At 38.1% G+C, this 143,464-nt stretch overlaps 12 protein-coding genes and 2 pseudogenes across 15 annotated transcripts; 8 read left to right on the top strand and 6 right to left on the bottom strand.

The window, feature by feature from the left end:
* The first annotated feature begins 8,136 nt into the window (after positions 1-8,136).
* LOC143562216 (protein MEI2-like 2) lies at positions 8,137-13,718 on the top strand (annotated as a pseudogene). Its single transcript, XR_013140444.1, has 12 exons — positions 8,137-8,265; positions 8,343-8,489; positions 8,579-8,979; positions 9,620-9,778; positions 9,871-9,987; positions 10,342-10,493; positions 10,718-10,809; positions 10,897-11,784; positions 12,465-12,549; positions 12,635-12,703; positions 12,810-12,989; positions 13,280-13,718. The product of XR_013140444.1 is annotated as a protein MEI2-like 2 (transcript).
* Positions 13,719-14,615: 897 nt separating this feature from the next.
* LOC143562215 (phytochrome E-like) lies at positions 14,616-25,284 on the bottom strand. Its single transcript, XM_077050092.1, has 4 exons — positions 23,262-25,284; positions 21,751-22,549; positions 20,488-20,781; positions 14,616-14,899 (listed from the first exon to the last, which is right to left on the bottom strand). Exons 1-4 carry the CDS (start codon positions 25,282-25,284, stop codon positions 14,698-14,700), a joined length of 3,318 nt encoding a protein of 1,105 aa, XP_076906207.1. The 3' UTR covers positions 14,616-14,697.
* A 9,669-nt stretch (positions 25,285-34,953) lies between these two features.
* LOC143562194 (uncharacterized) lies at positions 34,954-37,976 on the bottom strand. Its single transcript, XM_077050077.1, has 5 exons — positions 37,829-37,976; positions 37,256-37,720; positions 36,436-36,773; positions 35,142-35,601; positions 34,954-35,087 (listed from the first exon to the last, which is right to left on the bottom strand). The coding sequence occupies exons 1-4, from the start codon at positions 37,950-37,952 to the stop codon at positions 35,443-35,445; spliced, it is 1,086 nt and encodes a 361-aa protein (XP_076906192.1). The 5' UTR covers positions 37,953-37,976; the 3' UTR covers positions 34,954-35,087; positions 35,142-35,442.
* A 7,181-nt stretch (positions 37,977-45,157) lies between these two features.
* On the bottom strand, positions 45,158-52,378 carry LOC143562213 (uncharacterized). Its single transcript, XM_077050090.1, has 14 exons — positions 52,115-52,378; positions 50,351-50,512; positions 50,202-50,267; positions 49,971-50,114; positions 49,334-49,447; positions 49,145-49,246; positions 48,868-49,053; positions 48,677-48,766; positions 48,449-48,583; positions 48,246-48,368; positions 47,780-47,865; positions 47,087-47,699; positions 46,933-47,010; positions 45,158-46,227 (listed from the first exon to the last, which is right to left on the bottom strand). Exons 1-14 carry the CDS (start codon positions 52,376-52,378, stop codon positions 45,190-45,192), a joined length of 3,201 nt encoding a protein of 1,066 aa, XP_076906205.1. The 3' UTR covers positions 45,158-45,189.
* A 2,327-nt stretch (positions 52,379-54,705) lies between these two features.
* Positions 54,706-56,342, bottom strand: LOC143562214 (uncharacterized). Its single transcript, XM_077050091.1, has 3 exons — positions 55,788-56,342; positions 55,606-55,699; positions 54,706-55,077 (listed from the first exon to the last, which is right to left on the bottom strand). The coding sequence occupies exons 1-3, from the start codon at positions 56,287-56,289 to the stop codon at positions 54,885-54,887; spliced, it is 789 nt and encodes a 262-aa protein (XP_076906206.1). The 5' UTR covers positions 56,290-56,342; the 3' UTR covers positions 54,706-54,884.
* Positions 56,343-61,303: 4,961 nt separating this feature from the next.
* LOC143562220 (uncharacterized) lies at positions 61,304-76,725 on the top strand. 3 transcript variants are annotated; one of them, XM_077050096.1, is made up of 10 exons: positions 61,304-61,472; positions 61,837-61,880; positions 71,464-71,581; positions 71,668-71,788; positions 71,870-72,447; positions 73,277-73,544; positions 73,728-74,010; positions 74,110-74,274; positions 74,825-75,283; positions 76,254-76,725. In XM_077050096.1, the coding sequence occupies exons 1-10, from the start codon at positions 61,304-61,306 to the stop codon at positions 76,563-76,565; spliced, it is 2,517 nt and encodes an 838-aa protein (XP_076906211.1). In that variant the 3' UTR covers positions 76,566-76,725. The 3 variants fall into 3 exon arrangements, with proteins under 3 accessions (XP_076906211.1, XP_076906210.1, XP_076906209.1); XM_077050095.1 differs by having other exon boundaries at positions 73,256-73,544; positions 74,113-74,274; XM_077050094.1 differs by having other exon boundaries at positions 73,256-73,544.
* A 1,689-nt stretch (positions 76,726-78,414) lies between these two features.
* LOC143562203 (cytochrome P450 710A11-like) lies at positions 78,415-79,910 on the bottom strand (annotated as a pseudogene).
* Positions 79,911-82,658: 2,748 nt separating this feature from the next.
* Positions 82,659-84,225, top strand: LOC143562193 (glutathione S-transferase F9-like). Its single transcript, XM_077050076.1, has 3 exons — positions 82,659-82,804; positions 82,885-82,933; positions 83,583-84,225. The coding sequence occupies exons 1-3, from the start codon at positions 82,661-82,663 to the stop codon at positions 84,023-84,025; spliced, it is 636 nt and encodes a 211-aa protein (XP_076906191.1). The 5' UTR covers positions 82,659-82,660; the 3' UTR covers positions 84,026-84,225.
* A 1,173-nt stretch (positions 84,226-85,398) lies between these two features.
* LOC143562224 (large ribosomal subunit protein eL20z-like) lies at positions 85,399-87,804 on the top strand. Its single transcript, XM_077050098.1, has 4 exons — positions 85,399-85,582; positions 86,418-86,499; positions 86,592-86,706; positions 87,692-87,804. The coding sequence occupies exons 1-4, from the start codon at positions 85,399-85,401 to the stop codon at positions 87,749-87,751; spliced, it is 441 nt and encodes a 146-aa protein (XP_076906213.1). The 3' UTR covers positions 87,752-87,804.
* An 11,317-nt stretch (positions 87,805-99,121) lies between these two features.
* LOC143562211 (large ribosomal subunit protein eL20y-like) lies at positions 99,122-101,228 on the top strand. The gene is made up of 4 exons (XM_077050089.1): positions 99,122-99,158; positions 99,247-99,362; positions 99,445-99,508; positions 100,821-101,228. Exons 1-4 carry the CDS (start codon positions 99,147-99,149, stop codon positions 101,160-101,162), a joined length of 534 nt encoding a protein of 177 aa, XP_076906204.1. The 5' UTR covers positions 99,122-99,146; the 3' UTR covers positions 101,163-101,228.
* A 1,282-nt stretch (positions 101,229-102,510) lies between these two features.
* On the top strand, positions 102,511-104,873 carry LOC143562210 (pentatricopeptide repeat-containing protein At5g46580, chloroplastic-like). Its single transcript, XM_077050088.1, has 2 exons — positions 102,511-104,672; positions 104,710-104,873. The coding sequence occupies exon 1, from the start codon at positions 102,551-102,553 to the stop codon at positions 104,663-104,665; it is 2,115 nt and encodes a 704-aa protein (XP_076906203.1). The 5' UTR covers positions 102,511-102,550; the 3' UTR covers positions 104,666-104,672; positions 104,710-104,873.
* Positions 104,874-106,990: 2,117 nt separating this feature from the next.
* LOC143562192 (eukaryotic translation initiation factor 1A) lies at positions 106,991-107,623 on the top strand. The gene is made up of 2 exons (XM_077050075.1): positions 106,991-107,488; positions 107,573-107,623. The coding sequence occupies exon 1, from the start codon at positions 107,050-107,052 to the stop codon at positions 107,485-107,487; it is 438 nt and encodes a 145-aa protein (XP_076906190.1). The 5' UTR covers positions 106,991-107,049; the 3' UTR covers position 107,488; positions 107,573-107,623.
* Positions 107,624-112,874: 5,251 nt separating this feature from the next.
* LOC143562190 (uncharacterized protein C594.04c-like) lies at positions 112,875-115,804 on the top strand. Its single transcript, XM_077050074.1, has 3 exons — positions 112,875-113,123; positions 113,748-114,011; positions 115,421-115,804. Exons 1-3 carry the CDS (start codon positions 112,908-112,910, stop codon positions 115,802-115,804), a joined length of 864 nt encoding a protein of 287 aa, XP_076906189.1. The 5' UTR covers positions 112,875-112,907.
* A 24,724-nt stretch (positions 115,805-140,528) lies between these two features.
* Positions 140,529-142,329, bottom strand: LOC143562189 (high mobility group B protein 14-like). Its single transcript, XM_077050073.1, has 6 exons — positions 142,265-142,329; positions 142,012-142,170; positions 141,332-141,389; positions 141,206-141,250; positions 140,974-141,054; positions 140,529-140,839 (listed from the first exon to the last, which is right to left on the bottom strand). The coding sequence occupies exons 1-6, from the start codon at positions 142,327-142,329 to the stop codon at positions 140,789-140,791; spliced, it is 459 nt and encodes a 152-aa protein (XP_076906188.1). The 3' UTR covers positions 140,529-140,788.
* Positions 142,330-143,464: the final 1,135 nt, after the last annotated feature.

The raw sequence follows: 143,464 nt of genomic DNA, 5'->3' as shown, positions 1-143,464 counted from the left end.
CCCTCAGTGCCCTTAAACGTACTGGGCTTGCAGTCAAGGTAGTTCTTGAAGGTACACGTTCCACTCGGACCTCCAGCTTGATTCTGAACGTGTGCGGCTAAAGCGGCCGCTGCATGGTCGTTCAGCAGAGTTTGGAGTTCAGCTGCAGTCAAGCTGATGTTACCACGTCCTCGTCTAGCGTTTCTTCCAGCCATTTCCTAGAATCACAGTATAAAATGTTAAACATGAATTTTTCTTTCATATACAACACACCATACATGTAATAAAAAGATAGGTAAGAAAGAAATAAGAAACAACATCACATCACAACCATATATTAATCTAATTAATAAATCATGATTAAAACCATTGTATTCGCTACAAAGTATTTCCAATCAATCCTTAAAATCATAGAAAAATAATAGTTCGGATAGAGACAACCCCTCCATCTAGGTGTCATCATCACTAGATGTCATCATCTGAGGACACCTCTGAGTGTGCCTCCTCCTCAGCCGGTTCTTCCTCCGGTTCTTCCTCGGGTTCCTCCTCGGGATCTTCCTCGGGATCCTCCTCAGGCTCCTCTTCGGGGTCTTCTTCAGGTTCCACTGCAGGCTCTGCCTCAGGCTCGGCCTCAGGCTCTGCCTCATGTTCGGCTGCGTTCTGAGCAAGTTGCATTTGCAAGACATCGCAACGCTCTAGAGCTATCTCGGTTCGGGTCCTTGCTTCTTGGAGTTGCTCTTCCAAGTCTATCATCTCAGCTTGCATCTTCATCATAATCTTCATCTGTTGATCACTAGTCTCTTGCATTTCCTTCATGGCCGCTGCCATGCGGGCAATCTCCTCCTTAGTCTCGGTTCCGTCCTTCAACAGTCCGGAAACGTTGGCTCTCGTATAGCGCATGTAACCCACATCACGCTCCAAGCATGAAACAACAGCTGCGAGAACTCGCTCTACAGGTTCGGTTATGGGTGGTAGGGTGTTGGGATAAGCAGGGTGGTTCGGGTGAGGCAACAGGGGAACTTGTTCGCGATAGACCATACGTCTGATCATGTTAGGGTACCATTCCCAGCTAACGTCGTTTTCGTATATGCCTCCGGATAGGCGGTATTTCTTCGACGCGGGAGCTTCGAGTTCCGGGACTACTCGGGGTGGCGATGCGATAGGTAACTGCGGTTCCTTCCCGTGAGCATGCGTCATCGAATCGGATGATGATGAGGGTGGCGTCGACATTCCTATAGGTAAGCCGTGTATGCGCGCGCGTATGAGTGAAAGGGGTAAAGAGATAAAATAATAAAGACTACACAAATCTATGCAGTGCGTATCATTATAACTAATGGGTCGTCGCGGTTATAGTCTAGTATGCATGCAGCTTCTAGTTCGCTATAACCAATGGCTCTGATACCAATCTGTCACACCCTCAAAATCCACTAACGGAGTTTTACCGTCAGAGGGTGTGAACTAACAGGATCGGAATCATCAGTTATAATCAAACCATAAAACAAAGTTTCAAAACCAGGAAAACGTTTACGAGTAAATAAATGCGGAAGCGTAAAAACCTTTAATCCAAAAGTTGCGTCACACAGGACGACTTAAAACGTATGGTAACCGTTAAAAATAAGTTTGCATAACAAAAGCGTTTTCAATCAATGCATGTTCCTAAACCGCGCGCCCGCCTCGGCTACCTGAGAATAACATACTAAAAGTGTCAACACAAGGTTGGTGAGTTCACAAGTTATATAAAAATAAATCGTTTAGTGTTTGCGTTCAGCGTTTTGCGTTACAGCGTTACAGCGTCACCAGATAGTGTTATGTCAATTATATATCTATAGGTAGCTAGCCTATAAAGCAAGTATTACTAAGTGTTCGACACCGAAACTGACTCGTTTATTAAGTGCCTTGTCACCAGGTCATCCAGACCATGGTACGTGTTAGCAAAAATTACACCTGCTCGACCTCCAGTCGAGTTTAGCGTTGGGTGGGGTTTGTCAAACCCAGTAGTACTACTCAACAGTGACTCGCTATTCTAAATATTAACCGGTTCGATGTGTAGGACTTCAAATGTTTCGTTTGCCACTTAGCCTTTACAAGTGATATATAATTTATAACAAAATCTTAAATGCGTTGTGGAGTATGTTATCTCCCCCAAGTGAAAAGCGTTTGAAAACAGTTTAAAGAGGGGAAAGTGAAACTCACTGTTTGCGAAGAATTTCCCAATTTAAATCACCAAGATACGTGTCACCGAAAAACTCTCTCTAGCGTTCTAAAACAACAAGGAGATTTTTCTAAGTGTCGGAATATTATCGAGTCTCTAGACCCGGCACATAATACCTAGGCACATAACATGTTTCGTGTTTCGTTTGTGAATCGTGTGTGACTTTAACAAGGGTATTTGTGATACATTACATATGCAAACAATCATATACGTGTCATGTATTCATAAAGTACATCACTAGCAGTTACTCCCCGTAAGGGCAATTTGGTCAAAACACGACAATTAATTTGCAATCATTCCCTTCAGGGGCAATTTGGTCAAAACACAACAATAAATTAGCAAGTATCATGTTTCATGCATTTTCACAAAACTCAGCAGCTAGTTTCACCGAGACAGAAATCCTACTTGAAAGATTGTACTATTCCACCGATCATAGCATCTCAATTAATTTACCAAAAATCATCACAGAAGCATATATGTCTTAGGTTTCCAGAACATATTTAATTATATTTTTAGTCCACATAATTTTCTCACAATCATCAAATCATTACAGCAAACTCATAACAGTCAAATTCATGCGCAACAGAATGTTATTTGCAATTCCCGTTAAACGAAAAATCCAATAAATGCAAGACCACTTGGGCTAGGTTCCTAACTCAATGAGTCAACTTCCAGAAGTGGAACCAACCCAATTGGTCTCGTAGTTCACGAGATACAACATTTACAAAACAACCTAACAGCAGGTCTAACAGCTCAGCTTGCACAACGTTTTTGTAAAATCATAAAAGTTAACCTTTACTTGTCCAAAAATTACAAATTTACACTCTATGGAAACTAGACTCAACCTAGGTTACTTTAGTACCAATAGTCTCAACCAATTTTCATATTTACACTTCGTTACAGTCACTTAAACATCAAATACACATTCTGTCCAGAAACTGTTTGCATCCAAACTCAACATATTAACAACCTATGAACTATCATACATTCATATGATCCTCTAGACTCCATAAACACCATCCATGCACATCAATTTCATATTACATACTTGATTAGGGTTTGTGTTTGAACTCAAATCAAAGACACAACAATCAACATGTTACAATATCAATTCTACTTATCAAATCATTACTCAATCAACAACAATCATATTGATTACATGTATACATGAAATCGGCTGCTAGGGTTTGTTATTAACCCAACAAACATCAAAATCAAGTAGTAAAGATGTATAGGATGATCAATTATACCTTCCTAGCACCTAGTTCTTCAATCACAAGCTTGATTTCTTGATTGAATGTGTGTATAAAGTGGACGGCAGCCAAGGAGAGGGGGGGGGGGTGGGGTTCCGATCGGGGTTAGGGTTAATAATAATAATAGTTAGGGTTAAGTTAATGATATATTTATAAACATAACAAGTTACACTCAAGTCCCTCCACTTTCAATTGTTGTTTTTTTTTCTAACTTAACTAACTTATTTCTTGTTTCTTGTCTAGCATTACACACAATATAATCAAGTAACACATATGTTAACACATAATTATTATGTTGACGTTTTTCGTTTATTCATCAATCGTTTGCGTCAACTCGTTTGCGTTTCGGTGCAAATCCAGAAAGACTACACATGTAGTAAGTGTTAAGCGTCATTAAAACCCTAGTTTAAATGTAATGAAGTGTGTGTTATAGATTCAGTGATCTTAAGTTTGAATTGACGGAGTTGAGTTAACGGAGTTAACCTGAAATTGACGATTGTCACACAACGGCACCGATACCGGTACCAAAAATGCTCATCCCTACTATGTAACACCAACACCTTTGCCACCACACTATAAGGGTGGGTCAAGCTCATGGGCATACCGGTGTTAAACAATACAAATTTCAATATCTACATTAATCGGGTACTGACACATATATAAGGGTATAGTCTATAATTAACAGGTTCAAAAGATCAAAATTACTAGTCGGACATTTAGAAATGTATGAATGCAATTTGGCGTTTCTAACGTTATGGTTGCTCAAACATTATAGATCGTTTTTCCTTAGTGGTCTAAATCCTCAAGATTGTACTCCATATTTGGCGTGCATACGCATCATGTCTCCAATTCTAATGTAAGTACATGAAGTCTTGTTGCATTGAACTTACGCAAAACATGGTTGTACATAAATTTCCAGGATAGTGTTTTGTTGTCTCGTAGTCATCTTGCGCGATGCGTAACATTTCATTCGCCACTAATTATCAGATGCTAACATGTATTACAAACATCGTAGGCTACCAATACATTATAATATTATATTGTTAACATAGATTAAGGTTAAAACAACTTTAGGCGTTTTTAACTACGAGCATGACAAGAAATTGTGAGCGCTAACAACATGTTCAACGCAATGTTGATAGAGTACAAAACATTAAGAGGTTGTTTTTTTTGTTTTTCTTTTTTTGGAACGACGTATTTCATTAGAATAACTAGCAAGAAGCTAGAAACCGAACTAAAGAAAACAAAATTACAACATAAAATTACACTAATCTTTCAATAACTAGCAAGAGATGATGATTAACGGAGTGGAGTGTTGTCCACAATATACATGCATAAAACTGGGCGTAGACTCGTCACTTTCTGTCAAGGTGCCATAACTACTTGTCATACTCTCATTTTTAAGTAAGTTGAGAATGTCATGCATCATCATTGACATGAGTAATTATCTCATAAATTATAAACCGCGATGAACAACGAATTGTCTTGTGATTCTAAATTCGTATGATATGTTTTTTTAATTAAGGTTTATTGGATTTTAATAATCCTTATTGACTGGTATTGATCGATAATAATCCCTATTCATTTTATCACCACTGGCGGTCCCAAATTTAAAAAAGTTGGCCCCCAATGGTCCGCCATTAAAAATGACTTAACGACGTTATACTTTTTTCCGAATTTCAAATTAATGTTTTAGGGCTTTTGATTGGAAAGATGATACGAATCGATTGATGTAAAACTTAGCTCGAAACGGCGATCCAGACGACTTGATTTTTATTAATTGTAAGCTCAAACACCCGAATTGAAGCATTGTTTCGTCATTTTGGAGCACCGTTTCGAACGGAGTTTTACATCAATCAACTCGTATCCTTCTTCCGATCAAAAGCCCTAAAACATTAGTTCGAAATTCGGAAAAAAGATAACGCCGTTAAGTCATTTTTAACGGGGGACCATTGGGGGCCAACTTTTTTTAATTTGAGACCGCCAGTGGTGATAAAGTGAATAAGGATTATTATCAGCCAATATCAGTCAATAGGGATTATTAAAATCCAATAAACCTTTAATTAATTTTTGCCATAAATGAAAAAACGACCAACACATAATGGTTTAACTTTGTACGTGTTTAAATGAGTCTATTAGTAATATTCGTTGCCTAAATTTCATGCATTATCAAATCCAAGTAACATTTCAGTTCGTCTCAAATACGTGATGAAAACAATTAATACACGAGTCTGCTAATTTTACATATGTATCAAAGTTTGCTATTGAACTACCACGAGTATGGTTGCTGATGGTCCACGAGCGAAAGTCTAGTACATGACAACGATTCAACAAACTCATGTACAATATGATTTTAAGCATGTTTTGACGGGGATAAAGTGAGCATGGCTGGCTTGACCACTTTGGTGGCCTAAAATGATGTTTAAAAACGAGACCTTACTGTAAAAAAGTATTTTGCTATCACTCCAAATAAATCAAGATTTTGCTATTACTTTTTGCAAATACACAACTAATTCAATTTCTTACACATTTTCAGACTTAATTCAGTTTAAATGCCGCAAATCTCAAATTGCAAATGCATAGTTATTAATTTTGTTTAGAAAATGAAAGTTTTAGAAAGTGAGGGTTAAAGCTCTAGCTTCATTTCGTTATCTCTAAAGGCGGCCCGGAAACCGAGACACATTGACATATCACATATTTAACTCCATCAGCCTATGTGTAGTAGGAGTCTACAAATTATAAGCGACTTTTGTCATGTAGCATCCAGTCAAAAAAGAGGGGATGTTACAAACAAAAATTGCTCAAAAAATGAAAAAAATTGTCACCCCAGTACACATACCATCACACCATGAAGTTGTAACACATTCCAAAAAAAACCACTACTTTTGAGACAATTTTCAATTCACTATACATAAAAAGAAGCTGTGTTATAAAACCATTTAATGAGTGAAACACACGTATATCCGTTTTTAAATTGAAACATTAAAATAATACACTGTAAACTACTTTACTTGTTTTACTATAAGATAAACACGACCTTATTTTATTGTATTTTTCTGTTACAAAAAGTTAAAATTAAAATATCATGACTCCCATGATGTTTTGTGACAAGTTCACAAAGTTGGTATGCATACTCTTATTCCCATGTTTGTACCCTTTTGTTGTCGCCTTGGTCCGCATCACATGTTTGCCTAAATAGATTTGTGCCGACATATGTCACATATCTCGTACTTTGTTTTTTAAAGGAATTTTATATATTATACCGTATACACTTTTTATTTGGAAGGAAAGTATCTTTCAACAAATAAACTTTAGTAATAATAAAACCCAAACTTTCATATTCAACATTCTATCTTAAATCTTAAAACAAATTAATGCCCCTTTTTCCTTTTAAACGACCAACGAATAAAGTCCGGCTACCTGGATAACCCAATAACAAAAGATAATACTATACATTCGTGATCACTGAATGTTTAACTAACACTCACAATCTCCTGTTCTAAAAATAACCCCGGTGCCAGAATTAGATCAAACTTAAGACATTATGTCTGTAGATTAAATCTTCACTTTCCTACAAACATATGAGTTAAAGGCTAAAGCTTATTGGCAAATTAATGCTCCTTAATAATAATCCTAAAAAAATTAATTAATATTATTCTTGTTAAAGGGTAACATTGTAATTTAATATTAAGTAGCATACGGACACCAAAGCAGAGTTAAATAATAAATAATAACATTAAATGCAATCTTTTATTAATATTATTATTATTATTAATATTATTATCTCCCCCAATCAATCAATCATTCCCTGTGTTTTTCTTCACTTCAATTTCAATCACATTATAACTTTCTCTCTATATATACATACATACACACACACACACATCCTTGTATCTATAGATTCCGTACGTCTCTTTTAATCTCTAAAAACACACACACACTTGTTCTCTCTCTGTCCTCCACTCTTTGTCTATCTAAAAAGCAAGAAACTTTATCTCCGATCATCCATGGTGTTCCCGTTCAAGATTCACATTCCATTTTAATTGTTATTATTAAAGTTTCACCTTTTTTGAGGTACCCTTTTCCCCCAATTTCAATTTCTTGTTTTCAAATTAGGGTTTAGTTGGAATTAGTCAATTGGGGGATTCATTTGAATGTTGTGATCGGTGAATAGATTGCTGATTTTTTAGGGTTTTTGTTGGATCATACAGTTAGTTCTGATTTTGCTGTGAATTTGAGTAATTATTATTGTTTGTTAATTAATGGGATTTTTTTAAGATCAGTTACACACTAGTTTTTCATCAAGAAGTTTCAAAGATTTTGCAGATAATTATTGATTTGATTATTGATTAGGGTTAAAGTTTGTACCTTGTTTGGTTCAACAGATTAGGGTTTTTTAAATTTATTATTGCTGTTTGGATGATTAATCAGAGTCCAGCAATAATATCGATTAAAGTCGAAGATACGAATCAGTTAACACAAAGTATTAGTTTTTACCAAAAATCTTAAATTGTAATAATCATATCAAATGCACATCTAAACACCCCTTAGTTTATTTATGCTAGCTGCTGGTTTCTTGGACCGATCAAGAAACAATTTGGTTCTGCTAACTCATGTGATAAAGTTTTAATCTTGATACGTTTTTCCTATAAAGTAGACAACTTGCATGCTTATTCTGTCATTATTTTAACAGTAACCACCAAATTTGTAGATCAAAGATTAAATTTTTATCAACTTTTTGCATACATGCTTTTAACCTAAGCTTTTGTTTATGACAGAAGTGTTTCATAATGCAACATTCGTCAGAGTATTTTCCTTTCGGTAGGTTTGAAATTTCTACTAATTATTTGGTTGCTTGCAATAACTAAACATTTATTGTAAATCTTTGTTTTTTTCAGGCCCTCCAAACATAACATCAATGAGTTATTCAAAAGCCGTTGGAACCGGGGCAAAGGAGATGTTAACCCGATCCGATAATTATAATGATGCTTCAAGTGATGCTTCTCTCTTTTCAAGTTCATTACCAGTATTTTCCCGTGAGAAGTGTATGCATCCTCTTTCAGATTAGTTATCATTATAGTAGTTAACTTATTATCAGAATCTCTAATTGTTATTTGATTGTTTTGAAATGCAGTGATATTGAATAATCCTGAGAACGATCTTCAAGCAATTGGAAGTTTGCTGTTACCTGATGAAGATGAGCTTCTAACGGGTGTAATTGACGGTTTTGACCTCAACGGTCTAACTAATCGTGCGGATGAGTTGGAAGAATATGATCTTTTTGGAAGTGGAGGAGGTATGGAACTTGAATCTGATATGGATAACTTGAATTTGGGCATTTCAAAGGCGAGCCTTGGTGATGGTGTCATTGGTAACGGGTTGACCCATTTCAATCTTGCAAATGGTGTGGGGACCGTTGCTGGAGAATACCCGTATGGAGAACATCCTTCAAGAACTTTGTTTGTGCGTAATATTAACAGCAATGTCGAGGATTCAGAACTCAGAGCATTGTGGAAAATAAGTAAGCATTACAGTGTGCTAAAATGAGTGACTGCAGACAAATTGTGGATGGCCCTATATTTGGCATTTTTATGCAAAGAACTGATCGGTCTTGCAAACTGTAGTGCTTATTTTGGCATTTAGTTAAAGTATGATTTGTCTTCTATGAAAAGTGACGTTTGTTGGTTTGAATATATAACCGTCAGCATGTTATATTATTTGGCGAACAATATATGGAGAAATTGTGGAAACGTTAGTAAACAAACTTACCACGTGCTTGACATTTTGTGAAAAAGTCAATAATTAAGTGAGATTTATATGCAACAATAAGGTAGATATATTTGTTTGGAGAGTCAACCGACATCCGAGAAATTGTTAATATTGAAAATATAGACGAGGAACTCAGGAATTGCTCATTTTTTTATTGTAGTGTTTGTGTTTTTTTGTAACGATAATCTAGGAACTATTGATTTGGGAATTCGGTAAATATTAATATTATTTTTACCATATTTGATTGTTAGGCAACCATGAATGGATCTAATGAGATGTATAAGTGGGCACTTTCTAAGATTTTTTTGAATTTTGAAACATCAAGTGGTTCTCCAAGCTTTTATTTTATTCTCCGTATATTTCAGCATTTATTGATTATTTACATAGTATTTTGTTTATCTTGTAGCAACACGGTGATATAAGAACACTATACACCGCATGCAAACATAGAGGTTTTGTGATGATATCCTATTACGATATCCGTGCTGCGCGGACTGCCATGCGTGCATTACAGAATAAGCCACTAAGAAGAAGGAAGCTAGATATCCACTACTCGATTCCAAAGGTACAACATGGATAATTTATACTTTCCCTTTTCCTTAATGTCATAGAAGTCGATGTAATTTAGCTTTCCATTTGTTTTTTCACATGTACCAGGATAACCCGTCAGACAAAGATATAAATCAAGGAACTTTGGTTGTTTTCAATTTGGATCCTTCAGTTTCTTGTGAAGATCTTCTTCAAATCTTTGGGGTGTACGGTGAGGTTAAAGAGGTAACTTTTCTTCTCTCTCCAATGGCCCCTTTAATGCCGAAAGAAGTGATTTCCGGTTTGAACCATAAGGCTTGGTGTATGTGTGTGTGTATAATGTTTATTTGCTGATTGATAAAATTGACTGCTTTGGATTTAGATCACAACAATACTTTTTTGAATAAATTTTTTCTAAGATAAAGTTCTGTTTTTTTTTCTTTGTGTATCTTTTCCAAGAACAATGCATTGTGTTAAACAAAAAAGCCGATGACTGTGAAGAGGAAAAGATACGCATCTATCGTGTATTGTTGGGTTGCATCATTGAAGCATTTTTATGGGAAAAAAGTTAAATTTTTGATATTCTTTGCACAATAACAGATAAGAGAGACACCACACAAAAGGCACCACAAGTTTATAGAATATTATGATGTTAGAGCAGCAGAAGCAGCCCTTAGATCCCTGAACAGGAGTGACATAGCTGGGAAACGCATAAAGCTTGAACCTAGTCGCCCAGGTGGGGCCCGCCGAAAGTAAGTCTGCATATATAAAGAAGATACTTGAAGGTTAATTGTTGTTAAACTTTAGCAAAAAGATGCTCATTTTTATGAAGAATAGTGGTAGTTCTTTTAAGAAAGACCTTTTTTTTTACTTTAAAATTGATTGAAGATTGGCGCATCACGGGTTTACCCTTTCATAATGGTTGAAATTGCCAACTCTTATTGACCATAACGGTTGACTTTTTTCTTTACTTCAGCCTAATGTTACAGTTGACTCACGAGTTTGACCAAGACGATACTAGAGGTTTTCGGCTTCAAGTGGGTCCTTCGATTGCCAACTCGCCTCCAGGTTAGACCTTATGTTGTTTAAGAGAACTATATTTTGACTTTTGAGTTGACTATAGTACAAAAAGATTCACTGTTACTCACCTTGCAGGTGTCTGGCCACAATTTGGCAGCCCGATTGAACACAGCCCTCTACAAAGTCTAAGCAAGTCACCGGTCCTTGGTTCAATGGGGTCCACTTTTGGCAACGGTTTACCCGGTTTGGCTTCAATCTTGCATCCTCAACCAGCCCGTATAGCACCTATCGGCAAGGACCATGGAAGGACTAACCGTACCCTTGAACAAACCAACACATTTCAACATTCTCATTCACTTCCCGACTCCAAATTGAGTCAATTTTCTGAACCCATGTCCTCTTTTGGTGGTCCAAGCTCATCCGGATCAGGAATCGAAACACTCTCGGGCCCACAGTTTTTGTGGGGTAGCCCTAATATATACTCTGACCAGCCCAAACCACACCATGGTTTTAGATCACCAAACATGTCTCAACCGTTTCCCACATCCACAGGCCTGCCCCGTCCGACCCATGGGTTCCCAATCACGGGTCGTCATGGATCTTTGCTTCACCAACATCATGATGTTGGATCTGCTCCATCTGGGATCCCGTTTGAAGGCCGTTTTGGTCATTATCACGAGTCTCCTGAAACATTGTTCATGGGCTCGCCTGCTTACGGGGATGTAGGCATAGGTCATGTTGATAGAGGATTTTTGGGTTCTCGTGGGTCCATAGAAAACGGGTCTCCAAGTTTCGGCTCCATGTCTTCTCCTAGGGTTAATCCTATGTTTCTTGGTAACGGACCATATGCAGGGCTAGGGCCCACAATTGCAGCAAGTATGAGTGAGCGTGTACGGAACCGTCGTGTTGATCAAAATGGAAGTCAAATGGATAGCAAGAAGCAGTTTCAGCTTGATCTTGATAAAATTACAAGTGGAGAAGATACCCCCGTACAACTTTGATGATTAAAAACATTCTTAACAAGTAAGACAAAAAGATTTCAACTTTGTTATTTTTGGTGAAAAATGATTCGTAGGCCGACTTTGTATGCCTAAAAATCAACCTAAAAATATGATGCGAGACACATGGCAAATGAAAGGAAAAGATGAGAGAGAACATGTACAATCCATGTGGTAACATTGAATGGATCAGGTTGATTTTTAGGTTTCTTTGTGAGGCCTATGTAATCATTACTCATTTTTGGCACTTAAAAAGATTCTATCTTAATTACTTTTTGCACTTAAAAGATTCCATCTTAATTATCTTTTGCACTTAAAAGATCCATCTCTTTTTGCACTAAACTTTTCCATCTTAATTATTTTTTGTACTTGGAAGATCCATCTCAATTATGTATTGCACTCAAAAGAATTCCATCTTAATTATTATTATGCACTATCATCTTTGGTTATCCGTTCGGCACAAAGATTTCATCTTGATTACCGTTGGCATTTAAAAATCTCATCTTGAATAGCTAGTTATCCTTGACACTTAAAGATTTCATCTTTGATTATTTTCGGCACTTAAAAGATTGCATCTTTAGCAGTTGATAATTCTTGCCATTTCGAAGATTTTTATCTTTGATTATTGTGGGCACTTAAAAGAATTTATCTTGATTGTTTTTTGCACATAAAGATTTCACATTGATCATATTTTTGGTACTTCAGGTATACTTCAAAGATGTTGCTAGCTGCTATTGATGAAAATCATAGCGGCACCTATGATTTTCTTTACCTGCCAATCGATTTCAAGGTAAATATTTTCAAAATTTTCTTGCTAGTTGCCCCCTCCCTCTTTTCGGGTTGGTAAATGTAACGTGTCACACCATTTGATGCAGAACAAATGCAATGTCGGCTATGCATTTATTAACATGCTTTCTCCAACACATATAATCCCATTTTACCAGGTTTTTTCTACCTTCTGGTTGTCTGTCTTTTGACTTTGTATGTTTAACATGGTCTTGGCCATTGTTAATTTGCTGCATACATTAATATCTGTAAATTGTTATTTAGGCGTTCAATGGGAAAAAATGGGAGAAATTCAACAGTGAAAAAGTTGCTTCTTTGGCCTATGCTCGAATCCAAGGAAAAATGGCACTTGTGACCCATATTCAAAATTCAAGCTTGATGAATGAAGATAAACGTTGTCGTCCTATTCTTTTCCATTTAGAGGGCTCGGAAGCTGTTGAACAGGTTACACACTTATTTTAGATATCGATTATTTGTGGTTGGGTTTTCTTAATACATCTTAAATGGGTCAAATAAAAATTTTAGGTAAAGGTAATGCATTTAATCATTTGTTAAGATCTAAAAAAACGGCATAAGGTGGTTTTTGGGTCACCCAACCTAAATTGACCAATGTTAAAAAGATCTGTTTTGACCCGCTACCCAACTGGCCCACACCCACTCATATTGCTCCTATTTAGGCTTGATTTATGAAAAATGAAAATTTTAAATAACTATTTTACCCTTGCATTTCACAGGAGTCGATGTCATCAAATAGTTTGAATATCCAGATGCATCGGTCAAACGGTTCAGACTCAGGAGACTCATCCGGTAGCCCTCCAAAAACTGTTGCGGGTCCCGGTGCAATGGAGCCGAGCTGATAGGACGTGAAGCCAGCAGTCTCGCTAAAATGTCAAAAATAATAATATTTACCCGAGACTGCTGACTTTGATCAGTACATATCATGTATAGAACTAGGAAATTCGCGTAAAGAGGGTGCGGATTTTGGTTACTTTTGGAAAGATAGAAAAGAAGAAATCCCATGATTCTGGGATATATGATGATGATGATTATCCGAACATAAGTTTATGGTTATCTTGGCAATTGTAAAGGGCGGGGTTTAGGGGTTTGAGTTATGTGTTTCGACTCTTTTATCTTTAGTTTATGCTTGACTAAAAATTAATGGGAACTGAAGTAGGGAACTTTTGTGTTTTTTGTTATTTTGTGTGAATTACTTCATCAATATCTTTAGATGTTTGAGCAGGTCTTTCATGTTTAGAGGAGCTTTGTTTCTTGTAGAAGCCGTAATAAATCATGACGTATGAAAATATGCTTCATAGATAATATATAATCCTGTTAGTGTTACCTATGCTTCATTGGGTGATTGTGTGTTCCCATACAGAAAGTAGTGGTTCTTATAATGTCAGTTCATTCTAACAGGTTAAAAGTATTTTTTTGACTTTTTTTTGGTCAAATTGGATTCTTAAATCAAGAGATGGTGATGGATTTACTCATTTTTTTGGCATCATATCTGGAAGTGTAAAAGAGACTACATTTGTAGTGATATAAATTGAAATTTGTGACTGCCACATATCATTGGTGTGTTTAGTGTTGGAACTTTGACTCAAAGCCTTGATGCATCTTTTGGTCAAACCAGGGTCAAAGAAAGTCAAACCTATCATCATTGTCTTTAATAATGTGTGATTGAGAAATGTTGGAAACACAGGAGATGCATCTTTTTGGCTGGGTCAAAGAAGTCAAACCCGCCATCAATGTGTTAACTTTGAGCTTAAGAAGTGTTGGCTTTGACTCAAGAAACACTCTCCGCGCTGGTCAAAGAAAATACCCTTTTTTTTGTTTGTGAAAATTGTTTCAGATTTCAACCTACTTTTTTGAGGGTAATGCAGGCTGGACATGAAGCCCAAACCCCTACCATTGACATTGAGAATTAGTTCTTTTGATTCTTGGAGCATAAACAGAGATACAAGCATCCATATATGGGACTGATATCAACTTTATGATACACACTTGAGCTCATACACATCAAGATTCACTAAACTGATCTACCAACATGATAAAAAATACAAGCTGGAATGGAAATTAAACGCCTCTATATTTACAGAATCAGACACTGACAAATGCAGTTGATCTTATTAACATTGTTGTATTGAGATCTTTACTTCCTAGTTTTAAGTTCAATGTCGATAAGGAAACAACACTTGTTGTCATCTCTATTATAATGCACGTGACCTTTCATGATTCGAAGAAATTTTCTAGAAAGATTGAGAGCAAGTCCTTCTTCGGTTCCCCATTGTTTTCTCTCGTCATGCATGTCCCTGATAATTTCTGCAGGTAACCCTGGACCCGGGTGAGTCATTCTGCAACAACACAATAATAATTAAATTTTATGTACAGATTTTTGTGTAAACAGAGGTCCCTATTTTGACCCATTTGGCTTATGTTTTAATGTTTTATTATAAATGGTTACATAAAAAAAATTGCTAACAAGAAGACATGCCAAATGGGCTGAAACTCAGCCTAGTGTATTTTTAATGCACATCACTACCTAAATTGTTTTAGGGCAGTCGTTGAATTCGCGAATAAACCCTTGGATTTCATTTTTAAATGATAAATCCCGTGGAGACTTTTAAAGCTTCAAGAAAAAGTTAATATTTTATAATGTTTAGAGACGTAATCAAGCAAAAAAAGGAACTATACTTATTATTTAACAAGTTGAAAGATTTAACCATGCAAAAGAGGACTTTGTTAAAGTTTTAGAAGGTTATGTGACTTAATGTTAGGCCCCATTTTGTATATTTAGTCTATTGTATTGATTCGGTTATGTATTTGGGCCGATAGGTCATTTTGTACGTAGTTGGGCCACGTCCATTGTAAAGAAGCCCATTGGGCATTGGATGTGTTTTACTTCTCATGCATGCTTCCCTATAAATAGGAAGCATGCCATGAGAAGTATAAGGTAGATGATTCAATAGAAAACCTTTTGGCAAAAATTCTATCACACTAACTTTTCCCTTCTCATCTCTCGACTCTCTCTCTCTCTCTCTCACATTTCCTTAACCGAAAATAAACTCAAGATCCGAGACCTTTTGGTTGCTTAGTGTGATTTCCGCTAGCACTAAGTTAGGTTGATCCAAAGACGTTGTTAGATCCACCCGAATAGGGACCTACAATTGGTATCAGAGCGTAGGCTCACTAGTTGAGGGTTTTTGGATCACAACCTTGGGTTTTGATCTTGAAAAGAAGAAAATAAGTGTTCAAGTATTCTTGACAAGAAAAATATCAAAAATACAAAAAGAATTGGCAAAAACTTCATAAAATGTCTTAGAAAGTATTCTTGGTGAAAGTTTTAAGTGTTAAAAGTGGTGTTTACGGATTTCAAGTTTGTTGGTTTGATAAGTTAAAATTTCGCTTCGCTCAAGCATTGTACCAAACCTTGTACTTGTACCGACAAAAGTGGGTGAAAACAGATCCCAAGGAAGATTTTCAGAGTCTCAAACCATTTGCTACTGATATGTTTTTATCAAATAAACTATTTGGTCTAGTGGACTGTTTTGAGCTTGATATTTGTACATTATGAACTAATTAACTTATAGATTGACTAAACTTGACTTATTAACTTATTAAACCTAAAATGTACATAATGATAGTATTAAATCTAATTTATCTAATATGAAATACTTAATGTCTATGTACATATCTTGTTTGTTTTGTTTTGTCTTAATGATGATTCTCATGATCTCTTGACTTTTCATTTCAGGGTCATAACAACTTCTGTGTTCTTGAGTTGCCCAAGGCAAAGGCTGATAAGGTGTTCACTCCTATGGTCCAGGGGCTCAAGCAATCACCCCTTGCTTATGCTATCACTGCAAATCCAGCCATTTACTACAAGTGGGTTTTAGATTTCTGGGCATTCGCCAGGGTTGCAGATGATTCTCTATCGTTTACAACAACCGTTGCCATACAGGAATTAATTATTACCGAAGATGACATTAGGAGGGTGTTAAAAATTGATGACCAGCCCGATTACAAGTATGAGAGAGGAAACAAAAAGAAGCTGGAAGGTTTCGTTGCTCAGATGGGGTACGACACGGAATGGAAGAGCTTAGAGAAGAGTCATCTGTCACCATACTGGAGATTTCTCTTCCACATTATCACTCATTGTTTCACAGACATTCGAGGTGGATTTGATAGCATGAGCACGGACTGGGTTCGTATTATGTCCGCATTGACCAACAAGGAGAAGTTCAATTACTTAAGATGGATATTTTTGTGCATGCTTGCGAACATCAAGAGCGGGGCTACATGGTTGATGTACCCGAGATTCGTGCAGCTGTTGTTAGATGATATGATTCCAGATGTTCAAAGGCCGGGATTCAAGAAGACAAAGGACAAGAAGTCACACCCCGAGCCATTTCATGTACACGAGATCAAGGTGTCAGTTTTTGGTGTGTTGTTGAGCACCAAGGGCAGAGGTCATCAGTATACGGGACCACGACCTAGGCCCAAGTTTGGTTTATTTGAAGAGACAAAGCCTGCTGGGGAAGAGGCGTCTGGTGAAGGTGATGAAGAACCCGTAGTTGAAGGTGAACGAGATTCATCTGATGAGCATGCCGAAGATCGAACAAAGGCCAAGCATGATTTGAAGAGGAAGGTGGCTGAAAAGGGCAAATTGATAGAACTTGAGGAGGAAGAAGACCAGCCGCCCCTGAAGCGTTTGAGGAGACTTGGAGACTCCCAGATGTCAACCAAGTCTCATGTCAAGTCTCCCTCACAAGACAAGCCCTCAGACCAACCAAAAATAACCAAAGAAGCCCTGGCCCAAGCCCTCAAAACCCTAGATGTAACTAAAATACAAATCCCTGCCTACAAGCCACCAAAAACCAGAAAGAAAACCAAAGCCAAGAAAACCAAGACCCTACTTCATGACTCACCTGAATCCTTACCTGAACCCTCACCAACAGACCAACCGATTTCAACATTCCTACCCCAAATACCTTTCTTACCACACTCACCACCACAACTACAAACCCAACCCGAACCAACTCAAGCCTTAACACCACCTACACAACCAACCTCATCCATATTCGCTTCATCAGTCTTTAGCTCCCCAATACAAACAACAAGTCTATGGAGCAAAACCATCCTTAGTTCCCCAACCCAAACCGTCACACCATCCACAATAAAACCAACTCCACCCACCACTATAACTCCACCAATCCTTACTCAAGCCATCACCCTACCTTTGCCAATAACCTCACCACCCATAACCAACCACCCCCCCACCATCCACCATTATCTCACCCAAACCCATCTCCCGAGGGATGTCTTCGACACCTCCAGTGTGCGTTGATCCTATCCTCGATAGGATCGTCGCACTGGAGGAATAAAACGCTAAAAGGGCGGAAAGAGAAATCGTGCTCCTCAAGCTCATCAAAGATATGAAGCAAAAGACTCTTAAGGATGAAAAGGAAAAGGCAGATCTGAAGGAAAGGATCCGGGTGTTGGAAGAACAGAAGGCAGCAAGTGATGAAATTGCTGAAAATCAGAGGTTATTGACCAACACCTTCCACACCCGAATCCAGAACATGCAAGCGCTGATGAACCGAGAAGCCTCTGAAAATGCCAATCTAAGAGCAGACCACTCAAGACTTGGAGATAGGCTAACCACACTTGAACGAAACTTACCAAGTGCTAGTGCTCTCAGAACTAGCGTAAACAAGAAAATAGAGGATGCAACACGTAGATGGGATGTTGAGAATGAAGCCACAAACTCCAGAGTCACAGCTTTAGAGAATCATCTCGCCTCAACTGCTTCCTTGAATTCACTTAGAGCCGAAATGGAGAGTGTTCAAGAGAAACTAAAGATGCAAGATCGTCTAAATGAGCTTCAAGTCAAGACAAATGAAGAAATGGTGGGAAAGTACCAAGCGGCCTCAGACCTAATGGGTATTCATGAAGATGATTTTCATGGTCTGGAGGATATGCTTGACGCAGTTTTTGGAGCTTGGAGAAGGTCTGGAGAGACTTCTCAAGTTGGTGGTTCACAACCTGCCGTAGGTCCTTCTGTGACCCTGCGAGGAGTACAGGTTGTTGTGTCTGAAGGAGAGGCGACTGTTGGTCGGTTTGTACAACAACGCGGCCAATCTAGCGGTGTTGGTGGTGGTTATGATGATGATGAAGAAGATGATGGTGATGAAGATGATGATGATGAAGAAGAAGATGACGATGATGATGAAGTTCATGATAGCTTTGATGATGATGGTGGCAACGGTGGTAGTGGAGATGGAGGGGCCGGGACGGCAGGAGGTGGAGGTGGAGATAACACTCAATCACCTCCACACTCTCAACACGATGCTCAAGACCCTGCTATCCCCGGTTCAGCCAGCAAAGTCAGAGAGGATGACTCATTGCTTGACAGCTTGTATAAAGATATCATCTCTCCGACTGACAATACAGGTGTGATCGTTGATTTTATTAATGCAGGTATGAGCTTTGAGGAATTCATCGAGGGAAAGGGAACGAGAAGGCAGTAAATGAACAAGACGATGACATTAACTACTCGCCAAATTCGGATACTCCTCCCGCTCAAGCTTCAGAGGCTCCTGCAACCAATCCTGTCATTGACCATCCGCCAAAGAAGAAGCGAAAGACGCACATTGTCTTAAGCTGTGCGTCTGCCCGCGTGCTCAACTATCCGTATCATGACGACTCGCTGATCGTATATGCAAGGTATGATCAGCGGAATAGCGTTTGGGCCATCAGACGTTACAGCGAGGACCTCATCTATCTCAGTCATCACGAGCTTAAGACTCTACCTGAACTTGATCTGAACTATCTACAGAAAGCTCTAGGTCATGGTGCTACTGGAAGTACGCTGGAAAGTTGGGTCCCGACTTATCTACAGCGTCAATCGAGAGTCAACTACAAGGACTTCGAGCCGAATAAGGGTCGCAAGTACAAGAACCCAAGAGAGACAAACCCAGCTACCGGAGAGCCTCACACGATGTGGAGATACAAGGCGCCGAAAGAATGTCACGAGGTTTATCATGGCGAGCCTTATCTTCCCAACACTCTCCGAGACTTCATCGATTGGGAGTTGGACAACACAACCGGCGAGGCCGTCATTCACTGCCGTGACATGCACGAAATCAGAGTGTTTGACGAGCATGAGCTTATGGGACTACACATTGAAGCTGTGAAGAAGCTCTACAACAAGCCGCTGGGAACCGTCGAGGATTTGGGACGTCAGAATACCGACCGGATAGTGGAAGCCTTCAACAAGTTCGTGCGTAGACTTGTTGAACTTCCACTAACCGAGGACGAATGCTTGGTATACGACACCGACGGGTTCCAATACTAAAGACTAGAGGGAGATTGTTAGGCCCCATTTTGTATATTTAGTCTTTTGTATTGATTCGGTTATGTATTTGAGCCGATAGGTCATTTTGCAACGGTCTATTGTAAAGAAGCCCATTGGGCATTGGATGTGTTTTAATTCTCATGCATGCTTCCCTATAAATAGGAAGCATGCCATGAGAAGTATAAGGTAGATGATTCAATAGAAAACCTTTTGGCAAACATTCATCACACTAACTTTTTCCCTTCTCATCTCTCGACTCTCTCTCTCTCTCACCTTTCCTTAACCGAAAATAAACTCAAGATCCGAAACCTCTTGGTTGCTTAGTGTGATTTCCGCTAGCACTAAGTTAGGTTGATCCAAAGACGTTGTTAGATCCACTCGAATAGGGACCTACACTTAATCATGCAAAATCCATAGGGTTTTGTCATCAATTTTCCATTTTTCTTTATAAAAAAAATCAGATGTAACACTTTATTCGAAATCTTATTTAACACATTAATTAACAGGTCATCAAAAATTTCAATTTTTTTTAATCTTTTAGAAATCCCATTTTGGCGGTTTTAACCGACACCGAAAAAGTCATACCTAAACTGTAGATGAATGAATTCTTGCCCATTTTGAATCATCCTGAGCCCGGGTGACACTTTGATTTCCACCCACCCATCTGGTGACGGTGCATGGTTCACAATGCTGATCAAGAAATCTGACAAAATTATCTGAAGCCTAATTTGATCACCAACAAGCTCCAGCATTTTGACATTATCAGGTATTTCATGAACCAATGGAATATTCTTTTCCTTCAACACAGTCATTACCTGGCTCACGATCGCGTCTAAAAGATTTTCCATCACAAATTGATCCGAGTTCAGCTCCACATTGCTGCAAAAACAACAAAAAGTTTTAACACACCAGTGACCATAACGAATAACGGATGGCAGTTTGAATTTTGATATCAAACACCCAAATTGGACTCTTTTCACTCAATGATACCACCACTTAAATATTAGGGGTGTGAGTTTTTGGCATGACGCGAACTTGACATAAAACTCCTGGATTTGGGTCCAAACGGGTTTGGGTCAGTTTTGGGTTGAACCAACAGACATATTTTGCAGGACGGATCGTGTTTGGGTCGGAATGACAGGTTTTCGGGCTGGCCCGTTTAACCCATTTATTTTTATATTTAATAATTAAAAATGTTAAATGCTATAAGTTAAATTCTCTAGGTTTGTTATACTAAAAATTTAATAGAGAAATAAGTATCAGGTTTTATAGTTAATACTTAATTGTTTCATATACTTCTTTTATTATTGAAAATTTGTACATATGCAAATAACAAAACAATTTCGTTGGATTAAATGGGCCTTGTTTGTGTTAACCCGAGAACATGTTAGTTGAACAAATCATCTCAACTTGACAGGTTTGCTGGTTAACCTGTTGATTTTTATGTTTAAAAAGTAGTTTAATGCCAAAAATTAAACTCATTAGATTAACTATTGTTCGGAACTTTAAGCATCAAGTTTAGTTAAAACTTAATTGTTTCATATACATATTTATCTTTTTGTTGTATTTTTGGATTTTAGAGTATTAATGTACAAAAAGCAAAATACTTTTTTTTGGCTCAAATGGGCCGTGCTCCCATGTTCACGTGTTAGACATGATTTTCGGGTTCGTGTTGGGTTGAATCAACCCACGAACACAGCCCGTTTAACACTAGTATGGAACTTGATATGTGAAGATGATGGCTATGCATTTTCAACCAAAAAGATTGGTTTAAAATTATAAAAATCTGCTTGCCCAACCCTACTTATGCTAAGAAGTAAAAACGACCCAATACTTTTCAAGACTTACCCTTCTTCAATACTTTTTATGTCCATACTCTCAATGATTGATGCAATTTGTCTTTCACAGGCCCCACTCGTCTCAAGATACTGCTTCTGATCATCTGAGACACCTGAGTTTTCAAGAAGTTTGTGAGTAAATCGCAGCCCGTTTAACGGGTTCTTTATTTCTTGCTTTATATACCCTAAATCATTTCGCTTCAACACAAATTCTTGATCAGTTTTACCCTCTCCTAAGCACATTTCTAGACTAGTCCTCAAAAAACAAAAACACCCAACCACTTCTCCATTTTCACTAACTCTCTTGTTTGTTGTCAAGTAAACCTCTAAAAGATTCCCATCTTTTCCAAAAAATTCAAACTTTACATCGGAAGAATCTTGACCGTTGATCGCTCTATACAACAAGATCATAAATCTTGTCATTGTATCTTCATCTTTAGGTTGACATAAGCCTCCAAAAACTTCACCCGGAAGCACTTTTCCAATAACTTCATGTTTCTTATGACCCGTAAGCTTTTCCATGGCTGCATTCCATTCACAACAACACGCCGTTTCGTTTGAAGCAAATAAAGGGGGAATTAGAGGATTTAAGGTTTGAATTATCGTGTTGTAATCTCCTTCCATACGGCTGAATTTATCCATGATAAGTTTCTCGTTTGTAACGTCTTGGCCTACGAAGCATACACCAACCACATTGTTCATGTAGTCCCGGCTTGTGCATGTATTAGCTATTATGTATATTAGAGCTTTGTTTGGCTGGTGCGGGCCCACTTTTTGTAGTATTAGTTCAATGTTTTTCTTTTCTTCACCTGTATCAAATAAAGCATGTGATCAAAATAAGCTCTTTTTTAAGAACGATGACCATAATAGAGCTTTAAACGAGCCAGGTTGGGCTCACAGCTCGTAAAATGCTCGAGCCAGCTCGTGGCTCGTCGAGCCGGTTCGTTTTAACTTTTTTTTTTTCAACTTTTTTTATACATGACATATAAAAGGCAAAAATAAATAAATAACTAAACATACACATAACGCAAAAAATATTATGTCGTATTTTTGTTTTTTTTTCATCTTTTTTTATGATGCTATCTATATATATTAAACTATGGGAGTTAATTTAAATGAGCCACGAGCCAAGCCAACGCTGAATTAGCTCGTTTACAAATTGAGCCGACTAGGCTCATTTACAAGCGAGCTTTTAGAACAGTCCTAGACCTCAATAAGCACCTACAGGAACACTACACATGGTTTGACTTTTGAGGTCAAACAGCATCTAATGAACACGCTATACGTTGCAAGCTTGATTTTAAAAGCGTGAGACACTCAGAGGTGTTTAGATCCCAAAAGCGCGAGGGTTTTTTAAAAAAAAGGTTGCAAAGTAGGCGACTTTGACGGGTTGGGTTTGATAACGGGTCAAAACAGGTTGGGCCTGTTTGATCTGCAAACACCTAATTACTTATTTTTATGTGAAAGCTATAATAAAACCGATTAATGCTATCAAAATTCAAAAACAATAAAATGACTTACCTTGCAAAGCTCTATAAATAAGATCTTCAACAACTCCACGCGACGTTTCATGAACAAACTCATCAACCAAACACTTTCCCATCGCTTCACTAACTTTGACACCAGTCAACTCTGCAATTTTCCCATTCCACCCATTAATCAAACCCGAACCATTAACACCAAAAATAGGAACAGATGCTGTTTCAATCAACCTCACCATTTCACAAGCAACCGAACTCGTTTCATCCACCCGTTGACCATCACCTTCACTATGTTGACCACATTTCACCACTCCATTACCACCAACATATCGGGCCGATGTTCCCATAATCAACTGCAAAGAATGAATCACATTGAGCTCAGAAACCTCCCATGGCAAACTTTTACTTTTCACAACTTCCCAAAACGCCTTGAATGAAGATCTTGGATGCATATTCTCATCATTATCTTTATCATCAATATGATGTTTTGACCCAGCCCATTTAATCACCTTTTCTGCGTGTGATCTGAACCAAAACAAGAAATCTTTTTTAGTAATTCTTGCAGCAGCCATACCACAAACCGCATCACCAAGCAAAACTGCATCAGGATAACCAGAATTCAACAAACTCTCGGTACTAAACCCTGCACAATCTTTATGTTCATCACACAACCATTTAACCAAATCTTTAACTTGTAACTCACTTGGTGTCACACCAAATAACCATACTTTATCGTCACGGTATAAAGCTGCACCATCACATTTAACCAAATCCATAATATTTGGACTCTGAGTTATGATCCGAAAAGAGTCGTCTCGCAGGAGCATGTCGCATAATGTGGTCTGCATACGGAGGATCTTTTTCTCTGCTTTTTGTTCAGCTAGTTTTAACTCCATGTAAAGCTGCAAACCCATTGACTGCATCAAAAACTCACACGCATAACGAAGTGGGAACGGGATATGACGTGGCGTGGTGTGATGACACGCCACCAAGCCCCATAATTTCATCGACTCGTTGTTATTTATAAGTATTGCCATCACTAAAGACGCGATACAGTTCATGTTAGCCATATAAACCGTGTGGCAGCCATATGGGGCCCGCAGGGTCGAGTTGACCAAGCAAAGCGGTTGTTTCAAGTTCTCTGTTTGGATCACGGGAACGGATTTCGCGTGACAGTCAACGATTATTCTAACCCGATTCTGTTTGAACAAAAATCTTGCAGCTTGTGGGATATCGGTTGCAGGATAATGTAACCCTAAATACGGGTCTAAATCCGACCTCCTAATTTCTGAAACAACTTCACCATGATCATCATCATGAAATTTATACACCATGACTCGATCATAACCGGTTAGTTTTTGTACCTCTTCAACAATGGTGTCACACATAGCCCCAATATCACCACTTGGGAGAGATTGCAACCTAGAAATCGCTCTGACAACAAGTTTTTGCGATTGAACCGCACCCGAAAGTAATAATCTGGGGTCACTAGAGTTAGCAGGCTCTAAATCTATCACCACACCAACATCAATCCGATGCAGAATCGCGTAAAACAGTTTCCGGGTGGTTCTAGAATGAACCCAAATAGGGTTTAACAAAGTGATTTCTCTAGAAGCCACTGCTCTTTCTAAAGAAACCCTAGAACTAGAAGTGAAAAGGGTTCTTGCATCAATTCCAAGCAGACTTTTTTTACAATCATCAAGATTCAAACCCAACATACTAAAACAGTTTTCACTATAACTTATGATTCTAAAGGTGGGTTCTTGAACTGCAATCATACAACCAAAAGGTTGAACAAAACCACCCCTTTGGATTTTGGACAAATAAGCAGTCATTTCTTGTCCAGGAACAGCTGTTGGTGCATTAGTAAGTAAAGTTGTGTAGTTAAAAGATTTACCAGATCCTACAGACTGTTCAAACTCAGATAAAAGCCTTGCATCAGCACCATACTGAGCCAAGGTTTGATTTTTATTTGCAGGGTTCATGTTGCTTCCACCTGAAGAAGATGAAGTTGCATCAGTGGGGTTATTGTTGTGAATAGTTGGTTCCTCTGCAGTCACCATTTTTATAACTGTTTTCTTTAATTTCTGGAAGTGGGTTTTCACATATTAAGTTGTTGAAACAAGATCAAAGATTGAAGCTTTCTGAAGATGGTGTGGACCAAGATAAATTATTCACAAGGCATAAAAGAAGTAGTAAATATTTGATGATTAAAAAAAAGTAAAGAATCAGAAATTGATCTCTTTTTATGGGGATTCCATGGTTTACTCATTAAAAAAAAAACTCATCAAAATGAGTGGTGGAATGAAGAAAAGATAAAGAGGTTAAAAATCCAAAACTAGTGGCTTGAAGCTCACTTTGGGAAGTGGGCCAGGGAATTTGGTGCCAATCTACTTAGGTTTATCTACTTCTAGTAATATGAATATGAATGCGGTGGGTGTTGGAGTTAATTTCCGAACTGAATTATGGGTCGGGAAGGTGGGGTCCGTTCCAGTTAATTGAACGACCTTATTAATTAATTAATTATTATAATTAGAGATAATTATTTATTTTATTTATTAGATAGAGATGATATTTTATTTAATAGATAAATAGGAGTTTGTGTTTTACTCTAATTGTAATCGAGCCTCTATATAACCTCAAATAATTCATGTAAGGGTTATTGGAAAAGTGATCAAGTTTTAAGTTATTTTCTTGATTAATAAAATTGATGAGTTGTTTCAAAATATTCTCTGAGTTTAATTCGTGTTTAATTCGATCTGAGCCATTAGTGGGGCTGATACACAAATCAATTGCCACCACATATATTATATGGTGTTTCAACTCACCGAGTCTAGTGTTCAACGTGCATTATACCTTTTAAGTTTTCTTGCTTTTTTTTTCTTTATTTTGTTTTTCAAACCACTAACTCCAATACCTACTAGATACACATCTTGTTTAACACGGACTGTAAAGAAACACGAGTTTAAACCGGAGCCTAGATGGATATTTTCATATGGTATGGAGAATCGATAATCATGAACTCTGATGCGTGTGCCTTGTTACGGAAAATGGGTTTTTTGTAACCACCATCCGGCATAAGAATCAATATAGTGAGTGATGATAATAATGAGAGGGTGGGGATAAGACCCTTTACCATTTTATGGAGTTGTTTGTTTATGTCGAATGTATAGAATATTAATTGAGTCACGTGTCAAGGGAATATTAAGTCTGTGCCTTCTATAGTCGTCATGGTGGAGATCGTGGAGGCCGTTTTGCTTGGGTCCCACAGTGCAGTACTATTGTCTCCTTTGTGTAGTTATCACGATGGTTCCGTACGCACCTTTTGCACAGGTGACGCTACCCCCGTTGGTGCTTACTCTTGCACAACATAGGTATAAGCAGTGGTCCCCATGTGTACCTCCATCCAGGCCGTATTTCTAGGACTAGCTGTCTTAAGGCGGCACACGCATGCAAATTTGCCCCCCTTTGGTATTTTCCTTGAATGAGTTGGCCTTTTATTAGTTTTAATTCTAATTCAAGACTATATCTCTTCAATTGAAACCCTTAACTGTTCATGAAAAAACATACTTTTTAATACATATCTTGATATCATTAGGCGACAAGCCTTTGGTTTTATGGTATTCTTTATCCTAACGTACCCACACCAAATAGACTCGTATCAATTACTTGAGGGTTAAATCAAGCTTATTGAACAATTGTTCAGATATAGTCTTAAGTTAATATGGTGTAGTGTAGATCAAGATTTTTCATAAGAGCGTTAGCCATCAAACTAAGTGCCTTTTAAATCTCATCTCTCTAAAATCTACCTGGCTATCTTAGAGCATTCTCATCCAATACTCTATCTCTAAACCAAAAATTATACTAAAACTCACTATATTTTCTCTTTCCATTTCAATTAAATAATACTTTTTATACCCTTTATCATTATCTTTTTTCTTTCCTTCACTCACAACCACTTTCAAATATATTAAAATATTATAGGGGATGAACAGTAGCTTTTCAAATATACAGAAAAATCACTACTTTTTCTAAAATATAAAAACACTTCACTCACAACACCTTGAATCACTCTCTAAATTATAAAAACACCCATCACATAAATAAAGGGGGTTGGATGAGAATGCTCTTACATTGTATGAACATACGCAAATATGAACTCGAAGTTGAGCAGTAAGTATTGGTTGTCATGCTTTGGATTGATTGGTTTTAATGATGTAACGACCTGGACCTTATATAGATGTATTTACTATAATTTGATTAGTAATCATAATATTAATTGATATATTCAACATACACGCCATATATATACAAAAAACTCTAAGGTCTTGTTCGTTTCAAGGATTTGAAAGGAATTCTAAAGAATAGGATTTTAAATCCCATGAATTGATATGTTCGTTTCATTAAATGAAAGAATGGGAATGGAAATTAAAATCCAATAAAACCCACATTTCATAGGATTTCAAAATCCCACCTATTTTAAAGGATTGTTATGGAAAATAAAAACCCCTCAAAAAAAATTCAAAAAAATTAATAAAAAAATCATAACTCAAAATATAAATCAAAAACAAAAAATGTAAAAAAACTAAAAAGTTTCCTTCGTTGTCCTCGTTCTTCAAAAAAAAAACCCGAGAATGAAGAAGATTCTAATTCCAATACATATTAACCAACCAAACACATGAAAGGGATTATCAAACATTCCATTCCATTCCAATTCCAAATCCAATTCCAAATCCTTTAAAAAAGTCCGTGAAACAAACGGGCCCTAAAAACATTGGGGTGGAAAAGAGAATTAAGCTAAGCTTACATGTGGTAACAAAACAACTCCTATAGGAAAGGAGAATAAAGATGCAAAAGAGAATAAATATGTGTGGGTTAGGCTGTTACTTCTTCCTCGTTGCACTTTACAGGTGTTCAGACCCAAAAATAGGCACGAAAGCAGGTCCGGGAATAGGAAAGCCATGCAACATCATTCAATAATGAGTTATTTAGCCACATGGGAGAAAGTTGACGGTATTACCATGTTAATTAAAAATCTGTTAAATGATTCTAGTTTGAGGTCCTTAGGCCAAGGTGACATGGATATTCAAAAGGAGGGGGATCTTGTCAACAATAACGTTAAACAGTGTCTTCGAAAAGTTGCGGATGGTCACTTTACTGCTGCAGTAAAGGTGTTATGCTCATCTGGTGTTGCACCTTACAATTCTGATACCACAAAGGCTTTAGAAGCTAAACACCCGTACAAGAAGCCGCCGACTATGCCGAACATGACTTATTCCGAGCCTCCTCTTGTGGCAGAGGTTGATAGTGTCCTTGGTTGCATTAAATCGTTTCCCAAAGGAACTTCGTGTGGGAGGGACGATTTGAGAGCGCAACATATTTTGGATGCTCTTTGTGGAGAAGGGTCGGCTATTGCCACTGACCTCATATGTGCTATCACTGCAGTGGTTAATTTATGGTTAGGAGGGAGATGTCCGTCTACTTTGGCAGAGTTTGTCGCGTCTGCTCCTCTTACACCGCTTTTAAAACCCGACAACGGGATCCGACCTATTGGAGTGGGTACTATATGGAGGCGTTTGGTTTCTAAGGTGGCTATGAAAGGGGTTGGCAAAGAAATGACCAAATACCTTAATGATTTCCAGTTTGGGGTTGGTGTGTCGGGTGGTGCGAAGGCCATATTACATAGCGCCAACAGGGTATTGAGTGAGCGTCACACTGATGGGTCTCTTGCAATGCTTACAGTTGATTTTTCTAATGCATTTAATATGGTGGATAGATCAGCTTTACTTCATGAGGTAAGGATCAGATGCCCTTCTATTTCCTTGTGGGTGGAATTTTTATATGGGCAGCCATCAAGACTATATCTTGGGGATGATAATATTTGGTCCACCACAGGGGTTCAACAAGGAGACCCATTGGGACAACTCCTTTTTTCCTTGGTTTAACACCCCCTTGTGCATTAGATTCGAGACAATTGCAAGCTTCTTCTTCATGCCTGGTATCTTAATGATGGGACATTCATTGGAGATTCAATGGAGGTGGCTAAAGTGCTGGATATCATTAAGGTGACGGGTCCAACTTTGGGTCTTGAACTGAATATTAAGAAAACTGAGCTATTTTGGCCTTCTTGTGATGGTACGAAGTCTCGTGATGGTTTATTCCCTGCTGACATCGGGAGACCATTATTAGGGGTGAAGCTTCTTGGGGGAGCTGTTAGTAAAGACACCGGGTTTATTAAGGGTTTGGCAAAGAAGAGAGCTACTAATGCTGTTGATTTGATGCGTCTTCTCCCAAAACTTGGTGACCCGCAGAGTGATTTACTTTTGCTTCGATCATGTATGGGTATTGCTAAACTTTTCTTCGGTTTGAGAACATGCCAACCTGTACACATGATGGAGGCAGCGGTGTTTTTTGACAAGGGATTGCGTGAGGCGATCGAGGACATTGTAGTTTGTGGAGGTCCTTTCTTTGGAGACCTCCAATGGCGACTTGCCTCCTTACCCATTAAGAATGGGAGTTTGGGGTTGTATTCGGCAGTAGAGGCTTCCTCTTATGCGTTTGTGGCCTCGAGAGCCCAATCGTGGGTGCTTCAGGATCACATTTTGCGAGACGGTGGTATATGTGGGATGGATTCTGATTATTCTTGTGCTCTGGCTTGTCTTCGTGATATGATTCCAAGCTTCGATTTTAGTAGTTTCTCTAACAAAGAGACCACCCTCTCTAAAGCCCAGCATGCATTGGCGAGCACTCTTTTTAGTAAAATTGTTCACGACATGGAGTCACACTTTAACATGACAAGCAGACAAAAAGCCATTTTTGAGTGTCTACAAGCACCACATGCTCAAGATTTTCTTCTTGCTATCCCTATAGATGGGTTAGTGTCACACCCCGACTAGGTAGTTGCGGAAGCATAATACGGGAATGTAACAGATAACACTGGTATCAACCACATTGTTTATAAAGAAATTCAACAGCTAAATTACATCATATTACATTGGTAGGTACTATGTTTACAAACTAGGTGAAAAACACATAACCGGTTTACGAACTTCTTATTCAGTATTATATCAGCGTCTATTCACAGCTATTCAACTTTCCTTCTAACACCAAGCATGTAAGCAAATCATTCCACTTTTGCTTTACCTGAAAAGCATGTTAAAACGGGTCAACTACGTCTAGTTGGTGAGTTTCAAGTTTCACGAGTATCAATGAAATCAGTACACGAGTTCGTAAAGTTTACAGTGTGTATGTATATATGTATGTGTATGATGTATTATACTAAGCCACAAGTGAAACCGAAACGAGCTAAAACACATGGCCTCCACTGCCCATGCACTCCCGTTGGCATTTAACAGCCACTTGCCCCAAGTATGTACTATGTCTAACACCACATAGCAGTATGTAAAAATATAATGACAATGTGCAACTGGGTTTACATATGTTCCGGCATACCCCTCCGACTCTGTCAGTTGGGTTTGTCAAACCGATAGTACTATCCACACGTCACCGGCACGAAGTTAATCACTTGTGTTTGTGGGGACTTGTCAAGTGTTAGTACTTAGATAATCCACATCATCACACGTTTTCAAGTATATATGTAAACATGCTTTTCACCCCAAAAGTTCGTAAAACAGTTCAGAAAGTGGGGGTCGTGAAACTCACCTTATCGTAGTTCGCACGGAAATTACGTATCAATAAGTCAGATGCCTCGTTTATAGCCTGATTCCTATAAACGGTATCGTATCGTTAATACTAGTACAGTGTTCAAGCTAAGTCGGGCTGTATAGATAATCTGGGTATAGCTGTTAGGCCCAGAACATGACCATAGTCTTAGATTGTGACGTTGTATACTATGAAATGTTTAAAACTGGATTTGGCTCAGTTTCACCGTTTCCCGAGCCTAGCCCAGTTGATCGTTTATACGTTTCGGGATTAGGTAAGATCACATAAACTAAAGTAAATATATTGATTGATAAAATGATTTGATTTATGAAAGAATTTAAAGGTTTCGGTGTCTGGTTTGATCTCAGGGTTCGTTTCCGTTTTCACACGGGTTTGATTATACAAAATGCGCATAATCCACCCGATTTGTCCGGAATTTTCGTAAAAAGTTCGTTTTTATCAATATCATTCAAAAATATGATATTTGACCACTTTTGACATTTTGACATACCAGTCAGTCCGTTAAACACAAAACTGCCGGTTTCGTTAAAACAATTATAATTTAAATCTTTGATTAATCATAACTAAATATGTACTTATATATAAATTATGTAAATTTTTGTAAAAATACATTAAGACATGGAGAATTTTATAAAAATATTTTCAGAAATTTTATGATTAATTATTTATTTATAAATATTCATTTAATAGGTTATAATCGTGTAATAAATGGCCCGTTTATATCAAACGACCTCCGAAAAATCCGATAATTTTTACAAATGGCCTAAATGTTATTACATAGCCCCTGAAAAATCTCCAGAACCTAACTCTTTTGACAAAATGCCTTTTTGTGCGTTTTTCGGCTATTAAAATTCGGCTAAACCATGATTGTACAAACCATACTTAGGCATTTCCAATGATCCCCAAACTTTACCAGTGATCTTACCATCACATATTAAACTCCAAAACCAAGTTTCAAAATTTTTCAATATGTTTAGCTATTTTTCCCAAATAAACGCTCATAAACGGAAATAAATTCACCAAATATTCTCCGTTTATCGAAAAATTACCAAATTTGAACAGGGACTCATTAATATGATCCCTAATGTCCCTGCAAGTTTTCACAAGCTAACAACAAGTACGTCACAACCTAATACTAAACAGCCCCTAAACGAGTGTTACGGGTTTACCTTGTCGGTTTTCGATGAGTTTTGCTAATTTAAACGATTCTCCGGGTCTCGGGTTGCAAACTCAGTATATCTACATATCATATAACATCAAACCAAGCATAAATCATCCATGTAACAGCCTTGATAATTAGGGTTTCGGTTTTGGGTTCAAACCGAACTTTCTAACCGTAAAAATGCCGTTTCAACCCCTTAATCCGTGTTTATGGCCAAAAAAGATTATATTTCTGGTTTGAAACTGTTATTAGCATCAAAATATATTTTTGGATGATTTTAAAGAGTTTTACATGGTTAACTATGATTTTTAACAATTAAAACATGTTTATATGTTATTAAACTTAATGAAATCAAGTTAAAAATGATGAAATGATCAAAATACCTAGAGTTTTGAAGGAGAGTTGATAGAGCAGAAGTTGGAGCTGCTTTGGACTTCAAATTTTTGAGAGTTAAAATGAATAATAATGCTTAAGGAATAAGTTACATATAAAAAATGTGAAGTATGGTGGGCTGTTCCGATCGGAACCAAGGATGGCCCATAATGGGCTGTTTTGGCCATTAATTATGATTATACAAGCCCAAACATGAAAAGCCCACTTCAAATTTAGTTCGGGTTCGGTTTTTCGCAAGAAAATTAATTCAGGTGTGAGAAATAGCGCAAAAACGAGTGTTTTTCAGCTTATTTTTGTAAAATAAGAAAAACGTACTGACTCGTTGTAAAATTCCAAAATATTTTCACGGATTGCTTAGAACATGTCATATAAGTGTTTTATAAATCTTTTTCGGCTTAACGGATGCTACAATGCTTGTTTTGATATTAACGATTGCGTTTAAGCTTATAGCGTATCGATAAACGAAACCTTTTTCGTTTAAAGAGTTTTAAACGTACTGGGGCCTAAATATCAATATGTTAGCCTCTATAACATATATATAACTCGTATATGACCCCTCAGTATGTATACGGGTCATAATTAGTATCGGTCGGTTACTCGTTTAAGCACTACGAATTAACCGATTTATCGTTTACTTGTTACGTAATGAATATAGTGTACCTCGTTTTGTCGCGAATGTCACAGTTAGGCCAGCATATGTCTCCAGTGGAGTATCGTAGTATCCTTAAGTATCGCCTTATGATTCCTCTATTTCCGGTTGATGAGATATTAACTGTTTGTCGTAAAGCGTGTTTAGACTCATATGGGGAGCATGCGGTGCACTGTAAAGAGCTCCCGGGGTTCAAGTACCGACACGATCTGGTTAGGGATGTGCTCTTTGATATATTCAGGCGAGCTGGAATTTCTGTTAAGAAAGAAGCACCTGTGAATTTCCTGACTGACCCGTCGGAGGGAAGATCATCTCTTCGACCGGCTGTCATTTTGGTGTTTGGATGGATAGGAGGGAAACACGTGTGTGTGGATTTAACAGGGGTTTCTCCTTTGGTGGGCTTAGGGAGTAGTGGTTTCGCGGTCGATCAAGCCGCATTAAAAGCTGCTTCAGGTAAGGTGGCAAAACATGAAAAGGCGTGTCTTGACAACCAACATGTATTTATTCCTTTTGCTTTTGACACTTTTGGTTTCCTCGCGCCTGAAGCTGTGGAGCTACTTACCCGTGTTCAGCGGGTCATGCATAGTAATGTTATGACTCCAAGATCAGCAAATATAGTTTTTAAAAGATTGGGTTTTGCGATTCAAAAAGGAGCAGCGGCGCAGCTTGTTGCCCGCTTGCCTTCTGTTTCGATGTAATCCAATAAACAATCATACAAGTTTTGAGGTTTTAAATGAAAGAGAATTAAAGAAATGTATATGTATATTCTTTGTAGCTGTCTATTTTGTTTTATGTAAACTAGGTTAGCTTTGGAGGATGATTTCTTTATAACTTTAATTTTTCAACTATTAAACAATAAAACATCCAATTTAAATATTTCTACTAATAGATGAGGTCTGCTTCTAAATTTTGGCAAACATAACTTTGAGCATCATAAGCATTCAAATATGTGAATAAACAACACATGTTTGATATTCAAATATGTCAATAAACTGTCGATCATGATTCAACCGCATTCGGGTTTCCATATTTTAATAAAACGGGTCATGTTTAGATTGAGTTATTCAATCCTTTAATTAGACCGAGACCCGCCACCCTACCTAACCCATTTATTACAATCCTCGCTTACAGGTCGTATACAGCATGGATGACTTCTTTAGATAGTTAAAGAGTTAAAAAGGGTTGTAGCCGGGTTCAAAGATTCGGCACCATTGACACCCTACTCTCTGTTCCTTCTTAGAGGCTGATGAATCTATAGTCAGTCCATCAAGGAAGGTTTGCTATCTATTTGGGTTCCCACCATATTTTCTAGTCTCTTTAACAAGTATGAATACAAAGCTCTTACCAACACAGCAGCTGAACTTACCCAATTAGAAGCTTTTTTCACACACTCTTACATTGCAGCTACATATGGTGCGGCCATCTGGGTGCAACTTATCTCTCTACTAGTTATGTTTTTCGTGTCTAAACAAAACACGTGGAAGCTCATGTTCATTTTGCTAAGAGGGAAACAGATCATAGAAAATCTTTATGCACATTATATGCCAACAGTAATCAAATAGCTAAACTATCACAGCGCCGAACTACCAAAAATCTATTTAAGGATCTAAGCTACAACTCGTTACTTACTCCCTGTCTTTAGCTTGCTAGCTTGTGGGCGCGTTAGACTACTTACATACTGGATTGAAATCATCATGATCCAAAATTAAACTCTATATTAGAGCTCAATTGCATTGATGGTGTACACATGGTAGTTGCTAGTACCAAAATAATCCCATCAATAGAACACCATGTACCAAACTCACAAGTAGATCTATAACTCCATACAATGACGTTATCAAACAATGTAAAGCCTCAAATTTATTACATCATCATTAATCATTATAACAGAATGGTTTAGGGGCTCTAAAATCTATCAAAGTCAGCACAAATCTACCTGTTAAAAGTCAACATTAAGTAAGATATCAACAAAAATCTAGCTCTTCAAAGTCAAATATAACTCTTAACCCTATAAGAAGTCAACACAAATCTACCTTTAGAATCTACAAGTGAGCAAACCTGTTAGTGTTAGGCACTTTGAAAACTTTAAGAAGTCAGCATCAGTCAGCATGCAATAAGTCAATATCAATGAAAAGTCAACAAAAAACTACCTGTTGTAAGTCTTACCATATAACTGTGCACTGGAAAACAAAAATTAGACAGAACACCAAGTGAGATAACCAAATGAGAAAGAAACAATGTTTTATTTATATAGATAATTATATAATGAGCATCTAAAATTTATAAAACCAAAGGTGCTATCAGTTATGTAATATAATGAAAAACAAGGGACACTTATTCCTTGTTACCGAATCTCCTGGCGATTAATGGACGAACATCTTCAGCATCTGCTAGCGTCTCCAAGAAGGGTAGCAGTGTAATTAATTCACAATCTGATGAGTCATCAAACCAACTCTTTATTGGAATCCCGTTATTCACTTGCAATCGGAAAACCTGGAACCACCAAAGATCGATAAACAGAACTGTCAAACAGGTTACCAAAATTGTAACTTTAATGGATAAATCCTCCTAAAAGATTAGGTTAAAATATTAGACTGTTACCGAAATAATAGGATTATTTTCTGGTTCATATTTTCCGGTTCATATTTGGCGCACTACTTGTTAATAAAAAATTTAAGCATTATTTTCTGATAGAACACAACCCAAATTGCCGATTCATAACTAGGCCTGTAAACTAACAGAACGGAAACGAATGGGGCATGTTCGTGTTTGTTCATTTAACTTTACCGAACAAACAATAGAACACAAACAGTTTAACAAACGGGGTTTCTTGTTCGTTCGTTAAGAAAATGAATGTGTTCACGTTCGTTTATGTTCATTCGTTAATAGTATAAACGAGCAAATATAACTGAACATAAATGACCATATATAAACAAACATAACTGAGCAAACCCAACTAAAAGTAAAGGTGAATATAATGTGTTGGGCCTAAAAGTTTGATAAACTAGACTAAATTGTAACGCACCTAACAACTTAAATGAATACATAAACGGACAAACTTAAAAACGTAAATTAACGAACATTAATGAACCAACATAAATGCACGTAAGCGAACAAAAGTAAATGAACGTAAACAAAGAAAGTTCACGAGCATATACGAACTAGTGACGCATGTACCCATGCCCGTTCGTTTATTAAACAAGCGAACATAAACTAAATTACGGCCAAACAGTTCATGAACATTCAATTCATCCATAACCAAAAGGATAAAATTTGCCACCATTGAGAAACTAACATGATATTATATAGAGTAAACCAAACAACTACCTGTGGGTAGTTATCAATTATGGCAACTTTAGCAAGATCAACACCTAAAACTGTTAAATCCTTGGTATGACTTCCATCTTCAAAAGTACATGATTCTCTGTACGCCCGGTGAGAGATAATTTTTCCATCTGGATCCAATATGTCCAAAAGTGGTTTTGCATAAATGCTTTGACTGGCTGTAAAAATCATAACTTGAAACATTTCCGATACCCGTTTCAAGAAATCTTTAAGGTGGGGCCTCTGCTTCACGTAAACCGTATGCTCTTTGAAATCAACAACTATTGGAAAAGTGAAGTCTGCATCATCACAGTGTTCTAATGAAGAGTGGACCAGTGTCTCTGTATAATCCAAAGTCAACAAATTATAGTTAAGAAACATATAAAATAATATTAACTTACATCAGCAAATGCTTTTGTAGGATTTAAACTAGGGCTTGTTGGGTTGATATGAAATGCTTTTTGTCAATACTACAAAATTTTAATAATCAGTTTTAAGACATAATTACAATTTAAAAAAAAAACTATACTGCTTCAAAACCTAATCATTTGAAAACACTTTGGGGGCTTGTAACGAACCAAACGGACACAAACAAGGCATGCTCATGTTCATTCGTTTAACTTTAACCAAACAAAAGATCGAACACAGACAGTTAAACAAATGAGGTTTTCATGTTCGTGTCTATTTGTTAAAACATGAACTTGTTCATGCTCGATCGTTAATACTATAAACCAACAGCTCGCGAACGTAAATGAACGAATACAGCACATTTTTTTAACTAAATTGATGTGACAATATTTGAAATAACCAAAATGTTACATACCATCTAAATCCAGTACCAGCGTAACGGTTTTTCTTTCACAAGGCGATACGGTGGGACATAAATTCATTTCCATGTCAGCAACATCAGGCAGATTTTTAATAAACAATTGTGGGTCCCAATCAGGAAAATCATCTGACTCCTGATGGATTGAAAGATATAAATTTGATTCTTCTGAATACCATTTAATGTTGTCACCACAATCATTAATATCTTCAAGAGAAGGAAGTAGCATATGTTCATCACTTAAAAACAGGCTTGATTCATTGCATTCATAATCTGGTAAGATACATTCTTCTTGAACAGGTGAGCTGGACGCGATCATGTCTGAAATGCAGAAATCCGACACGTTACAACCATGATATTCACATGAGTTTTTATTTATGTGACTTTCTTCATCCAGCAAATCACAACAGTTAGTTTCATCGGTTCTAAGTTCCTTCACAATAGCTTCGCTGGAGAAAAGAACTGCACAAAACAATACGCGGTAAACAACCAAAAAAACAAAAGATTTAATAGAATTTACATAAACTTCACATGATCTATAACTAACTATGTAAGGTTATTAATTATTACCATCCTTTTTAACTTGTGAAGAAGAGTTCTTTGATATCTTGTTCGACTTTTGACAAACACTAAGACTGTTCTTTTCTGTCAAACATCCCGTGTTTGAGTTTGTTTTCATCTTTAGTGATGGCATTTGTTCTGTACTTTTGATGTGTATCACCATACTGACTCAAAAAAACATAAGCAGGAAGATCAAATCCCTCAAAAATATCTGCAATTTCCAAAAACAAAACAAAACAATGAGTTAGCATATTATAGCATAACAAAAAGATAGTACATAATTTGCCCAATCCAAGCATGAACTCTAACCATTAACCATCATATATATAAAAAAAAAATAAACACACACACACACAAAATATTTTAAAATCATATAAACTTCAAATCAAACAATTTCATATATAGATCAAATCGAAGTTTTATATAATTTACTATAAAACGATTACAATAAAGTGGCAGGCAAACGGGCAACAAGCTGCGCCGCAACCCCCTTTTGAACAGCAAAGCCAATCCTGCTAAAAACGAAGCTTTGGGACCTAGAAGCTGAAGAGGTTCCATGTACGACGCGCTGAACCCTACTCAAAAATTTCACAGCCTCTGGAGCCAGAAACCCAAATGTATCAAAGGCAAATGGTAGAAAGACATGTTGATTATCTAAACAAGCTTTCTCGTGTTTAACAACTTTGCCCGATTCAGCCTTCAACGCAGCCTGACCCACAACAAACCCACGGTTCCTGAGCCCAACAAGAGGAGACACTCCTGTAAGATCCACACAGACGTGTTTCCCCCCTGCCCACCCGAACACAAGAATATCAGCTGGTCGTAAAGTAGACCTCCCTTCAATAGGATCCGTGAGAAAGTTAACAGGGGCCTCCTTTTTAGCAGAAATCCCTGCCCGTTTAAGAACATCACACAGAACATCCCTAACCAGATCATGTCTGTATTTAAAGCCAGGCAATTCTTTGCAATGCACCGCATGGTCACCAAAAGAATCCAAACAGACCTTACGACAAATTGGGCAAGGTTCATCCGTCGGGAACATAGAACATGCCAACCTATGTATGTGGGGGAAGCTGTTTCTATATTTGACAATGGTCTTCGGAGGGCAATTGAGGACATCGTGGTTTGTGGAGGTCCGTTCTTTGGGGATCTCCAATGGAGGTTGGCATCACTTCCGATCCGTTATGGGGGGTTGGGTCTCTGTTCGGCCGAGGATGTATCTACATATGTTTTTGTGGCTTCGAGAGCACAGTCGTGGTGTTTGCAAGACCATATTCTTCGGGGTTGTGATATTTATGGGTTGGACTCTGATTATGGGTGTGCGATGGATCGTTTGCGTACTTCACTTCCAGATTTTGATCTTAGCGGGTTCTCTAATAAGGACACCGCCCCCCCTAAAGCCCAACATGTTGTGGCGAGTGCCTTATTTAGTGGAATCGTCAAGAGTTTAGAAGTGAAGTTTGATCTATCCCCTCGCCAAAAGGCGGTGTTTGAATGCCTTCGGGCTCCTCGGGCTCAGGATTTTCTAACGGCCATCCCCATTGAAGGATTAGGCCAACGGATATATAGATTATTCAGCAAAAAAGCACAAAAGTATATTAAAAATCAGTGTGTGTGTGGAATGATCCTTTACAGTTAACACTTATGATTCAATGCATATGAATTTGAAAAACAATGAATCAATAAAAAAAACCCTAAATTGACATAAGTCAACGAAAGTCAAACCGCGAACTCCAATTTCAGGTAAAACTTAGTTTAAGGTGAAATTGAATAGACAGATTGATGATCGCAAACATTTTGATACAGGAACAATTAAGATACCTAAATTAACCGAGACGAAGCTGTTTATTGAGTCGAATCATTAGATATTGAATTGGAAACTGATTGATGAAGGTGTGATTGGATTGATGATGATATGAACAGCAGCAGTGATCGAAGGTGTGATTAGATTACAGATCGAATTGGGTATGTGTCAAACTCAAAACCCCAACCACGAGAGCTTTCCTTGCTGTGTGTTTATTTCTTTTAGCTTCTTCTAAAATATGGAACTGGTAGCTTTAGTCCCTTCAATACATGACAATTGTAATTGTCACTTTTTCTTTACAACGTCGACTTTCCTTTTTTGTTTAGGCCACCGCACTACTCTCCAATTTGGAGAGACCCGCTGTCTAACTTTGGTCAGACTATGTTGTCTTAACCGGGGTGACGTTGGTTTCAGAGTTTGGTTTGAACGTTCCCCCAGAAAAACATACTGGCGGCTGTCATTTGACAGTCGTTATGTAAGTTGTGTCTCGTTGTGATTGTAAGCTTGTGTCTCGTTGCTATTCCAGTTGAAATATAATGATTTATGGTAAAAATCTTTTGTGTTTCAACTCAACCACAGGGCCGCCCCGGGGGTGTGCAAACTACACCTTCGGCCGTGGCGCGTAATTTTTTTTTGGGGGGGGCGCAAAACTTTTATATATGTGTATATATTTTTCGGTAAAGGATTCCAAGCCAATCGACATCGTCAATCAGTCGATTCGATCATTAATTCTGGTGTTTAAAACTCGCTGGAAAATACATTTACCGGGAAACCTTAGCCGGAAATCAAGCTTAAAACATACGACGTTAAGTTGGAGATGATGAGTGAAGTTTCAAGGAATGGCAAAAATAGCACATGATCTTTATTTTATAAATTAAATCTATTATTTACATATTCACTCCTTTCAAGTTTGCTTTAGTTATGCTTCGCTCTTAACTTAATAACTTATTTCAACAACATACCAAATCCTATAAACAAATTCAAAAAATTACATTTATATTAAAATAACTATATTAATTCTCATAAATTTTGTATTAATAAATCGTATAAGCATTTAATTTTGGGGTTTCAAAAATTGGGGTATGACATTAAATTTAGTTTTTTTGAATGGCCAACAAATCCTTCAAAAAAAAACTACTGGTTAAATTAATACTACATATTTTCTATGTTTATTGTTATAACATTAATCTTCGTTTATAAAAATTATCTTGTATATTTCATTATTCATTAAGGCTTGCATGTCTTTTTATTTCAGTTTGATCGAGGAATTAAAATTCTTGGAGACGACCCTGCTCAACCAATACAAGTCAAAACCACTACGTTAAAAAGATATTAGTTTTTAATATTGAGAGGGTGAAATCGTGGACAAGACAAGCCCATATCTCCATAACAAGAATTTGAAGTGGCAAAAGTGTAAACACTCAAACTTTACTTTAAGGAGTTTAAATAACAATTGAAAAACTACGAGGGGTTGCCAAATTTAAACCAAACAACCAGTAGAATTATTACACGCAGACATGACATATTCCAGCTTATCTTTCTCTTTCTTAAACTCTCCCGCTACTAGTTGACCAAGGTCTCGTTTGGCAGCCAAAAACATTAACATAAAGGATGAGGTCGGTATCGTATCTATATTTATATACGTATTTGTACCCGAAAGTACCCGTAACGGAAATCAGTAAATTTGGGTACTTATTCCCGTACCCAAATTTTATGTACGAGTACGGATACTTCATATACGGTACTCGCTTTGGTACCACTTTTTTCTTTTTCTTTTAAATTTCCACTAAACTTGTTAGCGATATCAGTACCGTACCGACAATCAATTATTATATATAATAATATATAACTTTGGTGCCGCAAAGTTCCTATTGGCCCACTTTGCGACACCTTATTGGTTGTATTTTGTTTTTATTTAGTTTTGTTTTAGATTCGGTCCGTAACGTACGTAACGAAAATCGACCGCATGCCAATTTTATTTTTGTTTTGTTTTAGGTCTGGTATCGTAACGAATGTGACGGAAACCACCTGGACCCATTTAGACTCACTGTGTTTTGTTTTAGTTCAAGTCCCTTAACGAACGTAACGAAAACCGACTGAATGCTGATTTTGTTTGTTTGTTTTTTTTTTCGTTTTAGTTCTGTACTGTAACGAGTGACAGAAACCTCCTCAATGTCGGGATCGATAACGGTTGGGTTTTATCAACGATCGAGTTTTACTAACCGACGTCACCCCATAGGTCCACCTCAATTTTTTATATTTTTGTTTTATTTTATGTACAATAACGCACGCAACCGAAATCAACCGAATTTGCTTCGATTTACTGCCTTAACGCTTGAGACCGACAACATTTGGGTTTTACCACCACCACCCGAGTTTTACCGACCTGCCCGGGTATAACACTAGTTATATATAATACCAAAACCAGAACCGTAATACCACAATCAAATATAATACCAAAACTAAAAATGAAACAAATCAACCATATTACAAAATCCATTCACACTGAGTGTTACTAGTTATTAATTGAAAGAAGAAGAGAAGAGATTTAGGGTTTGATTGGTTTGATTGGAACTGTTAGTGCTTAATATTTGATTATCAATAGTTTTGAAAAGCCCACTTGAAGCCTTAAGGATATCCTAATAAAAACACTGTTAGAAATATGGAAATCCCAATAAAAACCCCTACATATCCTTTACGGCTACCAAGTACCCATAATACTCGTACCTACGCCCGAAAGTACTCATACCTAAAATCAGTAAATTTGGGTACCCGTACCGCCGTACCTGTACCGAACAGACGTGTGCGGGTACTTAACTGGTTGTTTGTTTAATCAGTAAGATTATTACATGGACGTAGAGTCATAGGCATTATGATTTTCACCACAAATGTAAATGAATAATAGCATGTTTGTAACATGTAGTTGGTCTTCTGGTCTAATACCATAAACGTGATGGTTAAGACTTGAAATCTTATGGTTTTAGGTTTGAAACAAACTTAAGGGGCTTTTCATAGTGACAGGTTTCCTCCTTATGGTGTTCTTGGGTGAGTCAGGATGGAGCGACAAAATCAATATGGCCAGTTGACATCCCGTCTCAGGAAGACTCACTCAGGAAACAAAATTATAATAGAGTTGCTACGTTACACTAGATTACCATTATGAAAATCTTGTAAGGGTATCTCTCAACTTGCACATGACATGTATTTTTATTCGTATAAGAACATCAATTTTAATCTGAATGTACTTAAAAAATTGTTTGACCCGAACACAACTCCTTTTCCCATTTATCAAAATATGTGAAATGGGGTTGACGGGTTGTTGAGTAGCACTCTTAATGAGTTGGTGGATTGTGAAAAATAGGTTATGCATGTTAGAATGTCAACCGGTTTAATTAAGCTATATGCTAGAAATGACAACCCAAAATCTTATTATTTTTGTGTCGTTTTCGGATAGCGTAAGAAATTATCATCCCTATGAACTTTGAAACTCGTTTTTTATAAGGTAAATATGAAATAAATAAATACATAAATAAAATAAAAAATACTAAGAGCTTTTGTTTGACAGCGCGTAGTCCATAGTTTAACTAAATAATCATAACAAATTGGTACTTTCATCAGTTTAGGGACTTGACGATGTTCAGAAATTTATGTTCTTACTAAAATTTAAAAGGATTTTATCTTATGAAAATACAATATTTCTTAACAAAGATCAATTCTACAATCAAGTTTTACAAGTTAGACCATGCAGCATACATCATTGCCGTGAGAAGCGTAGAGTTTATAGAGATGCACAACTGGTTCCTAAGTCAAAACTGGCTTGGGTTAGTCAACAAAAAGTCAAAAACGGTTCAAGCTGAGACAGTTTGGGTTTTTTAATAAGGTTTGATCGATTTTTGACCGGGTTGGATCAGTTTAACCAGTTTGGTACCGCTTTCAACAGAGATGGTTGTAACCAGGTTCCAAGCCTACAGGTTCGGTCGGGTCAAAATCAGTTTCTGTCATACTAGCTTCGTATCAGGTCAAAAAAACCGTTTTTTTGTTTACTTCGACTTTAGAGTAGCCTCACAGGATCGTTAAAATAAAAGATGTAATTTAGAAGCAGAGTGTATGGGCTGTCGTTTTAACAAAAAAAAATTGAGAAACTCAGTAACTAGAATTGAGACACTTATTAAGTAAAGAAAATGAAGCGGAGAAAGTAAATATGGGCTCAAAGAATTGTGACAAGTGATGCCTTCATTTACTTATTTGTTATAAAATAGATAATAGATTATGAAATCCTAAAAATTAAATTATAATAGTTGCTAGAAACTTAATACCGGTAAAATGATGTACTTGGTGACAAGTTTAAGATCATGTTTCAAGAAATGGCATCCCAATGGTAGCGACTAGCGAGGTTACTAAAATCCTGCCCCCCATGCTATACCAAAAAGTCAGGAAAAAATCTCGTCGTTGATCCCACATCAAATCAGCAGCATTCTTCAAACACACACACAATAAATTAATTAATTAAAAAAAAAAAAAAGTGGTCATGAAAAGAGCACATACCCAAGTGACCAAATAACACATGATACAAAATCAAACAGTCATTCTGAATCATGACATAAGAACACACACCTAAAAGATCATAAAAGTTGGCAAATGCTAAAAGCCCGAATCGAGTCGACATAATCTGCAAGATATAGCTAGAACTAGCAAAGCTCCCAATGAATCATAGCTCCGTTTCTAAGATCTATTAGTAGCAGATATGTGCAGGATAACTTAGAAACTACACTACAATCTGGCATTTTAAAATACACACCAAAACAATCTTCCAACAAAACCCACTAAATCTTTGTTGTCAGAATATAAATTGAAAAAAAACCTGCACCAAATATATGTTTTCGTTAGCAACAAGAAGCAAAATAAGTAAAATGGTCGGCAAAACACTTTTTATCCATTTTCTAAAAATAACTCTAAAAAACCAGATATAGTAGTAAATACAATTAAAATTTTACATTAAGAAAATAAAAAGTAGTTACACAAATAGCCCCTGTGGTAAGCCCATATTACAATTTGGTCTTAACTTTGAGAAATTGCAAGTTAAGACAGTTTGCATAAATGTAACACATTTAGTCTCTAAAATGAATAAACGTTAACTACTGCTGCTAAGAAGAGGGTGTGAAATGACAAATATACCCCTTAACACTAAAAAAATATAAAAATATCTTGGCCTGGCCTTTTTTAATATATAAGCCCAACTTTGTTTTCCAACCATAAAAACCCAAGTTTAAAAAAAATCAAAATTACTGCTAACCAACATCAAGTCATCATCACGTCAAAGAAAAGTCAACATTTTGAAAACCACAGACCACCTTGAATTGCAACTTTTTAAAGTTCGGAGTTTATGGGTGACAACAAAAAAGGATTGTCTAAAATAGAAATCAGTTGACCCTTAAGAATAAGTTTCTTTACAGACTCCAAGTGGTTTGACCAACTGACTAGCTTTAGACGAAACATATTCTAAATCAACTCATTAATGAGCAATCTGGATGTGTAATGATGATTAATATTAAACAAACTAACCGTTTCAAGATTTCTGGAGAACACATCTTTCATAAAGAGCCAAGAGATCTTTCTTGTTGGGATTCTTCAACTGCAGCAACTCTTCACCAAAATTGTGTTTTGTGAGTTCTTGTTTGAGTTTCAGAATGGTGAATTTAGTGTAATCTTCATTACTGGTCGGTTGACTATAGTTACTGTTATTATTATTATTATCCTCATCATCGCCTCTATAAACCGAACCACCGTCAGGTTGACTAGTCATACTCCTAGACCTCTTATTGCCTCTAACCGCTCTACCAATTTCTTGAACTGAATCGGTTCCCATTTCATTATCTTCAACCCTAAACCGTTTTCCATGTGAAGCGGTTCTTAGTTTGCCGTCTAATGCAGACTCACTAAGGCGGACAGTTGTCATTTGTTGTTGGAGCAAATCAAGCTTCCCTTGTGTGGCTTGTAATTGAACCGAAAGATCTTCTGCCCGTTTAGTGGCTTCTGCCCGAGCCGCACGTTCAGTTTCCAAAAGGCCTTCGAGGACATGTACGGTTGTAGCACGTTGCTCGTTGTTTGATTTTAATAATGTTTCTATCTCTTTCTCTCTTTCTTCAACTCTTGCTTCCAATATTGAAACTTTGGATACCGCATCCAACTCAGCAGATTGGAACCGTTCTAATTCGTTAGTTAAATCATGTTTTTGTCTTTCTAGGCTCTCAATGCGTCTCTCGAGCCTTTCGATTACAGTCTTCCTTTCGTCAGCTGCCCGCTGGATTTCGTTTTTCTCCTTTTGAGCAGCTGCGGCTTCTGCCCGAGCACTGTCAGCTAACTCGGTCGCTCGTTTGGTTTCTTTTTCAGCAGTTCTACATCTTTCTTTGACTTCCTCAAATCGGTCAAACTCGGATCGGTATTTCTGTTCTAGATGATGGCGCTCCTGCTCCAAAATTCTTGATTCTTTTTCATATGATTGGGCGGTTGCATTTGCATTTTCTAACCGTTCACCTAACTCCTTGATATTACTTTTTAAAGCGGATATTTCTATATCATAACTCTTTATCTTGGACTCAGCAGCCTGAGAATCAAGATACATAGCATTAAAATATTATAAACAAGCCACATACTTAGGCCTGTAAACAACCCGAGTGAATCGTTTTTGAACCGATCAGCCGGAAGTTTGTTTATGGCTGTTTATTTATAAAACGAACAAACATGACCAACAATTTTTTGTTCGTTTAGCTAAATAAACGAACGAACATGACCAAAATTTTTTTGTTCATTTAGCTAGATAAACGAACATTTACATGTCTCGTTCATTCATGTATGTTCGTGAATGTTCGCTCATTTAAACTTGTTTACTTTTGTTCGTTTATGTTCAAAAGTTCATTTATTTACATATGCATTAGAAAAAAGTTGGGCCTGCTACAATCTGGTCTAATTTTATTGAATTTTTTGCTTAACATATTGATGTCATACTTACTTTTTAAGTAGTGCTCACTCCGTTACGTTCGTTCATCTATGCTAAGTCATGTTCGTTCATTTTTATTTGTTTACATTAGTGAACCGTTCGTTTATTCTATTATCGAATGAGCATAAACGAACACGAACACACTCATTTTCTTAATAAACAGCCCAAACAAAAAACTCAACTCATTTAATTGTTCGTGTTTGATCATTTGTTCGGTTAAAGTTAACCGAAAGGACAAAAACATGCCATGATCGTGTTTGTTCGATTCATTTACAAATCTACACATACTTGAAATTTTCAGAACACACTCACCTTCAACTCCAAGCTCAGAGTTGTTACACGCTGCTCAGCTTGTTCAATCTTTAACGCCTTATCTTTAATTTCAGCTTCCTGCAGTTCCCAAACCAATTGATACTATCTTTTCAAAGTTCTAAAACACACCAACTAATCATTAAAAACAAGTCACCTTCTCGGTAATCGTGCCAGCAATCTCAGCGCGTAGAGCATCCTCGCGATATTGTGTTTGTTTACTTGCACGGTCTTGAACAGCAGCTGCTTTTTCAAGTGCAATCTTTGCTTCTCTAACCGCAATATCATACTTTCGTTTCCACTCAGTTGCTTCCTCTTGAGCAGATAAAGTTTGTTCCTTTGCAGCAGCTAATCTTGCCTCTGCTGCACTGCTTCTAGCTTTAAGGTTAGCTACTTCTGATGACACGTGTTCTTCCTCAGCTTTCTGTTTGGATAATGCCAACTCATACTTTCTTCTCCATTCTATAGACTCATGTTTAGAAGCCTCTAGAGCTTTTGATAGACTCGAGCATCTTTGATCTAATGAGCTGAAACTGTTTTTGAGATCGGATATTCGGGTCATGTAATTCTCTGCTAGCTTGTTTTTGTCATTAATAGCCTCTTCGTAGCGTTTTAAGTAATCGGATTTGTATTTTTCACTAGCTTCTAGTTGTTTGGAGAGTAAGCTCATTTTATCTTCAATAGACCGACATTTTAAACGTAGGGCACTTTTCTCTGAAGAAATATTATCTATCTGCTTCTTAACAAAGTCGAGAACTGGACCTTCAAGGCTAAAAAATCAAAGAGAACAAAAGAAGAGTCAAATCTAGCGAAAACAAAAAAGAATAGTTATGATGTTAAAAAGCCAAACCTTTGTCGTAAGAAAGAAGCTAGCTTCTGCCACTTCTCGGGACCATATGGAGTTGTTTCATAGCTGCTTAATAGCCGATCAAGAACCTACATGACAAAACCGATTAGTACATTTAGGGTTACTGAAATATGTAAACAAAATTTGAAAATAATTATACTTTCAAAATTCCATTAAGAAAAAACGACCCGAACATTAACATGCTATGAATTCTACATGTATGTTTGTCATATGAAAATGTTAGAACAGTAAATGTGATCAACTACCTTTAAACTTGAATAAATAATATATTATTTAGTAATAGTAAATGAAAATTAGAATAAAATGATTATTTATATAAAAAAATAAAAATAAATTAAAAACTATACACATGCAAATACGACACATGACACGTCTACACGCATTAAAAGAACACATGGATACTCAAACTGATTCTCAGCACTCCTAAAAAGCATTTAAAGACAATTACCTTAAGAATATCATCAAACTTTGCATCAGGAGCTTGACAAGCTGTTCTTAGTTCTTTCTCCATTTTCTGTATGGCATTTGAGCATTGCATGTAAGCCTTCATAAAGGCCTCTCTTTTATAATCCTGCATCAATAGTTCAATAATTAGTATCAACACAACCTATGACTGCAAAGATAGTACCATAAATTTTTCAAAAAAGCTACCTCAAATTCTTTTTTCAAAAAAGTATGAAGCCGTTTTTCACATTTTTGCCTAACAGAACCAGCCCCAACGGCAACTGAATTAAAAGCAGCCACAGCCTTCTGAACAGCTTCTTCATGAGCTTCTCGTATTGCAGCCTGCAAACATGTGATATATGAACTATTATACAATATGGTCATTGAGTAAAACTAAGATACAAATAATAATGTAAAATTCAATAAAAAACATACTTCTTCAGGAGGCTTCGTACTGTCAAAAGAAGACTTGTAAACTTCAGTAGCATACTCTAATGCCCTTTGACACTCTGTTTCTTCAACACTCTAAAAAAGAAAAAAGAAAAAAATGAGTATTATCAAAATCAACAGCAATAATCAAGCCGATGCGACTGTTATGAAAATGAACAAATGCCCAAAAATTTAACCTGCCAAGAAGAAGTAATAGTTGGAACGGCACCATTATTGAGGGCATCCAAAAAGGACTGAGTGATGCCAGCAAAGATAGGTCCAGTCATCACTGTGGCCCCCACCTGTTTAGGTCTAGTCCTCTCAAAAACAAACCTTGTTAATGCATCCAGTCCCGCCTTAAACTCTGGCCTCAATTTATCCATCTATGCCACAGTAAGATTCTAATGATCAGTTTTCTTTTTTTTTTTGAAAAACTAACGAATATTTTTTATGAACATAAAAGAGAGTACTAACCGATATTTGGTCAAGCCGTTGTAGCTCTTTTTCATTGCTTAAAGGTCTCACGAGAGTGAAGCATTCTCTGTCTGGAAAGAGAGCTCTAATGGATTCTCGAATCTACATCATCAATTGCTTAAGAATCTAAATATAAATATAAATATATATATAAACACGTTTATAATCTAAAATAAGTGAAGAAATAACCTCATTTTTGGCAGAGATATCTCTTGCTTCACCTTGTACTAGCCTCAAAGCAAGTTCTAAATAGTCACGTGGAGTTATTCTCCTGTTATCCTCCACCAAATCCAGATAAAAATCCTGCAAATTGAAACATGGTAGTTAAATAAAGCAATAAAATACAATAATAGCAGTACCTGGTTACATAACATGATTAACAAAATCAACATTCAACAACTCAATGAGCCGTTTAACATTCACACATTAGTTTACTAGAGGTAGGACTGTAAACAAACCGAACGAACACAAAAAGGGCTTGTTTGCATTCATTTGTTTAACTTTAACCAAACAAATGAACAAGCATGATGAATTTTCTTGTTCATGCTTGTTCTTTAAAAAAATAAATGGGTTCATGTTCGTTTGTGTTCGTCCATTAACACTCAGCGTTCATTTAAAATATTAGCAAACAAGCATATATGAACACGTACACTTTCTTAACAAACAAAAAAACTAACAATAAAATTTGTTTCCTTAAGGGTTAACGTCCGTTCATTTGTTTCGTTAGAGTTAACAAACCAAACCGAGCAAGCTCCATTTGTGTTTGTTCAGTTAGTGTACAGGCCTACGGACAAATCAAAAAAAAATTATAACAGCATGAATGTACCCTTAGAAGCCAAACAAAGATAGGAGAAAACTGTCCAAGCTCAGAAGCAGTGGTCTTCCCGCCAGAAGCTCTGACTCGAATATGCTTAGTCATCTCAGTTACAAGCGAGAGACGATCCAGTGCAGCCTCATCTATGCCACCCATCTGATACACAAAAAATATGATCCGATAGATTAAGTAGCACTAACAGCTATACATAGAATGAATAAAGAAGATGAATAATATTCTGACCTGGTTGTATATGAACATGCTAGATAAAAGTACAGCTAGAGAGAAAATCTGTGTGCTATAAGTTCCCTGTAAAATGCACAATCAGAAAAGAAGTTATAGAAGATCAGCAAACAATTTATAAAACTAGATAATAAAGAAGTCGAGTTAACCGTTTGATCATAAGCATCAATTCCTTCAGTGTCTATCAGTAAAAGATTGTATTCAGTTCCATCAAGAGCGGTTCTCCTTAAAGGAGTGCTCCATAGCCAAAGCCCTTTTGTGCATGGACGGTGAGTTGATGCCACCTGGAATCCACTGCTCCTTCCGAGAAGCTACAAAAAAATAAGATAAAATTACAATAAAAGCCACAAACTTTCAATCCAGACTTTAAATCAAGAAAATAGAAAACTGTAAAAACAAACTAAGAACAAATATTAAACAAGATCATCATCATCGTCATCATCGTACTTAGTATATCCCACCAATAACAAATATTAAACAAGATCTTAATGATAATAACCACCTAACGAATGCATTACAACAAGGTTGATACATTCACGCATATTAATATAACTATTCAAACCTCATACTTCGTTACTTGTAGCATGTTTTAAAAAGATCAAAATGTTACGCGTACTTCAACTGTGAAGTTCAAAGTCAGACCACTGTATTAAAACTAAACATTTGATTTTGAGGTTCAGCGTGTCAATTTTCTAGGGAAAAAAATAAGTCTTATAACTTTGAGCATTTGCTAATGACTTCAAGTTGCAAAAATTTTAATTTTGAGATGTCCTATTTTCAATGTCATCTTTTAGAAAATAACGTTAAACAAAAATGTTGTAAGTCTCCATGCTTATTGCCACAAATCCAGTTTTATACGCAATTTATCACACATGTTTAAATTTGATTCAAAAAGGGGTAGTGGCGCAGCTTGCTGCCCGCTTGCCTTCTGTTTCGATGTAATCACTACAAAGTTTTTATTTATGCTCAAAATATATAAATTTCAGCAAAACGTTAAATAAAATTTGATTCAAACTTTAAATATTGGAGGTAATTAGCACTATACATCCCCATTCTCTCCATGGTATGACACAAGTCTAACCCAATTTCTATCCAAGTAAACAACTTAATAAGCAGCGTTTCACTTAAAGCCCTAGAAACAAATTATACAATTAACACTATATAATCAATAAATTCAAGTACTTCTGACAACAGTAAACTACTAAACTACAAAACCCTAACTTTCCCCTAAAAACAGAACCAAAATTATACTATTCAATTAACCAATTTCATAAGCAATGATCTCACTTAAGACCCTAGAATCCAATATTACACAATAAACACTACACAATCAATGAATTTAAGTACTTCTAACAATAGTAAACCACAAAATCCTAATTTTCTTCAGAAAACAGAACCAAAATTAAAATACCCAAGATACCAATTTCATAAGCAATGTCCTCACTTAAAACCCTAAAATCCAAAATTATACAATAAACACTACACAATCAATGAATTTAATTACTTCTAACAACAGTAAACTGCAAAACCCTAATTTTCCAAAAACTATACTATCCAATTAACCAAGTTCATAAGCAATGATTTCACTTAAAACCCTAGAATCCAAAACGATACAAGAAGCACTACATAATCAATGAATTAAGTAAACTACAAAACCCTAAATTCTTCCAGAAAAGAGAACCAAAATTATTACACTATAAGCAACCAATTTCATAAGCAATGTTTTCACTTAAAACCCTAGAATCCAAAATTACACAATTAAAACTATATAATCAATGAATTCAAGTCCTCCTAACAGCAGTAAACTACAAAACCCTAATTTCTCAAATAAAACCCTAGAATCCAAAATCAAATGAATTCAAGTCCTTCCAACGACAAAACCCTAATTTTGGCGTAAAAAGAAAAACGAGTACCTGATTGAGAATATAACTCTTGCCTTGGCGAGCACGGCCGCAGACGGAAACAACGCCGATAGGTTCCTTAAGAAGCTGGAGAATGGAAACGGCTTCGGGATCCATCTGGAACTTACCGCTGTCGTCGCAATAGACCAGACGAATAGGTCTGGCGGGGCCGGAAGCCACGGCGGTTGATGGAGAGAATAGAGGCGGTGATGGAGATGACGTGGAGGGTGATTTTGAAGAGTCAGTGGAAGTTCCTCTACCGAAAAGTCGCCTCATTGTTGGTTTGTGTGAGGATGAAGAATCGAATCAATGGTGTTGTTTTATTTTTATTGAGGTTTTGATTTGATACTGTACGGCGGTGATCGGAATATCGGGAGGGACGAATGCTACTTTTTTCTTTATATTTCTTTTGTTTAAATTATTAATAGACAGAGTTACATAAATTATCGTTTCCCTCTCATCCAAATTTTACTCGTTGTTACTGGTTTTTAAAATTGATCTTTTTTGTTTTTTATGTTTCAAAATCCAACAGCGTTTGTTCTTTTTACCTAACCCAAGTTAAAAATCCTCGTTAAGTCAGGTCATGTGTCTTGCACATAAGGGCAAATTAGTCATTTTACCTATTAAATTAAAAAAAATGTTTTAATAAATAAAGAAAAACAATTAATATATATTTATATTCTTTATCTCTCTCCCCCTTCTTCTTCCTCTATAGCCACCACCAAGCTTTCCAGCGACCACCACCGCCGGCCCCCGCCATCTTCTCCGATCACTCTGGAATTGAAGTAGATCTGAAGGTGTGTGTGGAATTTTAACCTTTAACAAGTGAACTATATATTTGGATAATAACAAACTTTGCTTGAAGATCTAAAACCCCTGGCTTCGGTTTATTGAGTTTTAGTAGAGAAAATTAATATCAAAATAAGCATGTTTGACTAAAATATATTCTTAAAAAAAACATTATAGGCATCGCCATGGGCACACCTGCAGATCTACTTGTTAAAGGTTAAAATTCCACACACAGATCTACTTCAATTCCATAGTGGCCGGAGAAGACGGCAGCAGGCGGCGGCGGTGGTCGCCGGAAAACTTGGTGGTGGCTATGGAGGAAGAAGAAGGGGGGAGAGAGATAAAGAATATAAATATATATTAATTGTTTTTTATTGTTTTTCTTTATTTATTAAAACATTTTTTAATTTAATAGGCAAAATAACTAATTTGCCCCTCATGTGCAAGGCACATGACCTGACTTAACGAGGATTTTTAACTGGGTTATGCGAAAAGGACAAACACTGTTTGATTTTGAAACGTAAATGACAAAAAAGATCAATTTTTAAGACTATGGACAACGAGTGAAATTTGGGTGAAAATAAAGGACAATTTCTGTAATTCTGTCTTATTAATATATTGTTTTATATAATTAACAAAAAAAAGTAATTGTAACTTTATTTGGTGTCGGTTTAAAACTATTAGCTGGTGGTGGAGTGTTTCATGTAACATATGTTTGATTCATGTTTTCGTCATTTAGTTTCCATGACACTGGGTGATGATGGAAGACTAGAGCGAGTAGGTGAGTTTACTAGTTATATCCTTAAACTGAACGGGTTTTATATGAGAATGAATTATTAGAGATTAATGGTGTTGTTTTAAGGGGAGGGGGGATTATACGATGGTGAAGTGATGATCGGTTCGGGGGAAAGGTAGTGTTGGGAGGGAGGAACGGTTTTTTTTTACTTTAGATTTAAATTGATGTATAGTTTTATAAAATTTACAAAAAAGTTTGAAAGTGTCGGTGAATCGTTTGGCTAGTTGAAGTACTCTTGATGGCCCCCTTATTCTTAATGAACTTGTGGTTTGGCTTATTAAGAAAGCGAAGAAACAAGGTATGATATTTAAAGTGGATATCGAGAAGGTGTATGATACTCTTGGCCAGAAGGAGGATGTAAAAATAAATTGGGTGGCTTAGAACATTCACATCATAACCGTTATATTTTATGAAGGGTGTTTTTATTATGTAAGAGTGGTTAAGGGTATTGTGAGATGAGAAAAGAGAAATTACACTGATTTTTCTATAAAAACTATTGCTCGCATCCTATAATTTTTTTTAATACTTTTTGAAATTGGTTGTGAGAGGAGAAGAGAAAAGAAAATGATTAAGTATAAAAACTATTATTTAATTGAAAATGAAAAAGAAATGTATTGATTTTTAGTGTAATTTTAGATATGGAGATAGAAGAAAGGATGTGAATGCTTTGAGGCTCGTTTACAGGGTATGGGATTTGTGGTTGATATTATCAATTAATCGATCCATAACCATAAGGTTTGCAATTGATGTAAGATTATGCAGTTTAAGATTTGGTAGACTAAAGAAATTTCGAAGTTTCGCAAAGCTTCTCTACGAAACTACAATATGTGAAAGTCATATTGGAATGCCTACAAAACTTCATGCGTAAGCCTAACCAGAATTAGTTTTGCTTTGCGAAACTTAGCTATTAAATGCTATTTAGCTATTATTCTTTCTACATCTAACAAACTATAAAACACGAGTTTGTCTATGAATTTTACTCTGCTAATAAATAATTGCAAGAAGTAACCTGACAAATTACTTTCTTTTATAAATTCTATGTATACATCCTACTACATCTAAAAGCCATATATATAGATATGAATTATGACAATGATCTTAGTCTAAGAACATGTTCCACTTCAATTCGCGAATTCCTTGTAAAGTCAAAGCCGTTGACCAAGTGAATTCCCATCTCAATTAGGTGACCGTTGACCTTCACTTTTCTCTGTTCATAATCATAAGCAGACCAACTAACACCAACGGGAGCAGTAAGTTGCACGCCACGGCTCCCGCTGAGCTTGGCTCTCCGCTTGGGCTCAATGACGTGTAGCCCGGTTGGTCGGTTGAACCACCACCGCCAAATGGTGCACTGGGTGAGGTAGGATACGGGTTGATTGGTGTACTCATTCTGCAATTACAAACATAAATCCATGATTAGAATTAGCGGTGCTAAATGGGCCATGATTAGGTCTAACCCAATATGAACCCTGAAATTTGACACAATACCAAAAAATATATCAGGCATAAGAACCTGTACATGATATGAATGTTCATGGGTTAATACGAAAATAACATGTTTAACCCATTTTTTTTATTATCGCATACTAATACTCTAAAAGTGCAAGTTTATAGAAAAATATATAAGTGTATATAAAATAATTAAATTTTCCCAATTAATAAAATATTTGTTGATTTCTCTTTTGAGTTTTGATTTTTGGAAAATATTCAACCAACTTAATTTAAGACATAAAACACGTTTTAAAAAATGTGAAATAAATAATAAATAAGCTAAACAAGTTAATCTTTCTGGTTGACGTAAACACAACCCGTTTAACGATCCAAAACTGATCCGAGCATTTTATATTAAACTCAAACCGGTGAATTATCTCTAGCATAATTAAAAGATATGATTTGATACGATAATAACTTTGCTTACGTGGGGGTGGTTGGTGCTGATGGCGTGGGCGGTGATGGTGGAGTCATGCCGCCGCCGGACGACTTGCCGGCTGGATACTGACAGCCTCCTGAACCTAAAGCAAGTTTGATGCAATCATTAGAATCAAAGGTTACCTAAGTACCTACTGATACAATGTACCATGGTTAACAAACAGTACTTACTTGGATCTGTGTTGGTAAGTTGTGCAACTCCTCCAAATGAGCAACTAGTTGGAGCAGGGTTCTTCTGATAATATGCATTAAAAGCATATGAAGCATGGTCCCGAACCGTGTTCGGGTTGTAACAGCTCGCACCCGGTTGAATAGCCGAGCAATCGGCTCCTCCATATCCACACCCGTAATCAAGAGCCACTTGTAGAGAAGTTTCGGAAGCCGATGAGCTTGCAACACACCATGATCCACCCGACGATGGGCCAGAAGGCCCGGTTGGATTTGGGCCTGTTTGGCCCGTTGGGCCTGACGGGCCCGTTGGGAATGGAGTCATTGGAGTCGGGTTGTTTGGTTGGAACCCGGATGGTGGTGGTAGGGTTGTGGGGTCTCCTCCGATGGGGGTGGTGGTCGTTGGTGGGAACGTGCTCGGCGTTCCGGTTGGAGTTGTGGGTTGAACAATGGGAATGTCATCCAGTTGGGTTGTGAATATTTGGTCTTGTTGAAGGTGAAGCATTTTTTTAGGTAAGGTTGCTTGTATAGAAGGTTTATTAGCAAAGCTTGATTCTGAAAAAAGAATCAACAAAATCATTAATATTCTTTGCTTTAGGATATAATATGTAGTTGAGCAAATGTTTATTCACAAGTTAAAGTGACAGACATATCCTTAGATAGTTATAGTAGCACCGATAGCTAGATGTTACTATCGATAAAGGTCAAAAATGTAACTTTGTTTAAACTTTTAAAGTTTTATTGAAACGTCGAAGAAAACATGTTAAATGGGAAACGAAACTTTATCAACTTCTTGTATCTATAGAGCGTTACAAACGGTAGAAGTATCAAAGAACAAATAAACGAGTGTTCATTCACTGGTTAAAATGACAAAAAGTACCCTCGAAAGACTATATATAATGACATCGATAGGTCATGTGGTTGATAAAGGTTAAGAATGCAAAACACCGAAAAACATTTTAAACAGGGGATGAAACTTAATCAACTTCTTATATCTATAAAATGTTAAAAGGGTTGCACATACAAATAGTACAACTAAAAGTATAAAAAGAACAAATAAACGTTACCTGGATTGAGAAGAAGACAGAATGCAATAAACAACGAATGTTGAACAACTCGAGGACCCATATCGTCCCGGAAATGTCTCTATTTTTGGGACCAGAAGGCGGGGAGGAAAAATAGTGTGTATATGAGGTGGTTTTTTGGTTTTTGTTTATGGGTTTCAAGGAAGATAAGCAAATATGTAGATATAGAGAGGCATCTTTGATAGCTTGAATGTGTGTTTATATGTATAATGGAGGAAGAATCAAAGGTTTCTTCTTGGTGAAAGAGGGTATGGAATATGAGAAAACTTGAGATATGAGGCATTGGGTTGTTGGGAACTACAAGCAAGAAAGAGGTGCTCAAATAGGGAGTTTTGATGCTCCATTTTTGGATCTATTTTATTCATGACCTTAATTTGTTTTTCTTTGTTTGTATGTGTTTGTACGCGGTTAACAAGGGTGAATATAAAAACCAAAAAGTACCCGTTTTATATCGATCGAGGTTTATGTAACAACTTGGAAATGTTAAAAAAATCGATTAATATGAGTTTGATTGTGTAAAATAACACATGTATAAGAAAATAAATAGATTAGTATTTTGAAAAACACTTATATAAACTAAATATAGTATACTTATGTAATTGTAATGAATAAATATTCGAAACGAGTTGCGGATTCTCGTAATTCATTCATCTTTTGGATGGATTTTTGGGAATTTGCTTTGTCTCCCTTTTTACTGTTTCATGGGACTAAAGATTTGATTCTCGGGGAGTGAACTCAACTTCAAAGAAAAGGGTGATTTGGCATCTAACAATTCTATAAAAAAGAAAGGATTCATTGGGTGACAAAAGTAAACGTGGTGACTGTGTACTTTCTTCAGGTGAATAATAAATTCATTTAAAGACATTATATTTCAATATATACAAATAATTTTTAATATTTTAGCTTGTTGAACAAAAACTAACATAGTAAGATTAATTTGTAATTCTATCATTTTCAATTCAAATTCATGCATGAAGGTTCAAATTTATGAAGAACAAGTTAAAGTTACTAGAAATGTTTACAACATTACATGTGAATGCTCAGAATTTGAAAGAAAAGTTAAGTTTTAGTAGGTGTTTTGTAACACCACTGACTGACTGTGACGCTATTCGTTTTGTGCTACACAAGACTTTCTACGGGTCATGAATCATGTTACTCTTACGATATAAAGACTTAACTATGGGGTTATAATGAGAACTGATTTGCCTGTGACCCTAAAACACATCTTGAGTAATAAGGCAACGCTCTAATTAACCAACTTCTCTATTGTCCAATATGAACAAATTAAGTTTTAAGAGGTAATACGTGAACATGTATTGTGGGTGCACTTCCTGCTTGAGTGATGACAGCGGTGTTAGGGCCGTGACTAGGCAGCCAATTCCTCATATGAGATGAACTGGACAAGTTGAACTTGTTAACAAATAAGCCGTATCTAGGATGATGTGTCTAACAGGTTTGGTAAATGGTTGTGGTTAATCCATCTCTTTAAGAGACGTATGGACAAAGTGAATAAAACCAAACAATAATTTTTGCCACTTGTGTGTTTCAATGTGTACTAAAAGTAAAGAATCTTGGTCTGCTTTTAGCTTTATAGGAAACCCAATGAAGGCTCATTGTGTTTTGTATTGTTTTTCATGTTGCTTTCTTTGCTCTATTTTATTTTTTATATAATACAAAAACTTGTTGCTTTTTATTCAATATTCATTTTAAGTAGTTTTCCGGTATCTTGGTGGTATGATGAAATATGATTACATCAGATCAATTATCTCATTAACCAAGAAAGAGAGTGTTTATATAAAAAAAAATTGTTAACTTGAAATATGTCCAAGTTACCCACCATCATTATGTGACGCCGCCACTGCACCTCCACTAACCCATTCGTTATCAACGAATTAAATCTCCGTTCCTTAACAAACGAACACGAACAAGAAATTTCGTTCGGTAAAGTGTTTATGAATCGTACGTTTGTACGAAAAAAGCTTAACGGACGAATATGAACAATGTATTGTCCGGTTAGGTTTGGTTCGTTTCGTTTACAACCCTAAGTTCGGGTGTTTTGTTGTGTCTATAATATGAGACCTCTATGAAGTGTTTTTTGCACCCATTTTGATGTAACACTCCTGATATACATATCTAAGTTAAATCTCTGAATCATGCCTCATAGCATTCTCATTCTATCCTTTATCTCTAAATCAAAAATTACACTAAACTCGTTACATTTTCTCTCTTCATTTTAATTAAATAATATTTTTTATACCTTTATCATGACCTTTTCTCTTTCCTTCACTCACAACCACTTTCAAAATATTTTAGAAAGTTATAGGGGATGAACAGTAACTTTTTAAATATAAAGAAAAATCACTACGTTTTCTAAAATATATAAACTTTTAACTCACAACACCCTGGATCACTCTCTAAATTATAAAAACGCCCATCACACAAGATATAGGATTGAATGAGAATGCTAAGTTTCTGCATATTTAACATCAATTGAATAAAAGAGACCAGGAGGAAAAAGAATTGTTGGTCTCAAAACTAATTATTAAATTGCTGTGAGCTTATCATTAACATTGTATTGGTGATTAGTTTTTGATGGTCTCGCAATTATTATTATTGTTATCGTTTCGTAATTTGTGAGAGGTGACTACCACCCCTTAAGATTATTAAGACGTAAATTTTAATCACTATCTAGAATTAATGAAATGATTGGACAAGTTGATTAGTACATTTGGATTAGTGAAACACTTGATGAATCAGTGATCTCTTCCGTTTAAAACAGGCGTTAGTGGAGAACTCTCGATTAGTCATGTATTTATATTATTATTGGTAATAATGAAAGTTTTTTATAATTTTAAAAAGATTAATACAAATTATTTTTAAAAAAATAATAAAGAAAATCGGTTCAAACCATCACATTTTCAAAATCAGACTTTGAAACGGGTAAATCAGCCGATCTGATCACCTGCTCAACCAAGCTGGTTTGTTGTTTCTCGAAACCATATCGTTTGAATAAACCAAATCAAATCAAACCACAATAAATATTACTAAGTGTGTTTGGCATGAAGTAGTGAAATGGACGAAGAAATGAGATGAACAAGGGAATTAAATAGATTATTGTCATTCCATTGCCCTGTTTGGTTGGTTAACCTGCAATAATGAAATAAATCATTATTTTGTGTTGTCTGGTAGGTAAGAAAATAGTCAAAATACAATGGAATAAACTATGAATGACAAGATACACAACCTCAAAATAAAGAAAAATTACCAAAAAGAAAGTCGCCGTGGTGGTGGTTGTCAAGGGGTGGTGGTCAAGTGGTTGTGCTAAGAAAGCAGGGTGATTGAATAAAGAAAAAGAAAATGAGTGTTAATGGACGCTTTTGATGTGTTTAGAGATAATAAGATTTTTTTATGTAATAGATGATTTAATTTTATTGGCTAACTAAAACTGTCTTTTTTTTTCATTATCTCACAATGCTTGTTCCGTCTGACATCGCTGCATATCAAATACTAGCAAAGTTTATGTATACAATGCATGGAAAATTAGTTACTTTTAACTAACTAGTGATAGGATATGCTCGTTGCGACGAAAACTGTTGATACGTTAATAATTCACCTATGATTGTCATCAACACAACTTGTTTCTTAATAAGAAAATCACATATATTTAGCGAATCTTTTTACTTTATTCAAAACTACATAACATAAACTGACTCGTGAAATACATTGTTATGTTAAAAAGTTTCTATAATCTGACCCGATGTTAGCGGAACAGATCTAACGTTGAAGTCTGATTCGAATGGTGGCCTTGACAAAGATTGACAATCATACTTTTGATAACTTTGAAACATGATTATGCAAACCACTTAACTTTCGAATTTAGTTTCACCTCTACTATTTGACTTTTATCATATCATTTAGTATTCTTAATACGCCCCTACTACTACTATTAGAATAGATACTCAATTAACGTTCAATGTGAGTATGCAAACTATGGTTTCAACTTTGAACATGTGTTAGTGGTTGTAAGTTTTTGATCTTAGCAACCTGGTTAGTATCAAAATGATTTAATCACCCAATTAATCAACATTCTTCACCATCACCGTTGTGGGGGGAAGTGGCCCCCTCCAAACCTTCCAAGGTGTCCCACTACGAATATCATTTCGAATGGTGTTATGATGTTGTTAATTGGTATAACTTCCGGAAAGTCGTATAAAAAATAAGTTTTATAAATTTAGGAATTCCAAAAAATAGACATGTTAATCTAAATTTCAAATTTACAAACAAAACAAAACAAAAAAAGTTTTTATAAATAGAGGAGAGGAGGGTTTTGAAAAGCTGCTTATTATTATTATTATTATTATACGTGGCGGACTTGAAACAAATTCATCCCCAATCAATCAGTGTTGTTGTTCCAAGTGCGGTGGTTTAGATCTGATGGCCAGCAGCAGAGGTAATTCCGGCGGAATTCCGGCGGCATCTAGGAAGATGGTACAGAGTCTCAAGGAGATTGTAAACGGCGCTGTATCGGATGCTGAGATCTACGCCGCCCTTAAAGACTCTAATATGGACCCTAATGAAGCCGTTCATCGTCTTCTCTCTCAAGGTTACCTTCATTACTATTATTATTACAAACTAGTTTTGTTTTTTTTCCCAAAAGCTGATTCAACGTGTGGGATTTATTTAGGGTTAATTAATTGAAAGAAACTGCAGCTGCTGTTATGATAAGATTCTATTACTTATATCTTATGTGTTTGATTTCGAGTTGCTTCATCTCATTGTTTGAATTTGATGACACCACACCACTGTTTAACTTCATAAAACAAACACCTGTTTTAACACCGCTTCCTGTTAAGTATTATAAATTTATGGTAAAGTTTTAGCATACCTAAGACCATATTATGATTATGATAAATATATATGTATTTGAACTTTGGTTCTAACATAAAGTTCTTATTTTTCTTTTGTAGATCCTTTTCACGTGGTGAAGAGCAAGCGAGAAAAGAAAAAAGAGGTGCGTGGGTTTATGTAGAGGTGTGAAGAAACACTAATCGACCCCGGGCTGATTACGGATAATCTGGGGGTTAAATAGATGTTTCCCACGAGGGGTTAGATCCGGCAAAGATGGTTCTTCTGATAACCTGCAAAACAGACACCGTGAGCTCGTCACTGAGAAGGGGGGGGTACCTCCTTGTGACCACCCTCCGGCGTGAGAATCAGACTAGATTGCTCTTGAATATAAGTGTATATTAAGAGATTGCTAGAGCAGATATTAGGTATAAGATGTAAGATACAAGATAAGATGAGATTATCATACCATTTGGGGTATTTATAGCCGAAGGTAGGTTTCCAAGAGGGTATAGCCGGCTGAATAGTATTCCTGTTCTACCAACTGTGGCCTACGCACGTGCCATGCTGGTAGTTGGTGGGTAGGCAGCGGCTGACAGTGACCAGGCCTGCTGTGTACTATTCCTTTTCCACCAACTGCAGGCTATGCACGTGGTATGACAGGAGTTGGTGAGTAGGCAGCGGCTAATAGTGACATACAGTACAAGAGCATGCTGCTCGCCATACTGTTGTCAATGAGCTGTCGTATCTCTGGTCAGATCTTTTGCCCATACCTCGTCAGGTACAGTACAAAAGATCCTCCAGTATCGTACGGACTGGCTCATTTGGGCGGGAGTATTCCCCCTCCCGCCTTTGTGCGGGATTGTTTCCCGGCTTTGCTCATTCATTCAGGTGACTACTGAATTATTTTGAGAGCTAAGTGCCTTGTGCGTGTAGCCTTGCTGCGCGGGTGGCCTTCCCTGATGGCTTGTATCAGCAGCTGCGGGAACAGGCGGAGTACTTCGCCATTGGGAGGCATTTCCTGCGGGAACAGCTTGCGTACTGCGCGTAAGGACGTCACGTCTCTGAGCATGGTGGGTCCTGCGGATCCAGTTGGTTTCTGCGCAGACGTCTCTCTTCAAGGTGAGTCCTGCGGGTCCAGCTGGGCTCTGCTGGGACCTACCTCTTCAAGTCCCCCCAGTCCAATGTTCTTCTCATGAATGTTTAATAAGTGAGGTGAACTTTTGGACTTAAGCAAAGGGTTTTTGAAAAGGGGTTTAGTTTTAAGGTTTTCCATGGGGATTCTTCCCGCGGAAGTCCTAATGTCACTTGCAGAAATTCCCGACTTTCCTGCTTGATCTTTGGGTATGATGCGGGTAGGTCTGTAACCTCCTCGCAAGTCGGGAGCGTTGAGTCCCACTTGTGTGGATTCTCCATGAGGTTTTGGTAGTTTTGAATATAGTGATCAATTATGTTAAAACCACCAATTCCATCTTGGAGTTTCAAACAATATAGTTCTCGACGTTCCCGCTATGCGGGGATGTTATTCCCGTTTCCGCAAGCATGGCCCAGAAAATCCTTCTTGGTTTCAATTCCCTGCGGAGCGCTAAGTATTTGAAGGGTTTTGCCTTGACACTGTACCCGCACTCGTCTTACGGTTACTTTACTTCCAAGGTATTCCTGGCGTCAATTCCCTGCGGGTGCTAAGTATGTGAAGGGTTTTGCCTTAACACTGTACCCGCACCCGTCTTATAGTTACTTGGTCGCTGAGGTATTCTTGGCTTCAATTCCCTGCAGGTGCTAAGTATGTGAAGGGTTTTGCCTTAACACTGTACTCGCACCTGTCTTATAGTTACTTGGTTGCCAAGGTAAGGGGTATTTTCCCGCTTACTTTTGAATCTTTTTGAAATTTTGAAATTCGAAGAGTTGGTGAAAGGATAAGAACAGTCCAAACTGTTGAAACGTCGTCCGACGGTTTCTTCTGACAGTGTCAGGACGTGCAGGAAGTTATGGCGACGTGACAGTATATGGTCATTCCAGGCGATTTTTCAGGCGCGTGGGCGCGATTTTTCGGGCGCGTGGCCGCAAAATTAATGGCACGCGTCCTTTCAACAGCTGTTGCCAGCTTGCTCATTGCCACCTGTCATAGTTTCATTGCACCTGCGATTTCTCTCTCTTCCGCATTAAATTCATCGCATTAATTGCGATGAGTATATAAAGGGGGAGAGGGTCTTTTGTAATTCACACTCTTCTCTTCTTATAAACGATTTCCGGCGAATACTTTCTGCCAAGCATTCTCCTGAAATCACTCTTCTTTACCTCCAAACCATGTCTTCTACTCACGATTTTGAAGCTGCTGCCGAAGAATCTGACGTGCACGTCGAGATCCCGACGTCTACGTCTGATAAAGACGATAAGAGCACTGCTGGCGAATGCCAGTGTGCTCTTCCGGCCGACCTCTATCGGTACGTCGTCCGGAAGTTCAAGTTCGAGTCGTTCGAGCCTGAGTTTCCGGAGCCACACCAGACGGTGTACGCTGCATTCTTCGTTTATGGGAATCTCAGGTTCCCATTGACGAAGTTTGTATACCGTGTCTTGGAGAGGCACGGCGTGCATCTGACGGAGGTACACCCGATGGCGATCGCCAAGATCCGCCACTTTGAGTGGGTGTGTCTCATTCTGAGCGTAGAGCCCCACGTAGATCGGTTGATGACCTTCTACTCCTGGAGGTGCATCCAGGGGTGGTACACCTTGGTCAATCGGATCAAGGGGTTGAAGATCTGCGCTACCGAGCGCAGTCTTCGGTCGTGGAAGCGTGAGTTTTTTATATCTCCGCTCGCGTCGTCCCCCCTGCGATGACCTTTAAGAATGGACGAGCACTCCCCGCCCTTCACGCCCTCAACTACCAGGAGGCGGAGTGGTTCGCCAAGATCTCCCGGGTCCAGACTCCGGTATACCGCTTTGCGGAGTCTGGGATGGTGATGCTTGGGATGAGCCGGGTGTGGAAGGAGGCGTCGCAGGTTCCCATCGTCCTCGAATACGGTTTGAATTCTGTCCCTTACGGTATGCTCTGTCTTCTTTGTTGATATAGGTTTTTCTTCTAACTGTTTATTTTTTTTTTATTTCAGAGGGGAATGACTTGCAGTCGCTCCTGCATCCGCGTGAGGCTGATGGTCCCGCTCGGATGGGTACTCGTGCTCTAGATGAGAATGAGTTGCCCATCCTTGAACAGACGGCGGATCGGTTCGTGGAGGTCTACCCGCCAGGCCACGAGATCCTGAGCGCCAGGCGGCCAGGTAAGGAGTTATTCAATCCTCGACCTCTCAATGCTGAAACCTCTGCTGGAATTCCTCAAATCTTGTGTTCTGATGAGGAATCCGGAAATGGTCCTCCGTTGGTGCGGAAAAAGAAGGTTGCCGGCGGGAAGGGGAAGGCGAAGGTTGCCTCCACTGCCGATCCGGTGCATCGGTCTGATTCAGAGACCGAAAGCGAGGAGGTGGCGGGGAACCCTGGTGGTGATAAGACCACTGCTCCGGAGGCTGAGACGACCGTCACCTCCGAGCAGCCCAGGACAACGACGGTGAGCGGCGTGAAGAGGCCGGCTCCATCGGGTTCGTCCCCGCCTGTTCGCACTTTTAGGCTCAAGAAAACCCGTAAGTACAAACTTTACTTTTTAACTTCATATATTTCCGCCATTATACTTATACCTTCTTTGTGCAGGCGTGGATGCTACCGCATTCCAGGGTGGAGCGGGGAGGAGCACCTCCGGACCCATGACGATAGGCTTGGTCAACCTACCTGAGGCGATGACCTAGGCGGCTGCGCCTGTTTCAGTTGCTGGTTCAGTTGCTCACCCAGTTGAGCCAACTGTGATGACATCTCCGCCGGCTGTCAGTGCCATATTTACTGAATCTTTCACTGAGCCGGCGGTGACTATTTCTGCGGGTACTTCCGCAGCGGCGACCACGGTTGTGAGTTCACCTCCGGTGAGTTCACCTCCGTTGGTTTCTACCGCGGCGGCCTCCATGCCTCCGAAGTCGGCAGCTACAGCCGATCATTCAGGTATACTTGGGGCTTTTCGCCAACCTCTGCCTCCTTCCCATCTGCCTGACCTCTTGGATGGATTTCCCTTGGATTCAGGTGATGGGTTTGGCTGCTATCGGCCTGTTGTCGACCCTACAGGTGCGTAGAGTTCTTTTGGCCTTTTTTTTTATATATCATCTTTTCCTAACTGCTTTTTGTTTTTTGCAGTGTCGGATTCCAATGAAGTGTATGTTCCACGATGGAACATCCGCCGAGGAACAACCCTTCGCACGCCTGTGGAGTGCGTGGAGAGGGCTCGTCACGCAGCTCCCAGTGGTGCGTTGGGGGAAGCAATGGCTAGCTACCAGGAGGGTAGGCTAACCAACGAGCTTCGGATTCTCTTGGCCCGGATGCAGCCGCGCGTCGAGCTGCTCTGTCGTGAAAACGACAAGTTAAAAGCAGCTCGTATTTAAGAAGTAGCTCAGGTGTGGGCTGTCCGGGAGGAGAACAAGAGGCTTGCCGCAGTGGCTGCGGAAAAGGAGAAGGCCTTCAAGGCCCTCGAGGTTGAAGTTCAGGCCCGGCTCGAGGCCCGTTCCAAGGCTGCCCAAGCTGTTAACGAATAGCTTCGGGTGGCTAAGGAAACTGCACGGAACGCAACCGAGAGGGCCACCAAGGCTGAAGCTGTTGCTGAGCCTCTACGCCTCGAGAATGAGGAACTTAAAGCCAAACTAGAGGCGCTCCAACAGGCTCATGATGCCTTGGCGATGGAAGACGCCAAGAAGCTCCAAGAGATCTTGGACCAGAGGGGGGTGCTTGACCATACTGAGCGGAAGCTAAAGGGCGTTGAATAGGCTGCGGCTAAAGAAGTGTTGCTTGCCAACCTCAACAAAAGTGAAGCCGAACGCGCCCGTAACCAAGCTCAAGCTGCCCTCCAGGAAGCTCTGGTTACCAAGGAATGGCTTCTTCGAGAAGCGTTGTCGCAGGTAAGCTTAGCTTCAAAATGTCTCCACGCTTTTCTTTGTAAATAGAAAAGGTGTTGATACTTGTATTTTTTCTTGTAGGTTGTGCATCGAGTCTTCACGGACACATCATACGACGATGCCATGAGCGCAGCCCTCAACGCTTCTCACGAGGATGGGGAAAAGGCTGGCTTCCTGCTTGGTCTAGGGTTCGTTGAGAAAGGCATCCCGCCTTCCAACTTCCCTTTATATAATGTTGATACTGAAGCTGTATATGACCAAGCAGTGAATCAGTATGCCGCCTTCCCGCATCCGGTGGTGGAGAAGGTGAACGAAGTTGCTGCTGCTGATGATGGGCTAGCCATTATAAAGACCTTCCTTGAACCGCCACAGCCAACTGATGGTGCGGGTACAAGTGGGTTTGGAGGGAGTGGTCCTGAAGCTTGAACCTTAAGATCCCTTCCCACTGTTAGGACAGGTTTAGCTTGTATATAGATTTATTTTCTTGTAGGCGGGTAGTTACCCGGCCATTCTTGTAATGAATTATTATGAAATATAAATCTTTGTGCGGGTAAGACCGCTACTTTCACTGGATGACTTGCTTTATAAACGTTATATGACTTGCTCATGCATACTTTAGTTTAAATTAGCAATTTTTCAAGTGTTTAGAATAAGTTAACCTTTGAACGTGGTAGATAATAGGTTGAAGTTTTGCTTCCTCCTTCGTGATTGTGCTGGTAGGACCGTCACTTGCACTTAGTAGGATGGCTAAACTTTACCTATATCTGACCTGCGTTGAGGTTTTCCTCATCTTTTTGTTAGAAATTTTCTAAGTGTTTAAAATAAGTTAACCTTTGAACGTGGTAAATAATAGTTTGAAATTTTGCTTCCCCCTTCGTGATTGTGCGGGTGAAACCGTCACTTGCACTTGGTAGGATGGCTAAACTTCACCTACATCTGACCTGCGTGGAGGTTTTCCTCATCCTTCTGTTAGAAATTTTCTAAGTATTTTGAATAAGTTAACCGTTCGACGCGCGGTTGTCAATAGGTTAGTTCGGTTTCCTCTCATGATTTGTGCGGTTAGGACCGGCACTTTCATTTAGTGGGATGACCAAAGTTTACCTATGACTGACCTGCGTGAAGGTTTGCCGTTTTTTGGGTTTATGCGGGTTTTGCCGCCTTCCCCACGCAACGACTTTCCACGTAATTATGCGGTGAGTACCGGCATCAGTGTTGAATAAATTAACCGTTCGACGCACGGTTGTTAATAGGTTAGTGTTCAGTTTCCTCTATCATGATTCGTGCGGATAGACCGGCACTTTCATTTAGTGGGATGACTGAACTTTTCCTTTAACTGACCTGCGTGAAGGTTTGCCGTTTTTTGGGTTTATGCGGGTTTTGCCTCCTTCCCCACGCAACGACTTTCTTTCACACTTATGTATGCGGTGAAGACCGGCATATCCGTGTGGAAAGTTCATAAGTATAAATGTAAAATCATCAGCGTCGATGTTCAAAGGAGAATCATTTCCATTAGAAGTGGCTCTGGGCCTTTTCTTTACAAATTTGGAATTAATCTACACGCAAACTGTGTAATTGAGCTCCCTTCCATGTTGTTGGGATGGGAGTGCCATCGAGCCGATATGCATCTGGTTCGGGATCTCGTTGTTTACGCAGTATGTAGTCTCCAACATTGAAGCTGCAATTTTATTCGTGTTTTCCCCAACTGGGGTTCTACACGCGTCAGCCTGCTCAGCGTTCGTTACGCCACGAGGTGCGCGAGCGTCCCATCTCTGACAAATGCTTCGACGATGTCCTTTACGTCTGTGCATTCTTCAGTGTTGTGGCCTTTTGTCCTGTGAAAGTCACAGTATTTGCTCCGATCAGCATTGTGACGATGTCGGATTATTGGAGCCTTTGGCCATGGGAGCTCCTCAGTGGCGAATATCTCGGTGACGCTTTTGGTGAGTGGCTTCCATCTGGAGTTCTGGTTCGACTGTACGTTATCCCTTCCGCCTAACCGGTGTTGCAAGCCGGCGGTAAGGACGTTGTCTTCTCTTGTTTTCTGGGTGTAGAGGTTTGTGCTCTGAGGGAGATCTCTACCCAGTTGCTTCTCCGTTTCCGCAAAGCGTTTAGCTGCTGTCATGATGGCATCCCATGTGGATGGCATGCCATCTCTACCCGTTTAGGTGCGGATGAGCTCTGGGTCGTTCGCGCCCTAGATGAAAGCAGCGCGAACAAGATCTTCGCTAATATTACCCAGACTTAGCTTCTTTGAGTTGAAGCGAGTGATGAAGTCTGGCAAAGATTCATCTTCCTCTCGAATGCAATTGGATTGTCCATTGCTCCTCGGTATACTTTCTTTGTTGGCTGAAGTGTTGGCTAAACTTCTGCTGGAAGTCTTCCCAATCGTAGATGTGGTGGACCGGTAGACGATCGAACCACGCTCTAGCTGCCCCAACAAGCGTCATTTGGAACATGTAACACCACGTAGGTTCCGTCCAACTACTGACGGTTGCCCCCGCTATGAACCTGTTCAAATGATCGTCTGGATCAGATGTACCATCGTAAGTGCCGATGTTGGACATCTGTTTGGCACTTTTCGGGACGATTGCTTCCGCAATGTCCCTTGCAAATTTGGACGTTCCCGCCTTTGCAGCAGTTGGTGTAAATGTTTTGGAGAAGTCACGTGGGTTTCCACCCGCGTTTTTTGGTTTGAAGGTTTCTCCAAAACGCCTTCTCGGTTGGGGGTCCGTTTCCTTACGCTTCCCTTTCGCCCTATGACGAGGGTTTGCGTCACTATCGGATTCCTCCGAATCATCGTCCAAGTACTCTCCGAATTCCTCAGGCTGTTGGAGTGAACGTAAGCGTTCATCCAACTCAGCTTGGAATTCTTTTTGACGTGCTTCCGCCCACGCTTTAACTTCATCGAGTGTTTGTCGGGGGAGCCTCGTTCGTTGTCTCTCTAACTGGGTATCGGTGAATCCCAGTGGGCGATTATTTACTGCACTTGCCCCAGCTTGGGTAACTGGGGTAGTGTTCGTAAAATTTACTGCACTTGCCCCGGCTTGGGTAACCGGGGTAGTGTTCGTAAAAACTGTGTAGTCGCCGGTATTCCCCCCAGTAGCTGGGGTTGTGGTTACCGGAGTTTCTTTAACCATCTTTCCAGAAGTTTGATAAAACTGAAAAGAAATGAAGTTCTAGCTTTTATGCACGGATGGCGCCAATGAAGAAACACTAATCGACCCCGGGTAGATTACGGATAATCTGGGGGTTAAATTGATGTTTCCCACGAGGGGTTAGATCCGGCAAAGATGGTTCTTCTGATAACCTGCAAAACAGACACCGTGAGCTCGTCACTGAGAAGGGGGGGGGTACCTCCTTGTGACCACCCTCCGGCGTGAGAATCAGACTAGATTGCTCTTGAATATAAGTGTATATTAAGAGATTGCTAGAGCAGATATTAGGTATAAGATGTAAGATACAAGATAAGATGAGATGATCATACCATTTGGGGTATTTATAGCCGAAGGTAGGTTTCCAAGAGGGAATAGCCGGCTGAATAGTATTCCTGTTCTACCAACTGTGGCCTACGCACGTGCCATGCTGGTAGTTGGTGGGTAGGCAGCGGCTGACAGTGACCAGGCCTGCTGTGTACTATTCCTTTTCCACCAACTGCAGGCTATGCACGTGGTATGACAGGAGTTGGTGAGTAGGCAGCGGCTAATAGTGACATACAGTACAAGAGCATGCTGCTCGCCATACTGTTGTCAATGAGCTGTCGTATCTCTGGTCAGATCTTTTGCCCATACCTCGTCAGGTACAGTACAAAAGATCCTCCAGTATCGTACGGACTGGCTCATTTGGGCGGGAGTATTCCCCCTCCCGCCTTTGTGCGGGATTGTTCCCGGCTTTGCTCATTCCTTCAGGTGACTACTGAATTATTTTGAGAGCTAAGTGCCTTGTGCGTGTAGCCTTGCTGCGCGGGTGGCCTTCCCTGATGGCTTGTATCCGCAGCTGCGGGAACAGGCGGAGTACTTCGCCATTGGGAGGCATTTCCTGCGGGAACAGCTTGCGTACTGCGCGTAAGGACGTCACGTCTCTGAGCATGGTGGGTCCTGCGGATCCAGTTGGTTTCTGCGCAGACGTCTCTCTTCAAGGTGAGTCATGCGGGTCCAGCTGGGCTCTGCTGGGACCTACCTCTTCAAGGTGCTAAATGGTTCGTGTTCACAGGTTGAACTTGAACACGACACTCGTGTTTACGGGTTGACACCAACACAAACTGTGTAACCTGAAACGAAATTTATTTTCGTGTTTTTGCATATTAACTAAACACTTTTACAATAAAAACATGAATGACATAAAATAGTTATGTAACTTACGTTTCTCTGTTAACTTTTCAAGTTTGGCATAAATTACTTACACTCAGCCGGACTCGTTTAGACTAAACCTAAACCCACAAATTTCGTGTTAGGTTTGTTTTATGTCAGAAATTCACACCCTTAGGTTTGAACGAGGCACAAAGCATATGCTGTTTCACCCTTTCCCAAAACTTATATTTTACAGCCTTACCTTTTTTATTTGCATTTATACTGTTTTTTCTGACCTGTACTGTTTGTGTGAATCTTTCTTGCACTCATGGTTCATTGAATTTCTTGTATACAATGAATTTAAAAATCTTTCAATCTACTGAAAGCTGGGGACTGTCTTGTTTACCGTGTTTAGCTCTTCAAAGTCTTTTTACATCAAATCTCCAATATAAATAGTTTGGTTTATCTTTATTTGCATCAGTTTAAGGATACAACGGAATCTAGACCTCGTGGTGGCGGTAGCACTTCAAACCGTGCTTCTAGAAGCGGTACAGACCGTTATACTGGACGTGGTGGTTCCTCACAGTTTAGCTCATCTGGTATATGGGTGTTTCCTTTTTGTAAAGAATTCAATAATCTGTAATTATAAATTCTATATTAATTCTTATTTAACACATTTTTATAGAATCTGGTGGCTTACATGGAAAATCCAAAAGGGAAAACGGGACAAGTTCCTACACAAGTTCATTTGCACCATCTTATGGAGCTGCACCAACTAATACAAATCGAACACCTCCAGCTTACAGGTACTGAAAATTTCTTGGACCTTTTTCTTGTTTTTAGTTGTTCCCACATGTTTGTTTATCAATAGTTTCTTGCTACTGCAGTGGTTCTGTTGACTATGATAATAAAGCATCGACTTTCAGTGTAACTGACAATACAGCAACCGTTTCACAACAACCACCTCCTGCCTTTCAATCCTCTTGGGGTGCACCTGGTCAAAAGTCAATGGCTGACATTGTGAAAATGGGCAGACCACAAAACAAGGCTTACAGCACCCAGGTTCCACCCCAGCCTCCATCAACACATTACGATGACTATGCTTCAAAAGCTCCAATCACGCATGGAGAACAACATGATAGTTATCATGCTTTTAATGATGATGACTGGCCTGTTGAGCAGCCACAAACCGTTAGTGTGCAATCTGTAGTGGGGCCTGAGCCACACGTGGAGTCTGAGAATGTGGATTACGAAAGAAGCAATCAATATGTTGATTCTCAGACTGAAGAGGGTCATGCAGAAAATGAAAGCGAAGATCATGTCTATGAAGATCATACTGCACAACATGTTTCAAGCAGAAATATACAAGAAGATGCAGCTGCGAGTGCACCTAATTATGATAATGATTTGTATAAAAACATGGATTCCTTTCATCCTGAGGATCATGCATATGAGTGCCAGGAAGGTATGTTCTTGGTACCAAACTGACATGTACTCTTTTATAATATGTGATATTGTATAATGGGTTAGGTTATAATAGGAAGTATAGTTTTTGTAGGAAGAATAAGAAGTAATCTTGTCCATTAATTTTGAACATGGAGGGTTGAGATTAGTTTAGGAGGAAAACAAGTGTGAACACAAGGGAAAGGGTATAAAAGGAATAACACATTTGTTGACTTTCTCTCTTCACATGCAAGGCACATATCAAATTCCCCTATCATTTTTAAACATCCATAACTTTTTTTTACTACGTTTTTATTGAAAAACAAATTCACCACAATAACCAGTGTCTTTTTATCTTTAATATGAGTACCATATTGTAATATAAAAATTAAAAAAAAATTAGTGGGTTTTTACAAATTGGGTTTTACAAAATTGTGTTATACAATAGTATTTTTCATTTTGTTTTTTTTTAATTGTGTTTTTTCCATTGTATTTTTTACATTGTGTCATACAATTTTGTTTTTTATTGTGTTTTTTTTTCATTGTGTTTTTTTTCATTGTGTTTTTTACATTGTGTTTTTCATTGTGTTTTTTCGAACTTTTCCGGCGATGTGGTGGCGGTGGGTGACAGTTGTGGTGGTGGTGGGCGGTGGAGTGGTGGTGGTTGTAGGAGATGAGTGAAGATATAATTGGGTTTTATGTAAGTGGGTTTTAAGATTAAAGTAAATGGGTTTTGATATTTAGGTGATAGACTAAAATACCCTCCTTCCTAGCATTCTTAGGAAAATCAAACTTCTTATTTGAACCTAAAATGAACTTTGTTTGTTTAGCTGAACAAGATGATGCGTTAGCAACTGCAGTGAGTGCAAACATGCAGCAACTTAATATCCAAGACGAAAGACATTTGGATGAACCAGAAGATGATGCTCCTTCTGTAGTAATTCCAAATCATCTTCAAGTTCAAACTGCTGATTGCTCACATTTGAGTTTTGGGAGCTTTGGTTCTACTACAATGAATCCCGGGTTTTCTGAATCTTTTACATCTAGACAGTTAAGAAACAAAGTAGAAGACACACCTGCTGAGGTGGATCCTTCATCTGTTCGGCCATCTGAAACCAGGTATAAATCTTTCTTTCAATATTACAGGTGGCATTATGTTTGTTCATTTAACTAAATGAACAAAACAAACAAACTTCTTGTTGAACAGTTTGGTTTTTTAAGGGCCTAGATAAAACATAACCCAACTGTATATTTTAATATATTTTCTTTTGGATTTAATTGGTTTACAATACTCTTTTGCAGAAATTCTGAGTATTTTGGTGACGAGTCTATAATAACACCAGAGAACAATCCAGCTCTTCGAACAGGACCAAGTTCTGGGAATTATGATTTACCTTCTGGTTCACAAAGAGACGGTTTGAAGCAAGAAAATGCTGAGGTGGCACATGGGAATCAATTTGGCTTCCCTTCATCTACACCTGGATCTGGTTATTCATTTGATAGTACCCAACTTTTGAACCCGGGTTTCCCTCAATCTCAAACATCTACACAGATGCCAGACACAATTCCGTTTTCAAACGTTATGGTATGGTTATATAACTGCCGCTCTTTTATTTCTTTTACAAAAGTGACAATAAAGTTTTCAAGATTTGATTTTTTTAATTTTTTTTGGTGAATTTTGCAGCAGGCTGCATATACAAACTCGTTGCCAAACCCGTTGGCGGCAAATGGTCATCCAGTTAGAGAATCGGATCTTTCATACTCACCGTTCCCTGTTAGTCAATCAATGGCTACTAAATATGCCAACTCAGCGCCTTCTATCAGTGGGTCACCAATTTCTATGACAGAGGTATTGTGAAGAATTTAAGATGCCATCGTTCTTCTAGGCCTGCAAACAAACCCAACGTGCACAAATTGTTTGTTTTAACTTTAATTAAACAAACAGGGTTTTATTATTTGTGTTTGTTTAGTTCGTTCGCTAACAATATAAACAAACGATTATAACTGAAGTAAGCTAGCTAAACCTAATTTTATAAGTAAATGTGAAGAACAATGTGTCGTACCTAAAAAGTTATTAAAACTAGACTAAGCTGTAACATGCTTATAATTTTTTATTTTTAAAATGAATACATTAATGAATGTAAATAGACGAGAACTTAAAACAAACGTAAGCTAACGAACATGAATGAACATAAGTGAATGAACAAGACATGTGTTCGTGTTCGTTTGTTTATTTAATAAACGAATTTCCAGCAAACGGTCCACTGAACATTTGGTTTGCTTACAAGCTTATGTTCATCCATATAGAATCTGAAATCTCCGAATCTAAGCTTCTGTATATGAAGAGTATTGTTTTACTTTTTGCATATAGTGACTAAATTGCTTTATTGTTCATGCAGGCTTTAAAGACTGGTGTTTTTTCATCATCTCAACCGACACAGCAGACACCACCTGGCAACACCATTCCTACCGGGCCCGCTCTTCCACACCACCTTCTGCACCCGTACTCTCAACACACTCTACCATTGGGCCCGTTTGCAAACATGATTAGCTACCCATTCTTACCACAAAGTTATACATACATGCCATCTGGATTTCAACAAGCGTTTGCTGGTAATAGCAGTTATCATCAACAGTTGGCAGCCATTCTTCCTCAATATAAAAACAGTGTTTCTGTTAGTAGTTTGCCTCAGTCTGCAGCTGTTCCTTCGGGTTATGGGTCGTTTGGTAATTCTACAGCACTTCCTGGAAACTATCAAGTTAATCAACCTGCAGGCCCTGCTGGTTCCAATTTAAGTTACGATGATGTGTTGAATGCTCATTATAAAGAGAACAGTCCGTTGCTCTGTCTTCAACAGGTATTATTTTCATTTACATTTTGTTATCTACTTCTGAAAAAAAAATGATAAGTGTGTTGAAAATCACCAAAGTATGTGTTATTGAAACATAAAACCCAAGTCATTTTAATTTTATCTAGATTGTTATTAAATACGTATTATATTTGCAATCAGTTTTAACACTTATTTATAATGATTTTGGGTTGCAAGTCGCCAAAAAGTATGTGAAGAAATACTATAAAACATAAGTCATTTTGCTATTGCATAATATTTTTTATCGTTTTATAATCTTTGTACAAAAAAGCAAATGAGTGCCATAAGTTTGTTGTTAATACTATAAAGCATAAGTCACTTTATTCAAATATTGATTTTATTGAAATAATATTAATCATAATAACCCTAATATTTATAATCTTATAATCTTGGGTTGAAAGTTGCCAAAAAGCATGCTATTAATACTTTGAAAACATAAGTCTTTTTGTTATTGAATTAATAGTATGTTCTTATAATAATCTTGGACAAAAAGGTTAAAAAGAGTGTCAAGGTACGTTATTAATACTATAAAATATAAACCATTTTTTTTAAAATCTAGATTGTTATTGAAGTAATATTGTATCTTTAATTATAATATAATCCAATTTTATTATAATCTTGGGTTGTAAGTTGCGTAAAAACATGTTATTAATACGATAACAGCCCGCCATTTTGTTATTGAATTAATATTATATATGTAATCATTGTAACACTAATTTATTATAATAATGGGCAAAACAATAAATGTGTTGTAGCTCGTTAAAAGTATGCTATCAATACCATAAAACATAAGCTGTTTAATTGGAGTCTAGATTTTCATTTTTATTGAAATAATTTTATTATTGTAAAAATTATTGTTTTGACATGTTACCCAATTTACCCTGCCCAATAGTCTGCCTTGTATGTTATATACTATTTTTTTAATGATCTGTCACTTGCATTTTTGGAATGGTTTCAGAACGAGAACCCAGCAATGTGGGTTCATGGAAGCGGTTCAAGAACAATGTCGGCTGTACCAGGAAGCACATATTACGGTTTCCAGGGTCAAAACCAGCAGCCAAGTGGGTTCAGGCAAGGTCAACAACCGCAGCAACAGCAGCCGCCTTCACAGAGTTTCGGTGGGCCCACTCTCAATTACCCAAATTACTATCATTCTCAGACAGGAATTTCCCAGGAGCATCAACTACAACAAAACCCCAGGGACGGATCCCTTGTTGGTGGGTCCCAAGGTCAAGCAACACCTCAGCAGCAGTCACAACAGCTATGGTAAAACGGCTACTAATCGGTTTCATACCCGGCTCGAGTTTTTCAGGGTCTTGTAGCTGCTGCTGCTCTGTGCCTTGAGAGGTTGTATTTTTACTGCTACTACTACTACTAGTGGTTTATGGTTATGGTTCTCGGTTAGTTTGTAGGAACGTTCACGCGTGCTAATTTTTGTTAGTTCTTGACTCTTATTTATTTAATGTTCCTCGCTGTTTCGGTTTTTGCTGCTTTACTTTTATGGTGTTAATTCCTGGTTTGTTCTCAAGTAATTTATAGGTTTTGATGATGAAGTGTTTCATCTGGTTCCAGTTATGTCTGATCATATATGTTCTCAACACATATTTATCGTTGGCAAAGATATCTAGACGTTGATCTTATGTGGGTTTTGGAACGATAATCAGTTAGAACGAAGACACGCTGCAACATCTTTTTGCAAATATTATCAAGAAATGGCAGTTCTGCATTAACCATAGCCGCACACTATAATAAACCAACTTTACTGACCCATCTGAAGTTGATGACAATGCCCTATAAGAAACACAAGAGGAAGAACTAAAGATACGGTTTCTTATGTATAAAGCAAATAAAAATAAACATAAAAATAAAAACTTTTGGCTGCAGAATCTAACTTCATCAAGAAAGTGGGCTTGCTTAAACTGTATCATCAGTTATCACCATTATCATACACTGAAAGGAGAAATAAAAAACAGCCCTTGCTTTGATCATTTCACCTCGCATACAGTAACCATGTATAATTGAATTTTATGTCGCTATGTCCGGAACCTTACCTCTCTCAACCATGATGTTTATAATAGCCTCAGGCAGCTTCTTCTACTTTACCTTCCTTGCAAAATGCATGAAGTAATGCAGTAAAGTTTCACACATCCAAATAAATCTTTTCATCCTTCGTTTCTTTTAGCATCTTACATGCCTCGTCCGAACGATATTAGGCTTGCAGTTTTTTGTTCCATTAGCCTGAGCAAAGCAACCGCTGTAACATTATTACGAAACTTGCAAAGCCCCTTAATCATTGTATTATACATAACTACAAACATCAGGTTCACAAACTTTTTGTTTAATGAGCTTCTTGAATAACTACAGTTCTCTGCTTCAACAATCCTACCTTCTAGGACGAGTCCCTTTAAGAGTGCAGTAAATATGAACAAGTTTGGTGCAATAGCTCAATTTTTTTTTACTCACAAACCCTAACGTCGTGGTCTTTCTTGATTATTATCTCAATCGACACGTCTCGTATGCATCGATTCGACGTTGTTCATCATCGATTGAAGGTATGTAATCTTTGTTGGATGTCGCTATTCACAAATAGTTTACTCACGATTGATTTTGTTTGATTCCAATTTTTTTTATGTTTTCATTTGGGCATGATTTTTTTGGGTCGAAAGAAATAATGACATAAACTTTGGTTATATAATTTTTTGTTAATTAATGATAACGTGAAAATCCACACGTTCAGACCTAAAAGTTTTGGGCTACACCGTTTTTAATCTATAAATTCAATAACAAAAGTCGTTTTTTTATTTTTGGTTCGGTATCTTGTTCGGTTTTCGTTACATGCAAAACCATACCAAACCAGAACATTGGTTTTTGAATAATAAAATAAAACCAAACCATTGGTTTTATATTGGGTTTGATTATTTTGGTACGATTATATTAGTTATTTTGGTTACGGTTCGATTTTTCAGTCTCATGCACACTCTTATCGAGTGATAGTTATATAAGAGTCAAAGGACATTTATTGATTATTCATGGATAAACACCTTGTCACATTTATTAACCGTATAATTTGAAACAAACACGGCTTGTTTTAATCTTACGAGACAGATCTACTTTTAACCTTACGAGATACATCTCCGTGTTTGACAACACAACTTAAAGCCGTCACGTGGATCGATAGTAGGAAGATACACAATCTCATCACAGCCCTCCATTCGATCTCTCTTGAAATCAAACAATGCAGTAAACATCGCGATAAAAAGAACCAAATGATTAATCGCGTATCTCTGCCCCACACATTGGTGGGCCCCGACTCCGAACGCCAAGTAGTTTCTCTTGTAAACCCGTTCCTCTCGCCTTTCCCCCATAAACCGGTCCAGGTCAAACCGTTCCGGATCAACAAACCCTTGAAAGGAAGATTGAAACACCGAAGGGAAAACTATCGCGCCCTTGGGAATCGTGTACGATTCCGTTAACCGGAAGTCTTCACCGGCGACATGCGGAATCATCGCCGCTGGTGTTCTGTACCAAATAACTTCCTTCGCCACCGCCTCCGTGTACCGCAGTTCCTTCATCTGGTCAAATGTGATTAACTTATCCAACTCCGGCGACCTCTTCCCTAACCTTCATTAAAACCTCAGGATGCGAATCCAGCAACGCCACGGCCCAAAGCAACGACGCGGTTGAGGCGTCTTGTGCGGCGAAGAGAAAATCGAAGAGATGACGTGCGATCTCGGTGCTGCCGGAGTGCGGCAGTTTTTTTTCACCGGCGATTTCGTTAATGACTCTTGCATCCAGAAATCAACTAAACACGTAGGAGGATGCACACCGGACTTCATCTTCGTCTTACTGTCATCAACACAACCGGCAAGCGTCTCAACGAGTTTGTTAACTGCTAATTGCGCGTCTCTAAACGCAAATCCAGGTAAATCAATGGGTAGTTTTGTTAAACCTTGACTGAAGAAGTTATAATCCGATTTGAATCGGGTTTTTAATTCATTACTCAAATACGGTCCAACGAAAACGTTCTGACTCGTTTCTAAATTCATATCACGGCAGAGCGATTGGAGAGTAATTGATTTGGATTCTGGCCAAGTATTCATGTGCTTGAGGATAATGTGTTGTTGAAGCTGAATGTAAGTCGATAGAGCTTTCGCAGTAAAGTTAGGAGCAATACGACTTCGTAAGTCCTTGTGTTGTTGTCCCGTAAGGTATAGAATATTATGCTCGCCAAACAAGGTTTTACCGAACGGATAAACGACGAGATGGAAGGCGTCTGGACGGACGTTAGTGAAAACTTTACGTGAAAGGTCCGTGGATTGGATGAACACGATGAATTTGCCGATAATGTAGTTAACGGAATATCCGGTGTGGGAGGATTTAGCCATCGTGGACTGACGGTCCCAGAATGACGTCGGATTGCGGATAAGGGAAATCACGTTGCCGGTGAATGGGAACACGAAATTTGGACCCGGAGCTGAGCGTTTCTTGTGTAAGTCAACAGAATTATGAATGCAGTTATGGTTAGAATGTAGGGAGCTAGCCATATGAAAATGGCGGGAAGTGATTCCATTGGAAGTTGGTTTAGAGATGACGGTGGTGTTTGGAAAGTTGTGGGGTTTAAATAGAGTTTAAGTGATTAGGCAACTGAATTGTTATTGTTTAGTCAGATACCAGAAAATTGGTTATAATTGGTTTTGTTTAATCATTGGTTATATTATGTTTTGTGATGCATATTACAATAAGCAGATCCTAGTTGCTTTTCTTAAATAAATAGTTTTGGTAGATATGTGAGTGATATTGGTCATATTACATTTAGGATATTTTGGTTAGTACTAAAGATGTGGCTTACGATTAGTTTTATTTGTTAAAGGACATGAACATCCTACGATTATGCTCTCACCAGCAGCCTCACATATTTTATGGTTTTGAAATGCATTTTTTTTGGTGTTAGTGATTCCAAGGATGATTTCATCATGCTTAATCAATCGCAATTATTGTACATGTATTAAATGGAACATCATTCGACTGGTCGTTCGCTCGTTTGAAGTTAACATCTTTACTAATATATTAAAGCAAAACCATGTGTCTACATGGCATTCATCTAGGTTGTCCACATAAATAATTGTCTTTTATATTTTATCCATCTCATTATTATTTAAATTAAATTCTAAATTCACAAAATATTATACATAACAAACGGACCCGTTTCTATTTTGTATAACCCATGACCTGATCGAATTAACAAAACCTATGTTGTCAACGTTCATTCCTCATGAAGCCCTAAGCCTCCAACATAATCACCGTCGCTGCTCACACATTTTATGTTCGTGAACATTCATTCATGTTCGTTAGTGTACATGTGTTTGAGTTCATTCGTTTTTTGTATTCCTATAAAATTCTTAGACCCACTTCAATTTAGTCAAGTTTTATTAACTTTTACATATGACAATATCATCAAACAGTCTGACAAACAAGGATGGTTATTGCCACAACCTGTGCATTTATTTGAGTGTAATTTTAATCTTTTAACCCCTAATATTAAAAGTCTAAATAAAATGATTATTATGACTTTAAAATTGTAACTCCTAAACTTTAAACGTTTAATAAATTGAAATTATTTAGTAGTTAAATGATTATTATGAGTTTAAACTCCTAACACAAGTTTACATGCTTAATATTTTGATAACTTTTTTTATTTTCCTTTAATGTTTTGTTAAATAATGTTTGGAAATTATTTATATAAATTTGAAATTATATAGTGTTAGGACATGTTTGGTTCATGTATTTTATGGGAATTGGAAATGGAATTTATAAACATTCCATATATAATTCCGTTTGATTGGTAAGTGAATGTATTGATATGAGAAATCTTTCTTCAATTAAAGGAATTCACCTTCATTCCAATATTTGATGAAATTATAAACATTCCATTGGAATATGGTATGAATGTTTCTTTTTTTAAAATAAATCAAACATAAAGGTTTGGTTTGCAACTTAAAATTAATAATATATAAATAATTAAATATATCAAAAACTTATTAAAAAGTCATAAATTTAAAATATTATATGAAATAACTGAATTTACGTATTGCATATAATATTTTTTTACTTTATTATATTTTCTATCGTGTGTAACACAGGCTCTAACCTATAATACAATATAAGCATGTGTATTATCTTATGGACGTGATATATCAAGATGCATGAGGCACCATTTGTCTAATCATTTCATCATTTCCCTATCCATGCAACTCCAAAGAAACGGTTCATGGTAGCACAAGAGGCAGTAAAGAGGGTAAGGTACTGAGGTAGCACAAGAGGCAACAAAGAAGGACGTTGAATGAGCTTTTGGTGTCCCCAAAGTCGTCAGGGGATAATTAAAAACTTGACACGACCAATACATTCTAAAAAGTTAGAAAAATGGACATTTTCATTATACTACATAATATGATACTACATAATATGACTATAAAAGATGAAGGTTGATCGGTATATCTTTTCAAAAAATTAAAAAGAAAAGGAAAAACAAATAAGAGCTTTGAGCCGTATAAAATGTTTACTAACGAAAAAAAAAAACATAAACATGGATACATATTTGAAATTGCAAAGCCATATATACCCGGTACTAGTTTATTTATTTAAAATATATTCGGTTACTAAAACAGGTCCAAACAATATATCAAAACCAATTCAAATTGTAGGTCCGATTAGATTACCACTCCACTAATAAAAATATTCATCGTAACTATATAAATTTAAATATTAGTGTCACATCTAACTATTTTAACAAAAAAAATACGGTGTTCCTATACACCCCACCTTCACATATCATTTGAGCTATATAAAGTTACAATATGTGTACACCTCTTTGAGAAACACACTATTATCATATCTTTCAGTTAAATTCTTATCATGCCATCACAATTTTGACGGGGTGGTCAAAAGGTTTTTATACGGGTTTCATTATGGGGGTTGGGGGGTTCCTATGCTCGATTCTCGGCTCATGTACACGCTCTGAAATAAAGGTAACACTAGAGTAAGGAGAATTCAAACTCGGGTAATAGAAAATAAACAATAACAAGTGTTGTGATCCTTTGTTACACCTCTGAGCAGATAAAGTTAAATTCGTATCAATACACCAAAACAGTACTAACGGAGTAACGGTAACGTGCAGATTAATAATGCGTAAGTGCTCCTGTCATAAAAAATAAGTTTTGAATGAAATTATACAAGTCAAATATATATTTGACCCGTTGGCTATACAAGTCAAAATGAACGAGCTAAGTTAAAAAACGAGTTGTATATATAAGCTGTTAGTCTGTGTGGACTAGGTACACTAATCAATTATTAAGTCGGTAGCTGAAGATGGTGGTGAAGGTGTACGGACCGGCTTACGCATCGCCGAAACGAGTCCTGCTTTGTCTTGTGGAGAAAGAAATCGAGTTCGAGACGGTTCCCGTGGATCTCATCGCCGGCGAAAATCTCAATCCTGACTTCCTTAAGCTACAGGTATCATATATATGTATATTCAATTGTCATTCATTCATTCGTTTCTGGTTTCATTTTGATAATGAATTCACGATTGACAGCCGTTTGGATCTCTTCCGGTGATTCAAGATGGAGATTACACTCTTTTTGGTAAGATTTATTTAAGATAACAATTAGGGGAAATATGGTTGCATGCATTAACTGTTTGTACCGTACAACTGACTACTCCTTTTGGATTGTGGAGGATGACAGTATCACTGTCTGCCTTAAGAAACTGATATTTGCTATTTGAAGACATAAGTTTGAATAATGATTTTTGCTATTTGAAGACATAAGTTTGAATAAGTTAATAAACTAATTTTGGTTTTAAAATAGATGATTTATGGTTTAAAACTTTAAATAAAATTGACTTGTTTAACCATTTTTTTTTAAATTCATTTGAGTTTTTTTTTATCACAAATTTAACAAAATGACTCACTTTTTTTTTTAAAATAATGTGTCTGTGGTCATTTGGTTTACTAGTTCCTCAACAGAATCATATTTGTAATAACATTGAAACGTCTTATAAAAACAAACAATTTTAAGTAGAGAGACGTAGTGTAAGGTAGCACATGTAGTATGAGAGAGAAAAGAGATGAGAAAGATAGTCCGTTAAAAAAGCAATTTTCTTTTTCTACAACAATATGTACCAATGTTTATGTTTTTTTTTCTAAAGGCAAATGTTTTAGTTTATGCAATTCTCTACTTGTATCTGGTTAAATATTAAAGACTACTATATAATTGTTTTTGTTTTCGAAAGAATCAAGAGCCATCATTCGTTACTACGCGGAAAAGTACAAATCTCAAGGAACTGACTTACTAGGAAAAACACTCGAAGACCAAGGTCTAGTGAACCAGTGGCTAGAAGTCGAGGCACACAATTATCACCCGCCGCTTAACAATCTTGTGCTCCACATCATGTTTAGCCCGCATTTCGTAACAAGAAACGAGCAAGTGATCAAAGAAAATGAAGAGAAACTCGCAAAGGTGTTGGACATATACGAGGACCGACTATCAAAAAGCAAGTATCTGGCTGGTGATTTCTTTAGCCTTGCTGACCTTAGCCACATTCCTTTTACAAACTACCTGGTTGGTCCTGTTGGAAAGGGGTATATGATCAAAGAAAGGAAACATGTGAGTGCTTGGTGGGATGATATTAGCAGTAGGCCTTCATGGTTGAAGGTCCTTGAAATATGCAAGTAATGGAGTCATGTTGACTCATGTTTGACTTAATGTTTAATGTGTTTATGGTACTTGTTACCTTGTCTGTTGTTGACTTTTTAAGTTTGAATAATGGGATTCTTGTTGGCCCTTGTCTGTATAAAAAATAATTTGCTTGTTATGCAAGTATTGCTGTCTTTACTGCATTAGTCATGTTTTAAAACTTAATTTGCTTGTCATGCAAGTATTGTACGTTGCTTGTAGTGCATGAGTGTTTATGAATTATGAATTATGAATCATGTGCCTCTTTTCAGAACTCTTAACCACTTTACTTGTATTAGCCTCTTCACCGCTTTACTTGTATCAGCATGCGCGTACTCTCTTAACCGCCTTACTTGTGTTAGCATCTTAACCGCTTTACTTGTACCAGCCTCTTAACCACTTTACTTGTATTAGTGCTTTGCTTGCAAATATGCATGGAAGTGGTCAACTACATTCTCACCCCTTGATTTTTTTTGTACCTAAGTTCTGTTATGTATAAAAAGGATAACTTAGTAAGGTATTATGTTTTATTGTCAAAGTATAAATGAAAGAAAAAGTTTATATGCGATCTATGTGTCACAGGCTATTTTTGTACATGATATGACTTAATTTATAAAACGGTCTCTATTGTCAAGTATAAGTGAAAGAAAACCTTTATATGCTATCTATGTTTATTCCTAAAACATTAAATTATAGTTTAAAAAAATAATTTATATAATTCGGTAGGGCTTAAAGGCTTTTCTTTCGACTCATATGACACTTGAATGCTCATGACCAACACTACATAAATCGAATCCGCGGTGTATGTCTATTCAAAGGTAAAATCTCTGTAGTTTGCACACAAAATCTGCAGACATCTGTAAGAATAAGACTTTTTTAATGTCTGTAGACTGCTAAAATAAATTGGTGGTAGTTTACAAGCGGTGGTAGTAGGTGGTGGTGTGGGCGGTGGGTGGTGGTGGAGACAGTGGACAGTGATGGCGACGGATGGTGGGTGCTAGGTTGTGGAAGGTGGTGGTGGCGGACTATGGGTGATGGTAGCGGTGGAAAGTGGGTGTTGGTAGGTGGTAGTATTGTTTAACCCTCCGCAGACCTTAAAAGATCTTAGAAGTGGATAAGTCAAGTTTGTACAAAAAAACATTCACACAGATAACAATGTCTACGTATAATCTGTGCGACGCAGACAAAAGAGACACGTAAACTTTTTTTTAGAGAAACTCAATATGAACTATTATAGTTAATGTGTTGTAACTTAAACGCTAAGTCATCTATCTCCCAAACACCCCTAATCAATCAGATCAGGTACACAACACAGCCCAAACTGCATCTTTCCGGCGACGATCTTGCTCCGATTCCAATTCCGATCGCAAAATATGAGCGAAGACGGGAAGAGCAGAGGCGACCAGCAGCAGTCTATATATTATGGCACGTTTCAAGGAGTCGCAAATCATCCTCCGCCACCTGTCGCTTACCAGCCTTCAGTTGGTCTTCCGCAACCTACTCGTCCTCCACACATCGTCAACATCAGTTACGCACATGGCTATCAAACCGTTCCAGGTACCTTACCTTTTTAATTACTTTGACCTAATCTCATTTACATTTATACTATATAGATTTCTATTATTATAGATTTTAGGTTATGATCATGATATAGTTAACGAATTGAAGAGTAACATATGCTTATGGATTGAAACTGTGAGGTGTTGATTTTGATCTCTACTGTTAACCTAACTTATTGAAGCATGAAATTTGAGGTTTAGAAGTTGATTTGGGGCCAATTTACTTTCTAAATCTAAGATACTATGCCCTAAGCTGGTCCTAGTGGTCTTATGCTGGAAATTTTGGCAAATAATATCCCAAAACACAAGATAGTTGACACAATATAGAGTTAAATATCTTGACAAGTCTAGACTATTATTAGTTTTAAATTCTCTAGGCTGATAATATGTAAACCATATCAACCTGTTATTTTATTGTTTATAGTTACTGTTTCCAAAGGACACAAAATGGTATCATGCCTCTTAACCGGCTTTGAAGCTTGCACATGTTATCTACCACATAAACCACCTTTGATAAATGATAAGTACTGAATATACATCACAAAGACACCAATAAGCGAACAACGTGTAACTGCGTAAGCATTAAGCATAGTGAGTTTAAGGGCGTCAGCATCACAAATAACCCAAAAAGCATTTGACTAAAAGATTTACGTAAAGAGGCACACAAATAGTTAAAACAATAACATCTAAATATGCAAAGAGCATAAATCAGTAGTTCATTTAAAATTATATGTTTCAAACATACATCGTTCATCATTGACTAGTATTATTATTATTGTTATCAAGTTGCTACTTAATGCTTATCAATGTTTGACCACTTAATATTTCTTCAGGCATTGTGATTGCTCCGGGGACACCTGTGGTGATTGACCGTCGCCCCCTTCCTTGCTGTGGTTGTGGCGTTGGTTGGTTCTTGTAAGTGTAAAACAACAAGAAGTTTTTTACACACGGTTTAAATTGTATTTCATTGAAACTAAACTGATATTAACGAGTTGGCTCTCATGCAGGTTTTTGGTTGGTTTCTTCTTTGGGGCCATTCCCTGGTATGTTGGGGCTTTCATACTACTTTTTGTGCGGGTAGATCACAGAGAAAAGCCGGGACTTATTGCCTGCACCATAGCGGTGAGTTTTGTTTGTTTGTTTTTTAGTGGCAGAAGAAGATTAAATTAATGATGCGCTTTAAAAGTTTTAATGAGAATACAGATTAGAGTTACAAAATGCCAACACATGAGTTATTCTGTGATTACCCGTATTGTAAAGTTATCCCTAATCCTTGGAATTCAATCAAAGCTAACATAACAACTTGTAGCCTACACATGGAAATCACTGAATCAGTGTGTATAGTTATAAACTTGAGTTAGATTGTGTGATTTAACTGCAAAGGACACCAAACGACACTTGAATCTAAATAACTTAGCTTCTTCCTAAGCACTTATAGCTTCTAAAGGACTTAGCTTCTTCATACATCCATATGAGACACACGCACACACATGTATACATATAATTGTATATATGGGTTTCGATCTCTTCAAAACTTTTAAAGATTTAAGGACTTTTAAGAACTTCTAACAACTAATCATTTTATTTATTTATTTGTTGATTTTTATATGTTTAATTTGTAATTCTGTGATTGCATGTATGTTATTACAAGTTTACATATGTGTAATAACCAATTTACATATATGTAATTATAAAATTACATATTTTAAATGACAAAACTACCCTTAAATAATAATAAATATACCCATTTCACAACTCAACATGTAATGCAGAAAAGGTATATAACTCTATAGGATTCTATCGATATTTTTCAAGTATCACAAATAAGAACCAGATATAATACAAGATAATTGATAGAGAAGGGGATGGGAAACTAGGGTTTACAGAGTAGGAGATGGGAAGAAGAAGCCAACAACTATCTAACAGTATTCATTCATGCCCCTATCCCTACTCTCTTTGTGTTTATAATCCGAGCTGGGCTGCATGATTGGCTTGGGCCAATTGCGTTCGTAACACTCTGTGTTTGTGATTTGTTTGTCAATTAATTTCCAGATTCCTTAAATTCAGAATTGTGTTGGTAAATGATGTTGGAATTGGTTGTGTGCAGGCAATTTTGGCTCTGATTGCCATTGGTCTTGGTGTTCAGGGTGTCAAATATGGGTGGTAAGTTCTTTTATTAGAGTTTTGCATATTTGTATAGTCAAGACTTTGTGAGAAAAATACATGGATTGATTGTTGCAAAACTACTTTGAAGGTAATTATGTTTTTTTTTGGGTTGTAATTTTGCTATCAATGTTATCGTAATTTTGGGTTGTAATTATGCGTAAGTTTGGAATTTCTTTACTTAAAAAACATTGTCGCCAACTAATTATCAAATCGAAGCCATACACTCGTAAATGATTCATAGAACAATGAGTATCTATTTCTTTGGTTTCAAAAGGAGCAGTTTGGGTTAAATAACGTATTAAAATTGATACCTTTTTCTTACCGGTTAAATCGGGGTTGGATTGGAGGGGTTTTCCAACCACATAGGTGACACTAATGGGGGTTTATGTTATATTTAGTCAAGGATAGGCCTATAAGTCAGGCAGGGTGTATATAAACAGTTGAAATTGATAGAACTGCTCGAACCGTATCAAGTCCCGATGGTTCAGCCAGATTGAAATTCTAGTAGTTTGGTTCATGACTCTATTTCAGCAACTTGGAGCTAACAGATATGTATATGTATATGTAAAGTATTCAATTCATGACCATTTTTATTATTTTAAATCCTTTGGTACATAACAATTAAAAGAAAGTTTCAGTTCAGACTCCGAAAATGGAATCGTAAAACCACCAAAATTGTTAGGTTCTACCAACCTATCCAATCCATGCGCTATTATATATGGTTTGTTGGTTTCAAAAAACCGTAGTTAAGTGTTGGACTGGGATCTTGTTAAAGCTGGTCATGTCCATCGGATACCCCTAAATACGTCACTTGTGCCTGCATTCTTTGCAAGTCGTTAAGATTGAGGTGCATTGGATAGTGAAAACCTGATCTCTTGATCTCTTTAATATAATTCCTATGAATCCATTTATAATTTTATATCGTCTCGTTAGAATAAAGTTGTGTCATGCTTAGAATAACGAGAGGTTCTTGATGTCATTGTTTGCCGTCTTTTATCACACTGGTTTACGAGATTCATCCATGTATTTTATTTAGAAATATCTTATGCCTGCGGTCAAGACATAGCTCCTAAATTCGTAAATTTGAAAGTTAAACTGTAGTGTTAGATTACAAAAAGAAAACAATTAGTTTTAAGAAATACAGTATATATAAATGCGTTCAGTTGTTTCTAACTATTCAAGAAAAATTCATTAAAATGTGAACTAGAGCTTAACTTAATTGCGCTTGTTCATGTTTAAGTGGCAATTCATCTAATAAACGCCTGCCTTCAAGCTGGAACTTGATATATAAAATTTGGTTAAACTCACTTGTATTTTGTAAGGTGACTCTTGTATAGTTGTATACATATAGCGCATACAAAACGTATTATTGTGTATATAATTATGTGAAGGCTAAACAAAATACATTATAAAATTACTTACAAATCATAAAGGAGTTAAATAACAGTCATACTAAACTCATATTTGACACAAAAAGCTCGAAATCTGATAATCTGTTTTTATGTATAATGAGTAATTGAAGAAACACCAGTCGAACCCCGACAGATTACGAGTAACCTGAGGGTTAGATAGACGTTTCCCACGAGGGGTTAATTCCGGCAAGATGGTTCTTCCGATAACCTGCAAAACAGACACCGTGAGCTCGTCACTAAGAAAGGGGGGGGGTTCCTCCTTGTGACCACCCTCCGGCGTGAGAATCAGTCTATATTACTCTTTGAATATAAAAGTATATTATTAATACTAGAGCAGTTATCAGGTAAATTATACAAGATATTAGATGATGAAATGATAATACCATTTGATGTCTTTTATAGCCGAAGGTGGGTTTCCAAGGAGGTTTAGCCGGCCTACTACTCTGCCAACTGTGACCTACACACGTGCTCTGCTGGTAATTGGTGGATAGGCAGCGGCTGACAGTGACCAGGCGTGCTGTTCACTTTTCCTTTTCCACCAACTACAGGCTAGGCACGTGGTATGGCAGGAGTTGGTGAGCAGGCGGCGGCTATTGGTCACAGTGCTGTGGCGTGTTGTCTGCCATGCTGCTGTCAGTGAGCTGTCGTATCGTTGGTCAGATCTTTTGTCCATACCTCGTCAGGTATCACACAAAAGATCCTCCATTATTATACGGACTGGCTCATTTAGGCGGGAGTTTTCCCCCTCCCGCCTTTATGCGGGAATGTTCCCGGCTTTGCTCATTCCTTCTTCAGGTGACTACTGAATTATTACGAGTTTGAGCCTTATGCGTGTAGCCATGCTGCGCGGGTGGCCAGTCCCTAATGGCGGGTATCCGCACCTGCGGGAACAGGCGGATACTTGGAAACCATAGGGAGGCATTTCCTGCGGGACCAGCTAGCGTACCGCATGTGAGGTCGTCACAACTCTGAGCGTGGTGGGTCCTGCGGGTTTGGTAGGTCGCGGCGCAGACGTCCCTATGGTGAAGTCTGCGGGTTCAACTGCGCAGACGTCCGTTTAAGGAGTCTTGCGTGTTCAACTGCGCAGACGTCTCCTTTTAAGGGAGTCTTACGGGTCCTAACCACCTCTGCTGGGACCTACCTCTTCAAGTCCCCCCAGTCCAATGTTCTTCTCATGAATGTTTAATAAAGTGAGGTGAACTTTTGGACTTAAGCAAGGGGTTTTTGAAAAGGGTTTAGTTTTATGGGTTTTCCGCGGGAAGTCTTACCCACGGGTTTCCCAATGTCACGCAGAATTTCCCAATGTTCTGCTTGATCTCTGGGATGATGCGGATAGGTCTGTAACCTCCCCGCAAGTCAGGAGCGTTTAGAACCTTTTGTGTAGATTCTCCATGAGGTCTTGGTGGTTTTGAACATAGTGATCAATCATGTTATAACCACCAATTCCATCCTGAAGTTTCAAACAATCTAGTTCTTGACGTTCCTGCTATGCGGGGATGTTAATCCCGTTTCTGCAAGCATGGCCCAGAAGATCCTTCTTGGTTTCAATTCCCATTGAGTGCTCGGTATGCGAAGGGTTTTGCCTTGACGCTGTACCCGCACTTCGTCTTATTAGTTACTTTACTCCCAAGGTATCCCTGGCGTTAAATCCCTGCAGGGCTAGGTGCGTGAAGGGTTTTGCCTTAACACTGTACCCGCACCTGACTTATGGTTGCCGAGGTGTTCCTGGCGTTTAATCCCCTGCGGGCGCTAGGTATGTGAAGGGTTTTGCCTTAACACTGTACCCGCGCCCGACTTACAATTGGGTGCCGAGGTATGACTTTTTACGGGTGTTAGGTATGTGGAGGGTTTTGCCTTAACACTGTACCTGTGCCCGTTTTGTAGTTGGGTGGAATGCCAAGATTTTCTCGGCTTCACTTCCTTGTGGGTGCTAGGTATGTGAAGGGTTTTGCCTTAACACTGTACCCGCACCCGACTTCATAGTTGGGTTTTCCGGTTTCCGTGCCCTGCGGGTGCTAGGTACGTGAAGGGTTTTGCCTTAACACTGTACCCGCACCCGACTTCATAGTTGGGTTTTCCGGTTTCCGTGCCCTGCGGGTGCTAGGTATGTGAAGGGTTTTGCCTTAACACTGTACCCGCACCCGACTTCATAGTTGGGTTTTTCCGGTTTCCGTGCCCTGCGGGTGCTAGGTATGTGAAGGGTTTTGCCTTTACACTATACCCGCACCCGGCTTCATAGTTGGGTTTTCTTGGCTTCTGTTCCCTGCGGGTGCTAGGTATGTGAAGGGTTTTGCCTTAACACTGTACCCGCAGCCGACTTACGGTCAACTGGATAGCCGGGGTAAGGGGTTTTTCCCGCTTACTTTTCGAATCTTTTTGAATCTTTGAAATTTGAATTGGTGAAAGGATAAGAACAGTCGTCGTGCGACGGTTTCTTCTGACTGTGTCAGGACGTGTTGGAAGTTATGGCGACGTGACATTATATGGTCATTCCAGACGCTTTTTACGGCGCGTGGGCGCGATTTTTCGGGCGCGTGGCCGCAAAATTAATGGCACTCGTCCTTTCAGCAGCTGTTGCCAGCTTGCCTGGTGCCACATGTCACGGTTTCATTGCACCTTCAATTTCTCTCTCCTCCGCATTAAATTCATCGCATTAATTGCGATCACTATATAAAGGGGAAGAGGATCCTTTGTAATTCACACCTTCACTTCTTCTCTTCATCTCTAAGGCGATTTCTGGTGAATACTCCCTTATTTAGTTGAGCATTCCTCCGAAATCGTTTCTTCTTCCTCTGCAATATGTCTTCCCATTATGCTGAAGCTGTAGCCGACGATAGGAGTACTGCTGGAGAGTGCCAGTGTGCTCTACCTGTCGATCTGTACCAGTACGTCGTCAGGAAATTCATGCTTGAGTCTCTTGAGCCTGAGTTTCCTGAACCCCAGCAGACTGTGTACGATGCCCCCAGCGGCAAGATCGGGGTATATGCTGCATTCTTTGTTTATGGGAACCTTAGGTTCCCATTGACAAAGTTTGTGTACCGTGTCCTGGAGAGGCACGGTGTGCACCTGACCGAGGTGCATCCGATGGCGATTGCCAAGATTCGGCACTTCGAGTGGGTGTGCCGAATTCTGGGCATTGAGCCCTATGTGGACCGCCTGATGACCTTCTATACTTGGAGGTGCATCCAGGGGTGGTACACCCTGACAACCCGGATCAAGGGTTTGAAGATTTGTGCGACCGAGCGCAGTCTCCGATCGTGGAAGCGGGAGTTCTTCTACATTTCTGCCCGCGCCATCCCCATTGCCATGAAGTTTAAGAAGGGGCAAGCGCTTCCGAGCCTTCACGCTTCCAACTACCAGGAGGCGGAATGGTTCGCGAAGATATCTCGGGTCCAATCTCCGGTTTACCGGTTTGCGGAGTCCGGGATGGTGATGCTGGGGATGAGCCGGGTATGGAAGGAGGCGTCTCGGTTTCCCATCCTTCTCGAATACGGTTTGAACTCTATTCCTTATGGTATGTCTTGTCTTTCTTGCTGATATGAGTTTGTCTTCTAACTGTTTCTTTTCTTTCAGAGGGGAACGATTTGGAGTCGCTCCTGTACCCGCGGTAAGCTGACGGTCCCGTGCGGGTGGGTACTCGTGCTCTAGACGAGAACGAGTTGCCCATCTTGGAACAAACGGCGGATCGGTTTGTGGAGGTCTATCCGCTGGGCCACGAGATCCTGAGCCACCGGCGGCCAGGTAAGGCGTTATTCTATCCTCCACCCCTCAATGCTGTACCTGCTGCTGGAATTCCTGACATCCCGTCTTCTTCTGAGGAATCCGCAGATGGTCCTCCGTTGGTGCGGAAGAAGAAGGCTGCCGGCGGAAAAGGGAAGGAGAAGGCGGCCTCCACAGCCGATCCAGTGCTCCTATCTGACACTGAGTCAGATAATGAAGAGGTGGCGGGGAACCCCGGTGGTGAGAAGAACACTGCTCCGGAGGCTACGACTGTTACCTCCGGAGAACCAATGACGACGATGGTGACCGGCATAAAGAGACCGGCTCCATCGGGTTCGTCCCCGCCCGTCCGTACGTTCAGGCTCAAGAAAACCCGTAAGTACAAACATCCTTCTTATCTTTGTAGATTTATCATACTTCATGAATTTATTGAAACAATTATCTTCTTGTGCAGGCGTGGATGTTGACGCATTCCAGGGTGGAGCGCAGAGGAGTACCTCTCCGCCAATGACGGTAGGCTCGGTCAGCCTACCCGAGGCGTCGACCCAGGCGCCTGCGCCTGCTTCCGCTGGATCAGTTGCTCACTCCTTTGAGCCGACTGTTTCAGCTGAGATGACGTCACCGCCGGCGGTGAGTGCGATTTTTACAGCATCTTTCACCGAGCCGGCGGTTACAATTGCTGCGGATTCCGCGGCGGCGACCACGGCGGCGACCACGGCGGCCGCTACTATGCCTCCGCCACCGGCAACGACGGCCGGCCCATCAGGTACGCGCGGGGCTTCTCGCCAATCTGTCACCTTCCCATCTGCCCGACCTTTTGGATGGATTTCCCTTAGGTTCAGGCGATGGGTTCGGTGGCTATCGGCCTGTGATCGACCCTACAGGTGCGTAGGGTTCTTTTGGCCTTTCTTATATATCTCATCTTTTTCCTAACTGCTTTGTTTCTTTTGCAGTGTCGGATTCCAATGAAGTGTATGTTCCGCGATGGAACATCCGTCGAGGAACAACCCTTCGTACCCCTGTGGAGTGCGTGGAATGGGCTCGCCACGCTGCTCCCCATGGTGCGTTGGGGGAAGCCATGGCTAGCTACCAGGAGGGTAGGCTAACCAATGAGCTTCGGGTTCTCCAGGCCCGGATGCAGCCGCGCGTCGAGCTGCTTTGTCGTGAAAACGACAAGTTGAAAGCAGCTCGCGCCAAGGAAGTATCTTAAGCGCGGGCTCTTCGGGAGGAGAACCAACAGTTGGCCGCAGCTGCTGCGGAGAAGGAGAAGGCCTTCAAGGCCCTCGAGGTTGAGGTTCAAGCGCGACTCGAGGCCCGCTCCAAGGCTGCCCAAGCTGTTAACGAACAGCTTCGGCTGGCTAAGGAGACTGCGAGGAACGCAACCGAGAGGGCCACCAAGGCTGAAGCCGTTGCTGAGCCTTTACGCGTGGAGAACGAGGAGCTCAAGGCCAAATTAGAGGCTCTCCAACGTGCTCATGATGCCTTGGCGATGGAAGATGCCAAGAAGCTCCAAGAGATCCTGGACCAGAGGGGCGTGCTTGACCACACCGAGCGGAAGCTTAAGGGCGTTGAAGAGGCTGCTGCAAAGGAAGTGCTACTTGCCAACCTTAACAAAAGCGAAGCCGAACGCGCCCGCACCCAAGCTCAAGCCGCCCTCCAAGAAGCTCTGGTTGCCAAGGAATGGCTTCTTCGAGAAGCGTTGTCTCAGGTATGTTTAGCTTTACGTCTTCACGCTTTCCTTTGTACATAGAAAAGGTGTTTGACACTTGTATTTTCTTTGTAGGTTGTGCATCGGGTCTTCTCAGAGACTACTTACGATGATGCCATGAGCGCAGCCCTCAACGCTTCTCATGAGGATGGGGAAAAGGCCGGCTTCCTGCTTGGTCTAGGGTTCGTTGAGAAAGGCGTCCCGCCTTCCAACTTCCCTTTGTTCGATGTGGACACCGAAGCTGCATATGACCAAGCGGTGAATCAATATGCCGCCTTCCCGCATCCGGTGGTGGAGAAGGTGAAGGAAGTCGCTGCTGCTGATGATGGACTTGCTATCCTCAAGGCTTTCCTTGAACCGCCACGCTCTACTGATGGGGCGGGTCCAAGTGGAAGTGGTCCTGAAGCTTGATTCTGAAGATCCCTTCCCGCTGCTAGGATAGACTAGATTTTGTTTTGTAGGCGGGTAGTTACCCGGCCATTCTTGTAATATATCTTTTGTGAAATACAAATCTTTTTGTGGATAAGACTGTTATTTCCTTTGGGTTCATTGCTTTATAAACCTTATATGACTTGCATACTTAGTTTAAATTAGCGATTTCCCAAGTGTTTAGAATAAGTTAACCTTGAATGTGGTTGACAGTAGGTTGAAGTTTTGCTTCCCCCTTTGTGAGTGTGCGGATAGGACCGGCACTTGCACTTGGTAGGATGGCTAAACTCTTCCCCTTTAACTGTCCTGCGTGAAGGTATTGTCATTTTCTGGGTTTATGCGGGTTTTGCCGCCTTCCCCACGCAACGATTCTTCACTTGATGCGGTGAATACCGGCATTAGTGTTCGACTCGACCGTTCAACGCGTGGTTGTTAATAGGTTAGTGTTCAGCTTCCTCTACCAGGATTCATGCGGATATACCGGCACTTTCACATAGTGGGATGGCTGAACCTTTCCCCTTTAACTGACCTGCGTGAAGGTTTGATGCTTTTGGGTTTGTGCGGGTTTTGCCGCCTTCCCCACGCAACGATTCTTCACTTGATGCGGTGAATACCGGCATTAGTGTTCGACTCGACCGTTCAACGCGTGGTTGTTAATAGGTTAGTGTTCAGCTTCCTCTACCAGGATTCATGCGGATATACCGGCACTTTCACATAGTGGGATGGCTGAACCTTTCCCCTTTAACTGACCTGCGTGAAGGTTCTGTCGTTTTTTGGGTTTATGCGGGTTTTGCCGCCTTCCCCACGCAATGACTCTTCTTGATGCGATGACTACCGGCATTAGTGTTCGAATCGACCGTTCAACGCGTGGTTGTTAATAGGTTAGTGTTCAGCTTCCTCTACCAGGATTCATTCGGATATACCGGCACTTTCACATAGTGGGATGGCTGAACCTTTCCCCTTTAACTGACCTGCGTGAAGGTTTGATGCTTTTGGGTTTGTGCGGGTTTTGCCGCCTTCCCTGCGCAACGATTCTTCACTTGATGCGGCGGATACCGGCATCTCCATGTGCAAAGTTCATAAAATATAAATGTAAAATCATCAGCTTCAATTTGAAGGAGAATCGTTTCCATTAGAAGTGGCTCTAGGCCTTTTCTTTACAAATTTGGAATTGATCTACATACAAACTGTGTAATTGAGCTCCCATTAGGCGTGGCTTGGATGGGAGCACCATCGAGCCGACATGTATCTTGTTCGGGATCTCGTTGTTTACGCAGTATGTAGTCTCCGTTGAAGCTGCGATTTTTATTCGTGCGTTTCCCCAGCTGGGGTTCACGCATCAGCCTGCTCGACGCTCACTTCGCCACAAGGTGCGCGAGTGTCCCATCCTTGACAAATGCTTCGACCAAGTCCTTTACGTCTAAGCATTCTTCAGTGTTGTGGCCTTTGGTTTTGTGAAAATCACAATACTTTCTCCGATCAGCGTTGTGGAGATGCCGGATAAACGGAGCCTTTGGCCATGGGAGCTCCTCCGTGGCGAATATCTCGGTCACACTCTTTGTGAGTGGCGTCCACCTGGAGTTCTTCTCCGGTTTCACGTTATCTCTTCCGCCCAACCGATGTTGGAAACCGGACGGGGTGTCAAAGTTTACCCTTGACTGCCAAATGCCCAGCTTCCGCTTTTTGTTTAATCGGGCGGTAAGGACGTTGTTTTCCCTCGTCTTCTGGGTGTAGAGGTTCGTGCTCTGTGGAAGATCTCTACCCAGTTGCCTCTCGGTTTCCGCAAAGCGTTTAGCTGCGGTCATGATGGCATCCCATGTGGATGGCATGCCATCTTTGCCCGTCAGGGTGCGGATGAGTTCCGGGTCGTTTGCGCCCTGGATGAAAGCGGCACGAACGAGATCTTCGCTAACGTTGCCCAGGCTTAGCTTCTTCGAGTTGAAGCGAGTGATGAAGTCAGGCAAAGATTCTTCCTCCTCTCGGACGCACTTGAGGATTGTCCACTGCTCCTCAGTGTACTTTCTTTGCTGACTAAAGTGTTGGCTGAACTTCTGTTGGAAGTCTGCCCAATCGTAGATGTGGTGGACCGGCAGACGGTCGAACCACGCTCTAGCTGCCCCGACCAGCGTCATTTGGAACATATAACACCACGCGGGTTCCGTCCAGTTACTGACGGTCGCCCCCGCGATGAATCTATTCAAGTGATCGTCAGGGTCAGAAATACCATCGTACGTGCCTATGTTGGACATTTGTTTGGCACTTCTTGGGGCGATTGATTCCGCAATGTCCCTTGCGAATTTGGACATTCCCGCCCTTGCCGCAGTTGGCGTGAATGTTTTGGAGAAGTCCCGTGGGCTGTTGCCCACGTTTATTGGACTGAATGCTTCTCCAAAACGCCTTCTCGGTTGGGAATCCGTTTCTTTACGCTTCCCTTTCGCCCTATGACGAGGGTTCGCGTCTTCCTCGGATTCCTCCGAATCATCGTCGTATTCGAATTCTTCCACTTGTTGGAGTGAACGTAAACGTTCATCCAACTCAGCTTGGAACTCTTTTTGACGTGCTTCGGCTCACGCTTTAACCTCATCGAGTGTTTGGCAGGGGAGCCTCGTCTGTTGATTTTCTAACTGGGTATCGGTGAATCCCAGTGTCTGATTATTTACTTCACTTGCCCCGGCTTGGGTAGCTGGGGTAGTGTTCGTAAAGTTTGTGTACTCGGTATTCCCCCTTATAGCTGGGGTCATAATTACCGGAGTCTCTTAGTTACTCGGTTTTGGGACCGGAGTATCCTTAACCATCTTTCCAGAAATTTTGAAAAAACTGGAGAAAAATAAAGTTCTAGCTTTATGCACGGATGGCGCCAATGAAGAAACACCAGTCGAACCCCGACAGATTACGAGTAACCTGAGGGTTAGATAGACGTTTCCCACGAGGGGTTAATTCCGGCAAGATGGTTCTTCCGATAACCTGCAAAACAGACACCGTGAGCTCGTCACTAAGAAAGGGGGGGGTTCCTCCTTGTGACCACCCTCCGGCGTGAGAATCAGTCTATATTACTCTTTGAATATAAAAGTATATTATTAATACTAGAGCAGTTATCAGGTAAATTATACAAGATATTAGATGATGAAATGATAATACCATTTGATGTCTTTTATAGCCGAAGGTGGGTTTCCAAGGAGGTTTAGCCGGCCTACTACTCTGCCAACTGTGGCCTACACACGTGCTCTGCTGGTAATTGGTGGATAGGCAGCGGCTGACAGTGACCAGGCGTGCTGTTCACTTTTCCTTTTCCACCAACTACAGGCTAGGCACGTGGTATGGCAGGAGTTGGTGAGCAGGCGGCGGCTATTGGTCACAGTGCTGTGGCGTGTTGTCTGCCATGCTGCTGTCAGTGAGCTGTCGTATCGTTGGTCAGATCTTTTGTCCATACCTCGTCAGGTATCACACAAAAGATCCTCCATTATTATACGGACTGGCTCATTTAGGCGGGAGTTTTCCCCCTCCCGCCTTTATGCGGGAATGTTCCCGGCTTTGCTCATTCCTTCTTCAGGTGACTACTGAATTATTACGAGTTTGAGCCTTATGCGTGTAGCCATGCTGCGCGGGTGGCCAGTCCCTAATGGCGGGTATCCGCACCTGCGGGAACAGGCGGATACTTGGAAACCATAGGGAGGCATTTCCTGCGGGACCAGCTTGCGTACCGCATGTGAGGTCGTCACAACTCTGAGCGTGGTGGGTCCTGCGGGTTTGGTAGGTCGCGGCGCAGACGTCCCTATGGTGAAGTCTACGGGTTCAATTGCGCAGACGTCCGTTTAAGGAGTCTTGCGTGTTCAACTGCGCAGACGTCTCCTTTTAAGGGAGTCTTGCGGGTCCTAACCACCTCTGCTGGGACCTACCTCTTCAGTAATAGTCAATTTGTCAAATTCGATATGTAATGTTACAAATTATTTAACTACTAAAAAAATAAAATTAGGTGAGACATTTGGGCTTTATTGTTTTTGTGTGGCCCTTGAGCCCAAAAACTAGGGTTCATCTCTACCCACATATACGCCAATCGATGATCTTCTTCTTCTTCTTCTTCCTTCGCGCTTCAACTACACCCCCGCAGTCACCGTCGAAGAGGAAAAATGAGCTACAAGGTTCCGATCGCATATCTCAATTCCTTTACAATAAAGAATGAATATTTGAGGTGAAATGGTGAATTTAATTGTGGTGTTTGTGTGGCAGTTTCATCAGTTTCAGGTGGTAGGACGAGGTCTACCAACGGAGTCTGATGAGAATCCGAAGATCCACCGCATGAAGCTTTGGGCCACCAACGAAGTCCGTGCTAAGAGCAAGTTCTGGTCAGTTACTCACTCATTGCTTCTGTTTCTCTCTTAATTAATTGCATTTTAATATTTGGATATTGATGTTGGAAATAATTAGGTACTATTTGAGGAAGCTCAAGAAGGTCAAGAAGAGCAATGGTCAGATGCTTGCTATTAATGAGGTATTTTTATATAATAATTCACATTTGAATTAGTTTTTTTTACTCATCTCTGCAATATCATCAACATGCCCTTTGTTTCTATAATTCAATGCATTTGGTTATGCTTGGCATTGTTTTTGGAACCTAAAATAGTTGCAGATAACCAAACAGTTAGGGTTTAAGGTTTTGGAATCAAGGAGCTTGACATTTTTTTGTTTTAGTGTAACACTTATTTACTGCATTTTTTAATTTATTTCTGGTGGTTGAATGCATCTAGATCATTTTTGTCTTGCTTTAAGTTTGAGCTTGACTGTTCTTAGTATGCATGCTGATCTTGGAGCTACCAAATTTGTATTGTAATGTCAACACTTATTTGCACAATTTGAGAGGTGATCATGATTGGTTTTATTCAGCTTCATTCATGTTTTATATGAATTATGCTCTTCCTGTTTCTTATGTTTGCATCATGTTTGAAGTCTGGCTAATTAAAAAAATGGTAGTTGTACACATCAATCTCATTGCTTTTCTAAATAATCTTCTGTGGTGCGGTTATGTATGCTTCTAATGATTTATATGGATTGCGTTGTGTCATGATTGTTATTAATTGTTATTTGGTTTTGCGTGTTACTGCCATTCATCTGCATTTGAGACTTTTGTTATAACATTCTAATTGGGCTGTAAACGGAATGAACCGAACCGGACGAGACCTTGTCCGTGCTCATTCGTTAAGTTTTTGTCAGACAAACGGACGGTTCACGAACACTCTATTGAACAAAAATTTATGTCCATGTCTGTTCATTAAGGATTTGAGTTTATCCATGTTCATTAATATTGTAAATGGACCCTAATGGACACCAACGGACAAACGAACACACGAACATTAATGGACACTAATGCACTAACAGACACTAAAGAAATTTAACGGACAAACATACATAAACGACTCTAATTAACAAGCCAACATAAACAATTACATATTAATTTCAAAAGGTATAATCATTATCGGACGTTCATGGCAGTATTGAACGAACGTGGTCTCTGTTCGTGTCTGTCTATTAAGCTTACCGAACGAAAATTGTTTGTTCATGTCCGGTTTGTTTGTTAAACGTACAAACATAAAAGAACTTCTTGCTGAGCGGACGTCCGGAAGTTCTGTTTGTTTACAGCCCTACTGATTCTAATAAGATTCTTTTTGTGTATTATTTTGTTAAATATTTACAAAAAGGTCGAAACCTTATTTTTTAGCTTTTGTTTTCGTGCACCGGTTATTTCATTTATTCGGAATTACTGTCTTTATTTAGTTTGACTAATTTTGCATGATTGTTAACTTAAGATTTTTGAGAAAAACCCGACTACCATCAAGAACTACGGCATTTGGTTGAGGTACCAGTCTAGGACCGGGTACCACAACATGTACAAGGAGTACAGGGATACCACCTTGAACGGTTCAATCGAGCAAATGTACACCGAGATGGCTTCTCGTCACAGAGTCCGCCACCACTGCATCCAGGTCATCAAGACCGCCACCATTCCTGCCAAGCTCTGCAAGAGGGAGTCTACCAAGCAGTTCCATAACTCCAAGATTAAGTTCCCATTGGTCTTCAAGAAGGTTAGACCTCCAACTAGAAAGCTCAAGACCACTTACAAGGCTTCAAGGCCCAATCTGTTTGTTTAAGGGTCTTGTTTCGGTGTTTGTTGCTGTTATAATGGTTGGATTTACTGGAAGTTTTGATTTTTGTTTTGAGACTTGTTTGTTCTTAATTAATCTTGGATATTTTGCTGGTTTTAGAAATCTTGGATTTTTGAGTTTTTGATGTTGTGATGATTAGGAATGATATTATCCGGTCACTGTTGTTGCTTGTTTTAATCTGCTGTAGCATTTGCAATCTTGATGTTATTACCTATGTCATGGTGGGCTATGGCCGAAGGGTGATTATAAAATAATTGTCATTTTGGTTTGGTTTAAACAGGTCCTAACAACAGTACGCTTTAAAACAAGTCTTTCTACAAATCAGTCAAATGCAAAGTAACATTTGTAAAGATTAAACCAAACCGACAAGGCATGCGGAACTTATGATGGTTTGGGTTTGGATTTGAGGCATTGGATTGGATTACCTTGTCGGGCATAATCTAAACGAAGTGTTTGTTTTGCTCTTGTTAAGAAACCAAAGAAAAGGAATTTTTCATCAAAATCGAGCTCCCGACCTTGTTACTGTCTAGCAATACGTTGCTTTGAAAACTATGACTAAAGAACATCTAGACAACAAAACAACGCTAACTTAGTGGGAGTCCATGTTTATAAACAACTAATCAACGAAGCCACACTATGATTTATATGTGGGCGAGGAAGAAACTTTTGTTGATCTCTAAGGCTTCCAAAAACAATGTTTATGACAATGGCAAGTTGAAAAAAAGCAAAATAGAATGTAGCGTCAAATTATAAAAAATCATTTTTATTATAAATGATTGATAGGTAAACACATATTAAGGCCCTTGGGTGCTTGTTGCTATACGAATGTGACGGGTCCGGTCTTAGTGTTAGTTTTGGTTGCATCTAGCATCTTACCCTAAAAATTGTGACACGTAGATAACTTGTCTGAATCCTAAGTGTAATATCGAAAATAACACTAACGATTAACTCTGTATGCATACATATGTGTGTGTATGTATGTATGCATGTACGATAAATATAAAAGAGAATATAATATCTTACAAACACTATTTATAAGCTCGAGTTTAAAGGCTAAGCTCAACGTAAATGATACATCATACATTATCGATTCTATGTTAGAGGAGAGACCTATTAACACATTTTCAATTAGACTTAACACTAATTATTTGATATTTTTAATACAATATAAAATTTTCATTTTAAATTCCCACAAATTTGAAGGTGGTTTACTCTCCAAGCAGTCATTTTGGTTGGGATAACGTTATGCAAAATATCCAAATAATCACAAGGGCCATCCATCCCCAAAACCCATCTCTCTGCATCATCTTTCTTGGGGTTTTTGCAATCAATCAAACCTGTAAGTTCACACTCACCATTTTACACTCACACATATGGCTTCAACTTTTCTTACTTCTTTCGATGTACCCAATACATTAGACCTAAAGCATCACCACCCGTTCACCAATCCTCGAAGAAGAATCAAAGAGTCACCATTTTTCTACTGCAATTCCTCCAAATCACCCCCAAAATCACCAACTCCAGACTTATCAGATGAACCCAAGAAGCAAAACCCATCTTTAGCTGACCAACTTCAAACCTTATCCACAACCATCCTCTCAGACATCCCACAAAAGCCCACCCAATTGCTCACCAAACCCAAATCCATCTGGGTCAACCCTACAAAGCCTAGACCTTCAGTTCTCAACCTTCAAAGACAACAGAGGACATCTTACTCATACAACCCCCAAATTAGAGACCTTAAGCTGTTTTCCAAGAAGCTTAATGAGTGTGACAACAATCAAGATGCTTTCTTGAAGGTTCTTGAAGACATCCCACATCCACCAACTAGAGAAAATGCACTTTTGGTGCTTAATAGTTTAAAACCATGGGAAAAGACTCTTCTTTTCTTTAATTGGCTTAAAACCCTGGATTCTTTACCTATGGAAACCATATTTTATAATGTTACTATGAAGTCTTTGAGATTTGGAAGACAGTTTCATCTTATAGAAGATCTTTCTAATGAAATGATTGATCATGATATCCCGTTGGATAATATCACGTATTCAACGATTATTACTTGTGCGAAAAGGTCTAATCTTTTCGATAAGGCAGTTGAGTGGTTTGAAAGAATGTATAAAACAGGGTTAATGCCTGATGAGGTTACCTACTCTGCGGTTTTAGATGTGTATGCTAAGTTAGGGAAAGTTGAAGAGGTTATGAGTTTATACGAGCGAGGGAGAGCGAGCGGGTGGACCCCTGATGCGATCGCGTTTGCGGTTTTGGCTAAAATGTTTGGTGAAGCCGGAGATTATGATGGCATACGATATGTGTTACAAGAAATGAAATCCTTAGGGGTTAAACCGAATTTGGTTGTGTTTAACACTTTGTTAGAAGCAATGGGTAAAGCTGGAAAGCCTGGTTTGGCCCGAAGCTTATTTGAAGAAATGGTGGCTGCGGGTGTTTCACCTGACGCGAAAACGTTAACTTCGTTAGTGAAGATTTATGGGAAAGCAAGGTGGGCTCGAGACGCGTTGGATTTGTGGCAAAGAATGAAGTCAAACGGGTGGCCGATGGATTTTATTCTTTACAACACGTTATTAAGTATGTGTGCGGATCTTGGTTTACAAGAAGAAGCTGAAAAGTTGTTTGAAGATATGAAACAGTCCGTAAACTGTAAGCCCGATAGTTGGAGTTATACTGCAATGCTTAATATATATGGAAGTGGTGGGAATGTTGAAAAGGCGATGACTTTGTTTGACCAAATGTCAGAAGAGAACGTGGCGATTAATGTTATGGGGTGTACTTGTTTGATTCAGTGTCTGGGTCGGGCTAAACGAATAGGTGATTTGGTGATGGTTTTTGAAACATCCTTAGAAAAGGGTGTACGGCCTGATGATCGATTATGTGGTTGTTTGCTTTCTGTTGTGTCTTATTGTGAAACTGGTGATGATTTGGATAAAGTGATCGGTTGCTTAAACGAAGCAAACCCTAAATTGGTTTCGTTTGTGAAGTTGTTAGAAGAAAAGTCACTCGGGTTTGATAAGATTAAAGACGAGTTTAAAGATATATTAAACAACACAGAAGTTGAAGCACGAAGACCATTTTGCAACTGCTTGATCGACATTTGCAGGAAACGCAACCTTAACGAGCGGGCCCATGAGCTTCTTTATTTGGGGACCATGTACGGGTTATACCCTGGGTTGCACACAAAGACTCCCGAAGAATGGCGGTTAAACGTGCGGTCTTTATCGGTCGGTGCGGCTTACACAGCTTTTGAAGAGTGGGTTGGGACTTTGAGGGAAATGGTTAGCCGTGATGAACCGTTGCCTGAGTTGTTATCGGCTAGCACGGGTGCAGGGACGCATAAGTACTCTCAAGGGCTTGCAAACGCGTTTGAGTCGCACGTGATGAAGCTTTCTGCACCGTTTAGGCAAAGTGAAGAGAAACCTGGTGTTTTTGTAGCGGGTCGGGAGGATATAGTGTCGTGGGTGCAGTCAATGGTTTGATCTTTTTGTACCCGAACAAGATTTGGGCATGTTATATAGCTTAGATACGGTTTCTGCAACACTTATTATTTGAAACTAGCTATACATTTTGAGTTCTATTAAATAATGCTGTTAAGTGGTTGAAAAAAAGGCTGTATTTCAAGAATCCTATTCTTGATGATCAATGAACATGCTTGCAGTATTCTGATTTGAATTTAGGTATGATATTTATGGAAGAGGTTGTCATGTTGATGTAAAAAACTTGTGTTTTTGTGTTAATCTTCTATGATCAAGGGTGTAATCGAGTAGAGCCGAACCCGATGGTGTGATACTATTTGGGCTTGGGTCGTGAACGAAACATACATATTGAGAGCGGCTTTAGAAAGCTTGCGGTTGTAAGCTGACTCGTTTCAAGCTTTTATTTATTTCTTTATTTGTTGTTGAGTAGCTCACGTGCTGATCAACTTGATTATACTCCTACGCGTAAAAACAAATTGTGTGAAAATACTATTTGGTTTTTGATAACCAAGGGTGTTAAACGGGTTGTGTTTATGGGTTGGCAGGTTTAACCCGACACGCCCTAACATGCGTCTGTATGAATTGAAAATAATCATAATTGGCATTAATATATTACAGAATTAGAAACTTGGAACTTTTCCTTGAAAGAGCTAAATTGGTGGTAAAGCAAAGGATGCCTGTGGGTGGCAACCAAATATCCACAGCCACCCATAACCTCACTTTTGACTAATATTCAAGTCCAAATTGTTAACCAATACTTTAGCTAGTATTTTGGATTCCTTATTTTACCTCCTAATAACTTTTCCATAAGTTAATTAGTTACAATTTTGTAACTTCCTTCACAATAACAAAATATCAAACATCTTTTAACTTTTTCAGAAGTTAATAAGTTGCTTAAAATAAGCAATCCCAAACAGAATCGGCAAACGCAACTAGTCCAGTTAGATAAACTACATGAACCAAACTGTTTGGATCTCAACACAGTCAAACAGATACCAACAATTTTACACATCCTTACTTTTCTCGAGTGGGTATCAATTAGTACGTTAGATGTCAAAAAGTGGTTAGCTATTTTTGTGAAAGTTCTAGGTAGTTGTCACCAATTTCTCTTGCACAGGGGTGTGCCCACATCCGAAACAACTTGCAACCATAGTTTAATATTAAATACACTTGTAAATATTTCACTTTGGCACACTCATTTATTATTGATAAACCCAAGTTCAAACCTAGATTTCGAAAAATACTTTGCATGTCTTGTGCATCAAACTGAAACTATTGATCGAAATCGAAAAAATTGGAATGATCAAACCGTTATAATCAAACCTAATTAAAAACTAATGCTTTAGTTTTATGTTTTTTTTAAAAAAAAAACCCAACTTTTTAGTTCGATTTCGGTTTTGCGTGCACCTAAAGTTGAAAAAGAAAAACGAACCGAACTTATAAATTTTCATTTGTCTTGAATTTTAAATAATTTATAATAGTTTAATATATTGTTTTACCCAAGTATGTTAGCTCAAACGTAAAATAATCATATAAATTGTTAATTAACATAGATTTTAGCCTAAACTTATTATGTTTGGCCAACCTTTATTTCCAATTCCAAAATGCCCAAACGACAAAACAGAAAAAACCAAAACGTTTATTAAAAATTCTAAAAACAAATTTCGGTTTTTTGCTAGGTTTAGCCCAAAACCGAACCGATCCAACCGGCTTACTATACACTGAGATGCACAAAAAATGCGAACCCAGAACAGGACCCGAAAAAAACAAGGAACCGGTTTTTTTTACTCGGCTTTTTACTACCCGAACCTGTACCCGACTCTACCTGTGGGGAACGAATAGGGTATGCATTTCAGCACCAAAGCTTGTACCCAAAACTGGACCCGATTTGTACCTGGTAATACTCAAAAACCAAAACTGGTTCCATATCGGAACCGGGCATTTCAAATACCTGATCTATACTCGAAATTCTCGAAAAATACCTGAAAAATACTACAAAAAAGCGCAGCCCCTTAAAAAACCCAATTTATACCCGACAAATACACGGAGAAAACCCGAATATAGGGTTTTTTCAATGCCCGAAAAAAGGGTATTCAAATACCCGACCTGGACCCGGTGCATGGGGTCTGGTTTTCAGAGATAGTACCCCGACCCGAACCCGAAACTGGGTATTAGAAAAAACCGGTTTGTGCACCTCGACATGCTTAAGTAGTTTTTGGACCAAAATCACAAAAAGCTAACTTTAGGGGGTAAGCTTGTATGATCTCAGAGTACAAGGGAATAAAAGCAAAATAATCCTAGGCTCATTTCATCACATAAATCCCCAAATTGGGGCAAAAGCAAAACCAATCTAGGGTTTCGTTTCCAATTTCAATCAATCAACCACCATGCCGAAGAACAAGGGTAAGGGAGGCAAGAACCGCAAGCGAGGCAAGAACGAAGCCGACGACGAGAAGCGCGAGCTCGTGTTCAAGGAAGACGGCCAGGAATACGCCCAGGTCCTCCGTATGCTCGGCAACGGCCGCTGCGAAGCCATGTGCATCGACGGCACCAAGCGCCTCTGTCACATCCGTGGCAAGATGCACAAGAAGGTCTGGATTGCCGCTGGAGATATTATTCTCGTCGGCCTCAGGGATTACCAGGATGACAAGGCTGACGTCATCCTCAAGTACATGCCCGATGAGGCCAGGCTCTTGAAGGCCTACGGCGAGCTGCCTGATAATATTAGGCTTAATGAAGGGATTGCTGGTGGACTTGATGAGGAGGATGATAACGCTGGGGATGATTATATTGAGTTTGAAGATGAAGATATTGATAAAATCTAGGGTTTGTGTTGGTCGTTATTTTTGTTTTTGTTATATGATTATTTATTATTTATTGGTGTTGATGTATGGCTTTGTGGTGCTGCAGTTTACGAACCGAGATGTTTGCCTTGGATTGGATTTAACGGAAAGTGAGCGAAAAGGTAAAGGTCTGGGTTTGTAAAACATAATCTCTTTGGATGTGATTTGCTTTGAGTATAAAGATGTTTATGTGTAAGGTGTTGGATTACTGGGATTTATCCATAAGTGTTTGTGTTATTGGTGATATTACTTACAAAAGTATCAATAATTGGTGATATGTTTCAGCTTAATCTTTGTGTGGATGCTTTTTGTTAAGTTAGTTGTTGTAGTGTGTAGGGTTTGTTTGGATTCATTTTTATGTAGTTGATAGCTTAATGTTACGTGCTAGACCCGAGATTTGATTATTTCTTTCGTGTCTAGATTAGAGAAATCTTAATGGGTTGTTTTAGAACACCAATTATGAATCTTTAACGAACATGTATAAAGTAATATAAAACAAGCATTTCTGTAATTTGATTGTTTTAATAGAGCTGGGATATTGTTTCATATGGATTTTATAAGAGCAAGTTTAGGTGATTATGTTGTGTCTTTGAAGGCATTTGAGAGCAACAATTTTACTAGTAATATTGTTTTATTGTTCTGTGTATAACTTGTTAATGGTTTAATAATGCAATTACTTGGATATCGATTGAATTTGCATTCCAATTTGAGAGTGTGTAATTGATTCAAGTTGAGAAAGGTCTAATGTTTGTATAAAATTTGTTTGCAACATTTAGTTCCTGATTTTAAGAGTGGTAAAACACTTACGGTGTCATTCTACACGGGTCCTAAGTGGCTGGTTAAGCTGATTTACTAAGGCGACCGTTTGAGTTATCTGCCTTACTGGACTTGATCAAGTCGAATCTCAGGAATTTTTAGGTTGATTTGTGTTTTAAGCTTAAAGTGATTTGGGATGTGGGTCATGGTTTGTTCATTCCTGGGAATCAGATTCCGCCTTTTGGCATGATAAACGACTGCTAGCCTCATGATTATTGGGCATCATGAAAATGAATCTTATTCCAATAATGAGAGAAACCGATTTGGTGTGACGTATGGAATATCTGAAGAAATAAGTGAATCGTCTTCTCACTTCTTGAGATCAACTTCGTTATTACCTTGATCAGTCCAAACCTTTCGGTCAAGTGCTTGTTTCAGCTTGATTCCTCTCTTTCTAGAGATAAAGGAGTGCACTAACCGAGGCCATCATTTAAGAACATTAGCTGTCAAATAATTATACTTTTAGATTTGACAAGGATGCATTGCTTCTACTAGGAACCGAAAAAGATGGTTAGTTAACTTGTGACTTGAGGATCTTAGATTTGGATCTGGCTTTCTTTAGTATGGCAGATATGCACAGCCTTGTAATCCTTCTACATCTATACGACTATACCGTTGTCCATCACATGCTCAACCTTCAACTTCTTAGGAATCACTATGTAGATACGCATGTTACAAGCTACTCTTTTCTTAAATGTCATTTAGCCTTAACGATGACATTTAAGGAACACCACGGGACTCAACCCTACACCTACTTCGTATTGCATGTTATTTAGTCAACTCATATATTTATATAAATAATAGCCTCATGAAGGCTTATGAACCTCGGCTCACTCCTTAAAAAGAACGAGCTTATGGTTAGACTTATGAGCTCGTTTGAGATAATACTGGAATCAAACTATAAAATGTTTTAAAGACAAGTAATGATGAAACTGCTTAATCAAAAGAAAAACTAAAATAGTCAAGTAGCGAATTTGATAAAGTTGAACGCGGGAGTAGCTGACTTTGGGGTGACTTTTTAATTTATATATTTTATGGTTTAACTTTAACCTCTATTCTATTATTTATTATTTATAGATGCTTTTATCTCTTTTTATTTTTAAACGTAGTTTTTAACTAATATTTGTTATATTCCTCAATTAAGTATGATGTAAACCATATTTCACGGTACGCTAGTAGGGCAATCTGTTCAGTAGGAGGATTAGTTACTAAACATTGAACATAACACATGTAGAACTTTATCAACACTACTGGAGAGTTGTTAGTTATCTATATGAATGCTTCGGTAGCAAAAAAAACATAGCAATGTGTTGTGAGATAAGAAAGTATCAACATCCAGTAATTTAATAAGTGGGGTTGAACTGTTGAAGTGCAGTATGCAAAGACAAATTGGCGGCACCGCCTTCAATGGCCGGTCACCATAGCCAAGAGTTGTGTCTATTGAACGAGATCACTATTCGCAGTTTACATATTGACAAATGTCAAACGGCCCCCAATTTTTTTACAGAACAATCTCAATCTATTTTAATAAAAAATAAAAATCTTTTGCTGTTTAACAAAAATATCTACTAATATCACCTGGCAATCACAATACAACGGTATGACTTTTGTGACCGATACGAACATTATGTATGCTGTGAACATGAACACCGAAGGAAGTGTTGGTTTGAAAAACCAAAATCCAGACCAAGGTGAACATGTAGTCACTTGGGAAAATCCATGTTGAACCAAAACGTTGGCTCAACCGGCCATACGTGTAACTATTCCCATAAAAAAAAGTGAAAAAAGCAAAAGGGGGACCCAATATCGTGATGTGAAGTGCAACGTACGCCATGAAGTCACATGACCATTACGTTCATGGACATAACTCACAAGGTAAGGTCGTAAGGGTTGGCAACCAAGGGGTGTAAACGAGCCAGTTAGGTAGTAATGCGGAAGCGATAGCATACAAACACGTACAACCTATTAGTGTTGAAACTTGGATGAAAACACCGGGGCCGAACTCAATACGTATACAAATTTTCATAAACGCGGGGCTCAAATTTTTTTGACGAAAACGGGTAAATTTATACCGCTAAGTAAAAAAGAAAAGGGGGGGGGGTGTACCCCGGCAATCCACCATAAAGGTACGCCCTTGGAACCGGTAAACACGCATGTATATAAAATAATAGCAACAAACGACACAAGAATTTTACATGGTTCATTCTTAATGGGGGCATACATCCACAAGTTGCAACTAGGTTATGGCATTATATGCGGGTGCAAATCTTACAATTACAATTGATGGATGTAAATGAACTAAGATTAGAGTTTTAGCTTAATCACCAAGAAATATAAATGGGCTAAGATTAGAATAGAGTTTTGCTTTATTATTAATAAACATGGTCCAATAGTTCCTTCATGTGATCTAAAATAAACTAAACTTTAAAGGCTTCACTAATTCTAACAGAGCCGAGCTATCATGATCTAGATATTTAGATCCGATCACTTAAAGTCTAATCAAGACAAGTCTAAATGAGCTTGAGCTCAAGATCTTGTTCCCTGTAGGTTCACAACTTGATTAGACAAGTCTAAAAGTCTAATCAAGACAAGTCTTTTACGGAGCTCGATTTATCTTGTTCCCTGTAGGGTCACAACTTTTATATTACCGTAAGAGTATTCATACTTTATCCCTCATACTCAGTTATATAATTTAACAAAAAAATATCTTTTATAAATTCATTTCTCATTTTTCTAACACATCACATTCCATTTCTCGTATCTCTCAGTATTTAATTAAATAATACTTCTTTATTCCTTTTTCAATTAATTTTTTCTCTTTCTTTCACTCACATTCACTCACAAAATTAATAAAAAATGAATATGAGCAACGGAAAGTAGTACCTCTCAAATATGAAGGATAAGTTTGATTTCCGGTCTCACAAAAATACATGGTTGGGATATGGGGATGGGTGGTGGGATGGAGTGAATTGTTAAGCAATTTTGTTTGAATATGAAGATGAGGTTGGAGATTGAGGATAAAGCATGAATGCGGGTGAAAGGAGTGATTTTCCGTCCCAAAATGGTAGTTATCCCATTTTGCTTTGTACCGGATGAGGCGGGGTGATGTTCCCATTCCATCCTAAAATTCATCCTTCATCCCGGAATTCCGTTTGACATGCTTCCATTTCTCCTTTGTTCTTCCCAGATATCGGGGTAGTGAAGCTGCTTGGGAAGGTTTTGTTCAGTACCGAACCCACCCCGTACACCTAGCAGTTAACCCAAAATAAGAAAACTGTTTTTGTTTATTTTGAAAAGTTCCTAACAATAATATATATTAAACATATAAAAAAAAACTAGAAAAATACTATTTGCCAACCGTAAGAAAAAGGAAAACAATTTGAAATGATGACACATGATTCGATTTGCATTCGTAATCTCGTGGTCCACAACTTCTTTAAGTCTCTTTACAAACAAATCCTCCAAATAGAGCTAAAAAAAAAAAGCTGAATATATATTTGTGTTGATTCTGGGCTTAAGTCTTAGCTGTGGCCGTAGGGGACCACATAAAGTGTGTTATATAAAACAGGCCGATTCATTTGTACCGGGTCAATTAGTTGTGCAACATGCTAATCGGTTTGGTAATATATAAGTGTTTTTTTACGTCAACCTAGTGATAAAAAGTATGATATGCAAAGTTTATTAATTAAACAACAGAAATCAATTGTATATCTGGCGCATATAGTGTGCATGTGATGGGTGTGATGATTAGCGGCACCATCATAACCTTAAATTATCATTATCATTATCATTATCATTATCATCACGCATGATAACTGCTTTCTGCGCCTCATTCCGTGTAATTTAACTTAACCTTTACCACCCAAAACACCCCAACCATTAATTTGGATGATCCTCAAAACATACTTTTAAGTGGTCCTATGCATACATACACGCCCTCTCTCCGTGTCACATAAGTCACTTTACTTGTATATGGATGTTGAGATTTCTGGTAGACCAATGTTTAACTCTAATAATCATAGTGGTATTGTCGTATTGATTTGATGGTTACTTTGACCGGTAGCAGGGGAGACTTTGGGGATGGGTAATGTGGGCGTCCAGCCGAGGCACAAAAATTTTTAAAAATTCTCGATATTATATATATTTTTAAATACCTTAATACTTATAAGCCCATTACCATGATAAACTCATTCTAATATCATAATTTTGCTAATTGTTATGCTTACTGTTATAACTTTAAAATCATCGTTTAAAAAAATAGTTTATATTATTTAGCTCGTTAAGACCTAAGAGCCATATTTTTTCCAGCTCGGCCGGGGCACATGAACTCTCAGAGCCGCCACTGACCGGTAGTTGACCGTTAGAAGGAGATTGCAATGATTTTATAACGTTTAGGAGGGTAAATATGGAATTTAAAAGTTTTAAGATATAAAATGCATGAACACATAAAAAGAACGTTCGACCGTGGGTAAGTTATGATGAACACAACTCTACAACACACAAAGAGAAGCTACTTTATAGTAACACTATATATATAGCACTAAACATTCTTCATCATCATACTTTTGATCTCACTTCAATCAAACATGGCTTTCAAGAATGCTTTGATTGCATTCATGGCTCCTCTACCTTCAATCATCTTCTACAACTATTTCCTAAAAAACCATCAAAACAATGATCATATTATTTCCTCTCTGTGGAACTGGTGCAATCAGCACCCTCTGATCTTAGCCAACACACTCTTCTTCCTCAATATCGATGTCGGTTTTTGGCTCATTAGCCTCCTCCAGTCAAGCAATTGGGTAAGGGGTCTGATCTACATTTCTATATGTAGGCTCTAAATGTCGAGCCAAGCCAGGTTGGGCTCCGGGCCAAGCTCCAACTTATTTTAACGAGCAGAAAGCCGAGCTTGAGCTAGCTCATGGCTTGTCAAACTGACTCGTTAATTTATTAGTTTTTTTACAAACACTAATATATAAAAGAAAAAAATAATTTTTAACACACATAAGTACGCAACACAAAATTTATAAACTAGATAATTTATAACATTTGTATTATTTTTGTTATGAATTTAAGTTTTTGTTAATGTTATTATTATTATTTTATTATTGTATTATTAATATTTTATTCTCGCTGTTATTATTATTATTATTATTATTGTTAAAACATGGGGCACGCTTAAATGAGTCAAGCGAGCGAGCCATGAGCCAGTTATGGAGCAAGCCATGAGCCAAGACAACCCCGGCTCCAGTTCGCTCGGCTTGTTTGTAAACGAGTTTTATTTCAAGTGAACTTCGAGCGATGTCCGATTATATTATATTATTTTCCGTTTAAACATTTCATCAAACAGTTGGTCAGCGACGTTGTATATTACATAATTTTCTAAAGATCTACTGGTTCTAGATCATGGTTTATCGTTTATGCAGATGATTGATTTGTACTGGACGGTGATTCCGGTGTTGTTGGTTCATTACTTTGGGAGGCACCCTGCTGCAGAATATAACTTGTGGCGGTCGACGGTGGTGGTGATCCTGACATGGGTTTGGGCTATCAGACTGACTCATAACTATTTTCGTCGGGAGAAATGGCAATGGGGTGCCAGAGAAGACTGGAGGTTCACTGATATGGCTCACCAACACGGTCAAAACTGGTGGTGGGTTTCGTTCTTCGGCGTTTACCTCATTCAACAGGTAAATCAATCTTTGTTGATTGTTAAACGGGTTGTGTTCATGGCTTGAACCTGAACCCGAAAATTTGACACAGCGGGGCATTACACAAACCTCAAAATCGTAACATGAATACAAACACTTTTGACGGGTTACTCCAACACGACCCATTTAATCAATGGCGTAGCTACTTATTGGTTGGGGGGGTCGGCCGACCCTTGTGAGAATATTTTTTTTAGTGGTATATGTGTTAAAATTTCGGTCAACCTCTATGAAATTTTGATGCCAATCCCTATGGATTTGAGAACGACCACCAACAAAGAGAACTTGAGATGAAAAAAAAAGAAGAGTAAACCAACCATATTTCCTGTAGCCGGCGTAAAGAAGTATTCTCATGTTGTAGTTAAAGAAGAAAAGAAAGAAGATGACCTAATTTAACATTTTAAGGATGTAATGGGCCTTTATTAACTCTCTTTCATAGCCCATTATTTTACCAAAATTTAATAGAACATGTGAAAATAAAAATAATGTCAACAAAATATTTTGTTATTTCTGAGTTAGTTTACTTATAACCTAATATATAATAAAAATCAATATATTTTTTTGACAAAATTTCTTTCCCATTTATTTCGTATATGATTAATTAACTTTTTAACTTTTAATAAGCATTTGTTTTGCTTTTATATATTTTTTTCAATATATGAATATCGAACGAATGATGCTATGATTAGATACCAAAAAATTAAAACTCGTAGAAAACAACTATAAATATATTGTATTTTAGTTATGCATAACTAATTAAGTATCATGTATTTTTTTTTGTTATATGGTAATATGATATGTTGTGTGATTATCTTTTTTTCATATGACCCGACCCGATTTAACCCGACTTAAACGACCAAAGCAGATTGAAAAAGAAATTATATACCGATTTGACCCGACCCGTATAACTGAACTAGACCGAAGAAAATTTATATAACGATAAGCAACTGAGTACTGAGCCAAAGGTTTTCCGACCCCTGTAAGAAAATTTTCTTGATCCGCCACTGCATTTAATTGAAAATTTTATTATTCATATATTAATACTCTAAAACTACAAATTTACATTAAAAAATACAAACTAATATAATCTTTTTGATTTTTTTTAATCTTGGCGAAAATGTTAACATAAAACACCTCGTTTTGTTTTTTTATTTAATGAAAAATAAAATGTTCATCCTGAACATGATACATTTAGCTAAACCGAAACGTGTTCACAGCGTGACCGGAAAGAGGCCTGGATCATTTAGATGAAACCCTCACTCATAAATGTCGTGTTATGCTGGTGTTGGTCAGCAACTCACGCCACTATTTAAAAACACGTGTACACTATTTCTTACGGATTTAATCACTTTCGAATATCTAGTAAACGATTCTTGATTATTTCGAACTAGGTGTTTCTATTCGGTGTATGTCTACCCTTGTACATCGTTCACTCAGTCAACAAGCCGCTAAACATGTGGGACTTTATCGCTTTAGTCGTGTGCGTCTGTGGCATTATCTACGCCTATATAGCCGACACCCCACTTCACGCATTTGTGAGCAAGAATGAGAAGTTAAAAGAGGAAGGAAAGGCCATGGTACCAAACCTTGATGAAGGCTTGTGGTATTATTCTAGGCACCCAAACTATTTTGGTGAGCAAGTTTGGTGGTGGGGACTAGCCATCTTTGGTTGGAACCTAGGTGGGTCTTGGGTCTATGTTGGTGCACTCATAAACACCTTGTGTTTGGCTTATGTGACCACATTGGTAGAAAAGGATGCTCAAGCAAGAGTATAGGGTTGATGCGTATAAAATGTACCAAAAGACAACTTCTGTTTGGGTACCTTGGTACAAATCATCTACAAATCTATTGCCAAAAGAAAAGGATAGCTAAGATCTATGGATTAAGTGAAATATACATTGCTTTGACTCATGTTTCAAATGATTTGTATTTTTCGCTGGTCGATGACAAGTGTGTTGGTTCGTTTGTGTTTTTATATCATATGAAATCGACTGTTATTTATCATTTGTGAAAATGTTGCTAAACGATCATTAATGTGAATTTTGTAACATTTTTTTTTTCTTTGTGAAAAATTTTGATGAGTGTTATAGATTTTGTTATTTATGGATTATTATCTTTTATTTATATTACTGTTGTTGTTGTTAAGCAATTATTAGGGTGTAGGGACGGTTAAAATCCGTCGGAAGTTAATCGCAAATTTTGAGATGAATTTAATATGCGTCCAGAATTTTTAAGAACTATAGTCTAAGGCCCGGTATACCATTAAGAAAAGCACAGCCTGTTGTAGACTTGTAGCTTATTACAAATGAATATGATTCACTAACCAAATCTAATCTCTATTGATTTAACTTATTAAGGTGATTAACTTATTAAGGGTACGTTTGGTTGGATGTAATGGAATGAAGGAGGAATGGAATGGGAGAAGGAATGGAATGGACAAATGAATGAAATAGATCATTACCATTACTTTTTCTTGTTTGGTTAACCTATAGGAATGAAATCAATTATTAATTTTTATTGTTTGGTATCCAAAAAAATTGTATAAATGAAATAGAAATAATAAAAACACTCCTATCTGAAAATGCTTTTTAACAAAAAAAAATTAAATAATAAAAAAAAATAAATAAAAAAAACCTACATTGGCGATGGTGGTAGCTCCGGCGACGAAATGGTGGTGGCGGTGGCGATGGTGGCGGCGACGGTGGTGGCAGTGGCGATGGTGGTGGTGTCGGCGGAGTTGGTGGTGGTGTCAATGGTAGTGGTGGTGGTGGTTGTTAGGTGGTAGTGTTGTTGAGAAAGTATGGTGAAAGAGGAATGGAATGAAAAAAAAGAAGGTGAGTGAGAAGGAATGGTTTTGATGGAATGAGATTCCATGTGTAATGGATGATTCCATTCTATTGAGCAACCAAACATCACTTTTTTCATTCCCACGTAATGAATCATTTCATTTCTACTGTCATTCCTACATACCAAACGCTACCTAAGTATTAAGACCGCTTAAAATTATTTGATTCTTCAATTAAAACGTAGAATACAATACTAATTGCTGAATAGTGAACACCATTTCTGATTTCTATTGTAGACAATTCCCTTTCCCTCCCTTAATTTGGGCTACATACTTCCATTGGGCTCATGCCCATTAGAGATGGCTCATTAGGGTTGTGTGACTTGTGTCCAATTATTTTATAAGTATTTAACATTTTTTAATTTTTTAGTGAATATTGATTAACTTCATGACTTTTATTGATTCTCTAGGCTGTTTATAACTTTCTTTATATTGTTTAAATGTAATTCTACTATTGACATACAACCATTACCTAAATATTCTAATAAACACTTAAAATTATTTAAGTCAAGAGAAGAATTATTTACAAAACCTATAGAACGAGTGGATATTTATTAGTAAATCCTCATTATAACCTCTTTTGATGTTTCAGTAGGTTATATTTTAATGTAAATTTTAGAGCCGTTACGACTCATCCGTTTTCGCCCCTCGTAACGAAAACAATCCACTACGCTACACCAAAACATACGATTAATCATAATTTAATAACAATTTATGAAAAAAGATTGATTAAGTCACATATGAACCGTGCTTAATGGAAAAATGAATTGGCATGTAGTTAAAGGTCTCCTAATTTGATACCCACTTACTACTAAATTACAAGGGTTAGTTTTAAAAACAATATTTACCATGCGATTAGCTGTTAGATTCCTCCACTAATCTTCTAATCCCCACTAAACCACCTCTACAAAATCCATAATCCTACTTTCTACACTCATACAAGTTAATAACACTCACCAAAATGGAATGTGTGAAGCGAGCCATTGCACTCACCATCATGGTCCTCATAGCCTTCACCGCTTCTGGAGCCATGGCCCAGGAGTCTGGGCCAGCACCAGCACCTTCCCCATCAATGGAGAGCGATGGAGTCGTGTTGCACGTCTCGGCTTTACTTGCAGTGGTTGTGTCATTTGTGGCTTATCTCTTCTAAAGTGTTCGATCAGCATGCATCCTCCTTAATTATTACTTTGATTTTCGAACTCGTATTTCTAGTGTTTGATTTCTCATTTGTAAGTTGTAACCCTAGGTTCTTTTGAACATGTGATATGATGAAACTTTAATTTATTAGTTTTGTGGTTATTACTATCATGAATACCTTTCAGGCTACATTCATCATATACATCATCCTAGCTCATCGCACTCATGTCTATCATATCGTTGAGTTGATAAATGCCATATCTACTCGGTTGATGTAAATGGACCACAATTTAACATGAACACAATAGTTTTCATATCTTGCTGCGAAATAATATTATCTTCACCCTAATATCATATGGGTAAAGTTAAAATACTGAGAGAAACAAAAATAAGAAGTGTGAGAAGAATCTGTGATCACACAAACTACCTCTTAAAAATAGATTCAAAAAACATAATAAAAAAATCATAACTCAAAATATAAATAAAAAACGAAAAAATTTAAAAAACTAAAATGTTTCCCCCATCATTCCTGTTAAAAAAATTGACGAAGAGTCGCAATGCCGAGATCGAAAACACAATGACGAAAATGAACAATAGACACTATTATAACTAAAAAAAGACACCACATATCGCAAATTAATTATATAACACAATGCCAAACAAAGTATAACACTATGTTGAGTAATATAACACAATATCAAGAAAAAAAAGACACAACGTCAAGAAAAAAATAAACAATCAATGACGAAAATAAACACAAAATACAATGATAAATAAAAAGACACAATGATATTTCACTCAACATTGTTTTTTTTTTTTGAGAACGAGAAAAACAGTGAAAACATTTTTGTGTTTTTACTTTTTTTGGTTTTTTATTAAAATTCGAGTTATGGTTTTTTTATAATAATTATTTTTTTTGAGAGGTTTTTGTGTATGACTACAAATCTTTTTCATCATTTTCATTTTTGTCTCCGTTTGTAGAATAATTTGACCCATATCATACAGTGTATCTCTCAAGTTACAGTTAGCTACCCTTCTACTTTCTTTTACTTCATTTGCAACATTTAAACTCACGGATGCAATGTTCCACTTCCAATTCCAAACAAGATTGAGTTAGGTACAAATTATGTACTTTTAACAAGTTATAGTACTAGAGATATTGACTGTATTAAACAAAAGTTATTTGAGTAAAAAGTCACTAGTATTGTGTGCAGTGCTGTCTTTAAGGATTTAAATATATCGGTCGAGCTGAAAAAAAAGGCCCATAGTCTTAACGAGTAACGAAATATATAAACTAATTTTTTTAAACGAGGCTTAATGTTATAACAATAAACGTAGAAAATTATATTATTAAAATTAAATACCGTAATAATTAACGATTAATAATTAACGATTAACCAATGATTCGTGAAACTCTCCTAAGTCCTAGCATTGGAAAAAAAAATAGCTTGGTCCTTGGTGGCTAGCTTGGTCAACCGTGGAGGAGCCTGGTGGTTAACAACGAACCAACAGTGGTGGTCGGCTAGGTTGGCCGTTGTTCAGCATTCGCAAAGAAGGAAGGAACCAAAGAGAAATTTCAATCGACCGCTATTTCTTTTATTTTGCATCGGATCTTTATTTAATTTTTTTTTAGTTTTTAGTTTTAGTTTGGGCCCAATAATTTAAACTTAATTAAATAGATTATGGATAATAAATAATTTCGGGCCCAATAATTATAAGATAGCAAAAAGCAATTCATGTTATGATTTAACAAGAATTAACACAAGATTAGTGCTAAAACTTGAGAACTTTAGAAAATTTAGCAAAGAGAGAAAGTAGTGAAATGTATCACTTATAAAAGTGTATGTATGAGATGCATTTTCTCCTTTACATTAAGCTAGTATTTATATTACAAAAGATTAACTTTTTCTCTAAACAAGATTAACTATTTAATGGTCATGTAGTATGACACATTATCAATAAGTTTGACAAAGTGCTCATCCACTTGCTTGGAAGATCTAGATGGGTAAATCTTGATTGTGAAATAGATATTCATAACAATTCATATTTTATAAGTTTTATATTTTTAAATGTATATATAAAAAATACAGATACAAAAAATTTTGACCCCTAAAAATTACGTGCCGCGATGGTCCAACCGACGCCACCCTCCAGCCGGCCTTGATTGAGGGCAATTAATTTCAAAGAGATTTTACGAAGGTTTTGTTGATTATATCTATAAACATGAATAGTTATAGAATCCTAATCATGTAGAATAAATCATGAACATGCATGAACTTAGACAACACATTAATAATATTTGTAAATCTTTGATGAAGGAGATAATGCCCTGAGAGCATTCTCAATCGATCCTCTATCTCTATCTCTATAATTACACTAAAAACTACTACATCTCTCTCTTATGTTTAATTAAATAATATTTTTTTTGTACTTTAATTATTACAGTTTTCTCTCTTCACCCTATAATTTACAAAAAAATCATTACCTTTTCCCCAAATTTACAAAAAATCACTACCTTTTTCTCTCTCCACCCGATAATTTACATTCACAACCTCTCAAAACCCTACCCTATAATTTACAAACTCCCTTACAAAATTTTGAGGAACCGGATGAGAATGCTTTGATTATTGTGAATTGTTCGCGTTAGAGCATTCTCATCCAACCCTTTATTTTATGTGATGGGTGTTTTTATAATTTAGAGAGTGATTTAGGGTGTTGTGAGTGAAGAGTTTTTATATTTTAGAAAAAGTAGTGATTTTTCTGTATATTTGAAAAGTTACTGTTCATCCCATATAATTTTTTAATATATTTTAAAAGTGGTTTTGAGTGGATGAAAGAGAAAATGTAATGATAAAAGCTATAAAAAATATTATTTAATTGAGATGGAGAAAGAAAATATAATGAGTTTTAGTGTAATTTTTGGTTTAGAGATAATGAATAGGATGAGAATGCTCTTAGAATGTCAAGAAGATATGATGGTGATTTTAGAGAGAATTTGTAATCGGTGTTCTTTCTCTATGTATGAAAATCTTAATTAACATTAAGGGAAACATAACTCTAATTAAGTAATTATAGTTAGGGGTATTTCCATCAAATACCCACATAAGTTAAGGGACCGGTTATGTCAAGGTGGAAAACTTAGTTTAATAGGTAGAAAGCAACATAAACGGGATTTTGAACACTCCCCCGTTTGGCCGAATAACCATTTATAACGTATAAATCATTAAATTTGGCCAAGTTAAAACACCCACGATCAAATAGTAGAGAGTTACAACCATTCGAGCCGCTGACAACTCGAGACCCCTTAACGATTATTAAAGGCTCAACACAAAACATTTAAAACTTAAATCCAAAATAACATAAATAAAACCCATAATATACAATACCTGTTTGTACAAATTTTGTCTATAGCTCAAAGGTCCACATAAACATTATTTATATAGACAATAAAGTAGTTACGGAAATTTGTAATAGTTATTGATATATACAATATGCTATCATATAAGGTCACTACTAACGTTCATCTTCGATACAAGTTTTTGGAAAACTTTGGGTGGTAGATCTTTAGTCACTAGACCATTAGCATATTCTTAGTGTTAATATATTCGATACAAAGGTTATTCCCTCTATTTGTATCGAGATATGATCCAGCTCTGCTCAAACTGTTACTATTCAATAAACTCATGGCAGCTGAGTTATCATTGTAAATCAATGGTCATGATATGGACTTTACAATTTTGAGTCTACTTATCAGATTTCTTGCATTTCTCTTGCAACATATTCTGCCATCATTGTTGTTAACTGTAATTTGTTCACCTGCATGCCTAAAATATACCTCGAGGTTGATTCTTTATCATTTTTGCATTTTGAAGTCAGAATCATAATAGCCAACTATCTCCAAATCATCAATTATTTTGTATGTCGATCAATTTATAATCTTTCGTTCCTTGAAGATATTGTGATACTTTTTTTTTGTTGTCTTCCAATGATCTAGACCAAACTTAGATTAAAATCGGCCCAACATTGCAACAATCTATGAGATAACTGGAAGAGTACAAATTTGAGCATGCATTAAGCTTCCAACTATAAAAGCGTAAGGCATCAATTTCATTTGCTTCTTCTCAACCCTCTAGTTCGGACATTGATATGAACCAAAAATATCTCCGTTAACTCACTACTACAAAAACAGGCAATTGCGACCAAAATTTGCTATTGAAAAAAATGGTGGCAAATTTTTTGACCGATCTGCGACCAAAATCGTAGTTGTCGCAGAAATAACAACCAACCCAGATCCGGTCGCAAACTTAGCAACCGTTTTTTCTTCGGTAGCAAACTCGACGATCGAAATTTAGGAGTCGCAAAAACGACCACCCCAGATCCAGTCGCAAACTTAGCGACTATTTTTCTTCAGTCGCAAATTCAGCGACCGTTTTTCTTTGGTCGCAATTCAATCCTAAACATCGCATTGGATAGTTGAATTTGATTTAAATGACAAAATATAAAATAATAATAATACTAGGTTAGAAACCCATGTGTTACACGGGTTGAATAGAGAGATTGTTAAATAAAGAAAAGTCTTTTTTATTTTGCAAGTTGTAAAGTTATATATTACGAAGGAGTAAAAAGTGAAATAAGAGTAGCAAGAAAAAATAAGTTTTAACTTGCAACGTTATAGGCTATGACAGTTGGTAGTTACTTATATATTAGGTATAGATTTGTAGTTGATCTTTTTGTATATAAAGATAACCACAATTACAATAATTTTATTATTTTAATGTAATAGGTAACTTCAATTATAAGAATTTAAGAAGTATATTATAGTTTTAAAAACTATATTCTTTTAATCATTCACTGTGTGTAAGACACATGTTTCTATCCTATTTTTATTAATGACGACACTCACATAAGTATAAAGATCTGTTTACATAGATTAACAAACATCCACAAAAGCTACAATAATCATCACTCACATGTGCTCTAAATGACACAAAAGCTACAATAATCATCCACAAAAGGATTCCATTACATTGTGCCAATCAAATGCATGACACGAATCCATTCCAATTCCTTTGGTAGATTCCATTTCCATCAAAAACATTATGCGAACCAAGCGCCCCCTAAGTAATGATAGGATTCCTTTTCTATAAACCATAACTGCTAGGAGACCAGTAGAGTTGTATTGAAACTGAACACTATACACAAGCAGCCCATTTCAAAAACATCCTAAATTATTTAAGTGTCATGAAAGAATATACATCAATAAAGCACGATTTCAAAAAAATACCCTAGAGTTTAATCTCTTCCAGAAATCCATTGTTTTATAGGTGTATAATTGCATCTTTCCAGCAAGAGGTGTCAACATATCTTTATCCAAACTAACAAAGTCCTTAGCATGTGTCCTGTTAAAAGAGATTAAAATGGTATAGAGTTGAAAAAGGCATGTAATACTACTGTTACATAAAAAAATATACTGAGATCTTACTCTGTCACCAATCAAAGGACCTCAAAGCTGGATAAAGTTTGCAGGTTAGCTGCAAGAATTTTGAAAGTTGTAACTGTTATTATTAGAGTTGATATATATATATATATTACTTGGATCCTTGATGTTAAAAGGCAGTGAGTAAAAAAGCTAACTTCGTCTTCACGATGAGCACATACATCTCGAATTACATTACGTATTTCCGATGTTAATATGTTAACACAACAGTTCATTAAATTACTTACCTACATTAATACTTGAAAATAGCTATAAGAAAACGCAACAAAAGACTACTTCAATGAAACTGACTAATTCTTGCAAAAGTGACTAATTCTTACAAAACTATCAGGTTTCTTTGCGTAAAGTTCCTTGCTAGCTGAATCGGCAACTACTTCACCAAACTCACTAGCCAACTAACAGAAACATTCTCAGAAAGTTTTGCAACAGCAAAATTTAATCTCAAAATTTGCAGTATTATTAATATAGATAATGAGAAAGATTTACAGCAAAATTCACACCTTAATTTTTTTAACTAACAATGTCCCGATCCCACCACACTTTCAATAGCAGCTACATTAAAGCACAGTTACATCAAAAAAATGATCCCATGTTGCATATGATTGTTTTGAAAAAAAAGCATAACACGGAAGCCAGGCAAGCCATATATTCTTGTAGGTATGGTTCAATTAGGGAGATAATTATTTTATGCCTTGAAACATTAAATTTGCACAAGTTGAATAGTCCTTTTTCTTATTTTACGTTTAGATTTCCCAATTAACATATATGCTTCTTGGTTTGAATAAGACCTAGCATTCATTGTCAACAAGCACAGAGGAAAAAAAATATATATGAAACCTTTTCTAATCAATAAAAACACAACAAGTTTGAGTATTTGGAATCTATCATCCTGTTACATGGTTAAGCAGTGCATGTGTATGAACTAAGAATTTTGCATTGATAAAGCTCTTACAATTATATTTGATAGATGGGAAAAGTTAATACCCGAAAACAAACCACTTGATTCAAACAAAAAAATGGTATCACTAATCTTATTCAATTATGGAAGACCAAGATCATTCGCCAAACCAGAATTGTAAACCCTAACCATTAATATACTCTATTCCGAATATGTAAATAATCTATTTAGATATCATTGAAGTTGAACTTTTGTTAATTAACAGTTAATTGATTAAAGTACCTTTGAGCAAAAATATAAACTATCTGTTGAATTCTAATAAATTTGTTAATACTTGAAATAAAGAAAGAAAATCGATACATTCGGTCTTAACATACTTTGGAGACCATTTGAGCATAATTTATGTAAAGCAGTTAATTCAACCGCGTTTTTTTTTCTTTGGGGTAGGTAAACAAGGTTGACAGTGTGCGTAAAAAGAACTGGAGTTCGTGACTCCGTGCATTAGAGACTTCATTCCATTTTATTCCATTAACATTTTGATTTAACATTTACCTTGTTGCATGATTCTAGACTTTTTAAACATGAAGTTTGGTTTGCTTATTTTTTTACAATGGTGATCTAAGTATTAAATGGAAAATGACAAATGCAGATAGATAACTAAAAGCAGATGCAATTAAACCACAAGATGAATTCTAAAGTTATCATATAATATTCTCAAATACTACTGTGAATAACATGCCATGCAAATCAGCTTGCATACTACCTTCACATGATCAAGACCACACCCTTTTCTTGGCCTCTCGCTCTTTGGCCCTCTGGATCCCTGCTGCTGGTGCGGGTGCTGGTTTAACCATTCTTGGTGGCGATTCAGAGGTATGTATGTATTTCACAAACCAAACCTTAGCACACTCATTTCTTATTATTATTCAACATTTCATTTGCAGTCGAATCGAACTTACTGAAATTGGAAGCAATTGTTGTGCGAATTTGATAGCTTCGGATGAGGAGTATCTGCTCAGAGAATGCGTATTACAGCTTCAGGTCACTTGAATAATTGCTGCTATTTATTATTATTTACTTACTTATTTACCTTTTGTTTGTGTCTTAATTTTATTTAGGGTCAATTTAGTCAGATTCTTGTTAGGAACAAAGCGGCGCGCGGAAGCGAAACAGCACACACATGCACAACGATAAACACGCATAAATGAAAATATAAACGACACAAGAATTTAACGTGGTTCGGTCCCCGCGAGGGGACCTACGTCCACGGGCTGCAACTAGGTTTTCTTATTAGCTCAGAACAAAGATTACAATTACATGATGGGATATATATAATAAACAATATTAGGGTTAAACATAATTAGGAACCAAAACTGGGCCTCCTAATAAAACCGGCCCAAAGGCCTTCATAACCCAACAATCTCCCACTTGAAGGCCTTGCGATAAATTCCAGCCTGCCATCCAAGTAAATATAACACTCTCATTCATCCAGTAACTCTAGTAATCTTCAGTAATAGAAATCTACCAAGCCTCCAGTTCCAAGAACAAGCTAAAACTTCAACAAAAGAAGTTCTCCAAGCCTCCAGTTCTCTAGGAACAAACTAAGATTTCTACTAATCCACACCCTGGTTGCATCCGCCCTTCTCATCAGTTACCTGAAAGGCCTATTGAAGCTCCCGAGAACTCCAATCCGGTCATCCCAGACCCAGCCATGACAAAACTCGCCAATGACTCATCCTCAATCTTAACCGACCTTCACTTACTCACACAACCGGCTTCAAAGACTTCCAGAGGATAAACACTCTCCAAATCAGCAGACTATACCAGGAGAGATTTTCACATTCGGATTCCTGGTCCTCCGAACCCAACGTCCCTTTGGAAACAAACCTAGAACACACCTGCGTGCTCCCACTGTTACCAAAACCCCGAACATGTTCAGACCTCCTCCGAATACGCTCAAACTAACATCACTGTGGCTCCAGGCTTCATGTCTGCAAACTGAAATCCCTTAGCTCTACCCGATTCAGCGAGCCAAGACCTTATAACTCGGAAGTTGGTTCACTTCTTCCGACGATACAAAAAAAACTCGTATCTTCCAAAAGTCTTTAATTAAAAGATTCAACAATGCTTCATTGAAGTGAGTAACAAATAAAGCATACCATAATCTTGAACCCAAGAGTCGTCACCGCCTTCACTGAGTCCCAATGCATCAACCCCAGATACATTCTCAAAAGCAGAATTCCAAACCTTTCGACATTGACCCTTAAAATGTCTCACCTCTACGCAACCTAACAAGTCGACTATGCCCAGCTCCCACTGTTTCTGTTATCCCAACCCATGCCACACCAACACTCCATGAGATGAACCTCACTCGTACTATCCCGGCAAATAACTTTACCCAACACGAGATTATGAACCTCTCAAATGGTGTACCACTGATCACCACCAAACAAGATATAACTTCACAATTCCAAACGAACAAGAAGTAATAATCACAGTTTCGAACCAGCTAACAGGCAAACAGCTATAACAACAGTAGAACTTTCATAAAATCAAGCGGTACCAAGGGTTCTATGACCGTACACACGATCAGTTAACTCAAACCCTAACCGAAAGATCATCCAAACGAGCAATAGTTTACATGACTTGCCACTAACCTCATTTTTTTTTTCACTTATGCCGTCACCAGCACACCCGCTGGTTCCATTTTCTCCAAGTTTATCAATCACCAGTACTATATCCAAGTTCACATGACAAACCAATCAACCAAAATCCATAACCGTCAACATTCCGATCATAACCACCTCGTCTTCAGTTATAACAATAACAAACGAGAACAAATCGAAAACAGTGAACAGACACAACAAGGGCACGGGCCTAAACTTGACGATTGTTCAACAGAACACTGCCAAATAAACCGATTTGCTCTTGCAATAACCGATAAATCAACTAACTGTAAATAAACTATATAAAGTTACCTCTGACTAATCTCTTGCAAACAAATCTGAACCCGAACCTAAATGGTCTTCACAGAACCCGGTTCCCTAATTTACGGTTGATAATAAATAGTCAAACCCTAACTCAGCCTGACAGCCACCAATCTTGACTGTCGATCACTGATGAACACGAACCAGAAATTAACCCTGCGATCTCCAAGAGTTATTCACGGTGACGGACCTACCCAACCCTAATCACCAAAAAACAGATTCGAACCAAAACCTTCTGCGAAATCGTTACCAGTGCAACGAACCGTGTGTCCAACAAGCCAAAGCTCTGATGCCACTTGTTAGGAACAAAGCGGCGCGCGGAAGCGAAACAGCACACACATGCACAACGATAAACACGCATAAATGAAAATATAAACGACACAAGAATTTAACGTGGTTCGGTCCCCGCGAGGGGACCTACGTCCACGGGCTGCAACTAGGTTTTCTTATTAGCTCAGAACAAAGATTACAATTACATGATGGGATATATATAATAAACAATATTAGGGTTAAACATAATTAGGAACCAAAACTGGGCCTCCTAATAAAACCGGCCCAAAGGCCTTCATAACCCAACAATTGGAGAATACTCGGATGTCTCTTCCTTACAACCCCAGGATAAAGGTATTATGTCTCTTTTCTTTACCCAACAAGGTAACCTTTTATCCGACAAACTAACGCTTCAGTGTTCACTCATTAAGGTAATGAACTTGTTCACGAATGCTTCACCAATACAAAGGCATTGTTGTTTACCGTGGTTTTGTCTTGTAACTGTCATTGTCATGCTTGACTACATATTTATGTACTAATTGTTTAGCCATCTTTATATACATGTTTATAGTTCAATAGCACAATATTATTCAGCAATGCTGTTATTATTATTAATTATTTTTCAGATTAATCAATTCCTTTTCTATCATTATAGGGGGGAAATAGAAGTATTGATTCAAATATGTGTTTAAACTGTACGAGTCGACAATTGAAGTGCGTTTTCTCTACTACTTTGCTTGCACAAGGTATGCAACTCACCCTTACTTGTTATATTTGATATTTGGCTATTTTATTTATTAACAAAATCAGTTTAGGAACTCAAAAAACAAGTTGACAATCCGAATTGCATATGAACCAAAGACATACTGATCACAAACTGCTAGATCTAAAACTAATTTTCCTTTACCAATAATTTTAATAGGTATGATTATGAATGCAAAATTTAAAAATTAAGTGGTTCCATGGGTCTTACACTTGCATAGGCCTAGTCAAAGACCCAATACCAATTTATAACTTGTTAAACATGTTTGTTACAGCCCGTTAATAGTATGATTATATACCATGGGTCCGTTTGCAACTCATTTGTAATGTGTTTATTACAGACCTGCTATAAAGGGTTTATTGCAGCCCATTTATAGTTTTGACAGTTGGACTTTTTAAAAGTCAAACTATCACTTCAGTTTTCATAATAATCAGTTTAGGATCGAAAGGCGTGCTTAGTAACTGGTTGTTTGAGATTACAATTCGTTTCAGACAAGCTGCAAACGGGTTGGCTAGATTTTATTTAGTTACAGCCTGTTAATAATATGATTATATACCATCAGCCCGTTTACAACTCATATATAACCTGTTTATTACAGCCCATTTATAGTTTGATTATAAGTCATCGGCTCGTTTACAACTCGCTTATAACTTGTTTATTACAACCCGTTTATAGTTTGGTTATAAGTCAAAGATTCATTACCAGTTTACAACTCATTTAAGGTCTTATGTCTTATCCGTTATCAATTGTTTTTTAGATTGAAAAGTTGCATTCGGATATCAAGGAGCTTGTGAAGGAAAAAAGAAAGATTAAATGGAATAACTGGGGAGCTGGTGGATGAAAAGAAAAAAGATAAGGCAGAGACAGATGTAATTTTTAAATAGGAATGGTTCGATAAGCAATTTCAGTATTTTGAAGCTATGCTAATTTTGAATATTTTGAACATTTTGACGTGCGTTTGGATTATATTGACAATTTAATTTGGGTTATTTTTGAATATTACTGGATGTTTTTACTTTTTTGATAAAATGGCTGGACAAACACCATGCAGTTCAAGTTGGTCCATACAGGCATAAATGCTTTGGCTTTGCGACAGCAAGCACAGATTTGGTTTTGCGACCGCAAGCATATATTGCGACCGCCGCGGCAATTGCAAGAGCTGCGACTGAGGCTGCGGTTGCTAGAGTTGCGACCGCGACGACAGTTGCAAAATTTGCGACTGCTTTAGTGGTTGGTCGCAAAATGTAACAGCAGTCGCAAAATGGTCGCAACAGAGCAATTGCGACCTGCGTTTTTTCAACCGCATTTTCCGTTGCAAAACAGTCGCAACAAGGCAATTGCGACCATTTTGCGACCGAAAAGATGGTCTCAAATGCCTAGCTTTCTAGTAGTGACTACTGTCCTTACACATCCAACAAAGATCCCCAAACAATGCACCTTCTCATTCTTAGTAATTATTTATGCCCTCAAAAGCATTATTTATTTCTCTGATATCTCAATATATACAAAACATTAATAATTTGATAAACACTCACATGGCTCAAATTATTGAACTTGGCTTTCAATAATGAGAAAAGAAGAAGAGGAAAAAAAAAGATGAAAAAAAGAAAAGAAAGGAAAGGAAAGGAAACCCTTTTAGAAAAATTATTCTTTAATCTAAAGTGTAGTGATGGCTACATAACTGAAGTCGTTTTTTCAAAAACCGAACAGTTAGTATAAAAAAGAATGTTCAAAACAATTGGGCTGTTCAAAAATCTGATGGCTACATCGATGACCGCATGAATTTGGCTCATCTATAAACGAGTCAAGCCAAGCTAGCTTGGTTTTAAGCGAGCCGAGCTTAAGCTAAGACGATTAAGCTGGCTCATTGGTTGGTTAATTAAGTCATTTTGGCTCCTTTAAGTTATGCTCAAATTTTAGTGTTCATAGTTATAACCAAAATTTCATTTTTTGATAAGTCTACAAGAATATGGTTTATGAGCTCAATTAAAATTACCCGGCCTACTATTAATTACAATAACTTTGTTTACTCAAAGTATTAAAACAAATAATAAATATTTCTTGAATGACAATTTTCTTTTAACACATAAATTCCACTTTTACCTTGTATTGGTAAAGATTTGAACCTACAACCTCACATTTGTGAAGAGAGACACTATACCACTAGACCAAGAAGTCATGCGTAATACTGAATATTAATTAATTTGAATTTAAGGGAGTTAGCTCAAGCTCAAAACTTCAACTCGTTAAACAAGCTGGGCCGACAGCAGTAATAAACTTAGTACGTCGTGACGTAGTGGTAATTATTCAATTAAGGACGTTTTTAGGTTTCATGTTCAAATCCAAATTTCACTGGTTTTATGCTATAACCTCTCTGAGGGCCATTTTCCTGCCACAAGCTACGATTTACACAATTCCGCTTGTTAGTAGGGTATTTTGTCAAAAACAAAATTTAAAGAAAATTGTTATTCATCTGACAGTTAGAATTGATTCATAATTTATCTAACAGAAGAAAAAAGCATGCAATACCCAAATGGATTTAATTTATTAAAGAGTTTGCTTTGGTGCCCACTTACTGTCAAATGATTATACCTTTGCTTTAAAAACAATGGTACCCATGTGATTAGCTGTTAGATTCCTCTCTTAATCCCCACTAAACCACCTCTATAAAACCATTAATCTCACTCACTCACACAAACTAATCTTTCTAATCTCTACAACATAATATAACACTCACCAAAATGGAAACCATCAAGCTAGCCACTACTCTTACCATGACAATCATGGTCCTGACCAGCTGTGGAACCATGGCTCAGGAGCTTGTGGCCGCACCAGCACCTTCCCCGTCAATGGAGAGCGCTGGAATGATGTTGCAAGTGCCAGCTTTACTTGCATTCGTTGTGTCTTTTGCGGCTTATTTCATCTAATGTGTTGCATTTAATTTATCTAGCATCCTTCCTATCTTAAAACTATGCTCTTTAATTTCATGACTACTTATGTTGTTTTATAAGAATGATAATAATTTACTGAATGAATATTCTATTAATTGAGATTGCAATTTATAATACAATGATATCCGATAACTTTGGAAGGGAACCAATCTATGGTAACTATTATGCCTAAGAATATGCTGAATACTATAATTACAATATTATGCCTAAGAATATGCTGAATACTATAATTACAAATATTCACACAATATTTGCTAATACACCCCCGCAGTCGAATCGGGAGGTTGTCGGACGTTGAGACTGGATCGAAAATCATCGAACAAAACACGAGGCAAACCCTTGGTAAAGATGTCTGCTATTTGGTACCGGGAGGGGACATGCAACACGCGAACGCACCCCCGTTGTACCTGCTCCCGAACAAAGTGGATGTCCAACTCAATGTGTTTGGTGCGCTGGTGTTGAACCGGGTTACCAGATAAGTAAATAGCACTGACGTTGTCGCAGTAAACCAGGGTGGCCTTTGTTAGCAGTTGATTTAATTCCAGCATCAAGTTTCGGATCCAACAAATTTCAGCAACCACATTGGCAACGCCTCGATACTCGGCTTCGGCACTGGAACGCGAGACGGTTGGTTGTCGTTTGGAGGACCAAGAGAGCAGACTATCACCAAGGTAGACACAGTAACCGGACGTAGACCGCCGAGTGTCGGGGCAACCTGCCCAGTCAGCATCAGTGTATGCCCGAAGAGATATATTGGGAGCAGGAGCCAGCGAGAGACCGTACTCCGTAGTACCCTGTAAATACCTGATTATACGCTTAAGTGCGTCCCAATGATGATCAGATGGTGAATGCATGTGCATGCAAATCTGCTGGACGGCATAAGAGATGTCAGGACGAGTGAAGGTAAGATACTGCAGGGCACCTGCCAGACTGCGGTACAGAGTGGGGTCATGAAATGGAGAAGATGATGCGTTCCCAAGTTTGGAGCCGGTGTCAACTGGGGTTGCAACAGGTTTACAAGAATCCATAGCAGCCCGATGGATAATGTCCCGGGCGTAAGACTGCTGAGACAAGAACATGTGATCCCCGTTGCGAGTAACAGAAACACCGAGAAAGTAAGTCAATGGTCCTAAATCCTTCATGGCAAACTCTCCAGATAAAGAACGCAAGAGGCGGGTACTTAAGGCCTCAGAAGATGTAGTGAGGATGATGTCATCTACATATAGAAGTAAGTAGGCGGTGTCCTGTCCATGGTGATAGATAAACAGAGAAGTATCAGACTTGCTCTGTGTGAAACCCTGCAGTAATACAAAATCAGTAAACCTTTGATACCAGGCTCGTGGAGCCTGTTTTAAACCGTAAAGCGATTTGTTGAGCCTGCATACAAAGTTAGGGAAACGTTGATCTCTAAAGCCCATAGGTTGGTGCATGTAGACAGTTTCTTCCAAATTACCGTGAAGAAATGCGTTGGTAACATCCAACTGATTAATGGACCAGGACTTAGAGAGAGCCAATGTAAGGACAAGGCGAATGGTCGTCGGTTTAACCACCGGACTAAAAGTGTCCCCACAGTCAATACCAACCTGTTGACCACGACCATCACAAACTAAACGGGCTTTATACCTCTCCAAACTACCATCCGAACGAAACTTATGTTTAAAAAGCCAAATACACCGAATAACGTTCATATCAGGCCGACGAGGAACTAACTCCCAAGTCTCATTTTTAATAAGTGCACTAAACTCGTCATTCATGGCATGTTGCCATTCAGGCGAGGACAAGGCAACCTGTGGTGAGTTGGGTATAGGAACGACGGTGGTGGTATGAAGGTTAAATGGGTGTTTGGGTTTGTGGATACCATCCATGGAGCGGGTGCGCATGGTGTGGGCTGGAGGTGATGGTGGTTCGTTCGGTGGGGCAGTTGAGGTGGGGGTTGGGGACGTATGGGCTAGGGGGGAGTTATGGGCATGTTGGGCGTGTGGAGTGTGGGCTGGTTGAGGGGCCGAAGGTGGAGTAGAGGGGGATTGGGCCGTACGGTGGTGAGGTGTAGAGGAGGTGGGCCGGTTTGGGCTTGGGGGGCCAGAAGGAGTATGCGGTAGGGCCGGAGAAGTGAAGGTGAAGTTATCCCACAACAGTGGGTTGGAAGGAGTGTCAAGAAAGTCATAGGAAGTGGGGGCGGAGGGTAGGGTGGTGGCGAACGGGAAGATGGTCTCTTCAAATTGGATATGACGAGACACAAAAATGGTATTAGTGGTGAGGTCTAAACAACGGTACCCACGGTGATGTGGGGGGTAACCGAGAAAGACACAAGGTTTAGAACGGTTGGCGAGTTTGTGAATGGTGGTGGATGGTAGTAACGGATAGCAGAGACACCCGAACACGCGAAGGTGCTCATAAGTGGGGTCGCATCCATATAAGCGGGTGGTAGGAGATAGAAATTGTTGGTGTTTGTTTGGAATAATATTTAATAAATAAGTGGCGGTTTCAAGAGCAAAGTGCCAGTAGGCGGGTGGCATGGAGGATTGAGCAAGGAGTGAGCGTATCATATTGTTAATTGTTCTAATCTTACGCTCAGCCTTGCCGTTTTGAGACGAGGTATAGGGGCAAGAGAAGCGAAAATGCATGCCATTTTGACGACAAAAGTTATGAAACGCGTTGTTGTCGTATTCTTTGCCATTATCGCATTGAAACTGTTTTATTTTACCATTGAATTGGGTATTTATGTAGGTGTTAAAAATTGAGAAAACAGAGAATACATGTGATTTGTGGGTGAGGGGAAATGTCCATAGAAAATTAGTGAAGTCATCTAAAAACAAAACATAATACCGGTGGCCCCCGGTGCTAGGCACGGGGGAGGTCCACAGGTCACTGTGTATAATGTCAAACGGCAAACTAGTACGATTACAAGAATCAAAAAATGGAAATCGAACACTTTTACCAAAAACACATGCTTGACATAAAGTGTTGTCATATTTATTAGATATACTAGAAAAAGATAAAGGCAACGATTGCAAAGTTGAGAAGCCCGGGTGCCCAAGGCGTTGATGCCAACGGTCTTGAGTGGTGGCCACAAAAGCTGTAGGGGTGGTTTTGAGCGGGAGAGGAGCAGTCAGTGGGTATAGGTCGCCCGAGCTATTGCATCGTAGGAGGGGCGCCTTGGTCTTGAGATCCTTCACAGTAAAACCGAAAGGGTCAAATTCTATGGACAATAAATTATCAGTAGTAAGTTTGCGGACAGAAATAAGGTTTTTGACAAGATTTGGGGCAAATAGGACATTGTTTAATTTAAATGGTGGGAAGGGAGGTGGGAGGGTTAGGTTGCCTTGGCCAATCACAGGAATGGTCATACCATTTCCGACTACAATAAATTTAGAAGTGCAAGTATTAAAAGAAGACGGGGAGATCGTACCTTGAGGCGTTTTCATATGGCTAGAAGCACCAGTATCCATAACACCATTTGGATCCGGCTGGCTTAGTGACAGAGCATACAAGGCCTGCTGGATGTCAGTAGGAGAAAGAGTGGCGGTGTATGCCTGAGCCGGGGCTGCACCCAAAATGCCAGCCGAGGAGGTATTGGTCCGAGGAGCAGAGGGGTAAGGGCATGGTGTGGTGCCGGGTGGTGGGCTGTGTTGCATAAGCGAACTCCATTGGCTGGCCGTCCACGAATTCGGGAACACAATGTAGGGGTGTTGAGGGTGGTTGGTGTTGGAGCGATCCCCACGGCTGGTACCCCGTCCCCGGTTTCTTGGTCGGCTGTTCCCGCGGCTGCGAGTAGACGAGGAGGCGGCGACAGGAGGTTGTGAGACGGTGGTTGCAGCAAGGGCGGTGGCCGAAGAGGCCGCTGCCCTGGCGGAGACTGATTTCTTCGTGGATTCGGCCATAGTGAGACGGGAGCGACATTCACTGAAATCTGGCAAGGGGTCACGATTCTGTAACACCGTGGAGATGCTCTCATATGCTTCGGTGAGGCCGGCTAGGAGTTGCGAGACCAAACGTTGATTATCAACCGGGGCACCCACACCGTTCAATTGATCGGCCAGGTGTTTGGCATGTTGACAATAGGCAGCCATGTTCGGAAACGATTCAAGGTGTATGTTTGAGAATTGGTGTTGTAGAAGAATTTGACGAGTACTCTTGTTGTCATTGAAGTGGTTTGCGATTGCGAGCCAGGCTTCGTAAGCGGTCTGTCCGGGAATCAGGATAATATGGAGAAGAGGTTTGGAGATGGTGCCATAGATCCACTGCAAAACGAGTGCGTCTAGGCGGGACCAGAGAGCATCAGCCGCAACCTTGGCAGCGAGGGCCTTGGCTATGTCTTCGGCTGACGAGGAAGTAGGTGGGACGGGTGCTGGTGTGCGGGGCAGCAGGTGTTCGTACACCTGATAAGCACGGCAGTGGACTTCGAAGAGAGCGGTCCAGGTGGTGAAGTGTGAGGATTCATCTTCAAGAATGAGAGGGATCATATTCTTGATGTTTGTGACAGCCATTGCGGGGTGAAGGGTGGCGTCCATGGTAGGAAGAAAAAGAGGTAAAATAGGATCGGAGGTTATGATACCATATAAGAATGATAATAATTTACTGAATGAATATTCTATTAATTGAGATTGCAATTTATAATACAATGATATCCGATAACTTTGGAAGGGAACCAATCTATGGTAACTATTATGCCTAAGAATATGCTGAATACTATAATTACAATATTATGCCTAAGAATATGCTGAATACTATAATTACAAATATTCACACAATATTTGCTAATATGTTTCAAACTTGAGTTTAATTCTGCATTTGTAACCAATGTTCTATCTGAACATGAGATGATGAAGATTTTATGGTTTTTCTTGAACGATAACGACGACGGATCCTTTGCATGTCACTACTTATCCAACTACAATTGAACTTATTTCAAATATAAACAAAATCAACATCCGGTTGTTGAGCCTAATTACTATAGGAACCCATATCGAGTTTGCATATATTATATATAAATCAACTTCGTGGGTGTGATGGTTGTATAATATATATGGAACTGGAGGTGAACGTTGAATGATCTTATATAAATTGCAATATTGTACAGAGGGAATGGAGCATTTCACTTCAGTTTTGATTTTAAAACACTTGTTTATATTGCCATTTTTGAAAACCATGGGAAAACATTATGTTGAAAGTAATCAAGTCATACCTTCTAGTTGTGGTAAAGATATTATCTCTAATAGTTGAAATCTATGACCATGAGGCTATGACCTTTTTAGATGTGTTGCTACTCAGGTGATCCACTATTTGACAAACAGGGGCCGTCTTTCTATCTTCCAAGCTAGAGGAAAGGTTTATCGGCATCCTACTTATCAGTGTCTTGCTATTAGTGATATTTTACTGGGTAAATTTGTTTGTTAAACTCTTTATAACTCTTATATATACACACTCCATCCGAACAAAACTCTTAGATTGCCAAGGCCAATGTTCAAATGTGACCGGTACAACCTAGGGGTGTGAACCTAAACATGAACACACACCCATACTTTTTTATTGATGTCCAAAATATCAACCCTAAGCAGACATGTTTAATGTTGTGTAAGCTGAACCCGATATGTTTAACCTATTTATTTAAGCGTGTCAGACGGATTAACAAGTGGTAATCATGTTGTAAACATGTTAATCAGGTTGGTGGATTGTATAAAATCGGTTAGACGAGCAAAATTATCGGTTAGCGGGTCAACCTAGTAATTAAATGGGTTAAATATGCCCCTTGGGCACGGCCAATTTGATTAAACATGTCAACCTAATACTATTAAAGGACTAGATATGACAACTCTAAACTTGACTATTTTCTTGTCGTGTTTCGTATCATGTCGGAAATTTTCATCTATTCCAGCCACTACGTAATTCCTCCTTTTAATTCTAGTTTGTTGCTAGCATTGATGCATTTGCAGTTTGTTTAAACAAAATGAGACTGCATAGGTCCCACAGCAATAGATATTGAAGTTTTTACAACATACTATTGAAAGTGTCATTGTATTTTGTATTGCATTAATGTGGAAATATTATTCACAGACATTAAAGGTATACATATGGTATATGATAACACACCTCATTCTTAGTATACATGTCCTCACAATTCACTAACATTACATGAATAATACTGCCACATGGCTCACGTTATTGAAGTCATTTAATAACATAAAAGGAAAGAAGAACAGCCTTTATAATGAACGATTGAGTTAACGTGTAATCATCACAAATTTCGCATCTCTTGGACGGAGTTGTAAAACGTTATGCAACACACAAAGCAGGAGCAAAAAAAAAGGCTAGATATGTCGTAACAAACGTTTAGACAAAACCAAATTTGAGAAACCATATCTACCTATATTCTAATAAAGTAAAATAATTATGGACACTTGTCATCTTTTGGTTAATTTTCACAATACTTTTCCCTCCAAAACCAATATCTTAATTAACCCTAATATATGTAATAGATCAATAAATATTCGCTTTCCTTTTGTACTCAATTTATATTATATCTATACATTTTTATACAAATAAATATAACGTATTATTTACTATGTATTCAAAAATACAAGGTGAAATCAAAAAATCAACAATAAACCATGTTTGTCAAAGATGGAAAATAATATAATTTCAAATGTTATCAACATATTGTACTATGTATATTATAGAAGATTGTAAAGAAAAACAAAACCCGAATATGTTTTCATTTTACAAAGTAACATTTTAATCATTAAATTATAAATATATGCTTAAGAACGTTGTATGGAAAGCATGTCATGCAAAACTATGCTCAAATGAAGCAAAATATTCACAAACTAGAATGAGTTAACATGCTATTTTTTATGTTGTCATTATGACAAAGTCGATAAGCTCCCTGAAATTTATCAAGATCTTTTTCATGGTGTAGCTCAGAAAAACATAGTTTTTGAAGAACATCCGTCGTTACAATTTAATGTTCTACTTTCCTTCGATGGGTGGTAAATTGATAAATATATCAACAAAGGTAACACTTATTCTATATTTAGGTTGAGTGGTTAGATGCTATTCTTTGAGAAGTCTTATTCCCGAAATTGGTTAATAACCAAAATTCTTTCAATTATACACATATGACACTAAGAATGAAATTTTCAATAGAAAGAGCGTTATCGGGTACATTTTTACACGTGCATTTTTTTATTAAGTTCATTTAAAAACATATTTTGTGATATATATAATTTATGTATACATAGCATAGATACAAGCATAGATGCAATACATTTTTTCATATATGTTATGTAATTATTTGTTTTATTTGTAATTTTATAATTTAAATTAATTATCTCGTGTGTGACACGGGCTCTAAAACTGGTATTATCATATATACATGTGATATTATATAAAACTACATCACATAACAAAAAAAAATAATAACCTATAATCTAATATTAAAAAAAAGTTGAAAGATTAATTTTTGGAAGTTATTTTGTCCCCTAATATAGAGTTGTGTTGGGTTTTTCTATTTTTAGTGTGGGATAGTTACTTCTACTAAACTTTTCTTTATCATTCTTGCTTTATATTATTATAATATTCTAGATTATTTTATTAATTTACTTATATAATCAGGGTGTAACAAATTGTCCAGTCTGGAAGACAATGGCCAAATGGAATACAGATAGTTTTAACAGTTTGCATTAGACACCACTCACTGTCAAATGATTATGCCTTTGCTTTAAAAACAATATTACCTATGTGATTAGCTGTTAGATTCCTCTCTTAATCCCCACTAAACCACCTCTATAAAACCCATTAATCTCACTCACTCACTCACTCACACAAACTACTCAAAACTAATCTCTACAATTTAATATAACACTCTTTTAACAAATGGAAACCATTAAGCTAGCCACTTCTCTCACCATTACAATCATGGTCCTCATGGTTTTGACCAGCTGTGGAACCATGGCTCAGGAGCTTGGGGCCGCCCCGGCACCTTCCCCATCAATGGAGAGCGCTGGAATGGCGTTACAAGTGCCAGCTATGCTTGCAGTTGTTGTGTCTTTCGTGGCGTGTTTCTTCTAATGTGTTGCATTTAATTTGTCTAGTATCTTTCTTATCATGAAACTGTGCTGTTTCGTGACTACTTTGATGTTTCAAATTTGTATTACTAGAGTTTTAACTCTTTGTTTGACATGAGATGATGAAGATTTCTATAGTTCTTGTGGTTGCTAGGTTGTAGAGTACTCTTTGAGAGATCGGTTTGAACACTGCATAACTCCATTTTAAGACATGCTTTAACTCATTCGTAGATATGCGCGTCTGATTATCACCAATGCATGAGCTTGACATAGAGCAGAATTAGAAATAACAACAAAATACTCGAGGAAAATCTGATAATATTCAAAACATAGACTAGAGAGTAAATCCAAATTTAAGAGGTGGTGTCTAATTTGGATTACTCAAATCAAAGATTCACACGGTTTATACATAGAAAAGGGAAAAATCTAGAACTCGTAAACTTTTGGAAAACCGCCAACATTGAGATCGATGCTCAGACGATCAATTTTTTATCCAAAAGTTGGGACAAAACGCCTATGGCTGTTTGCTCAATGAAAGAGTTCCACTAAGATGTCTTGGCTTATTACTTTTGGGTTCTGTAACTTCATACATACCTAACTTATGTCCTTTATAATCTAGTAGGTTTAAGTATAAGTCTAGTAGTCTGCTAGTTCTTTAGTTTAGTTTCAACTTTCATGATAGAAAAATATAATTGGAATCATTGTCACAAATTATTCAACCACTGGGTCCATGTCTCCCAGATGTATAGCCTGGCTCCACTACAACATCAGGACAGATCTCGATCAGTAGACCTGTTAACGGCTAGACAACATGATAAACGACATAAAATGCGTACTCAGAGCAACGCGGGGGGGAGGTATATAAACAACTCTACTCAATAGAGAGCCGCATTGATTTCTCTGAACTACCATCACATAGGAACAACATTATATAGCCTTTACATATGAAATGAAGCCTGAAATGAAGAGAGAGCAATGCACCACCACTCCACTACTTGCATGTGTTAGCATTGTTTGTCTACATGGTATTGACAGTAGGAGCACATGTACGAGCACGTATCACAGGGACGTTTGCATGTGACTGGCTATGATCTAAAAAGCACATGCATGCTTGATTCCGAAGAAACCATTACAAAATATTGTATTGGTTTCATTAAACCGATAGCAGCACAAAGCAATGTTAATAAAAATCCCCATTTATGTTCCGGTTCTATTTCTTCTCCAATCCACAATGTACACAGAGGATGATTTACAAGTACTTTGTACCGAAAGACATGTTTCAATATTTCACTGTACAAAATACCTGTCACAGCTACATAGAATCTCTACAAGGTCAAAAGCAACATAGTCATGCATCGTAATCCGAGTCGTCATCAGACTTATCATATTCCCCGTTTTCCTGAAATAATATATTTGTCGATGAGTATAAACACAAATGCTGCAATACACAATACAGCAATTATATACTTATAATATATTATCATGCTAATAAGCTACAACAAGACGGTAGTTACTTTGAGAAAACATGCGTACCTGTTTTTTAACATAGTCTGCTAAAGCTTTCTCAAACTTTGCTCGTTTCTCTGTTGCAATATCATAGTACTGGACCTTCTCCTATAATAAACACCATCAAGAGTTTTAACTACACATAGTTATGCATCTAGTAAAAATTTTTAAAATGGATGTTCTTCATCAGTTGACAAAGTTATTGTTGGTTAATGTTATGTAAAACAGCTTAAGATATAAATTCAAAACAATACAAAACCTCATAAGTCATAATCTTCCACTTGTCTCCACAAGCCTTGCCAATCTGGTAAATGAGTTAGTAAACACAAATAATATCACTTTGAGAAGTTAAAGAAAACAATGAAATAGAGTTAAGTGTATGCACCTCACGCATTGACCTGACATTTGGATTTTGCTCTTGAAATTCCTTACGAAAATCCTCCCTTAAATAATTGAAATTGTTGGAAATCAGGTCCAAGACTAATTAACTTCCTAAACATATTATGGCTCAAACTCCTACTTCCTGGACTTTCAAACTAATAAGATAAATGTAGGTCCCTAGATGGATTTTGACGAGACTAATACGAAATATCAAGGGTGACGAATCCCCTTGATTAACAATAACAAGCAATAAACGAGTAGAACAGTCACACAAATACTTCAAACACTTGTTGTATTGATTAAAAACTGACTACAATCAATACTTGAACAAAACCTGAACACCCTTGTTTGTTAACTCAGGATACATAAGCATAAACATGAACGACATGAAATATAAACGTATTACAAACAACTATCTATTAACTAATGTCACCCGAGATGCATCAGCAATAAACATGCAAATAAACAAACTTACTAACCGATAACTCGAAACATTCCAAGTATTAATAAAATACTAATTATAATTAATCTGGCTCTTTCACTTAGCCCCTTCAGCTTTCTGTTTTAACTCGTTTCAAAGAGAAATCATAAAACAAAAAGAAACCCTAATTATAATTGAACAACATATGCAGTGCAGGGTAATAAAGTAAATGATAGCATAGAATTGAACAGAGAGAAACATACAGGAAATAGAAGAAGGCTGTGGGTGGCTTTTTAGGTTTATTAGCATCATCTAATTTCTTCTTCTTATTCTTATTTGCCCCCATTTTAGGTCTCTTCTTTTCGGTACTAATTTCTTTTTCTTTCATCGTCACAGTTGGCCTTGGCCTCAACGCCATTTTCCTGTAAAATTGAAAAAGGAGGAACCAGTTACGAAAAAACAACTAAAACATTACTGAAATTGTGATTATTATAATTATTAATTTGAAGATACCACCTATGAGTGTGAGGTGTTGTGGTAGGAGATTCAGCAGTTGCGGAAGATGAAGGTGTCTTCCCCATGGATGGAAGGTGTATGCGTCTGCCACGATAGTATAAAAGTTTGCTTGGGAAAATAGGTACAGACTACAGAGTAAAAGACAATACTTCATTTGTAGTCAACAAAGGGGTCAGTCGGTAAAACTCAAGTGTTGGTAAAACCCAACCGTTTTCGATCCCGGGCGTTGAAACAGTGAGTCTACGGGAATTTGGTCAGTCACGTTCGTTATACTACCGGAACCGAAAAAATATTGGCGTTCTGTCTGTTTTCGTTACGTTTATTATGATGACTGAACTAAAAAACAAAAACAAAATTTGTGGGCCAGTTCGGTGCCGCCAAATGGCCCAATAGGGCACTTGCGACACCAAACTTGTCATTTGTTATATAGCATAATTACATTTGGGTTAGGGAATGGACTAGAGTTTAAGGGTGTAAACAAGCTAACATGCTCAACCTCAAATAAAGTTTGTTTAGTTATTGAGCATGAGCTCGAGCCTTATAATGGATGCTCATTTAGGTTTGTCGAGTTTTATCAAGCCTTATTTATTTTTATTTCTTTTTTTTTTCTTTTTTGGACTTCTATGTATTAATTTACAGTACACAACCTCGTAAGGTACAACACGAGTTCAAGATGAACTAAGCCTAGTTTAAGGTTTTTCTCAAAATACATGAAAATAATTAAAAAGGTATATATATATATATATATATATATATATATATATAAATTAGTAAATAACAAGCAAGTCGAGCTTGAAGAAACAACTCACAACCGAGCTCGTGCTTTAGAAAAAGAACTTGAATTGAGCCGAACTTGAGCCTAGTCAAGCTCACGCTCGGCTCGTTCACACCCCTAGTGTAAAACCCACACCATGGTGGGCTCCACTCCTGATAAGGCTTGACGAGCTAGCAAAGCTTAACTTATTTATAACCCGAAGAAAGCTGAATTATCTCGCTTGTGTTAACGAACTAAAACGTTGAGCTCGAGCTCGACCGCCAAAAAACTCAAGTTAGTCTGTAGTTCGTTGAGCCAGCTCGTTTGATTTTGTGTTTTCAAAGTTTGTATTTTTAATACTTATTGATGTGTGTGTATGTAATATTTTTTTTATAAATTAGGGTTGTGTTAAAATTTGTGCTTTAATTTAAACAAGCGAGTCAACA

Source organism: Bidens hawaiensis, unplaced genomic scaffold (genome assembly GCF_021521415.1).
Source record: "Bidens hawaiensis isolate Kalapana, Puna unplaced genomic scaffold, B.hawaiensis_p1.1 tig00020919_1, whole genome shotgun sequence".
Lineage (NCBI taxonomy): Eukaryota > Viridiplantae > Streptophyta > Magnoliopsida > Asterales > Asteraceae > Bidens > Bidens hawaiensis.
The sequence above is the reverse complement of the archived record's forward strand: the minus strand, read 5'-3'. Positions and strand labels throughout refer to the sequence as shown.

Coding starts and splice junctions, on each gene's coding strand:
- LOC143562220 (XM_077050094.1), top strand. CDS start 61,304: ATGGCCAGCAGCAGAGGTAATTCCGGCGGAATTCCGGCGGCATCTAGG. Junction 74,275..74,824: donor CACCAATTTCTATGACAGAG/GTATTGTGAAGA, acceptor TTGTTCATGCAG/GCTTTAAAGACTGGTGTTTT. Junction 75,284..76,253: donor CGTTGCTCTGTCTTCAACAG/GTATTATTTTCA, acceptor GAATGGTTTCAG/AACGAGAACCCAGCAATGTG.
- LOC143562214 (XM_077050091.1), bottom strand. CDS start 56,289: ATGCTTCACCTTCAACAAGACCAAATATTCACAACCCAACTGGATGAC. Junction 55,700..55,787: donor ACTTACCAACACAGATCCAA/GTAAGTACTGTT, acceptor AACTTGCTTTAG/GTTCAGGAGGCTGTCAGTAT. Junction 55,078..55,605: donor TCAGCACCAACCACCCCCAC/GTAAGCAAAGTT, acceptor TTGTAATTGCAG/AATGAGTACACCAATCAACC.
- LOC143562210 (XM_077050088.1), top strand. CDS start 102,551: ATGGCTTCAACTTTTCTTACTTCTTTCGATGTACCCAATACATTAGAC.
- LOC143562193 (XM_077050076.1), top strand. CDS start 82,661: ATGGTGGTGAAGGTGTACGGACCGGCTTACGCATCGCCGAAACGAGTC. Junction 82,805..82,884: donor CTGACTTCCTTAAGCTACAG/GTATCATATATA, acceptor CACGATTGACAG/CCGTTTGGATCTCTTCCGGT. Junction 82,934..83,582: donor TGGAGATTACACTCTTTTTG/GTAAGATTTATT, acceptor TGTTTTCGAAAG/AATCAAGAGCCATCATTCGT.
- LOC143562211 (XM_077050089.1), top strand. Junction 99,363..99,444: donor CGTGCTAAGAGCAAGTTCTG/GTCAGTTACTCA, acceptor GGAAATAATTAG/GTACTATTTGAGGAAGCTCA. Junction 99,509..100,820: donor AGATGCTTGCTATTAATGAG/GTATTTTTATAT, acceptor TGTTAACTTAAG/ATTTTTGAGAAAAACCCGAC.
- LOC143562190 (XM_077050074.1), top strand. CDS start 112,908: ATGGCTTTCAAGAATGCTTTGATTGCATTCATGGCTCCTCTACCTTCA. Junction 113,124..113,747: donor TCCTCCAGTCAAGCAATTGG/GTAAGGGGTCTG, acceptor TCGTTTATGCAG/ATGATTGATTTGTACTGGAC. Junction 114,012..115,420: donor GCGTTTACCTCATTCAACAG/GTAAATCAATCT, acceptor ATTTCGAACTAG/GTGTTTCTATTCGGTGTATG.
- LOC143562189 (XM_077050073.1), bottom strand. CDS start 142,329: ATGGGGAAGACACCTTCATCTTCCGCAACTGCTGAATCTCCTACCACA. Junction 141,251..141,331: donor ATGTCAGGTCAATGCGTGAG/GTGCATACACTT, acceptor CTCATTTACCAG/ATTGGCAAGGCTTGTGGAGA. Junction 141,055..141,205: donor GGAAGATTATGACTTATGAG/GTTTTGTATTGT, acceptor TGTTTATTATAG/GAGAAGGTCCAGTACTATGA.
- LOC143562224 (XM_077050098.1), top strand. CDS start 85,399: ATGAGCGAAGACGGGAAGAGCAGAGGCGACCAGCAGCAGTCTATATAT. Junction 85,583..86,417: donor TGGCTATCAAACCGTTCCAG/GTACCTTACCTT, acceptor ATATTTCTTCAG/GCATTGTGATTGCTCCGGGG. Junction 86,707..87,691: donor TTATTGCCTGCACCATAGCG/GTGAGTTTTGTT, acceptor GGTTGTGTGCAG/GCAATTTTGGCTCTGATTGC.
- LOC143562213 (XM_077050090.1), bottom strand. CDS start 52,378: ATGAGGCGACTTTTCGGTAGAGGAACTTCCACTGACTCTTCAAAATCA. Junction 48,584..48,676: donor GTACGAAGCCTCCTGAAGAA/GTATGTTTTTTA, acceptor ACATGTTTGCAG/GCTGCAATACGAGAAGCTCA. Junction 47,700..47,779: donor GCTTCTTTCTTACGACAAAG/GTTTGGCTTTTT, acceptor TTGATTTTTTAG/CCTTGAAGGTCCAGTTCTCG.
- LOC143562194 (XM_077050077.1), bottom strand. CDS start 37,952: ATGCCATCACTAAAGATGAAAACAAACTCAAACACGGGATGTTTGACA. Junction 37,721..37,828: donor TTCACAAGTTAAAAAGGATG/GTAATAATTAAT, acceptor TGTTTTGTGCAG/TTCTTTTCTCCAGCGAAGCT. Junction 35,602..36,435: donor TAATTGATAACTACCCACAG/GTAGTTGTTTGG, acceptor TGGTGGTTCCAG/GTTTTCCGATTGCAAGTGAA.
- LOC143562215 (XM_077050092.1), bottom strand. CDS start 25,284: ATGGTGACTGCAGAGGAACCAACTATTCACAACAATAACCCCACTGAT. Junction 22,550..23,261: donor TATTTATAGAGCTTTGCAAG/GTAAGTCATTTT, acceptor TATTTGATACAG/GTGAAGAAAAGAAAAACATT. Junction 20,782..21,750: donor ATAAAAAGTATTGAAGAAGG/GTAAGTCTTGAA, acceptor TTGTTTTTGCAG/CAATGTGGAGCTGAACTCGG.
- LOC143562192 (XM_077050075.1), top strand. CDS start 107,050: ATGCCGAAGAACAAGGGTAAGGGAGGCAAGAACCGCAAGCGAGGCAAG.